Source organism: Budorcas taxicolor, chromosome 2 (assembly GCF_023091745.1).
Source record: "Budorcas taxicolor isolate Tak-1 chromosome 2, Takin1.1, whole genome shotgun sequence".
Lineage (NCBI taxonomy): Eukaryota > Metazoa > Chordata > Mammalia > Artiodactyla > Bovidae > Budorcas > Budorcas taxicolor.
The window spans coordinates 150849461-150971356 of NC_068911.1; the positions used below are offsets into that span (position 1 = coordinate 150849461).

General features: G+C 49.1%; 5 protein-coding genes and 1 non-coding gene across 8 annotated transcripts; 4 read left to right on the top strand and 2 right to left on the bottom strand.

Moving 5' to 3' along the window:
* Positions 1 to 10065: 10065 nt before the first annotated feature.
* ARPC2 (actin related protein 2/3 complex subunit 2) lies at positions 10066 to 37397 on the top strand. Its single transcript, XM_052662204.1, has 11 exons — positions 10066 to 10162; positions 10377 to 10458; positions 18401 to 18435; positions 19655 to 19767; positions 23744 to 23789; positions 26153 to 26339; positions 26934 to 27027; positions 32425 to 32551; positions 34054 to 34154; positions 34463 to 34563; positions 37156 to 37397. Exons 2-11 carry the CDS (start codon positions 10385 to 10387, stop codon positions 37178 to 37180), a joined length of 903 nt encoding a protein of 300 aa, XP_052518164.1. The 5' UTR covers positions 10066 to 10162; positions 10377 to 10384; the 3' UTR covers positions 37181 to 37397.
* On the top strand, positions 13250 to 13386 carry LOC128044057 (small nucleolar RNA SNORA42/SNORA80 family). Its single transcript, XR_008199036.1, has one exon. It is a non-coding gene; the product is annotated as a small nucleolar RNA SNORA42/SNORA80 family (small nucleolar RNA).
* A 7107-nt stretch (positions 37398 to 44504) lies between the features above and the next one.
* Positions 44505 to 46115, top strand: GPBAR1 (G protein-coupled bile acid receptor 1). Its single transcript, XM_052636324.1, has 2 exons — positions 44505 to 44576; positions 45081 to 46115. The coding sequence occupies exons 1-2, from the start codon at positions 44505 to 44507 to the stop codon at positions 46113 to 46115; spliced, it is 1107 nt and encodes a 368-aa protein (XP_052492284.1).
* A 507-nt stretch (positions 46116 to 46622) lies between these two features.
* Positions 46623 to 51573, bottom strand: AAMP (angio associated migratory cell protein). Of its 2 annotated transcripts, none has more exons than XM_052658943.1 (11): positions 51379 to 51573; positions 50755 to 50907; positions 49977 to 50096; positions 49324 to 49463; positions 48925 to 49069; positions 48562 to 48645; positions 48347 to 48462; positions 48086 to 48189; positions 47870 to 47960; positions 47560 to 47714; positions 46623 to 47114 (listed from the first exon to the last, which is right to left on the bottom strand). In XM_052658943.1, the coding sequence occupies exons 1-11, from the start codon at positions 51497 to 51499 to the stop codon at positions 47039 to 47041; spliced, it is 1305 nt and encodes a 434-aa protein (XP_052514903.1). In that variant the 5' UTR covers positions 51500 to 51573; the 3' UTR covers positions 46623 to 47038. The 2 variants fall into 2 exon arrangements, with proteins under 2 accessions (XP_052514903.1, XP_052514902.1); XM_052658942.1 differs by having other exon boundaries at positions 50755 to 50910.
* Positions 51574 to 51849: 276 nt separating this feature from the next.
* Positions 51850 to 120656, top strand: PNKD (PNKD metallo-beta-lactamase domain containing). 2 transcript variants are annotated; one of them, XM_052635438.1, is made up of 11 exons: positions 51850 to 52015; positions 52773 to 52941; positions 54341 to 54457; positions 114533 to 114648; positions 114767 to 114879; positions 115480 to 115538; positions 116145 to 116237; positions 116601 to 116764; positions 117449 to 117535; positions 118385 to 118500; positions 118726 to 120656. In XM_052635438.1, exons 1-11 carry the CDS (start codon positions 51949 to 51951, stop codon positions 118897 to 118899), a joined length of 1275 nt encoding a protein of 424 aa, XP_052491398.1. In that variant the 5' UTR covers positions 51850 to 51948; the 3' UTR covers positions 118900 to 120656. The 2 variants fall into 2 exon arrangements, with proteins under 2 accessions (XP_052491398.1, XP_052491399.1); XM_052635439.1 differs by lacking the exons at positions 51850 to 52015; positions 52773 to 52941; positions 54341 to 54457 and adding an exon at positions 99409 to 99569.
* Positions 55409 to 73322, bottom strand: TMBIM1 (transmembrane BAX inhibitor motif containing 1). The gene is made up of 12 exons (XM_052635440.1): positions 73211 to 73322; positions 64072 to 64305; positions 62665 to 62765; positions 61393 to 61457; positions 61131 to 61184; positions 60380 to 60430; positions 59602 to 59641; positions 59039 to 59076; positions 58781 to 58868; positions 58366 to 58461; positions 57354 to 57407; positions 55409 to 56973 (listed from the first exon to the last, which is right to left on the bottom strand). Exons 2-12 carry the CDS (start codon positions 64262 to 64264, stop codon positions 56827 to 56829), a joined length of 927 nt encoding a protein of 308 aa, XP_052491400.1. The 5' UTR covers positions 64265 to 64305; positions 73211 to 73322; the 3' UTR covers positions 55409 to 56826.
* Positions 120657 to 121896: the final 1240 nt, after the last annotated feature.

The following is a 121896-nucleotide window of genomic DNA, read 5'->3' on the forward strand; positions in this document are numbered from 1 at the left end:
CTCAGTCATGATATTCTTTATTCAGTAAGTCAAGTCCGACTCTTTTGTGACCCCTGGACTGTAGCCTGCCAGGCTTCTCGGTCCATGGGATATCCAGGTAAGAATACTGGAGTGGGTTGCCATTTCCTCCTCCAGGAGATCTTCCAAACCCAGGGGTGGAACCCACATCTTCTGCATTGGCAGGCAGATCATTTATCACTGAACAACCAGGGAAGCCTCAGTTGTGGTACACACTCTTTTTAATGTGCTGTTTGGCTTGGCTTGCTACCATTTTGTTCAAGATTTTTTGATATATATTCATAAAAGATAAGAATAGTTTGCTTTTCTTGAAGTATCTGTGTCTGGCTTTGGTATCAAGGCAATGCTGGCTTCACAGAATGTGTTAGGAAGTTTTCTCTTCCTCTTCTGTTTCTTGGAAGAGTTTGGATAGAGTTGGTATTAATTATTCTTTACACAGGGGGCTTCCCAAGTAGCTCACTAGTAAAGAATCCACCTGCAATGCAGGAGACATGTGTTTGATCCCTGGGTCAGGAGATCCCATGAAGGAGGGCATGGGAACCCACTCCAGTATTCTTACATGAATACTGCAAGAATTGCATGCTTCATACAAATAAATACTGCATGAATCCACGAATAGAGGATCCTGGCAGGCTACAGTCCATCGAGTCGCAGAGTCGGATACAACTGAAGCAACTATACACACCCACACATTCTTTACATGGTTAGTATAATTCACTAGTTAAGCCACCCGGTCCAGGCCATTTCTTTCTTGGGAGGTTTTTGATTATTGATTTAATATGTTTTTCTGGTTAGAAGTCTGTTGATATTTTCCATTCCTTCTGAAGTTTTGGTCATTTTCACATATCTAAAAATTCTTCATCTACATTTTCTAATTAATGGGCATACAATTATTCATAACATTCTCTTACAATCCTGTTAATTTCTGTAAGGGCTTCATTCGTCTGATTTTAGTTACTTGCAGCTTCTCTTTTTTCTCTTAGTTGAGTTAAAAGGTTTTCAATTTTGTTGGATCTTTTTAAAGAAAAGAATTCTCCTTTTGGTTTTGCTGGTACTCTGTATTGTGTCTCTGTCCTCTAGCTATGCTCTAAACTTTATCATGGGCTTTCCTTTCTTTGCCAGCTTTGGGTTTAGTTTGCTGTTTTCTAGGTTCTTAAGATACGTAGTTAGGGTGTTGATCTGTAAATATCCCCCTGAGGACTGCTTTCACTGCATCCCATAGTTCTGGTATATTTTAATTTTCACTCATATCGAGTGAGTGAAGTCGCTCAGTCGTGTGCGACTCTTTGCAACCCCATGGACTATAGCCTACCAGGCTCCTCTGTCCATGGGATTTTCCAGGCAATAGTACTGGAGTGGATTGCCATTTCCTTCTCCAGGGGATCTTCCCGACCCAGGGATCGAACCCAGGTCTCCCACATTGTAGACAGGCCCTTTACCGTCAGAGCCACCAGGGAAGTCCTAGTATTTTCTAATTTCCCTAGTGGCTGCTTCTTTGATGTATTTGTAGTTAGAGTATGTTGCTCAATTTCCATGCATTTGTGAATTTTCCAGTTTTCTTCTGTTACTGATTTCTAGTTTCATTCTCAAGTGGTTGAAGAAAGTGTTTTGTATGATTTTGATCTTTTAAAATTCATTGAGTTTTTTATGGCCTAACGTATGGCTTATCTTAGAGAATGCTGCATGTACACTTGAGGAGAATGTGTGTCTGCTGTTGTTGGGTGGGATGTTCTGTACATGTTAGGTTCAGTTGATTTATAATATTCTTCAAGTCCTTTGTTTCCTTACTGATCTTCTGCCTAGATATTCAATCTACTGTTTAAAGTGAGATATTGAAGGCCAACTGCAACTGTCATTATAGAATTATCTATTTCTCCCTTTAATTCTGTCAGTATTTACTTCTTATATTGTGGGACTCTGGTGTGCATGTTTGTAATGACTGTTATTTTCTCAATGAAATGATCCTTTTATCAATATATAGCATTCTTCTTCATCTCTTATAACAACTTTTAACTTAAAATATATATTTTCTGGTGCTAGTATAACCACCCCATCTCTCTTGTGCTTGCTATTTGCATAGAATTTATTTTTCCAATCCTTTCAACCTATTTGTGTCTTTTCTTCTTATGTTTCTCTTAAGCAGTGTATAGCTGGATCACAAGTTTTGGTTTTTTTTTTCACAAGTTTTTATACGTTCTGCCAATCTCCATCTTTTAATAAAGTGAACCTATCAGTTTACATTTAAAATGATTTCTGATAATAAAGGACTTACTTCTACCATTGTGCTATTTCTTTTCTTAGTATCTTAAATCTTTTTTCTCCTTTATTTCCTTGAACATGCTCTACTTTTGGGTATGACTGATTTTTCTAGTGTACAATTTTGGTCCTTCCTTCATTTTCTTTTCCATGCATTTGTTTTAGCTGTTATCAGTGGTTACCCTGGGGGTTTAGGTCAGGAGGCAACAGTTAGAACTGGACATGGAACAACAGACTGGTTCCAAATAGGAAAAGGAGTACGTCAAGGCTGTATACTGTCACCCTGCTTATTTAACTTATATGCAGAGTACATCATAAGAAATGCTGGGCTGGAAGAACCACAAGCTGGAATCAAGATTGCCGGGAGAAATATCAATAACCTCAGATATGCAGATGACACCACCCTTATGGCAGAAAGTGAAGAGGAACTAAAAAGCCTCTTGATGAAAGTGAGAGAGGAGAATGAAAAAGTTGGCTTAAAGCTCAACATTCAGAAAATGAAGATCATGGCATCTGGTCCCATCACCTCATGGGAAATAGATGGGGAAACAGTGGAAACAGTGTCAGACTTTATTTTGGGGGGCTCCAAAATCACTGCAGATGGTGATTGCAGCCATGAAATTAAAAGACGCTTACTCCTTGGAAGGAAAGTTATCACCAACCTAGATAGCATATTGAAAAGTAGAGACATTACTTTGCCAACAAAGGTCTGTCTAGTCAAGGGTATGGTTTTTCCAGTGGTCATGTATGGATGTGAAAGTTGGACTGTGAAGAAGGCTGAGCACTGAAGAATTGATGCTTTTGAACTGTGGTGTTGGAGAAGACTCTTGAGAGTCCCTTGGACTGCAAGGAGATCTAACCAGTCCATTCTAAAGGAGATCAGCCCTGGGTGTTCTTTGGAAGGAATGATGCTAAAGCTGAAACTCCAGTACTTTGGCCACCTCATGCGAAGAGTTGACTCATTGGAAAAGACTCTGATGCTGGGAGGGATTGGGGGCAGGAGGAAAAGGGGACGACAGAGGATGAGATGGCTGGATGGCATCAGTGACTCAATGGACGTGAGTTTGAGTGAACTCCAGGAGTTGGTGATGGACAGGGAGGCCTGGTGTGCTGCAATTCATGGGGTCGCAAAGAGTCAGACATGACTGAGTGACTGAACTGAACTGAACTAACCCTGTGGGTTACAACAGACATCCTAGGTTATAATCCTAGGTTATAATCCTAGGTTATAATCCTAGGTTATAAAAATCTAGGTTGAATTGAATCCAGCCCCCCAACCCCAATATGACCTCTAGCTTCTGTCTTTAAGACTGAAAGCAGCAAATTTTTGGCTGTTTTAAAACAGTCACCTTCCTTATTTTGGCCATTGGGGTTCAGCAGGATAAAGGTTCAGTCAAGAAGCTACTGTCTTTACTTTTAAATGCAGTCTTAGGTACAGTTTTTTTATACTTTGATTTTATTATACTTGAAACTAAAATGCAGAACTATCCAGTTCAGTATTGGATATCTGTATTGCATGTCAAGAGCATGACATCTGGAGTCTAAATCCCAGTTCAATGATCAGCCACATGTAGCTACACATATAGCTTCAATGATCTGCTACATTTGGATACATTTGGATACCTTTGGATACATTCTTAGCCTAAAGGCATCTCAGTTTCATCATCTATAAAATGAACTAATTGTAGTTCCTACCTCTTACATTTGTCACAGGAATTCAATGAGATACATATAAAGTTCTTAAAATAGCACCAGCACCTAACACAGAATAAATCTTCAACCTGAATAAATGTTAACCATTACTGTGTTTTCAGCTGTCTGCCTCCTGGCATTTCCCTCCCTCCCCCTTCAGCTCTACCCCACAACTTACCAGTCTGCTTTTACTTTCTGCAAGATGTCATGTTCTCTTGCCTCTAGGCCTTCATGTATGCCTCTTTATCTACTTGGCTAATTCTTATTTCTAAAACAGTCAGATGTTTTTTCATATCCATCCATTTGAAGTTTGACAATGCCAAGGACAGGGAGTAATAAGAACCCTTGTATGTTGCAAGTGGAAGTATAAATTGGTACAATTTTTGGAGAGCAATTTGGCAAGAGCTGGAAAAGTTAAAGGTACCCATAATCTGCATCTCAATAGCTACACTCCTAGGGATATACGTTAAAGAAACTTTCACACCTGTACACAGGAAATATGTGAGAATGTTCCATACAGCATTGCTTTTTATAGCAAAAATACTGGAAAGAACTTTAGTGTCCTTCAACAGGAGAGTAGATAAATACCCTGGTGATCATAACATACAGTCATATACTGGAATGCTGCTGTTGTTGTTCAGTTGCTAAGTCGTGTCTGACTCTTTGCGATCACATGGACTGCAGCATTCCAGGCTTTGCTGTCCTTCATTATCTCCTGGAGTTTGCTCAAATTCATGTTCGTTGAATCAGTGATGCTAACCATCTCATCCTCTGCTGCACTCTTCTCCTTTTGCTTTCAATCTTGCCCAGCATCAGAGCCTTTTCCAGTGAGTCAGCTCTTCCCATCAGGTGGCCAAAGTACTGTGTCAGGAGCCGAGTTAGGCATTACTGACGAAACGGAGGCACGGCCCCAACCCCCTCTCCTCATTCTGCAGGCACAGTCCTGGGATGAAGGAGTTAAGTTTTGTGATTCTGACTTGTTCTTTCCTTTCTTCCCTTGAGTTGGCTGGAAAGAATGTTAAGGTGCTTATTGTTCTTGAGAGAAGCATGAGAAAGCACAACGCCTTCTGCAGTTGTGCCCAGAAAATAATCTATAAAGTAACCATTGACATTTGTTCAAGGATTTTTACAAAGAATGTCCCAGGATGAGCACGTAGGCCGCAGCTTGAGGCCATGGGAAGGATTGTTATCTGAGACCTGTTTGTGAGGGAGATGTTTATGGCAAAGGAAGTTTGCTGAGTTTAGGGTTTAGGAATAATTAATAGTTAGAAGCCTTTTTAGGAGATAGTGAGCTTAGGATACTAGGGGCAAGCAGGAGTTAGAAAGATAAGAAATAAACTGAGGAATGTGGAATGCAGCCCAGACGAAAGCATGAGTTACAATGTGATCACAAGTAAATGCAACTCTGAGAGAATCGCTGAAGCAGGAACTCTGTTTGAAGGGCAACAAGGAGATAATAAATCCGGGTGATGGGGAGCTGAAAATGTAAAACCTCTGACCTAATGCTTTTGAAAAAGTATAAAAGAAGACCTGATGCTTGACATAAACATGTAGTCCCGTACCTCGAGTCAGAGGCCACAACATTTCCTGCCTTCACCACTCATCCCTTCAGGCTGATTCCCTGGCTGCTGGAGCTGGACTCCGGCAGTACTGGAGCTTCAACATCAGCACTGGAATGCTACATCACAATTAAATTAGCTTCATGTAAGAACATGGGTAAATCTCAAAAACATATTGCTGACTAAAAGAAACAAGTTTCTAAAGGAGATATACAGTATGATACTAATAAAAAAAGTTTAAAATCATGCAAATTGGCTACACATTGTTTATGGATACATGCATATGTAATAACCCACTCCAGTGTTCTCCCCTGGAGAATCCCAGGGACAGGGGAGCCTGGTGGGCTGCCATCTATGGGGTCGCACAGAGTCGGACATGACTGAAGCAACTTAGCAGCAGCAGCAGCAGCATATGTAATAAAAGTGTGAAAACATGCTATGGGAATAATAAACACCAAATGCAAGGTGATGGGTACCTTTGAGGAGGAGGGGGAAGAAGGAGAAAAGGGAATAGAGTTGGGTGGGCTTCACAGAAAGTTTCAACTGTATTTCTTCTTTTAGAAAAAGCACTCATGCACGTTTAATTATAAAACGTTAAGATTCCAGAAAGCTGGGTGGTGGGACAAAGATGTTTGTTCAATCAGTCATAAGTTTAAATAAACCAAAAGCCAGATGAAGAAAATGGAAAGATTGGTTGAAAGATCTGTGTAATAAAAAGCCTTCGGCTCTCTAGCTTCCCAAACAGTCAAGTGATTACCCCTGTTTCCATCTGACCCATCCATTTCCACCCGTTCCTCATCTCCACCAACAGAGATTCATTTTCTATACACTCTAGCCTTGGGGAAGGCAGTGGGGAGGCACAGGGCTTACAATGGGATTAAGTGGAAGAGGCTTGGAACTTAGAATGTATTTTTAAGACTCTGGGAACACTCATAGCCAAGTTTATAAGTCCCAAGAAACTAGAGGATGCTTCTCTGGAGAAAAGGTCTCCCAATACTGACATTTGTGGGCCCTCTAAGAAATCTGGCACATCAATGCTGTGCTTAGTTGCTCAGTTATGTCCAACTCTTTGCAACCCCATGGAATGTAGCCAACCAGACTCCTCTGTCCGTGGGATTTTCCAGGCAAAGATACTGGAGTGGGTTCCCAAGCCCTCCTCCAGGAGATCTTCCCAACCCAGGGATTGAACCCAGGTCTCCCACATTGCAGGCAGATTCTTTACCATCTGAGCCACCAGGGAAGCCCATGAATACTAGAGTAGGTAGCCTATCCCTTCTGCAGCAGGAATCGAACTGGGATCTCCCACATTGCAGGTAGATTCTTTACCAGCTGAGCTACCAGAGAAGCCCAGCATACCACTGGTACACCTCATAATAAGCCCACTAATCCAGTGCTTCTCACAACATAAGATGCATTTGAGTCATGTAGCAATCTTGTTAAAGTGCAGATTCTAAATCTGTAGTTTATGGTGGGACCAGAGATTCTGTATTTCCAAAAAGCTTCCAAAGGAAGCCAACGCTGCTAGTCCCTTTTGAGTAGTAAGGTGCTTGTCAACGCTTCTTGCCCACACACTCAGCCTCCACTCAGCTTTTTGGAATCTCATCCCTAAATATAAACAGGCTGCTAAAGAAATCAGACTTTTGATTCATTAACATAAATGAGACAAAACAAAAATAAACAAACAAAAAGAAAAACAACAACAAAGAAATAGATCAAAGCAAAGAGAAGAAGAATAACTAAAAGAAACACACTATAGTATGCTTAGAAATAAGATATTCCTGTCCATAAAACATACAATATCCTCTGAAAGATAGAAGATACTCCCGTCAAATAAAACAAGGATAGGAACTTCCCCAGTGGTTTGGTGACTCCCAGTTTCATTCCCTAGTCAGGGAACTACATCCCACATGCTGCAATTAAGACTCAGATCAGTCAAATAAATAAATATATAAAAGAAAAGAAGGACAAAATAATATGGGAAGGGGAGGTGGGGAAAAAACATCTTGGGTATTAAAAATAAAAAAAACCTGAAACTTAAAATGGTTGAAGATAATGACAAGGAAATATCTCAGAAAAATAGAACAACAAAAACAAAGAAACAATGGGTACAGAGTTTCAACTTTGCAAAATGAAAACAGTTTTGAGACTGTTGCATTAAATTCCCAATAAATGACTTAACTGACTGAATTGTACACTTAAAAATGCTTAAGATGAGAAATTTCACATTCTGTATATTTACAATTGAAAATAAAAATAAAATACAGCAACCCAAAGCAACAGAAAACAGAAGAAAAAAAAATGAAAGTATCAATCCAGAAATCTAACTTTTAAATAATAGGCATTCCAGAAAGTGAACAAGGAAAATGGAGAAGAAATTATCAAGGAAATAAAGAAAATTGCCTCCAAAGCTAAAGTACATGAGCTTCCATTTTGAATGAGTGCTCAGTTCAAAAAAATTAAGTCACAGCAAAGGAAATCATTATAAAATTTCCAACCCATAGCCTAAAGAGAAAATCCTAAAGCCTCCAGAGGCAGAGAAGATGTAACATACAAAGGATCAGGAATATGAATAGGAATCAGGCTTTTCACAATAGCAACCTGGAAGGTAGAAGAAAATGAATAATACCCTCAAAATTATGACAGGAAATTATTTTCAAAACTTAAATTCAATAACCAGCCCAACTATAAATTCAACTACAAATCAAGTATTAAGATAAAATAGATTTTAAAATATCCAAAGATTCCAATATATCCCCCTATGCCTTTTCCTTTCGAAGTTACCAGAGGCGGTGCTTCAGCAAAACAAGGAAGTAAACTAAGAAAAAGGACGGCATGGGATCCGTGAAATGGGCAAAACCAGCCCAGGAAAATCCCAGAATGACAACTGTTCAGGAAGTCTAGAGAGCAGTCAGTTCCGATTGAAACAAGAGGAAGGAGACTCTGGGACAAAGATTCTAGAGCAAAAATAGAACTTATGCATTTGAGTATACAGAAAATACTGCCAGACTTTTGGACAGAGTCTTAAGAGCACTTTCAGGGGTGGGGGCAACCAACTGTAGATAATACAAAAAACTAACAAGAGAGGAGGAAAAAGGCAATAATTAATTCTAAGAAAAATGAAGGGCTGTATAAATTATAAGGCACAGCTGTAGTACCCATTGGCTCATTGGTAAACAGTATTTGCATACATAATTTAAATGCTGATTACTGGTTTAACTAAAATTTTTACATAAATAAGGGAGGTGGGGAACAGAAGTGACAGACTCATGTTTTTAACTGTCATGGCAGGAAGTCAACAAATAACCCTTAAAATGAATAAATCAAGAATTAGAAGTATATGGATTTATTTGGACATATGGATCGAATCTGGATGAATATGTAATAGAGTTGAGACTATTGCCTCTAAAGAGTAGGCCAGGGAACAACTTTTTTCATTACAAGCCTTCTAGTATATGTATGTATTTTAAAGCTATGTATCTGCATTATTTTAGTTCAATAAACTATGTTAAAACATTAGCATATAATTTGGGAGTAGTTTCAAATGGAAGTTTATCCATGGTCGGTAAGCAAAGAAATCCATTTTGAAGGGCTATCTGGGCCTTCATGACAAGGGCTAGTTATTTGTTCATTTTTGCATTCCCCATCCCTCCGTTTACCAAGAGCACGTAGCAGAAAGTAAATCAATACATGTAAAGAGAACTCAACTACATTTGTTCGATTCTCCTTGGAGAAAAAGACAAAACAAGACGCACAGGCGTAAGACACAGACGCAGCACAAAAATGAGTTCATTTTCCACATGCAGATAAGTTTAAATATATATATGTCTCTGGCAGAGGTACTGGAAAGGGTTTCAAAGGCAGAGAAAAATCATGTTCGGGGCACCTGGAGGCAACTCTAGGCACAGAAATGGAGGCATGACAGGAATCTAGGTAGGCTCATTCACTTCGGTGACTTCTCATTCCTTTTCTTCCTTGACCTTGCTAACAATCTGTAGTTAGATAAATTGAGAATTTGTCCGTTTCCTTCACCAGACTATAAGCTCCTCGAGGGCGGGACCTCATGTGTTTCACTGTATCCCCAGCGCAGAGCAGGAGCCCACTACACATTTGGTGAAATGAATGAGCGACGGTGCCTCTGGACAGCCATTGGTGTGGCACGAGGAAGGGTCACTGACAAGCTGAGAGCAAAGAAGCTGGCTGGGAGATGACAAGTGCGAGCTTCTTGCAGGTCCTCTGAAATTACCAGACCGGAAGAGTGGAAGTAAACCTTTGGGGAGTACGGGACCGGACCGCCAGGTGGACCTCGGGGAACGATAGCAGGCCGGGAGACGGTAGGGATAACTAGCCAAGAGGAGCTGAGACTACCGGCATCGCACGTGCGCAAGCGCGGCAGCACCACCACCACCTCCCACCCCCACATCTCCACCCCGCCCCCTCCCCGGCGCGATTGCGTGCGCGTGCACGAGGGGTCGGAGCGGAAATGGCGCCGCGGGGCCGCGCGTCCGGGCGGCGAGCGGAAGTGGGTGTGAGAGCGGAAGTGGCCGGCTAGAGCCGGGGGCTGGGCGGGGACCAGGCTTGTCGGTGAGGCGGCAGCGGCGGCGGCGGCTCGGCAGGCGGGTTCAGGCTTCAGGGGCCAGGTCGGTCGGGTGGGTGGGTGTCTCCACAGTCAGTGCGTGCGCGGGCCAGCGCGCAGGTTTTCCCCTTCTCCCACCCCGGTCCCTTTCCCCTTCTTCCCTAACCTCCTACCCCACCCAGCCCCCCTCCTCAAGGGGCAGCAGGGCCGCTCCCTCTGTCCTTTCCTCCCTTACCCACCCTCACCGCCCTTGTTTCTCCTTCCCCTGTCCGGGGCAGCCGCCGCCATGATCCTGCTGGAGGTGAACAACCGCATCATCGAGGAGACGCTCGCGCTCAAGTTCGAGAACGCGGCCGCCGGGTGAGCGCGCGCCTGGGGCCGGTGGGTGGCGGGGGAGGCAAGAGTTGACCCCTGATGATCGTTCAGTCCTCCAGACCCATAGGAGGGAGGTGGGAGACCTGGCCGGGTGTGGGGACTGCCCCGGCGGGGCTAGACGTGGGAGGTGATTGGGCGCGGTGGGGTGAGGGGCAGAGATGCGTGGGGAGAGGCTCAGAGGAGGGATGCGGAAGCAGAGTGGACAGGAGTGCGCGTGCCAAAGGTCAGGAGACCTGTGGGACGTGAGGGGAGCTTGGGCCGGAACTCTTCCGCTGGAGGATCTCATTGCCCTCTGGAGCGAGCTGGGGACCACTGCCCTCTGTATTCCCCGTCATTGTTCAGAACCCAGAGAAAGCCTGTTTCTCTGGGATTTGGGATTCGGTTGGAAGGAGTTTTCAGGAATTCCCATCACTGGAGGAGGAAAGAAGGTGGCAGGCCCAGATTCACCACCCACCTTCTCGCTCCCCACCCCCATCTTCTCTTCTAAAGGAGCAGAAGACTGAAGGCAGGCCCTGCCTTGCAGCCGGAAAACCCGTTGATCTCTCTAGTTTTACTTCCCCGAACCCTACTGTGAGAGAGACTGGTCATTTTGTTACATTTCTCGAGCAAAGTTAATAGCCCCCCCCCCATATCCATACTCCTTTCTTATCGCTCTTCTGAGGTCCTGATTCTTTTTTCCCCACTCACTGTCCTCTATCTGGATATCTTTTAAATCTTTGTACCATACCCCTGGTCTGTGATTTCTTCTGTAGTCATTCCGGCCCAGATACACACTTAAAAGCCTCCAGAGTCTATAATAAAGTTCTCAGATAAGACCTGTTTGTTAACCATTGGCCTTTTAAAAAGTGGGCTTTAGGACATGTTTCTAAGGCAGCCTTCGGTGTCAGACACAAGAATCAATAGAAGACGACCTCCTCCCCCAAAGCTGCTTTGCTTTTCTAATATAATATTTAATACATGAACCAAAGAATCGGTTTTAACTTCTAATTTTTGATGGCTTGTGGCCAGTCCCTTTGCCTCATTTCCCCATGTGTGAGGATGGGAACTTCACATCTTGGTTACACAGTTGAGGAAATAGTGCAAACCGTTTCTGGTGAACTGGGAACTAATAATAAAGTAAGTGCTTGGAGAGCCACCGATGGGAGAAGATTGGTGGAGGGAATTTCTAAGTGGGCATAATGAACTTGTGGCTTGGAGGCATTTAAAAAAAATACTTATTACCTGCCTCTTAAATTGAATATATTGTCTCCTATCTCTTTTATAAGGCCACAGGCTTTATCTGTAGTACAAAGCACAGCTTTCCTTGAAGCAACACAGTGAGCAGTAGTGACTGTTTCCTGCCAGGGGCTGCAGTTGCTTATATTTTAGGCTGAGTTGCTGCTTGTCTTCCGCCTCACTTACCAGTTCCTTTGCATTTTAAATGTTCAAGCGAATCAGCTTAGTGGCTTATTTTGGGTGATTGCTGTGTACTTTTTTGAGCAGTGTAGCACATAGGAGGAAGTTAAATTAACTTCTGCATTTTCACAGCTTGTCTCAAGTGAATTCTCAGGTTTAGACTAGCGAAAAATGAGACCTGAGTGGTTATAAGCTGATCTACAAGATAAATGCCTGTGCATTTCAAGTAGAAGCACGCCTTGTAGTGTAGGAGTACGTTCACATCTGCTTGTTTATTAATAACTTGTGACTCTGAAATGTAGCCCATTATTCATAGCTTCAGCTCTTTTCCTTTTAGAACATTACTCTTAAAAAGAGCTACTAACTATTTCATCTGGGAGTAAGTAGTCACACAAGTCTGGAAGGCATAATTTAGAACTTCTCCACATTTTTTTTTTACAAAGTGTATGTTGTAACAATGTTGAATCTTAGGGCATGGCAGCAAATTTTGTTTTTGTTTTTGTTTTTCTGGCCTGTCTTCCAGTTGAGATGTGACTTACTTAAAGTTGATTCAGAACATACTCTGCTGAAAATCACTTTGAAAAGAGACCGTGATATTCAGCCTAACAGGTAGGGTTTGCCTGGGATTGCAAATGTAACACCTAGAAGAAGCCTAGAAGTTTCTAGGCATACTAGTAAGGTGAGGCAGCAGTAAAGTCTTTAAGTATTTATCAAGTAGTTAACTATTTATCAAGGTGCATGCCTAGCCAGAACTTTTAGAGAATAATAACTGGTGTGATAATCATGAACATTTACAGGGTTCTCTCAGTGCTCAGCCCCAAACAGGAACAGGAAAGGGGGACCTTTCTAAGAGTATGGCAGCATTACAGAGGACCTAAGGGGGGACACATTTTGGGGTAGAGATCAGAGAAAGATTAAAGAAAGGCAGTAGCTCTAAGGAGAAACCTTTGAGATTGGAAAGGCTTGGCCGTTGTGGGAACCTGCTGGGAGAGGTCAGCTCCGCCCTGCTTTTCCCAGTTGGGGAAATGAGGTTCTGCGCAGCCTTCCCCAGAGTGAATCCTCCAGCTCCACAATGCCCGGTGATAGCCAATAACTACATGTGGCTAGTCAGGTTGAAATAAAAAAGTGAATTAAAATAAAGCTCAGTCACACTAGCCACAGTTCTGGGGCTCAGTTGCCACACGTGGTTAGAAGCAGCCAGATGTGGACAGCCAGATGTAGGACATTTCCATTATTGCAGAAAGTCCCTTGGACAGCCCTGTTGTGGCTACTGAAAACGTGAGCATGAGGTAGTCTTAAAAATAGTTTTGCGGTATATATTTCAGAACACAGAGTAATTTTCCTTTTGAAGTTGATCTTATTTTAAGTGATGCATCTCGGAGCATGGTAATGGATTTATGGCAGGTCCTCCTCTGTGGGCCTCTCATAGTGTACCCATGCCAGAGTAAATTGCAGCCTCGAACCATTGCCCAGCCTCCTTACTTGTGGGCTGTGAGCACTGAAGGGGGTTGTACAGCGTGAAACAAGAAAGAACAAAAAATGATGCCTCTCAGATTATCTTGCTGGATCTTCTTGCCTGTGACATCCTTCTAAAAGTCTAAATTTCCTTCAAGTAAAGCAATTCTGTCATAAATTGCTTAAAAATACATTTAGTCATGAAGATCTTTTAACTTGGAGGCAGTTTTGACAAAGCCTGAGAGCCATTCCAGGCAAATTACTTTTTCTTTTTTTTTCCACCACACTCCTGGGAAGGTGGCTTATTGAAATGATTCCTGTAGCCCCACAAAGTGATAATTATTGGTAAATTGTCTTCTCAACAGCCTCCAAACTGAGAGACTGTCACTGATTAAGAAGCTGTGCACAACACTGCAGATAACCTCATGTGCAGGTCTTGTCACAGTTTTTTGGTTTGTCTTTTTTTTCCCAACCATTTAGGAATTCTTACTTAAGCTCTCAATTAAGTATTCTGGCAAATTAATTTAATTCTTTTGTTACTATATCCACACCAAGAACCTTTATAGCCTCCAAAGCTAGGCTTGTCAACTTCACTCTAGTCTGGAGTGCAACATTGAGGAAATGCTGCCAGATGCGAATTGCTGTTGATTTTAAGTGCGTGCTGGCTCCTTGCCACAGCTGTGCATATTGTGGGGAGCTGTGCTTCTGTGAGGGGGAGTGAAGCTCAGTAGGCAAGCCATGCCAGTTGGGGTGGGCAAGGACTGTGGGAGGAGAAATTTGAGCGAGGAATAAATTAAATCTTGCTGATACCTTCTCATTCCCAAATATGCTGCATATGTCCTCAGGGAGGCAGACTGCTGAGAAGTGATTTGGAATTAGGACATTGTTTAAGCATTTAGGAGAAACTGGATGTAGTGGCTGACTTGCTGAGATGATCTGGTTGGTCTTTTTATCAGTCACTGTAGTCACACACTGCTGCCCACTCTGGCTGCCTTGGAACTACTTTGGGCATGAGGCCCCAGCGCTGTGTTCCTTTTGTGTGTACCAAACCTGCAACTGTTAGTGGCAGGGTCTATGGTTCTATCATCTTTGTTTCCCCAGAATTCTTACTGTGTGTATAGTCAGCTTAGTACACGTTTGATGAAGCCAAATAGAATGGTTCTTGGTTTCTTTAGGAGTTTATCCTTCTTCTGACATTGTGTGAATCAGCTTTTAGACCCTGTTTGTTATTTTGAGACATGCCTTAGGAGAGTAGGACCGCCTCTTACCTAATATGATCCATTTTTGTAGGCTTTGCTCAAAAAGGATGATGGGAGCCTTAGAGAGGACTTATAGGAGATTAATCAAAAACTTTATGATGAGATAATGAGCAGAATTCAATTATTTTTCTAATTCAGCTCATAGAAACAGTAACAAGAAGAGGGACATAAATGCACAACAAGGAACTGGGTGTGTTCAGGAGTAAAAACTCCAAAATCCTTAATGAGAAAAGAAGATTGGATAGTAACAGTTACCAAGAGTTCTTTAGTGACATTCTAGAAACTTCCTTAGAAAAAGGAGAGGAAGAAATTTTTTCTAAAGGAATTGAGTATGTTTTAGTGTCTTGTGCTGTCCTGTCAGTAACCCTGAGGACATAGCCACCTGGCTTACTCTAGAATTCCAGACATTGCAGCAGTCTGACACTAATATGGTTCTGTTTCTCCTTGTTTTGGTGACCAATTCCCAATTGTTTGACATGGTTTCCTTCCATTTCAAATGTGCCTGGGTTACAGATAGCAGCTCTGATTTACAGTTGACAAAACTGGGGCTCTTGGGAGTTGCTGAGGGAGTAGAGGGATTCAGCATTGCATAGGCACCCTTCCCTGGTGATTCCTGACCTTGTTATGGTATGTCACATCTGGGTGAATGGTCTAGCCTGGAGATCCTGCCACTGGGCTGCCCTAAGGGCTGTGGTATCTCAGCGTATCTGTAGCTGAGTCATAAGACCTTTGTTGGGAAACTTTGCCGTGCCTGTAGCTTCTCAATTAGTCTTCACAGCAGCTTCGTGTGGTAGAGGCTTTTAATCTCCATTTTCTAGAAAAGGAACCTTTGGCTTGCTGACAAGTATCATTGCTGTGGCTACAGTAAGCGACAGAACCTGAGGTAAAGAGTCAGCTCTGAAAGACATGCTTTTTTTGTGATTAAACTTACTCTCACTGCCTGAAATAACTATTTGCCCTTTTGGCCTAGGGGCTTCTGTGGTAGCTCAGATGGTAAAGAATCCAATGCAGGAGACCCGGTTCGATGCCTGGGTTGGGAAGATCCCCTGGAGAAGGGCATGGCAACCCACTCCAGTATTCTTGCCTAGAGAATTCAATAGACAGAGGAGTCTGGTGGGCTGCAGTCCATGGGGTCCCAAAGAGTCAGACACAACTGAGTGACTAACATTCTTTTGGCCAGTTAAGAGTACACTTGCTCCCAGACCAATCTTATTCCTGTCTGTGGTTGCTTGTGGTTTAGTCGCTAAGTCATGTCTGACTCTTGCAACTCCACGGACTGTAACGTACAGGCGCTTCTGTCCATGGGATTTTCCAGGCAAGAATACTGGAGTAAGTTGCCATTTCCTACTTCGGGGGATCTTCCAGACACAGGAATCAAACCTTAGTCTCCTGTGCTACATGTAGTCTCCTGCATTGCAGGCAGACTCTTTACTAGCTGAGCCACCAGGGAAGCCCTTCATTCCCCAATAGCTCCGTGATTTTTAAACCACAAAACACTTAGTCTTGGACTTGAGCCACGGCCCTGTCATGGTATATTTCCCACTCAGTGCAGTCCCCTTGTTGGGGACAGAGTTAGACAAGAAGTCTAACCCCCAGGTGACTGAGTCCTTCAGCCCAGTGCTCTCCTCAACAGCCTGACTCTCTTCTCTGCGACCTCTGTGCAGCCATAAATAGCAAACTAAAATATTAATGGCAATGATATGACAAATATTCCCAAGTCAGGCAGCAAACCACTTAGTATAGATCTTAGCAGCTTCTCCCAGTGGAGTCAATGCTCAGGGAACTTTATGACCTAGAGAAATGCAAAATTTCAGAGTCAAAATTTTGGAACCCTAAGGTTTTTTATCTACAGTTGATCTTTTTTTGGTCGGTTGATGAAGTGAGAAAGTGAGGAACCCAGTCCTTCTGTGGCTGACTTAAAGCCTAAAGGTTAAAAAAAAGAACAGCCTCCTACTAAGTGATACAACATGGGCTTTAGAAGCCTCCACCCTGCCTCTTTGGCACAGCCAGCCTTCCTCAGGAAAATGTGTTTCAATGCTTCCCTCCGTTGTGCAGCCTCTTAATGTCTCATTCAGATGGGCCATAGATTAATGTTTCTACTTCTTCCTTTGCTCTTGTTTTTTCTAGACGTGAGAAATGGTGGTTGGTCATTCATCGCCTTAGTCACCAGGCTACAGTTTCAAATGAAAGATCAGAAACCACTTTTAATTTTTATGCAGTTCTTTTCATCATATCCTGAACTCACTCCTTGTCCATAAACCCACTTGATGCTTCAATTCTCAGACACCCAAAGTACTTTTCCTAAGTCACATATGGATGGCTTTGAAGAAGCAGGGTGGAACTCAATATGTGATTTGTATAGGTTGGTTTTACAATGGGGCTAACATATGTTAAATAGAAACCAGTTTCCTTGAGAGGTATGGTTTAGCTTTGCAGGAGCGTTTTAACAGTCATAAACCATGTTATTTATTCCGTTATTTCCCAGCAACTCTGGAGGGCAGCTCAGTCTTGGTTCCTTCTGCAGATGAGGGAGCGGAGATAGTAAAAGAGATGCACATTTGATGGTGAGATGTTGAGCAAGTTAGGCAAGAATAAATGTGAAAGTGTGTATATCTTGTCTGCTGGCCCATAAAACAAAGTGGAATCATTTGAGTTATAGGGTGTTAGCTAATAAAACTATGGAGTCTTCATTGGTTTCCTACCATTGAGTTTTGAGAAGTGAGGAAAGCATTTGAAGTAGCTTTTCACTGGAGGTTAATTGACCATTATTGTTTTTAACTGGATATATGTCATGCTTTCTGGGTTAATAACTCAGCAGCATTTATCTAACAGAAGTCCACGTACCAGGCTCAGCTGGGAATCACATTGAAAGTGGCAGACCGTGAGTGCCTCCCAGGAAAAGTTTTTCCGTGTCTGTTCTCTTGTTTTATCTTTAGCAGTTGTGTAAAGTAGGTTGGATCATTTGTGTTCTCCCATTTTAAAGATGAGTAGGTGAGAAAATGAAGAAATGCAGGCATTAATTTGTCTGAAAACGTGGTCTTGAAGAGAAGGCTAAAGTTGGAAAACAGGTGTCTTGACTGTTCTCAGTGATTTTGCTGTTACTTTGTGCTACACTTGGTATGAAAGTGCAACACTGAAATTTAAAAACAACCACCCCCACCCCCACCCCCCAAAAAAGAGTAGAACCAAAGAGGGCTTCACAAGGGAGAATGGTGGGTACTTAGGTGCTGTAAGGAAGAGGGAAACAGTGTAGGAAGACTTTCAGATTGTCTTTGAAATGGAATAGGACTGCATCATTCTGTGGCCTGAACTCATGCTTTCACTTTACGTAAATTTTAACTGTTCTGCTCTCTGTTTAGCAGTTTTCCTGCTGAGAGTGCAGCCAAAAGAGGGCATTTTGTGGGTCATATATACAAACGTGTCTGTCATGGTCTTAAGGAGTTAAGAATTGAAGGTGAGCACCAACCACAGCAGAGATTCGAGCTGCAAAACAAGCTTTATCTGTCCTTCCTTTTTTCAGACTTCCACCATTAGTGAGTAGAGATTCAGGTGCATGAAAAAATGAATTGTGTATCTGGATCAAGGTGGTCTGATCTTAAATAAAGCTCAGGAGCCTTTTGCAAGTCTCCCTGAAGGCAAGAAGCAATGTCATTACCCTTTTTTTGGCTGTGTTGCACAGCACGCAGGATCTTAGTTCCCTGACCAAGGTTTGAACCTGTGCTCCCTGCATTGGAAGCATGGAGTCTTAACCACTGGACCACCAGGGAAGTCCCAGCAATATAGTTAGCTAACTAAAGGACTTTTATTTCATTTTGCAGAAACAAACCAGAAGCTGTAGAAGTAACATTTGCAGGTAAGTATCCTTTATCTCACCTATTAAGAGAAGGCATAATATTAAAAGATAGAAAAGAAAATTGTTCCTAAAATAAGCTTTGACGTTTGGGCTCCTATCTTGTCAGATTTTTTTTCCTGGCTTTTATTTTAGATCATTATTCATGGATTTAGTGAGCTATATAAAGTTGCCTGCTGATATTTTAAAAGTTTGGGTTTAATTTTGTGGTACAAACTAAGGTTTTTTAAATTTGGAAATATTATGTTATTATCTTTAGCCATCATCTTAGTTTACCTAGCACTTAGAGGAGTAGAGAATTACAAAAATACTCAAGACTTGTTCAGCAAGTCAGAGAGAGAGGTTACTGCTTTCTTTTCCCTAGAAAGAATTGGGTATTGACACTACTCACTTGCTCTGTGAACTTTGAGGCGTTGGTCACACTGCTTATTAATAAAATGGGAATGCTTGACCAGGTGATCTTGGAAAACTTTTTGCAGCTCTGAAGAGCTCTGACTTGGAGGCCAGGCATCATCCCCTCCCTCTCCTGCTAACTAGCAATGCCAGAGCTCCCTATAATGACATTCAGCCCCAGGTTTCAAGAATTTAAGAGCTAGCCAAACACACTATGTGAGCCTTGTGTGAATCCTAATTCAAATAAGACAATATTTTTTTTAATTCTTGAGGTAATTTTTCAGTGCTTGACTGGATTTTTAATGTTGTTGTTGTTGTTGTTGTTTTAGGCATGACAGTGGAATTGGGGTTATGTTTATTTTAGAGATGTATTCTGAAATATTTATGAGTGAAGTGATGTGATGTGTAAGATTTGCTTCAGAATAAATCATTGGGAAGGGCTGTGTCTGAGTGAAAACAAGGTTGGCCATATGGACATATGTTGATTAATTGTTGAAGCCATGATGAGAATAGGGGTTCGTTGTATATATTTTTATACATGTTTCAAATACATCGCAATAAAGGTTTGTTTGTTTTTTTAATTCTTTCAGCACAAAGTGATGATTAAAGTAAAAATACCTTTGTAATTTTAGAGAAAAGAGATGAGTACTCGATAATTCTTATCTCAGTGTTTCTACTGATTTTCCACATGGATTTTAAATGAACATCATTTTACTTACATGCCTACTTGTAAGGGAGACCTCCTTGTGCCCTGCAACAGATAGGCAGGCACTTGGAGATGTTACTCCTCATTCCCAAGTTAAGCAAGGTTATTTGCTTCTCCTGGCAGATTTTGATGGAGTCCTCTATCATATTTCAAATCCTAATGGAGATAAAACAAAAGTGATGGTCAGTATTTCTTTGAAATTCTACAAGGAACTTCAGGCACATGGTGCTGATGAGGTAAGTTCCACATCACTTTTCCTTGGGAGTCTTGTTTCCTCCTCACCTTTTCCTGGCAATTTGCCACTCCTAGAAGATCCACGGCACTGAGTCATCCATGCTGGCACTGGCCACTCTGGAAGGCTTGCTCACCTAACCAGGGGCTCTTGACTTCATTTCCATTAGTCATAAAGAAGGGTGTTTCTCAGAAAGGGTTTTGGTTCTCTGCTTGACTGCTTTTTACGCTGAAGAAATAAAGATGTTCTCTAACAAGTGAAAACAAAAACAGATTTAGTTCTCAAAAAATGTAGCAAAGAATACTTTTCCTTGACCAATACAAAAATAGCTGTGGCAAGACTAAGATGGAGTCAGTTCTGTTTCTGTTACATTGTGAAGCAGGTATATAACCTCTGGTCTGTTTAAAGTTTACAGGCTTAATTTCTCATTCTAGAAATTTAGGAACAAATCTGCCCTTTACACTTTTTAATATAATGCTCTTTAGAACTGGCCTCTGTATCTCTTCTTCTTATGACTACCTTAGGGGAAATAAGAAAGGGTGTCCATGTGTTGAGAAACTCTTGGTGGCCATGCTTTATTCACTGACTTCTTTCAATAGGTTTGGTTCCTGTTGAACTATATTTGCTCTGGGGAGAGCCATTTATGGAAGAAAGAAAATGTTATTACACGAGTGTGTGCACGTTGTGGTTGGGTCTCAAAGCAGGAAGTATGACTCAGTTCCTGAATCAGTTTTCAAGTATCTTCTAGTTTTAACAGAGTAGGTTCTCCTTAATGTGGTGAATGAAGATACAGCCATTTCTGTTTTCTTTCTGATTGAGAGTAATAGTAGTTTGTTATTTTTTTAAGTTTATTTTTAATTGAATGATAATTGTCTTACAATATTGTGTTGGTTTCTGCCATACATCAGCATGAATTAGCCGTAGGTATACATATGTCCCCTCTTGAACCTCCCTCCCACCCCTTACCCCTTCCCACCCTTCTTCGTTGTTGCAGAGCCCCATTTTGTGTTCCCTGAGTCATACAGCAAATTCCCATTGGCTATCTATTTTATATACAGTAGTGTATATGTTTCCATGCTACTGAGAGTAGTAGCTTTTAACTTATTTAAAATTTATGTCATGAAAGAGCTGTTTAACAAAAGCATATGATCAAAATCTTGATACTAAAAACTAAAATTAATGTTAGCCAAGCCAGATACCAAGAGCCATACACGGTCACTTCCCTTACTTCTTCATATGCAGTTGGTTTGCCCTGTAAGTTCAAAGGAACAGCTAAAACCTTCTCTGATTTTGCCTCAAGTTCAAGAGAAGAAGAATGGTTTAGAGAATTTGCATTCAGGGTTATTTTACCTGAAAAGAAAGAGCCTCAGGAGAAAGACTTAAGTCTTTTAACGCATTTGAAAGATTACTAATGTAAGTGAGACCAGCTAACTCTTTACCAGATGAAGATCAAGAGGAAGTAAATGGCAGTTAAGCTGGCCCTGTTTTAGATGAAGTAGAAGACAACTACCTAGAAAGAACTGTTGAACATTTGAACAGATAACTGAAAAACTGTGTGATCATTCCCCCTAGACCTTCCCTTCTCTTTAAAGGCGTTGGTGCAGTAAGAACACTCCTTGGGAGGGAGAGAAAGTGTTAAGCTAGATTTCTTAAATCTCTGTTCCAGTCTGTGCTTTCCTTACAGTGAACTCCAGAATACATTGCTATTCTTGTAGCTATCACAAGGGTCAGAGAACCAGCCCACTCAAGTGGGTGGAATAGGTAACATTGGCTGTGTTGCAGCAGAGTGCAGGGTAAATGGCTCCCTGAGTTGGTTAAACAGTGACCAGCCTGTGATAACGGCAGGAAGCTTGTTACTTTGTCACAGGCCTTTTTTCAAAGCAGAAAGCCTCAGCTGCCAGGTGGGAAGGTCTGATTTCCTGGTGTCAGGTTGGAAGAGGGGGCGCAAAGTGAATCACTGTTAAAAGTGCAAGTGAAGTGAACTGGGAAGCGTTGGCTGGTTTTGCCAAGAGGAGGGAGCAGAGGAGTTGAACTTGGTATAATTTTGGTTCTAAGAACCGCTTAGATCTCAGAATATTAACTTAGTATCTTGGGCTTAAACTGAATAACTTGGACCCTAAACTAGGAGCTGTGGTTTCTCCCACATCTGATTTTCCCTTCCTCCAAGTACACATAGTACAGAATTGTAGATAGTTAAAATTATTAATGGGACATGGGTGCTGCTTTTTTCTCCCTGAAATGATATAGGAGAAGTAGTATATGGGACACCTGAAGTCAGATCTCTGTGCCACCAGTAGATTCTGTGACCTTGAACCTCTCCCTTCGGTTCCTCTTCTGTAAGAGATAGCTCACAGTGGGTGTGTGGTCACCGAAGAGAAACTCGGTGTGGCATTACTTACCGTTTGACGTTACATAAACAAGTGTGATCACTGATACATGCTGTGAAGTCCACCCTGCTGTCCAGGTTTTGCATGTTGAGGCTTTCTTCCAGCTATAGGATAATGGTTAAATAAATATGTGGAGTACTAAAAAATATTTAAGAATGAGGAGAAAGAATGCATTATATGATAATTCTTTAAAATGGGACATGAAATAAATGGTTTGCTCCTGGTTTGTATAGCATATGTGTTTTTTAAAAACCTGGAGAGAACACTGAAAGTAAGATGAGAAGAACAGCGTTGACATTTGCTCAGATCTGTTATCTGAGTCCCCAGATGCTGGAGACGGGCTCTGAGACGGCAGGAGTGGACCAGACGGTGGCCCTGCTCACATGGGCCTCCACTCCAGTGCTGTCTGTTCTTAGTGCTTTTCTCTGGCTAGTGAGATTCTTTAAAACACACACACCACTCTTACAATTAAAGCAAGTTTGTGCTCTTGTTCACGTTTAACTTGGTATCTTATCTTAGATTTGAGTACCCCTTTTTTTTGGTATCCCAGAAAATGCAAGAGGGTCATGATTAGTATATTCGTGGTGACACCGTTAGAAATTGGATGCATAGAGACAAAATCCCACAGCCTGTTATACGACTGGGGGTTAGTATTGATATTTTGGCCTCAATTCTGCCTTCCTGTGGAATAATGCTGACTCCTTCCCTCCCTAAGTTCAAGATTTTAATGAGACAAATAATAAGACCTGTCTGTGTCTTACCTCTAAAACATAATAAAGACTATTAAATACCAAGAGGTTATTGAATTCTAGTGATTTTAATTTTTCTCTCTCTCCAAATAACTGCCTTTCTCCTGCTTAACTTGTCAATAACATTTAAGTCAGAACTGTTCCTTCCCAAATAAAAAGATTGATTCTTAAACCATGCCAGCCTCAGAGCAGTTCCTACCAAGAAGAGCAATCACACCATCAGAGAAAAAATAAGAAGGTGTAAAAGGAACTCTTGTTTTATCATTTACTCCAAAAAAGCTGGAAAATAGCCAGCTGTAAGGATTGGTTTTGAGAAAAAAGCATTTAGAGAGTATGCCCTTCTGTGGACCCCCACAGTATAAATAACTGGCAAAGATTGAATTATCCATTGCTTTTTAAAGCATTCAAGATAAGCAGGCTAACCGGAATCAGTTCCTGACAGTTCTGGTTTTACCATTTCATTCACCTGAGTTAGTGGTTTGGCCTGTACTTGGTTGATAACTAACATGATCTATTCTCACTTGAGATCAGCATTCTTTTACTCTCCTGGAGGGAAAAAAGGGTAATTATGTGCAATATAAGATCTGGAGGAGAACAGACCATATAAAGGGGGTGACCAAGTGCTAACCTTTTGGACTTAATCAAACTTCTGTGAGTAATTTGCTTGATAACTCAGATAAATCTTCTTCCTTCCCTGTATCCTATTTCCCATTCGCCTTTTGAAAGTTAGGAAGAATGCTGGCTTAGGAAAAACGGCATGCACAGTGCTTTGAAAATAGTGAAATTCTCATGGTCTTTGAATTAACATGTGTTTGTATAACATACTTGTTTTTCTATTTTCTAGTTATTAAAGAGGGTGTATGGAAGTTACTTGGTAAATCCAGAATCAGGTATGTAGTAATGTGAATGGCTGTGGAATGACTTGGAAAGAGATTCGTCCTGTTTGTGCTATGCTTTTTTTAGCCAGCGGATTTGGTTTAAATGTTACTTATTTATGAATATTTCTGCATGAGTTCAGGTCCCTCTTCAGCTGTCTCCATAAACATAGCTTTTAAGGGGCTTTGCATTGTCCAATAATGGATACACGTTACTGGTGTAGTCACACAGAGTTGACGTATGCTGTTTTTAACATTTATTGGGTAAGATCTAATGACTCTTTGTTAATGTTTCAGCCAGAGGGCCACCTTTGTTTGCCCATAGTGATTAACATGCCTTTTGAGAAGATTAAGCCAGCATTGATTCTCCCTCCCAGCCTCCAGTAACCACCTTTGTACACTGCACATTTGGAGAAGGAAAAGGAATATTCACAGCTATTTTCACATTTTTCAATTAGAAATTTCAGCCCCTATAATCCATTCTTCTAATCAGTGATCTGTGCCTCCTTGATTAGAAGAGCTATATTACACAGCTTTAAAGGAAGCCTAAATAAGAGGGAAGAAACTGAACAGTATTTTTATCCCTGTGATTAAGTAGTAGTTTCAAATTCTGAGGCATCTATAGCCAGGCCCCATAGTGAGGGCCAAGTTGTAAGACTGCTTGAATGTAATATTTGTTACTCAGATCCTATGACTGGTACCTTGACTTAAATCTTTCTAAAAAGGAAAGTGTATCTCTCTCTTTTTAACAGCAGTTACTTTAAAAAAAAAAAAAAAGGCACCTTACCTCCTCATTAGAATACCTTCCCTTGACTCTTATCTGCTGTTCTGGAAACACAGTATCTAATAAAGAGAAGTGCCTTCAGAATGTAACTTGTTACTTGGAGTGTTTGTCTATGAGAACTTTGTACTCCATAAAGAATACTGAAATTTATTATTTCCAAAATTGATGGTATAAACATATCTCAGAAATAAAAGCCAAAAGATAAATAACAGTGTAGGCTCTAAGAGGAATCAGGGAATTTCAGAAAGAAAAATAACTAGAGCAGAAAAAGCATAAAGGAACCCTTGGATGTGCTTGTCACCACTCAGATCCTAAAATTTATCAGAACAAGCAGAGTGTGACCTGGATTTTTCTCTGTGGGTTTATCTAGACAAGTTTGGAAAACTCAGCTGGCCATACTAGATTTTACTTTTCTTTATTCACATCATGTTTTCTTCATCATATTGGAAGCCATACTTAAGTCTGGCTTCAGTTATACTTTTATTTAGTTTGTTTTATTTGGCTTCTTAAAACTAACAAACCCCAGCTTTAAATATTTTCTTTTTTTTTTAATCTAATCTTGTGGTCCATTTGTTTATCTGGTTTTCAGGTACCCAAAATGGAAGGGTGATTGATATTATTTAATATTAGAGTGCCAAGAATGTGCTAAACCCTGTCTAGAACAGAGATTTAGATAGCCAGTCGATGCTCTCAGTGAGGCTAGATCCAGCAAAACACAGACCTCAGGAATGCTCTTGGAAAAATACTAAATGGTAACAAAGTATAAAGGTCTAAGAAACTCAGAAATGTGAAGTCTATACAGTTCTGATAAAATTATTCCCATCATCTGTTTAGAATATGAAATGATCCTCAGTGATATTCTTGCAAAATCATTTACAGGCTTTTGGGCAGGTATGTCATTCAGTTACATAATTAAGCATCCTAGGCACTTGGCTTTTTGAACCTTTTTTTCCTTCTAAAGTGAAAATAACTATATCTGGCCTATTTCATACAACTCATATGGAGATCAAATGAAGTAAAATGTTTTAAAACACTTGGAAAAATTTACAGTGTACACAAATAAATCTTTTGGGGTGTATACAGATTTTTTTTTTCCCGTTGAGGTTTTTGCCCTGTTTCCATTCCTCAGGGTTTACAATGGCATGCAGGCGGGTATATTTTTTATGAAAAAGCAACCAAGCTGCTCACCATGTTGGCACTTGGCATGATAAACTGTCAGAGAAAAATATGAAACTCATTAATAGGTTGATAGCATATTCAGCCTGCTTTCACGATTGTGTCTGGAACATTAAATTTCTAAAAGTTCCAGGATTATGACTTCCTCCCATTCCTTATTTGTAATCAGTCATCTTTGATACTGATTTAGATTTTTGCATGGTATCTGTTAATTAGCTATATATATTTACAGTAATTTTACAAGAATTAAGGTTTTATTTCACATCATTTGCCCTTTGAGGAAGATGGGAGTGGACTGCATTCTCCTTAGGTTAAAAGTATGGACACTGAGACAAAATCAAATGTCATTTGAACCCCAAAAGCTTTTTATTTTATTTTTTTTAATATAACTATTGGGTGTTTTTTTCCCCCCCTCCAGGATACAATGTCTCTTTGCTATACGACCTTGAAAATCTGCCTGCATCCAAGGATTCCATCGTGCATCAGGCTGGCATGTTGAAACGAAACTGTTTTGCCTCTGTCTTTGAGAAATACTTCCAGTTCCAAGAAGAGGGCAAGGAAGGAGAGAACAGGGCAGTTATCCATTATAGGGATGATGAGACCATGTGAGTATAGATAGAATTTGGTCCTAAAACTTGGTTGTGGCTATCACATATGCTTACCAAAAGATATTCAGCTAAGTCAGACCTTAAACTATATTGTGTAAAGCCCCCCAAAGTGTCTTTCTCATAAAATTCTTAAACCCAGGATGTAGATGGTTTGGCGAAGGAGAAGGCCACTTCTCCTTATCTACAGGAAGTTGGCAAAAGATAAAAAGAGAATCCAGCACTTCCTTTAAGGCACTAATATTTTGGGTCCCCTTCTGTAATTTAGCTAGGTAATCAGGAGGCAGAGGGTGACTGTAGGTTCTAAGAAATATTTTTTAAAGTGGGGTTCTGAGAATCAACTAACTCTGGACTCCATACCATATAGACAAGTTCATAACATCCACTTTGGGTGATTTTCATCTCTTGCCTCACGTAAAGTTTGCATTTATTATACTGACTTCGTGGCCATAATTATTCAGTCTCACTGGCACACCTTGTTTGATGAATTAAAAGGTTTATGATGGCTTTACCTTCCTGCTTCACTTGCAGATCAAGTTCTTGACAAAACCCTGTTCTGATTCTGTACTTACTCATGAGTTTTGTTCCCCTCAGGTATGTTGAGTCAAAAAAAGACAGAGTCACAGTAGTCTTCAGCACAGTGTTTAAGGATGACGACGATGTGGTCATTGGAAAGGTGTTCATGCAGGTATGGAGCAGACATCTTGGGGCAGAGAATAGGGGGACCATGGCCTAGTGACTTATACCCTGGCATCAAAGAGACTTCCCTCGTGGTCCAGCAGCTAAGATTACTCACTCCTAATGCAAGGGGGCCCAGGTTCGATCCCTGGTCAGGGAGCTAGATCCCACATGCGACAACTAAGACCCAGCACAGCTAAATAATAAATAAGTCAACATGTTTTTAAAAAGATAAGAACTGGCAGCCCTAGAACCCTTCTAAGTGGTTTTAGCCCTTTTGCAGGACTGAACTAGAGTTGGTTCAGACAGTAAAGAATCTACCTGCAGTGTGGGGACCTGGGTTCAATCCCTGGGTTGGGAAGATCCCCTGAAAGAGGATGTCCTGGACTGGTAGCCCACTCTAGTATTCTTGACTGGAGAATCCCCTTGGACAGAGGAGCCTGGTGGGCTACAGAAAGGGGGTCACAAAGAATCAGACATGGCTGAGCAACTGAGCATAGCACATAGTAACAAAATGACTGAATATGAAGTATGCTTCGTGCCATGAGGTCTTTGATTTAAAGCTTGGTCCTGTTTCCTGCCCGCTTAAGTTTTCTTCAAGCTTCTAGCAAGGTCTGTTGGCTTGGCTTATTAGTCCTAAAGTCTTTTCAGAATGGAGTCTAGAGAAAATTCTTAGGTGGTAGGTAATGCATTAATAGTGTAGAGTTGTCACACTGGCAGTGAAGAGAATGGGCCTGAGTTTGGCTGAGGTCCCCATGGAGCTCCTCCCTCAGAAGCAGCTCATCCACTAGAAGAGTAGTAGGGGTTAGGAGGACGTTTTGTAATTGGATTTCTGGTGTGGTTGGACTCAGGTCTGACACAGTACAACCACTGTGGCTTTGTCATGCTGTCTGCTAACCAGTTGCTGGCTTTAGGACATGAGCGCTCACTGGTGAAGTGCTATTCTGGCTGGTTTCTTATGAGACAGCTCAGCATTTAAAGTCTAGTACAGAGGTTAAATTTAAAAAAAAAAAAAACTTTGTACGTTCATTCTGTTCTTTGGCAAGGTAATGAAGTTTAAGAATTCCAGGACAACCTCTTTTGCCAGGTTGAGTTGAAAAATAATTGTGCTTAATATAGTGAGAATACTTTATGTGTAGGCATTCTAAGTGGCTAGGGAAATCTTCAAAAGGGATGTTCTCCATTTGACCATCTGTAGTGGCATTTTGTGTTAAGCTAATTAATCAGAAACTAATTTTGTAGTCCCCATGCAGAAGAATTGGAATATTGACAAAGCATTTGAGAGTACTAAACTTTCAAAAGTGTATGGTTGTGCACACATAGATATGTATGTCTTAGGTCCTAAATGTAAACCTCAGACAGGCATTTCATGTGTTTTTATGCAGAATTGACAGGGGAGTTAAATGCAGTAGCTCAGAAATTGGGCTAAATCCAGACTGACACCCAATTTTAAAACCTATGAAGTATATATTTAGATTTGGCTGGGTTTTTTACCAGTCTTCCATTTAATTCCAGACAACATCTTAACTTATTTTTATACTTTGAACAGATCTTGTCTTGGAGAGTATACTGGAGATTTGTTCCTTAGGAGAATTTTGAGTATTCTTTTTTGCATGTGAACTTAAATGCTCTCCCTCAGAGTCCATGTGGTGGGACACTTGTCTATAAGGGAAAAGAACGTCTGCACTTTTGTACCGACAGCATCTCCAGTGAGTGACAGGCCTGGTCCCATGTGAAAAGGCAATGCCCAGGAGCCCTTCCTCCCTCTCCAGACTCAGAGGCAGTGGTAATTTAACTCGAAATGACCTTAGTAACGTGGACTTACTTTGCTGGTTTTCCCCTCCAAAATAAATCAAGCATTGTCCTAGGCCTAGTTATTTTAATTTCTAGGAAAAATGAGGACGGTGGATGCCTGGCCTAGAGTGCTGTGACGTGGGAGGCTGGTCGTGGTCACCTGTGTGCCTGCTGTGGGTCCTCGTTTCCCATGCCAACATGCACCTCCAGCCTAGTCAGAACACCATCCCTCCCTTGTCATTTGGCAGGCTGACTTGGAGGGATGCTTATTGCTGTCATTTGGAAAAAGACAGGGAGGGGCCATTCCCCACTCTTACGGATGTGCTAGTGCTCGGATGTGCTAGTGCTCGGCTTTGAAGGCATATGACCTGTGAGCATCAGAGAAAACCTGGTAGATGTCATCGTTTCAACCCTCATTACATGAAAAGCAATAGTTACCCTTTTCGGAGATTTGGTGAACTAGAATTGTTTATATTACTAGATCTTTAAGTTAGTTCAGTAGGTAAGAGAAATTAAGTGGAAGCCACTGGTTACTGTATGTTCAGGGACAAGACAAAAGCAATTTGCCTCGTAGGCACTAGTGAAGATGTCATTTTGAGGATCCTTGCTGCCTGTATATATGTGGGATTATACCTATAGGATATTTTCCTGAACTGAGGACCCTGAGGCAGAGTAAGTAATTTTGGTAGCATTGCCAACCCCTTCTCCATAGAGGTTATGCCATTTCCCTCCCACCTCCAGTACGTGAGTGTTCATTTTCCCAAAGTGGTGTTGAGCTTTTGGATTTCTGCCAGTCTGACAGGTTAAAAATGGTGTCTACTTTCTCTTATGAACAAAGTCAAACATCTTTTTTTTTTTTTAATGCTGAAGGCAATTTTTTTGTCTTTTCTTGTGAGATGTCTCTTGATGGCCCCTACCCATTTTTCTGTTGGGTTATTGGTCTTCTCAGTTTCTTCATGTACTTGGGAGACTGGCCCTTTTTCTGTGATAAGAGTTGCAGATTTTTTTTCCAGTTGGTCATTAGACTTCTTGGGATGTTTTTGTTGTTTGGTTTTCCCTCACGTAGAACTTTATTTTCATGTAGTGAAATTGATCAACCTCTATGGCTTCTAGATTTTTGAGTCATAATTAGAAACACCTTCCCTAGTGAAAGGTTGTAAAGAAATCTAGCTGCATTATTTTCCTGGTGTTTTTATAGCTTCATATTTTATGTATAAATCTTACTACTTATGTGTAGTTTCTCTTGGTGCATGATATGAAAGGTAGAGCCATCTTTTTTTCTAAGTGACTACTCCCTGTCCCAGTGGCAGCTACATTACTGGTTTAAGATGCTGCCTTTATCATAGACTTAATTTCTGTATATATTTGGGTTTATTCTGCGCTTCTGTGGTTAGTTGTGCTTTGATGGAAGAAAGAAATGATATTGTGATGCCTCAAAGAGAAAAAAGGGAAGAAAAAAGAGGCAGTATTGCTGATACATATGTAACAAAGACTCTAAGGCAAAAAGCTGCTGGGTTGGTGGGTTTACTGCCTTTTAAGTGTTGTGTAAGAGAGAAAAACCAAGGAGAAACAAAGGCAGGAGATTGCCTAAATTACAGCCCCGAGTCAGTATATTGTTAACCAACTCTGAAATGTATCACTCTCCATGTACAAAACTGAGAAATGCTGCCAAGTCACCACAGGTTTACAGATACTCCATCTGGTTGTGAACACCACATGTACCAGGGAACTGGAGCGTTCAAGAAACTTATGAAGCACAAGAAAGTGCTGGCAGGCAGTTTTTATCTGTTCTCCCTGCCGGGGACTAAAAGAGGGAGACTGATAAAAGTTAGAGAACGTCCCAACCCAGTTGCAGAATGAAAGGGATTTTCTAGAGAAAGGCAATTTCAGCAGCTTTGCTTTAAGGATTTTCGTTTTGAATTATCTTGGATCCTTTCCTCCCTCTTCAGATGTTTTTCCTTTGGGGATCAAAGTTCAGAGGGGAGCTCACCTAACCCAGTGATGTTATTTCCCACCAACCTTTGGAAGCTACACAAGGAGTTCAGAAGGCGGGGGTTGGGGGGGGGGGTCGTGAAACAGACGAGCTCCCCGACTGGGCATTAGACCTCCTCAGGTGGTATCCTTCCTTCACATATCTGCTACTGAGGGCTTGCCCGTCCGTGTGTATCCTCCTGCTGCGGGTGAAGTGCAGTCCCTGGCTCCTTCCTTTACAGTGTGCTGACACTGTCAGCTAGGGAAGTGGTACTTTCTTTCTCATTCTTGTGCTAGACAGTCTCTTTGAAGGGCAGAGGACTAGATACAGCAATGAATAAAAGAATCCTTGACTTGAGGAGCTTAAAACCTGGTAGGGAAGCCAGATGCATTAATGACTAGTGAAATATTACAGTAGAGGTTTGCAGAAAAGCCATGGGAACTCCCACAGGAGAGCAACTAGCTGTGCCCAGGCTGTTGGAGAGAGCGTTATATCTGGGCAGCAGTAGAAAGAAAGTTGTATACTGAAGGGCTGTATAACTTGCTCTCAGTACTCTCAGAAAACTCAGGGATCTTGGAAAACTTTTGGTTCCATCCTTCTGTCCTTCAGAGAGTTTAAACTGTAGGTTTTACTGGCATTGCTGGAAAGTCCAGTCCTGTTATTACAGATCTGGGTTGAAATGGGGATGCCTTGTATCACTTACCTGTTTATACAGGAATGTATGAATTAGGAAAGCTTGAGATGTGGAGGTTAGGACGGGGAAGAATGGCTTGGTTTTGACATCCTTAGGCATTTTTCTATAGTTTGCTGAGGGTGGATACATTTTGTCAAGGGTGAGCTCTTACTTGAGCTCCACTTGACATCTTAATCAAATTTCCTGAAAAATATAACCTCCTTTCACATTAAATCAAAAGAAACTAATAAACTGTCATCCTTATCCTGAACATAATCTGGTTCTCTGAGTGCTTTGCAATTTGTTGTCTATTTAGCCTCAGAAGTAGTTTTATCATGCATATTTTTCCAAAACAAAAGAAGAGGATTAACAGTGCTTTTCTTTGCTCTTTGAAGATCGGACTTGTTAAGTACTTTGTGATCTCCCCTCTTTGAATCTGAAGTACACTGATGGCAGCCAACACTGGTAATATTTCACGTTGTGCTGTGCTGAGTCACTCAGTCATGTCTGACCCTCTGCGACCCCATGGACTGTACCCCACTGGGCTCCTCTGTCCATGGGGCTTCTCCAGGCAAGAATACTGGAGTGGGTTGCCATGACCTCCTCCAGGGGAATCTTCCCAACCCAGGGACTGAACCCAGGTCTCCCGCATTGCTGGTGGATTCTTTACCGTCTGAGCCACCAGGGAAGCCCAAGAATACTGGAGTGGGTAGCCTATCCCTTCTCCAGGGGATCTTCCCGAGCCTGGAATCGAACCAGGGTCTCCTGCATTGCAGGTGGATTCTTTTCCAGCTGAGCTACCAGGGAAGACCAGTACTTCATATTAGGTGTCATTTATTTTTAGCCTCTGCCGGTCAGAGGGCTCAGAGGTCACATCCACAGGGCAAACCCCAGAGCACAGGTTGCTGTTCTTGCTGTTCATCTCACACCAGATTCTCTTCTGGTTGCTTTTTGCTTCATCCTGGCAGGAGTTCAAAGAAGGACGCAGAGCCAGCCACACAGCCCCACAGGTCCTCTTCAGCCACCGGGAACCTCCCCTAGAGCTGAAAGATACCGATGCCGCCGTGGGTGACAACATCGGCTACATTACCTTCGGTGAGCTGGGCGGGGTTGCCGCATTTGCACACCTTGGTGGGTTCATACTGCAGTTGAAATGGGGCTGAGTGGCAAAAGCAGGTGTGCCAGAGTGTTCCTGTTGCCGGTGCCATGACTGTAGGAGGCATGTCATGGGGCACTAATACAAGTCATGTGCTGTTTTTATTTTTATACAGTAATCATTTTTCTTTTTTCCCTGTTTTATCTAAATCCTCAGGGAAAAAAAGGATAGCCCCTGGAGTGAAGTAGGAGGGGTTAGGGCCACATAAGCCCTGCTAAGCAGCTAGTTGGGGTTCTCTGTCCTTTGGCCCCTGTTGGGTTTTTTTGGTCATTAGACCAGAGCTCCAGCCGTGATTTACTTACCCACTTTCCCTCTGGAAAGATTCACATCCACCCCTCTCACAGTTTGCTTCAGCCTAGTGAGCTGGTTCATTGGTAACAGCTGACAGTTTAGAATCGCAGCTTACACACACACTGACCCTGACAGCACTAAAATGTCCCCTTTTCTGGAGTTCTTTAAGCCACTAGAGTGCTGAAGACGCATCAGTTTATCGGAAATAAGCGGGTTGATTAACCAGGTTTCCTTAAGTCTAGTCTACATGGTTTTTTTTTTTTTGGTACGTTACTCTCTCTAAGGTTGGGACAGCCTGTTAACAATTTAATTAGCAATGTCTCTGTGGTACATAAACTGATGGTGAACTTACAGTCATTAGCATCTCAGACCTCTGCAGTATAGTTATCTCCTGGCCTGGTGCTCTTTTCTCTTGAGGGCAAATTGACCCACAGTGGTCCCACCCTTTCTTAGGTGGCATTTCTTTTCGTTTCAACAAAACTTGATACTCAAGGACTTTGCTGATGCCGAGATCACTGAGTAGGATAGATGCAGAAGATAGAGGGGATTCCCAGAAGCCAGAGGGAGAGGCGTGCAGGTCTGCCCAGGTGTGAAGCTGAGTGACTGACTGCACAGGACTTCATGGGGTCAGGCAGTGGCAGGGGCTTTTCTCAGCCCCCAGCCAAAGCAACTCATCCTGCCATTCCTCCTCAGGAGTGCTCAGGTTCTTGTCCCTTCCTGTTTGGTGTTCACCACAGACTACATGATCCTCTATGGATCTAGTTTCTCTGAAAGCTTACTCTGCTTCAGCACCAAGGTCCTGCAACAGGCAGGCTTTGTTCTCTAAACCCCATTGCTCCAGAGTCCACCCAGGTAGCCAGTTGTGTCGTTTTCTAGAGAGACTTCTGAGAGGCAGAAGCTAGTAGATTTCACAGTGCGCAGCTGGAGAATCCAGACCCGGAATGAACGCCAGGACCAAGCCCTTTGCCGAGGGAGCCCTGGTTTTCAGCCATGGTCTCCTCCATTTGCACTTACTGACAGAAAACCCTAATGAAACAAGTGGACGGTCCCAGAGCAGGGCGAGATGGGAGCTGACAGTAGGCTGCTGGTCTTTCCACCCTTTGGCATTGGTGTAATTAGACCTTGACACCCTATCTGTGCCCCCACTCAGTGCTGTTCCCTCGCCATACCAACGCCAGTGCTCGAGACAACACCATCAACCTGATCCACACGTTCCGGGACTACCTGCACTACCACATCAAGTGCTCGAAGGTGAGTGAGAGCAGCCTCAGCACCAGCGCTCTGCGCCATTCTCTCCACCAGAGCTCATGGCATAAAGTCCTCTCTGCTACAGGCTGTTGCTAGGAACTCTACAGAGATGGTTCTAGAGGCTTTGAATCATAACCTTTCTCCATCTCTCTCACTCCATAGCAGAGAGGTGAATATATGCCTGCTTGCACAGCCCTATGTCAGCCCCAGGGTGGATGTTCCCAGACCTTTCTGATAATTTCTGCTACTTAGAGCAAAGCTGTCTTTCTGGAACATGACTCTGCTTCAGTACCCATTGTGTTTGCCTCCAGGCCTATATTCACACACGTATGCGGGCAAAAACATCAGACTTCCTCAAGGTGCTGAACCGTGCACGCCCAGATGCCGAGAAAAAGGAAATGAAAACAATCACGTGAGTAGCACCATACTTCAGCAGGACTGCCTTCCTCTCCTAAGCTTACCAAGGAGGTCATGGGTGTCGGTGACCCAGGTGTCTGGGCAGTGGCTGCAGGTGAGACAGGCAGCGGGGCGCCTATAGCTGCCTGGCAGACTAAAGATGGGACAAACAGGTTTTCACGTCTGAATGGGCCTCCTTGTTTCCACATCTCTGTGATCAAGGATAGTGGCTGCTAGAAAGAAACAGGCCTTTTTGCCAAGATGAACTATGTTCTCTTTGGGTCTGAGTTGACAGGCCTATCTTAACTGTCTTGATATCTTCTTGTAGAAATGGAATAATCTGCTTGAGGACATTTAGTTGCATAAATAGGCCTGGAACTATTCCAAAGCATTCTTTTTCCTGGTCCAAGTCTTGGCAGGAATTTTGCCTAAAGAGGAGGTCGGCTTTATCTGAGATAGAGATGATGAGGAGATCCTAAAGGGTGCAAGACACTGTCCTCAGTAGAGCAGCATGGTCGGGGGCCTGGGGGTTTGGTTCTGTGCCAGGTGCCAAATCTTGGAACCCCCTCTGGTAAGGTTTAGGCCATCCTGTTCTCCAAGTAGAGCAATGGGTGCTGGTCTCCTATCACTTGTTCCCATTGAATTAAATGTCTTGAGGTGAACTAAGCCTCCCCACAACCCACACAGCCATTTCCAGCACCCCACACTCTTGGGATAACCTTCTATAGGTATGTTGTGCCTATGCCTTCAGGCTCCTTCCCTTGGCCTCTTCTACCAAGCTAGTTTTTGCTGCCATTTAACAGGATGAGAGAGGGTCTGACTCTTGGGTGCCTGAGCAGAGTGCTTATAATCTCGGAAGCATCAGACATTTATACAGAGCAGTGTAAGTCACCCCTGCCTTCTATACTTGAGAGGCTGCCTGTCTCACTAGGAAATTCATCCCAAAGACCTTTCTCTAGAATAGCTCTTCCCACTGCCCAGAGCCAGCAGTGTTCAGTCCACAGCTGGATCCTCTGCTTAGAGAGAAGTGCCCATGAGCCATGGCAACACAATGGCAGCATCGTTCCTTCTACTGTGCAGCTTTATGGCACAGCCTAAAAATGGGCAGAACTCGAAAGGTAGGGAGGCGGGGAGGGTGTGTCCTGGGGGCCACGTGCTCTTGCTGCCCTGCAGACTCTTACCTCCATCATGGAGTTGACAAGTCTCCCTTTCCTTTCCCTGCTTGCTTCTCTCACTCACACCATTTTGGTGACCCTGAGTGTGAAGCAGCCAATTTTGTGCCACTTTCAGAGCCCCGTTCAGTAGAGGCCAGGAGGTGAGCCAGCAGCCAGTACAGCAGAAGGCAGCCTGACCCGCCAGCCTGTCGCGCACCAAACGAGGGGCTGGGCGTCATAACAGTCACGAACTTCTCCTGTCGCCTTCAGCCCTGTAACTGCCTGTCCATTCAGGAGAAGCGCCCACCAGACAGCCACTACCCAGTGTCTCCCCACAGGGCTTCTCCCCTGGTTCCGTCACACAGCCCGGCAGCCTTGGAGTGTGGGGTTACTGCAAAGCAGGTGCAGTGGAAGGGCAGGAACAACTCCCTGTCCTGATGGGGGACTAAGAAAAGATGAGTCCTTGAAATGAGCCAGTCGCCCATAAACTTCCTTCCTGGAACTTAGGAAGAACAGCTTTGCCTTTTTCCATCCTGTGACCTCTCTTTGGCAGAGGTGAGTCCCAGAAAGGAGAAGCAGGAGGTAAACAACCCTGAAAACCAGATTGAGTTCCCAAAGCTAAGCAGGAGAAGCCAGGACCCTTCTTCTGCTCTGGGTTCTTAGAACCTGGAGCAGCATGAAGGAGGGTAGCAACCCTTCTGTGATCAGAAGCCAGCCATCAGCACTCCATAGAGCTCTGCTGGAATTGAGCTTTCTGTTGGGGAATGGATAACAAAATATTTTAGCTTCATCTGTGGTAGGGTAAGACATTCCAGAGAGGAAAATCTTAGTTCCCGTAGTCCTCCGCTCTAGCTTCCAGGCTTCTGTGCCAGATAGATACCCTCCATCTTTGGGAACCCTCCCCAAAGTTGGCCATTCTTAGAATGCTGGGTAGGACAGGACACCCCGGCTCAGGAGCCGTAAGCGAGGCAAGTGTTTTGTGACTGAGTGTAGTCACCATATGACAACACAAAACACGCTTAAGCTTGGAAAGTTTGGAGGGTTGCTTCTTGTGACATTTTGGCCCCATGGGGGAAAATTTAAGGAACTGCTCTCTGCTAGCCTGAAAAGGCATAAGCTGTGTTAGGAGGACCCCAAATTCTTTTACTCAGAAGAGGGTTGAGACCAGTCTAAAATGCAGGTAATTCTAGGCCATGCAGAAATTGGGGCAGGTGATTCTCCTGTCTAACTTGGTATATTTACTGTCCTCATGGGCTTATTACTTGGTACCCGGAAGTATTCAATAGGAAGAAAGAGCTGATGGGTTGTTTCTGTGAAAGCTGGACCGTAACCCTTGCCTGGAGTTCCCACATACCTCTGCTTGAAAAACATTGACCTCATCTCTAGTGCAGAGCGTGGGGTGGATGGGAAGGTGAGCAGAAACTAACCTTCAGACTTAATCTCTGCTTTTGAAGGGGGAAGACGTTTTCATCCCGCTAACTCTTGGGAACAAGAAGAGGAAGCGGCTGGCAACTGAAGGCTGGAACACTTGCTACTGGATAATCGTAGCTTTTAATGTTGCACCTCTTCAGGTTCTTAAGGGATTCTCCGTTTTGGTTCCATTTTGTACACGTTTGGAAAATAATCTGCAAAAACGAGCTGTGCTTGCAAGGACTTCATGGTTCCCAAGAATTAAAAAAAAAAGAATTCCACTTGATCAACTTAATTCCTTTTCTTTATCTTCCCTCCCTCACTCCCCTTTCCCGCCCCTTCTTTTCCAAGCTGTTTTGCTTTGCAATATGTTACTGGTAATGAGTTGCAGGATAATGCAATCTTAACTTGTTTTCTCTAAGTATTTGAGTTCAAAACTCCTGTATCTAAAGAAATACGGTTGGGGTCATTAATAAAGAAAATCTTTCTATCTTACATGAGAATTCACTTGGTTTTGGACTGGGAGTCCAAAAGAAAAGGAGGGATGAAGGATACATCAGTACTGCCCTTGAACCTACAAACGTGCGCTGGAGAGGCTTAGGTTCAGGTTCAGTAACCCCACCCCCACCCTCCCTGTAGAGGAGAGAGAGGCTCACTGGTAAGCTCTTGGTTGGCATTTCTAAGTAAACTTGAACATTCACTGTAAAGCTTTTTATTTTGTCTCCATCCAGTTCATTGTTTCAGACTGGTTTGAAACTGTAAATGAATTGTGAAATCTGACGTTTCCTCAACAGTTATGAGGTATTTGTAGATTAAGTGCCGTTGTAAGAAACAGTGCTGAAATCCTGTAATACAATAGAATTGCCAGGAGGGAGCCGATGGTGACACGATCACAACCTTACTCCTATTTCCCCAGTTGTACATGCAACTCATCTGTGTGTGTGTGTGTGTGTGTGTGTGGTTGCCTGTGTGTTTTCCACATACGTGACTTCACCTTCAATGTTTTAAAGTGGAATAGTAGATGCTGTTGTGTCACATATGCTGAGCACATCACTCCTATTATAGGTAAGTGCTGATTCTGAAATATGTCTTAATTGTGGACATACTGACTAGGTTATAAAAACGTCTTTACTGTGGGTCATGGTCAGATTTGAAAGGACAGGTCGTTTAGTCATCAAAACTTGACTTTACTCTTTGTAAATGATATCCTGGAAAGCTCAGGATCAGTTATGTTCCCATCCCCTCAACAAACAAGTGCCCTGCAGAGTGCTATCCCCTTGGTGAGGCCAACCATGACCTGCAGTGGAGAGAGTTCACTGCCAAGTCTGCCCCGTGTTCTCCTGGGATGTGGCCCCTCATCACCTACTGCTGGTAGATGGAAAACTGGGCTGTCAGATCTGTTAGGAGACAGTGACATAGATGTTTTCTGTACCCCTGTGTAAGGGGTTTGTGAAGGTAATTTTGCTAGAAGCTGTGTTTGCCATCCCACTGAGTTTAGAACACCTCCTTAGTAAGCTGGAACTCAACTATATTTTGCCAGTAATGGGGATCGGATTCCTGAAAAGTGCTGTAAATGGCAAAACCAAAATTGCTTAGAAGATATGGAGTTAGGAGAAGAAGAGGCATTAAGTATTTTTTACAGCAGTAAACCGCAAGGAATTGTCTTAATTCCAAGACTTCATCAGCATAAAAACTCATACTGATGAAAACCCCCTCCAAACTGGCTCCTTTGTCTACATCTGTTTCCAGGGCACACTTAACACTTTCAGGGCCCGCCTTCACCGTTGGACAAAGGCCCACTGTAACTTCAGCCGAAGCCCATTGTAGGAGGACTTCGGCACACTGAGGATGTGGGCTTGGAAAAATGGGATCTAATCTCAGTGCTGATTTGCTCCTTTGCCCAAAGGTCCATACCTGGGAGGTGTAAATGAGCTGGGATGTAAACTGGAGAGTTGCAAAAATGTTTTTTAGACAGACCTGGGTTTGAATCCAGGTTCCACTTAATAGCAATGTGACTGAGTAGATTTCTTAATCTGAGCACCAATGGCCTCATCTTTGGTTGGACATGACTCCACCTATCTCACCAGGTTCTTAAAAGGAATAAACAACAGATAAGTACCTATTACATAGTAGGCATTTATAATGAGTGAAAAAGTTTGGCGTAAAACTCAACATTCAGAAAAGATCATGGCATCTGGTCCCATCACTTCATGGCAAATAGATGGGGAACCAGTGACAGACTTTATTTTGGGGGGCTCCAAAATGGTGACTGCAGCCATGAATTTAAGACGCTTGCTCCTTGGAAGAAAAGTTATGACCAACTTAGACATAATATTAAAAAGCAGAGACATTACTTTGCCAACAAAGGTCCATCTAGTCAAAGATACGGTTTTTCTAGTAGTCATGTATGGATGTGAGAGAGGGACTAAAGGGTAAGCACTGAAGAACTGATGCTTTTGAACTGTGGTTTTGGAGAAGACTCTTGAGAGTCCCTTGGACACCAAGGGGATCCAACCAGTCCATGCTAAATGAAGTCCAGATTATTCTTTGGAAGGACTGATGCTGAAGCTGAAACTCCAATACTTTGGTCACCTGATGCAAAGAACTGACTCATTGGAAAAGACCCTGATCCTGGGAAAGGTTGAAGGTGGGAGGAGAAGGGGACGACAGGATGAGATGGTTGGATGGTATCACTGACTCAATGGAGATAAAGTCAAGTCACTCAGTCGTGTCCGACTCTTTGTGACCCCATGGACTGCAGCCCACCAGGCTCCTCAGTCCATGGGATTCCCCAGGCAAGAATACTGGAGTGAGTTGCCTTTTCCTTCTCCAGGGGATCTTCCCGACCCAGGGATCGAACCCGGGTCTCCCGCATTGGAGGCAGACGCTTTAACCTCTGAGCCACCAGGGAAGGTGGAGATAAGTTTGAGCAAACTCCAGGAATTGGTGATGGACAGGGAGGCCTGGCGTGCTGCAGTCCATGGGGTTGCAGAGTCGAACACTGCTGAGCAACTGAATTGAACTAAACTGACTGATAATGCCTATAATTATAGTTGATAATGCTTTCTAATAAATCTTAGCTACATTCTTACTCTCCCAAGGGGATCAGAAGGGGCAGCATAAATCAAGGTTATTCTGCTTTGGGGGTTTTCAGGTCCTCCCCCAAGATGGTGATATTTTTTGCTGATGGCCCTCATACTACAGTTTGAGGTGAGGAAGGTGGTGGTGGGTATCTCCAAGTCTGGAGAAAGTAGGACCTGGGGAAGCTAAAAACCAGGAGCTTGGAAGGAAAACGGAGCCGGTAACAGGAAGGGGAAGTGTGGAACCAGAGGGCAGGAAATTGAAACCAGGAAGAGGAAGTAACACCAGCTACTGTGTCAGCCCACATACCCGGAGCTGCTGCTTCTCTGTTACCATTTCAGTTCCTTCAGCCTCATTCAAAGTAGGCCTGATGGGCCCTCAGCCTCAGCCCAGCAGCCACAGCGGCCCTAGACCCAAGCCTGGGTCCATTCTGGGGGCTAGGCTGAGTTCAAGCAATGCTGCCCCTTCTGGGGATTGCTAAAAGCACTGTTAAATTTCTGTGAGATCTGTCATTTATCCCTAATGGGAAGGACCAGTTTCCTCTGCTCATAGAGCTGACTTAGGGCTTCCTCAGTCTTGGTCACAGTATTGTGCCCACAACCCCCCAGAGACCCCCAGGGGCTCGTCTGCTGTTGCATCTGGGAAGGGTTGAACAGTTCGATAGCCACTCATCACCCCTTTGCCTCTGTTCATTCAGTCAGTGAGTACCCCCCGACCCTCACCACCCAGTCCCAGACACCCAGGGTCAACAGAAAAGTTAAATACCCAGGAGAACAGAGTGACAAAGGAGACCAGGGGCATTTCCTGCCCCTGCCCACATCGGGCATTGTGATAACAGGCTGGACCTAAGGAGAGAGGGGGGACTGGGGTGGGGACTCTAGGGCCCGTAGAGTCAGCTGATGGGAGCATCTGAAGACTGCCTGCATCAGAGCCCTCCTGTGAGCAAAGGAGAGAAGGCTGTGGATGAGTCAGTCCCACGGATTGATGGAACAGAGGAACCAGACGATCAAGTCAGGATGAAACAGCTGAGCGGAGGATAGAACCCAGGCTGCCTGGCTCCTGCTCCCAGAGTTGTTCTTTACACGTCATCCCACACACTGTTTAGACAGAGCCACAGAGAAAAAACAGACATCCTGGAGGCTGCCGGGAGGAGGCCAGGGCTGGGAACAGAAGGAGGTCTGTTTATTCTTGGCAGTCCAGTATCCAAGCGGCCCCACTCCCACTTCTGTCCAGACCCCAGTCTGAACTCTCCCAGAGCCTCTTGACTTCTGCCCAACCAGAGAGCGTGGGGCTGGGAGCCATCCCCTGGAATACTGCGTCCTCCTAGCCCCCAGCTCCCTTGAGGACAGGCCTGAGACTGGATGCTTCTCCCACGTTTTGTCCAGAGACCCTTCTCTCCAGGACCCCTGACTGGCAGAGCCAGACCTCTCAGGCCTCCAGCCCTTCAGGCCCAGGTCTTCTTCGGAGAGGGCAGAGGACCCCTTGCTCCATCTTCGTGTGCTCTTAAACAAGAAAGCTTTTCCTAATGTCTAACCTCCAGCTTTTTTGCTGGAGATTTAGCCTGTTTCCTCTCATTTCAGGTCTCAAGAAAATGTATCTGCTTCTCTCCCTCTCCCCAAAGTTACACTTGACACAAGGTGGAAATCAGGGCTTCCTGGCCTTGAACTTGCCCTTCCTCTCACTCAGCTTCCTGTGTTTCCTTGTGGAGTGAAAGTGTCATTACCCTCTTGCTATTCACAAGCTCTTCATCCGCTTATTTCAATGGAATTCTCAGAGGGGACATGCAGAGAAGGCCAGAAGTTCCTCTCATTGACTGCTTCTGTGCCAACCACTGACCCAAGTCCTTATTACACTTTTTTTTGGCCACACCACGTGGCATGTGGGATATACCCCAACTAAGGATTGAATCTGTGCCCCTGTAGTTGAAGGGTGGAGTCTTAACCCCTGGACCTCCAGGGAAGTCTCCCCACATTTTCTCAGTCTCACAATAGATGAAAATGGTATGAGCCCCCATTTTACAGATGAGGAAACTGAGGTAAGAGAATTTAATAATTTGTTCAAGTTTACACAGCTAGTAAAATAGGATCCAAGTAAGATTCTGAGATTTAAACCCAGGCCTTCTGATTCAAGCACTGGCTGTTTCTTAGTCTTCATGGAGGAGAGAAGAAGGATGTCATTTGTTGAGATCCCTCCCCCTGTTAGGTGTCTGGCAGTAGGGTGTATGCAGTTACATATATTATCCCATAAGACTCCTGGCAAAACTGACTGATGGTTTGCCTTGTTCCCATTTTACAGGTGAGAAAATAGAGGCCCAGAGATAGCTTGCCCAAGAGCCATTCGTGCCTCTGAGCCCAAAATGTGACTTACAAAGTAATTGAGAGAAGTGTGGAATGACCCCAGATTCTAGAAGGCAAGGCTGGCTTTATAAGCTGAAAGTTCCCATCAGGTGATAGGAATGGGAGATAGCGAGGATTCTCGTGTTTCAAAGGCCCCCACCACCGCCACCATCAGACTGTATTCAGCAGAGTGGCAGAATTACAGAGCTGGATGCGCTATCAGCTGGCTGGCCACTGACATATTTATAAAATGTAAATATATCAGCCGGGAGGTGGGGAGGATGGACTAAATCATTGTTCACTAACTGGAATACATTTCTCAGTAGCAGGCCAGAGAATTCCAAGCTGCCTCCTTGGTGGCAAGCTATGTCCAGTGGCTGGAGACACGGCCACTCCTATGGGAGGAGGACGTGGAGGGGGCCTGGGGGAAAGGGGAGGAAGCCTTCCCAGCACAGCCGCTCAGGGTGTGTCAGGCCCCACCCCCAGAGGCGGGGCCAGGCTGGGTCCCACCAGCCTCAGCTCCATCCCAGGCGAAGGCAGAGCCAGGGCAGCAGAGAGCTGGGGGCCCTGCTGTCTCCACACAGTGGAGGTACCATGACCTCAAAGGTCAGGACACCAGACGTCACCAGAAGCCCTGCAGCGCTGGCTGGGACAACTCTCTGACACTCGGAGGGGAGCCCAGGCTGGGCAAGCCACACTTGTCACCTAGTCATGTGAGTAGCTACCTAACCCTAACCCTAGCCCCCACCCGGCCCCCGGGCCACACCTGGAGACCTCAGCCTCAGGGCCTGAAGAGGCCTTGCACCCACCCCAAGCCACCGGAGCCTCCAGGTTGTAACTGCTGAGAAGTCCCCCCACCCCCAGGGCTGACCCTGCCTTTCTCGATACTCTGGTGTAGGTGGGCTGGGAGACTCACTCCCAGCGAAGAGCTCCAGCCCGCGACTCCAGAGTCCAGGTTTGAAGTGTCTCAGGTCCCTGAGATCTTCCGGGGTTTGAACAAGTTAACAGTGCGGGGATGAAGGGGAACAGAAACCAAAGGGCAGCTGGAAGGGAAAGATGTTCCCAGCAGAGGGCACTGGGGGACACTGAGAAAGAGGAACCAGGCTGAGGGTAAAGGGGTGCAACGGCCTGGGGGAACTGGGGGAGCTGGGAATAGAAGGGATAGCATCTCCTGTGCTCAGGGTGGCCTTGAGGCCCTTTGACCCTCTGACCCCGGTGAGGGGGCAGGTAGGAATCCTTCCCTTGTTGACTTTGATCCTAGCAACAGCAGCTGCTCCCCTGTTGACAGAAGCAGGAGTTTCCCACAGGGCCCAGGCAGGACACCCCCTCCCTCATCCCCATGATGTGGCGACAGGGCCAGGGCATGGGAGGACTGGGAAAGGTCAGAGCCACAGAGAGGTCAGGCCCTGCCCAGCGGCTCCCCCTCCATCTCTGGGCTCACTTCAGCCCCCTTGCCCTCCACACTGCCAACCCTCCTCCTCACTCAGCAACCCTTCCCCTCCTCCAGTTCCCAGGAAAAGCCCCGTTGCTAGCTGCTAGCCTGGTGCGGACGTCAAGTTTATGGGCTGGAAGTCCTACCCGGAGGCTGCTCACTGAAGTGTAACCAACCACAAGGCGGATGGAAGGGAGGTGCTGGGGACAGGGCAACCCCTTGGTGCTGCTAACTCAGTGAGCCCTGCCTCAGACTGACTTCTGCCCCACCCCACCCCCACCCCCACCTCCAATCCTTAGTAACCTACCACCTTTTAAAAGACACTGGTGCCAACCAGCCTGCAAGCATTTGAAGACACGGACCACTCTCCATTTATATCCACCGTCCCTCCCCCGCCAACCCCAGCCCTAGCCCCTGGTCCAGGGCCCGCCCATGGCCCGAAGGAGGCTGTCAGCTGTTGGCTGGCCAGAGGACCACTATACACCAGCCAGATTCCATCCTATCCCTTTAGCTGATTTAGAGGCCTCACCTGGTGGAGGCAGGGATGGTCCAAATGCTGTGGGGATGGGTGTGTCTAACCAGAGACAAACACAGCTGCCCAGAGAGGGTCAGGCAGGTAACAGAATGGGTGAAAGGGCTGGGTGGGGACTGTGGGGAGCTTTCTGAAAGCAATGACAGCACAACTCTAGCTGGTTGCTACTACATAGGCCCTGATTTTTTTTTAACCAAAAATATGAATTTTTATGTAAATTTTAATTGGCAATTCATTGGAGGAAAAATGTGTATCAGCGAACAGGATATGGTCCACAGTCCATTGGTCTGCAACCTCTGGATAGCTTCCCTGGTGGTTCAGAGGTAAAGAAATCCGCCTGCCAATGCAGGAGACGCGGGTTCAGTCCATGGCTGGGGAATAGCTCAGTAGTTCAGTCGAGAAGGGGCTAGCTACCCACTCCAGTATTCTGGCCTGGGAAATCCCATTGACAGAGAAGCCTGGTGACCTACAGTCTCTAGGGTCACAAAGAGTCCGACATGACTTAGCGACTAAACAACAACAACTTGCCTAGAGAGGACGGTGATCCGCAGCCCCATCCTAACTCCAGCCACCCCATCTTCCGTCCAGGCATGCCTGCTGCTGCTCCAGGTCTCCCCCGTCCCCAGGCCCAAGATGACACCCAACAGCACCAGGGAGGTGCCCAGCCCCGTTCCTGCAGGGGCCCTGGGGCTCTCCCTGGCCCTGGCAAGCCTCATCGTCGCTGCCAACCTGCTCCTGGCCCTGGGCATCGCCGGGGACCGCCGCCTGCGCAGCCCGCCCGCTGGCTGCTTCTTCCTGAGCCTGCTGCTGGCAGGGCTGCTCACCGGGCTGGCGCTGCCCGCGCTGCCCGTCCTGTGGAGCCAGAGCCGCCGGGGCTACTGGTCCTGCCTCTTCCTCTACTTGGCTCCCAACTTCTGCTTCCTCTCCCTTCTCGCCAACCTCCTGCTGGTGCACGGGGAGCGCTACATGGCCGTGCTGCGGCCCCTGCGGCCCCGCGGGAGCATGCGGCTGGCCCTGCTCCTCACCTGGGCTGCCCCCTTGCTCTTTGCCAGCCTGCCTGCCCTGGGCTGGAACCACTGGGCGCCTGGTGGCAACTGTAGCTCCCAGGCCGTCTTCCCAGCCCCCTACCTCTACCTCGAAATCTATGGGCTCCTGCTGCCGGCTGTGGGTGCAGCCGCCCTCCTCTCGGTCCGCGTGCTGGTCACTGCGCACCGCCAGCTGCAGGACATCCGCCGGCTGGAGCGGGCCGTGTGCCGCGGGGCGCCCTCAGCTCTGGCCCGGGCCCTCACCTGGCGGCAGGCCAGGGCGCAGGCCGGGGCCACGTTGCTCTTTGGGCTGTGCTGGGGCCCCTACGTGGCCACCCTGCTGCTCTCTGTCCTGGCTTTTGAGCAGCGCCCGCCACTGGGGCCTGGAACTCTGCTGTCCCTCGTCTCACTGGGCAGCGGCAGTGCGGCGGCTGTGCCCGTGGCCATGGGGCTGGGTGATCAGCGCTACACGGCCCCCTGGAGGGTGGCCGCCCAGAGGTGGCTCCGGATGCTGCGGGGCAGACCCCAGGGCAGTCCTGGCCCCAGCACCGCCTACCATACCAGCAGCCAAAGCAGCGTGGACCTCGACTTGAACTAGAGGGAGGGCCTCTGCTCATTCCAGTTAGAAGCATCCATCTTGGCTGCCAAGCCCGTCTCTAGAAGTCCCCACGGATCTGGATCATGGATCAGAGAGTGCCCCTGTATGACCCCATTCTGACTGAATAAAGCTCCCTTGGCCCAGGTGATGGTTATCTCATTTTGTGTCTCAGCCAGGGAGGAACAGGTGAACAGCTGGGGAAAGAACCTAGAGGATCCAGGGAGATTCCATGTCTTAGCCAGGAAGGGACAGGTGAACAGCTGGGGAAAGAACCTAGAGGATCCAGGGAGATTCCATGTCTTAGCCAGGGAGGGACAGGTGAACAGCTGGGGAAAGAACCTAGAGGATATATATCCAGGGAGATTCCTGATAGGCAGGCAGTTGTAGGTGAGGGCGGTGAGTTGAGGAACCCTGAAATCCAACAGAGGGGGAGGGTAGCAACACCCTGACATGCCCCTCACTGGTTCCTCCTCACATCCAGCCACAAAATCCACACAGACACGTCTCTGGGAAGTATATTTTATTTACATTTTTAAAATCTGTTAACTAACATCTCTTCCTCCTTTCCACCCCCAGAGACTTGGGAAGGGAAAGAACGGGAACTTCAAAGACCTACTCCCCACGTACAAACACACACCCCCATGGCTCACACCAGCAAAGGAAGTGAAAGAGAAAGAGGTCTGAACCTCCCTCTGAAGTATCCGCCGGGTCTGGGGGAGGGGGAGGGGAGGGGGGGGAAGAAGGGGCCCGAGGGGTGGGTTTCTTAAGAAAAGGAAGAGACAGAGAGGGAGCAAGTCAGTTTGAAGGGGTTGGAAAGTAGTCCGAGGCCCCTCCCCTCCTCTTCCCTCCTACCCGACCGCCTCTGCTGTGGGGGGTCTCCTTGCGCCCCCTCCACACCAGACACAAAGCAGACGCTGCAGCTGTTAGCGGTCAGGTCTCTGGACACAAAATACTTTTGCTTTGTGGTCTCCTGACGTGGTCACCACCAAGGAGGCATCTCTGTGGACAGAAAGCACGGTTGGAAAGGACTGGAGAACCTAAGGCGCACCCTAAGCCCACCACCCAGGGGCACTTTCCGAGGCTCTTCCAGTGTATCCCCAACTCTAGACCGCTAGTGCCTGGTGCTAGGCTGACCAGCCCACATCTGGTGAACACTCCTGAAGCCAGCCATCAGCCTAGGGATCAGGGGAGAGCTGCCCGCATGGGGGAGGCAGTTCCAGCCCCTGAGCCCAAGAGTGAGATGAGAGACCACACCATCAACAGAGGACGACTCCTGCAGGCCCCCAGCACGGCTGCCTAGGCAGGCCCAGGCCTTGGGTCCCAGCTTCCTTTAGCAACCCTCCCACACTTTTTTTTTTTTTTCCTCCCACACTTTAAGAGCCCCCACAGGCTACTCTCACCTTTCAAATACGCAGAGACCCTAGCCCTTGCCAAATTCACTTACTTGCTAAGGGCAAAGTCCAGGATCTCAGCTGTGTGGCCCCGGTAGTCAGTGAGCAGGCGGCCAGTCCGAGCATCCCAGAGGCGCACAATGCCGTCCAGGCTGCAAGTGTAAACCACGGCGGTGCCCGCCTCCCACAGCAGCTGCACGATGCCCGACTGCAGAATGGTACACAGAAGCGGGGTGCATCAGGGGCATCTGCTCCCAACTCTCAGGGAGGGAGGGAGGGATGATGGACCATAGGGAGGACTGGACAGGAGCCAGGTCTGGGGCAGATGCTCCCAGAGGACCTGGGCTGCCCCACAGCCTGTACCTGGTGCTGACATTGGTGCCTAAGGGTCTGTGTGGACAAGTCATAGATGGCCAAGGTCCCATCCAGGTAGCCAACAGCTGCCAGAGGCATCCTGGGCAGAAGAGAGCATCATGAAGGCTTGTGGGGGGACCTGCACTCAGTGCCTCTGTCCTCTCTGGCCCTCTACCCCCCTCCCCCAAGCCCGTGTGCCCAGGCTGAGGCCGCGCTCACACTCACACACTGCAGAAGCCCAAGGACTCCACAGAGTTGGACTCACTCTCCTCCCCTTCTCCCAGGCTCGGCTGGGAGGCCACAGTCTCGGGTCTGAAAACGCCCACCACCTATGAGCCAGAGGAGAGGATCAGAAAAGGGCCTGGAAACGTGATTCTCCAGTAAGAGAAGAAAAGCACTGGGGCGAGGAGGCTGAGTGAAGAAAAAGAAGAAACGGAGACGCGGAAAGCAGAGGGCCCCACAGCCAGACTTCCAGGTCCCACTCACCTTGCCAGTGGTGGCACTGACCAGCTTGGCCTGGCAGTCCACAGAGCCAGTGAGGATCAGGCTGCCATCCTGGTTGGTGGCGACACAGGTCAGAGGGCCCTGGTGACCCTCGGTCCCTAGGATGAAGCAGGGAGGAAAAGTCAGGCTTCATCTTGACCCAGGTCTCGGCCTTTCCCCACAAAGGCCTAGGTTGACACCTTCCCCACCTCCGATACCTTTTAGTACGTGGATAGAGTTTCCCTGCTTCAGGTCCCAAATCCTGATGGTGCCATCTTCATAGCCAACTACAGCACGCTTCCCTAAAGGATCAGAGATGCAGGTGAAGAGTCGACAACCAGCACAGACACATCAGCACATCAGGCAAGAGAAGAGGGAGGCAGACAAGGAAGCGAGGGAACAGACAGTGCCCCAAGGAAGGCCCAGTTCCGGGTGAGAAAGGGGGAGCTGTTTGCTCTGGTCCTGGGAGGTCCCTGCTCCCAACAGCAGACCTCGGAGTTTGCTGACCATGGCCCAGGAGGGTGCCAGGCAGGTATGGAACCCAGACCCCACCTGTCCACACTCAGGAATGCCGCTCTCACCATCAGGGAGGACTCGGCCACAGGTGGCCGGGCAGTTGGGGCCCTGGAAGGTCTTGCAGTCACCAGTCGGAACCTTCCACATCCAGGTGTTGCCATCAGCCGTGCCCGCCAGGAGGACAGGTGCCCGAGGGTGCCACTCCATCCACTGGGCAGAGACAAAGGCTCAACAGGGGTACCCCTTACCCCATCTTGCCTAGAAGCCTGCCCCCGGAACTCCACCAAGCTCTCCCTGCTTCCGAGTCAGTGGGGACATCCCAGGGGACGGGCCCAGACACTCCTGCTATCCTCTGGGAGAGCACTGGCTCAGAGCTGGCTTGACCCGTTCAAGGTGGCACGGGCCCCTGAGCTCTCCCCACTCCACTCGGCCCTCAGAGTTGAATCCTACTGTGACAATCTCACCTCTAGATCTCCTGCTTCAAACGACCAGACCTCCTCCTTTGTGTCCACCTGCCACACTTTTAAGAGACCACTCATGTCTCCTGTGGCCACTAGGGTAGAGTCATGGCTGAAACCAGCACAAGTCACGGAGTCTTTATGGCCTGCAGAGAGTGAGCAGAAAGAGAAGAGAATGTCGGGATACCTGGTGCTGGGGATACAGGACCCAGGTGTCCGGCCCCCAGAAAGTACCAGCTTGGAAAAACAGGATGAGTCCCCACAGAACAGGTAACCAAACTCAGAGCTGCTGCAGAGGCCAACACCCCCAGCTCTCCCCAGGCAAGACACTGCTGGGCCCCCACTTGACCATGTATAGCCCAGACTTATGTCTTCCCCATTCTGTCCACATCACACCTCTGCCTGAAATATCCACAGCCTCCTTCCCACCCCCATTCTCCGTCACTAGTGCCGCCTCCTCCAGCTCTTTCCCTGACTCCCTTGGCCAATCAGCGTCTCCCTCCCCCACGCCCACAAAAGACTAGGCTATTCCTTGGGGCTCTTGGGATAAGCATAGAGCTGGCAAAACAGAGGTCAATAAATGGCTGTTGGATGTACAACCACTGCAGGCCAGCCGCCTAAGACCTCCAAAGAGGCAGGACTTCACCGAGCCCCCTCACCTGCACACTCAAAGAGCAGTTCCCCATCACTGAGCCTCCACACAAAGGCTTTGTCGTCTTCGCCTCCTGTCACTGCCAAGGTGTTGGTCTTGGGGTCCAGGCTCACACAGAACACTGATGCTGTCCCAAGAGATATTCCAAGAGTAAGGAAGTGGGGATCCCACCTAGAGTCCTGTCCTTCAGGACCTTTGGGGAGCCCACCCCGTTCCACCTAAAGCAACATGTCTTTCTTCCTAGAAAAGAAGAGTGCATCCAAGCTCTTCTAAGTTTCAAGCATTCAGTTGTTGGAGAAGTCCCTCCCCAAGCTTGCCAAATTCTAAGTCCCTCCCCAGGACACATCACCCTCCTGCGCTCTTCCCTTCACCCCACACTTCTGTGGTGGACAAGAGGAGGGGACGTGTGTAGGGCTTACAGTTCTCAGAGTGGGATGCCACCAGGTTGGGGGCTGAGTGAGGAAAGCCTGTGTTCCTTATCAAGAGTTAATATTTAAGAGGTTTATCCAAAAGATGATCCAAAAGGTACTATTATCCCTAATTCAGAGTAAAGGAACTTTTATCAATGACAACTTTTTAAAAGGAAACTAAAGCCCAGAGACGTCAATAAAGATCATAAACAACCAAATAGCAGAGACAGGATTTGAACCCAAGTGTGTCTCAACCGACTCCAGGAGCCAACAGCTCCTCCACCACAAAGGCAACATTTTCCCACCGCTACACAGCGGATGATGTTCAAATGTCCACCTGGACTGAACTTAGGACAGCTCTCCCCAGGGACCTACCAGAATGCAATGCAAAAGTGACCTCGCTGTCGTCGGGGCCCTCCATGCTGCCGACCACCCCTTCCTGGGGTTCCAGGACCCAGCCCTCCTCATTGCCCTCTTCTTCTTCCTCTTCCTCGAAGTCCACATCTTCCATCTCCTGGACCAGATCGTCTGCTTTGGGGAGAGGGTTAACAGACGGTGTGCGGCAGGCGGGAAGAGGGATGGCAAGTGAGGGGAGGCCCAAGGCTGGGGTGGTCATGTGGCGAGAGGGCAAGGTGAGGTCAGACAGGAGAGGTGAAGCGGGGAGGGGGTGAGAGGCGGCAGGGAGGAGGGGGCGTGCGGAACGGAGGACCGGAGAGCTCTGAGGATCTGGGGTTGGCCAGAGACCGTGTGGGAAGGGAGGACCGAAGGAATGATGGGAAGGGGGTGTGTGAGGGGAAGGGCCAGGGGAGGCGTCAGGGGAACCCCCACCCCGGGCCAGGCCTGAGAACTAAGTGTGAGGCTGGGGGAGAGGGGAAGGGCGAAGGAGGTAAGTAGCAATGACAGGTGGGGTGGGGTGGGGAGCAGAGGGGGGAAAAGTCGGGGTCAAAGGCCAGGGGTAAGAGCTTCTTGTCCCATGGCCTGAGGATCCGCAGCTCTTACCCGGGTCCGGAGGACCAGGGTCCAGTTCTACCACCTCGATAATCTCTTCGTCACCATGGAAGCTTAGAGTCTCCAACGGGGGGGTGTCAGCAGCGGCCCCGCTCTCCGATTCGGACTCCATGCGGCGCAAGCGGCGGACCCACTTCTCTGGGCCCAAACGCCTCCCAGAGTCAGCTCTGCGCGACGACGCGGAACTCGGGCCCCTCCTCCCGGGAGGAAGTAGGCGTAGGCGACTCCCCGGCAGGGAGAGCGACGGCCTCTTGACCAATAGCGAAAGGGGTGGACCGGCTGAGTCACCAATCACAGGGCAGAAGCGGGAGACGAGGCCGAGGCGTGGCGAGGAGAACCCAAACTCTGCCCGACCTGACTCCGCCCCCAACAGGAGGGAAACAAGCGAGTGTGCGCGCTTCCGGGCTCTCCTGGGAAGAGTAGTTCTCTTGGGTCCGCTGCTTGGGCTTCTGGGAGTTGTAGTTTCTGATCTGTAGGCCGGACGGATACAGCGGGGGAGGCCCCTTACGCAAACTACTATTCCCAGCGGGGACTGCGGTGAAGGGGGGGTGGGATCTGAACATGGCGGCGGTGGTAGCTGCTACGGCGCTGAAGGGCCGAGGGGCCAGAAATGCCCGCGTTCTCCGGGGTAAGGAGAGGGACCCCGGGGAGGGCAGGACTGGAGGGGATACCCTTTTTTTTTTCACATCCCGCTAAGCTGTAGCAGGAGTTCAGGGCTGTCGATTGCTGCCCGCATCCCTCTGCAGGATTTTAAAGAGTCTGGGGGCTAAAAGGTGCTCTTTAAAAGTCAACCAGTCCATCCCTCAGCCTACGACACCTCTGGGGTCTTGCACGGAAAGGGAGCCTCAAGGAAGCCTTTTAGACCCCCGCGCTCCAGGTATTTCACACTCACCGCAGTGCAGAGGAAAAGGGCCCTGGGCTTCTGGAGGCTTGGGTTCTAGCCCCGGATAATTAGCAGTTTGACCTTGGGCGAAGCAGTTCGTCTCTTGGGGCTTCAGTTTCCTCTTCTATAAAATGAGGGGATGGAGTAGACTACCTTTAAGCTCCCCCTCCAGTGCTAACATTCTGCAGTTTGCAAGCCATTTCTCGGATTTTCTTTCATACGTCTCACGCGAGCCCCACTGCAGTCCCTTCACATCTTGAGGTCTGAGGAGATGAAGAACAGCGAAGCTCGCTCTCCCAGCACTAGGGTGATGAGCCTGCAGTGACGTGGAAGCGGCTTTCAAAGGTGCCACCTCGATGGCGATTTTCCCATTTCCCTCTGGACTCTCTCAGGCACCTGTTACTCCAAATTGCAGTCACTCCCCTTCCTCAGATCTCAACCAGTCCTCCCTAGGCTTTCTTCTCCTCTGCTCTTAACTGACCTTCCTTGCCTCCATTCACAGGGATTCTCTCAGGAGCCACTGCTAACAAGGCTTCCCAGAACAGGAGCCGGGCACTGCAAAGCCACAGCTCCCCAGAGTGCAAGGAGAAGCCTGAGCCCCTCTCACCTGAGCTGGAATACATCCCCAGAAAGAGGGGCAAGAACCCCATGAAAGCTGTGGGACTAGCCTGGTAAGTTTTAACTAACTCTTTGCCCACCAATGGGGAGTGGCACCAGGGGCAGGTGGGACCCAGAAACTTCTCCAAGTTTCAGGTGATGAACTGAATCCAGGGTTGCCGGGACAGAATGGCTGGGTGTGAGGACTGGAATCTCAGAGGACTGGAGCAGGGGAGGGAGGTGGCAAAGTCTGTGAAACTGGAGAGAAGAGTGGGTTTTCTGTGCACTGAGCTGAGCTAATCTGATTCAGATTTGGGTCTATGGCCTCATCCTCTCTTTTGGGAGCTTGGGGCAGGACCCAGTTGAGGTTTTAATTGAGATCATGCAAGATTATGTTAGTTATACAGTAGTAGCACCTATAAGTCAGAGAATGCAATGGCAACGCACTCCAGTACTTTTTGCCTGGCAAATCCCATGGACGGAGGAGCCTGGTAGGCTGCAGTCCATGGGGTCACTAGGAGTCGGACACGACTGAGCGACTTCACTTTCACTTTTCACTTTTATGCATTGGAGAAGGAAATGGCAACCCACTCCGGTGTTCTTGCCTGGAGAATCCCAGAGAGGGAGGAGCCTGGTGGGCTGCCATCTATGGGGTCGCACAGAGTCGGACATGACTGAAGCGACTTAGCAGCAGCACCTATAAGTAAGATGTTCAGTGTATTGTTATTTGGATTTGATTCTGATCTTAATACTGTTGTTCAGTTGCTCGGTCGTGTCTGACTCTGCGACCCCATGGACTGGAGCATGCCAGGCTTGAGCAATATTAAAAGCAGGGAGAAATTAATATTTTTTTCTAGCACCCGAGGTGTGCCAGTCCTTTACTGTGTATTGTTTTAGTCTTTCTGAGATAAATAGGACATCCCTATTTTACAGAGGAGGGAACTGAGGCTCAGAGCTGGGTTTTCACCAGGTCTTATAACTCCACGCCCTTTCTCCATGCTGAAGTACCTCCCACATAGCAGTTGCTCAGGTTAAGGAGGGTCAGGGATGGGGTGTGGGGCGGTTTAGGCAGAGGGAACTTTTGCCAGGACTTGGAGAGGGAAAGAGGTTGGGCTTTCTGGAGAACCCTGCACAGTTGTTACGGCAGGCTGGCAGGGTTCATGCTAGGGAGTGTCAGACTAAAGGGAAAAGGAGTGACAGGTGGGCAAAGACCCAACCACAAGGCTTTTTGTGCCGTGCCTGGGAGTTTGAACTTGGCCAGGAAGTGATGGAGAACTGTTGCGGAGTTCTGAGCGGGGCAGTGGCAGGATCCGATTAATGCGGGGCCTTCCAGCAGCCAGCGCTGAGGCTGAATAGATGCGAGGAGTATTACAGTGTTGGTGCAGTTGATGAAGCTGGAATGAGGTTCTGCCCAGCTCCTCTGGCTGAGGCTCGGTCCCTCCCCAAATCCCATGCACATCTCCCCACCCCTAGGGCCATCGGCTTCCCCTGTGGTATCCTCCTCTTCATCCTCACCAAGCGGGAAGTGGACAAGGACCGTTTGAAGCAGATGAAGGCTCGGCAGAACATGCGGGCATCCAACACGGGCGAGTATGAGAGCGAGAGGTTCAGGGCCTCCTCCCGTCATGCCCCATCTCCTGAAGCTGGGTCGGGGGTGCAGTCCTGAGGAGCACTGCAGCCCTCCCCTAAACTCTACTGACTGTGGCCTCCAGACTGTCCAGTCTTTTCTGGTCCTTGCCTCTGAGGCCCACCAGAGGGCGCACGAAGCCTAGGCTCCTGCCAGCCCCATTCCTCCTGAAAAGCCAGCCAAAGGCAAATAAAGTCACCGAGTGTCTGAGTGGAAAGGAACCAGGACTGGGTTTGTGAGTCCCCTGGGATGGGAGGGGCACAGGGTGGGGTTGGTTACTCCTGCGTACTCCCTCTCACAGAAGCCTCAGTGTTCTAGGCTGAATAGTTGGGGAAACCACAGAGACTTAAGTACAAGCCTAGGCTCAGGCCCCGGGGAGCGAGCCCTCAGAGCTGCTGGCCAGGAGGGTGGGGTTCCACTCAGCCTAAACAAATAATAAAGAGAATCAAAGAGGGTGTTCAGGGTGTGGAGTTTTTAAAAAACACTTATTCTTCTCAGCCGAGTCCAAATGACTCAACCTCTCTGGGCCTCAGTTTCCTTGTTTGTAAGAGGGATTGAACTAGTGATTTCTAAGGTAGGAGTTCTAAACCTTAACAGTGTGGTCCATTCCCACCCCCACATGCAAAATTGTGTGTACACACGGAGCTTTGAGGGGAAGACCAGTTACATCTCTCGTGTGCTTTTCTAAAGGGTCCGGGATTCACAGAAGGTCATGTGCTATGAATCTGAGCAGTGCCTGCCAGACCTGGGGTTGAGCCATCCATCACCAGGAAGCTCTGGGACAAAGTATATTTGGTTATCGTAGAAGGTACCAAGACAGAATGCAAGGATAGGATATGGATGTTTTGGGCAGAGCCAGACTAGTTCTCCGAGAACTGACCCCTTAAAGTGGAGAAAACCGGAGCCAAACAGGGTTTTACCTTCTAAACATAAAACTTTATTTCAGTTATGTCCCTTTGTGGGATATATTTAGGACCAAATACTTAATAAAGAAGTCCTAATTGTATCCTTGGGCTGATTTGGTTTCCACCCGCACCCCGTAGAGTGACCCTTGTCCCCCTTCCCCGTTGCAGCTTGAGGCACTTGGTGTCATGAAGAAAGCGGTAGTTGGCTGGAGAGCCGGGGCATCTTAAATCCCCTCAGCGTGAGTTCACAGACTAAGAGAGGCTTCTCCTTCCTCTCAGGGCCCTCCCCAGTTAGCAGAAGGGAAGCCTGTTGGGTACCACGTAGGCTTCCATATCTCTCCAACAGGATGGGGGACCCTGCCCACACCCTAGGCTCTCTTCACCCTAGTTACTTCCTGGCCATAGTGATCCTACACACCACCCCATCTCCTGACTTCTGCCCTCACTTTCTACTCTGAGCAGCCTGAGCACAGGAAGCAAGTGGTCCCACAGACTATAGAGATCTCAGAAGTACCAAAGAGGCCCCAGCAGCTTCAGAGAACCAGGTGACTGCCAGGGGGCCTGCTCTCTACCACACAAGCCCTGAGGAAGCCTTGGACAGATGCTGCTCTCAATTGGCCACAGTGCTTGACCTGGTTCACTCTCTTCCTCCCCACCCCTGACCCAGAAGATCATTATATATATATGCTACCAAAAGAAGGGGTTGAAGCAGGGGAGACAAACCCCCTCTACCTTCTTGTGTTGAAAGGTGCTAAGGGTTGCCAAAAAGTACAAGATATGAGTCCAGGAGGCAGGGGACAGCTCTCCAGCTTTGCTGGGATTGAGAGCGGAAAAATGTTCCAGCTGTCAAGCCCAGAAGCCCATGGCAGGAGTGGGAGGAGAAACCTTATCACCAGGAAGTCCCTTCTCCTTCTCATGTTCCCTTTTAGCTACAGAATAGGCTCTTTTCAGCCCACCCCACTCCAACCCCAGCTGTTAAGGCTTTGGTGCCCTGTAGTGGGGTGGAGGGAAAACACACATCTTTGGCCCAGCTCTGTCCACTAAGGGCAAGAGTTAGTCCCTGGTGGCTCCCACGGTAAAGCGTCTGCCTGCAATGCGGGAGACCTGGGTTCGATTCCTGGGTCGGGAAGGTCCCCTGGAGAAGGAAATGGCAATCCACTCCAGCACTCTTGCCTGGAAAATCCCATGGAAGGAGGAGCCTGATAGGCTACAGTCCATGGGGTTGCAAAGAGTCGGACATGACTGAGCGACTTCACTTTCACTTTCCTCCAGCCCCACCAGGTACCTATACATCCACAGCAAGAGAAGCTGCCCATCCCCGGACAGAAAGAAATATGGGTGTATTACTTGAGAAGGAAATGAGTGTAGGCCCAGACCAGGGTCACAGGGCCCAGCCCTCTAGGGAAGGGAAAGCCCAGAGGTGCTCCTTAATCTTGCCTCCCCACGAGCTGCAACACAAAGGTGAAGATGTGGACGATATCTGTGTAGATCTGCAGGGCACCAGTGATGTAGTCCTCTGGGCTGATGGAGTGCCTCCGGTTCCCCAGGACCATCTGTGTGTCATAGGCCAGGAACTGCAGGGACAAGAAGCCACACATGAGGATCCAGGGGCTCAGTGGTCCACAGACCTGTCCAGGGAGCCTCAGGACCATGAGGTGTGCTCAGGGAACACTTTAACAAACAGCAGAAGGCATGGTCTCTGTTTTTAAGCAGTTCACGGTCCAGAAAGGGAGAGGGACACTGGAAAAGTGTCGTCTCTGGAATACGGCTTACTAAGAATTCTCAAAGCAAGCGATGTGAATTAAAGACAGGAATGCCCAGGAAATCAGAGGAACCTCCAGACAGTAGGGAAAGGCAGCTGTGGCCCCACTCCCTGCCTCTCAAGCAGCCTACATTCAGCACCCACCTGGTCCCATACCTCCCACTCCCCTTCCTAGAGTGGGCAGGGTCTTACCAAAGTGAAGCAAATGGCCCCCACAGCAGCATAGACCATGTGCAGCCAGTAAACCTGGGGAGAGAGGACAGGGATGACATTAGAGAACTTGGCAAAGCCCAGACTGAGGCAGGCCCTCAGGACCATCATCCCCCCTGGGATTCTGGCCAAGTGGGAAGATCCACGAGAGAACTACCTCTCCCTTCCAGATCCTGGGAGAAATTAAAAATGCTAACATGTTTGGCAGAGAAAACAGAGGCCATCATCCAGTGGCTATATGAAATCAATCACAGCATCTTTTAGCCAAACCATTTTCTAGTTAGTCGAGGTACAGAGGTGTCCACTCTGCTTCTGAAAGAAAGTGGTTGAGTTATGGCTCTGGGAGGGGCAGGCCCAGCCATGTACTTTACCCTTAGTCATGTCAGCAGTCACTAGACCGTGTTGCTGCAGCCCAGCCTAAGAGGGACACCCCCTAACCAACAGATGAATGGCAGAGTCAGGGGGCACCCCCAGGGCAGCCTTGTTCAACAGCCCTCCAGGGACCTGAGCACAAGGGCAGGGCCAGCCATGGTCACATGGGTAGGCTCCGGTCACGTTCACCCTGCTGTTCATGTGCTTCCCCTTCCCACCGCAAAACTCCCTTCAGCCTAGGGCCTCACATGCTGCCCCCTGCTGCCTGGAAACAAAGAGGAGAGACAGTGGTCCCTAAGGGCCCTTCCAGCTGAGCCCATCTTCTCTGCCCTCTGGATTCCTCTGCCAACCTGCCTCCGAAAGCCTAGTCTCAGCTGTCAGACAGATCACACTGCAGCTTCTCATAGGAGTCCCATGATGCTGTCTGGGGCCTCAGGTGCTACGGCTCCCAGGACCCGGGTCTCCAATGATACCCCAGTCCAAAGGATGGCGCCTCAGCACAGTTGAGAGGTTCTGGAACCCAGAGCCGTCCAGAGGCCCATGGGGCCTGCCGCACCGAGATATACAGAAAGTCTGCCCTGAGCACTGGGTTCACCGACCCCAGCTCTGCCGGGACACTCACGTATTTGAAGGCCAGCACAATGGCAGTGATAATCCCAGTCACTACCATCACTATTGCCAGGACACAGAAGAGGCCTGTGCACGAGGTGAAGTCCACCTGCCAGGAAGAGAAAGGGAGGCACGTGTCAGACAGGCCACAACTAGCAGCCCGGCCAGCCAGGCCCTGCCTCCTCCGGGGGCTCAGTGCTGCCTCCTGGGGCACTCGGGAGTGACCATGGCATTCTAAGCACAGACACAGGAAGCAGAGTTGTGGATGTAAATGTGAAGGGAAGGGGGTTCGGGTCTCTGAGGGAGACCCCTAGTATAAGGATCTGGGCCCTCCCAGGCCTGCTCGAGTGCCAGGCCCAGAAGGTCAGGTCTGTGTAAGAAAGGGGGATGGGGTGGCCAGGGAGGGGCTGGCCCTCCAGTGCCCTCACCTTGGTCTGGAAGCAGAAGATGGTGACTGAAATGGATACCACAGCAGTGATGATCATTGCGATGATGACGGCTTTGGTTTTATACACACTGCAGGGAAAGAATTAAGAGAAGCTAGAGGCCATGCACAAATGACTTCAAAACTACAGCTTTCTGGAAGTACCATGCCCAGCGTGCAGCCATACAGGTGGCTGCCAGCCCAGGGGTGCCCCAATCCCCTATAAAACACACCACCGTGTACTGACTGCCCCTGAACGCACCTGGAGATGGTGCCAGTCATGTAGGCCATGGCAAGAGTCTGAGGGAAGAACAGAGACAAGTGAGACACTTAACAGAGCCTGTGGGACGTCCCTGGTGGCTCAGTGGTTAAGACTCCAAGCTTCTAAGGCAGGGGGTGCCAGTTCGTCCCCTAGTCAGGGAACTAAGATCCCACATGCCCTGTGGTGTGGCCAAAAATAATTTTTTTTTAAAAAAGAGGGACTTCCCTAGTGGTCTAGCAGTTGGGACTCTTTACTCCCAATGCAGGGGCCCAGATTTGATCCCTGGTCAGGCAACTAGATCCCACATGCTGCAACTGAGACTTGGTGCAGCCAAATAAATAACAAAATTAAAATCAATTTTAAAAAGAGAGGGGCAGACAGAGCCCTGGAGGCATGGTGGGGACACTACGTGTCACCTCGTATGAAAATGGCAGCCACAAGGAAACCGAGGGCAGTCAGGTCGGGAGAGAGCCAGGGCCATCTTCCCCCACAGGGTCCCATTCCTTCCCTGGGCCCAGCCCTCCCTCACCAGCTCCACCCCCTCCCCCGACCCTGTGACTCACAAGGAGGATCAGCAGGATGATGTTCCATGGGAAACGGCGTCTGAAGGGAAAGAAACCATGACTTAGTGGCTGGCGTGTGGCCGGCCAGGTCTCAGAAGTAAGGTCCTGGCTTGTGCACCTGGAGAATGAGGCCTGGACTCGAGGGAGGGGAGGCTGTCATGGCCCTCGGGACCTGCTGGTGGTTCTGTGCAGAGACAGCAGGGCCAACAGGACAGACCTGGGCTGTGGAGCCACAGAGAGCTGGATTCGTCTGCAGCTCTTTGACTACTTGTGTGACTGTGAGAAAGTTCCTTGGCCTCTCTGAGCCCTGGGTTCTTCCTATTTGTTAAAGGGTTAAAATGCCACGTATCTTGTAGGGTAGCTGTAAGAATAACAGCTAGATAGCTAAACAGATCCCACACACACAAGGCACTTGGCGCCCAGCTGAGCAGTAGCCAGTAGCTGCCTCCACCATCTTCACCTTCATCATCATCATCATCACTCAGATGCTACAAGGGGGCTTCCCAGGTGGCGCCAGTGGTAAAGAGCCCGCCTGCCAAGGCAGGCAGATGTCTAATAAGGGACTCAGGTTCGATCCCTGGGTGGGGAAGATCCCTTGGAGGGGGGCATGGCAACCCACTCCAGTATCCTTGCCTGGAGAATCCCATGGACAGAGGAGCCTGACAGGCTATAGTCCACAGGGTCGCAAAGAATGGGACACGACTGAAGCGACATAGCACACATGCACGTCCTTGCCCCCTCGCCATCCCTTCCCATGGTCTAAGTCTCTGGGACTCACCTGGGTCCCTGGCAGCAGATGAGGGTCAGGTATGTGGCCAGGAAGACAGCACTGGGGAGAAAGAGACGGAAGTAGTCGCAGGCCCACTGTGCCCCTCAGCACCCCCGGCCCAGCCTGGTGGCACTCACCAGCCCGGCAGGCTGGAGGCCCAGAGAGGCGTCTGGAAGTCTAAGGGGAAGCTGCCCAGCAGGATAGGATCACCCTGGCCACGGGCACTGAGGCCATCGGTAACGGGAGGCTAGGCCTGGGAGGCAGAGGAGGAGCCGCCAGAGAGAGAGGCAGCCAAAGCGTGGGCCTGGCCTGGGAGGAGGCCGCAGGAGCCACAGAGGGAGGTGGCCGGAGCGGGGGCCTGGCCTGGGAAGAGGCCGCAGGAGCCACAGAGGGAGGTGGCCGGAGCGGGGGCCTGGCCTGGGAAGAGGCCGCAGGAGCCACAGAGGGAGGTGGCCGGAGCGGGGGCCTGGCCTGGGAGGAGGCCGCAGGAGCCACAGAGGGAGGTGGCCGGAGCGGGGGCCTGGCCTGGGAGGAGGCTGCAGGGAGAAGCGGCCAGAGCAGAGGCCTGTCCTACAGGATGCACGCGGCCATGGGTCTCCCCCACCCCCGCTCTCAGGAGTCCCCTGACACTCACACATACCACACAGCCCAGCACAGCTGGCAACTGGGACACCCCTCCCTCCAAAAGGATTCTGATCCCTGCTAGTCAGCTATCACCCCTCATCTCCCGGCCCCCAAGCAGAGAAGAGCGCACACTCACTAGGATGCGTAGTAGATGGCCAAGTTTGCCCTCACGAAGTCACCGACCGGCTTCCTGTGGAGCAGAGAAGACACAAGGAGAGTCATGCCAAGGCTGTCCACCTCCTGCCGAGGCCCTACCCCATCCTCTCTCAGCACCTGCAGCCAACCCCCTCTCCCTGTCCATGGGTCGAGGGCCCACCCCAGCCATGCTCCCAGCAGGGGACCCAGAGCGCAGGACCCCAGAGCCACCTTCAGCTGTGCAGAGAGGCCCAGAGACTCACACGAAGGTGAAGACAGCAATGATGGCCACCGTGACGAGCAGCTGGATGGAGATGATGGTGTAAACCTGGAATACAGACACCGGGGACAGCACGGTCACCACCCTCCGCTCCCAGCCTTCCCCCGGAAGCAGCCAGCCCCAAGACCAAGAAGCCCAAAAGACCTTACCACCCTAGGTCTGCTCCCATCTTCCAGAGGTAGGGAGATGGTTCCTTCTTCATTTTGAAGGATCTACTCTTCCTTGCCACCTGAGAGCCCGCCCCAGCTGCACTGCAGCCTGCCAGAGATGCCAGCCCAGTGACGAGTCCGGCTCAGATGCTGAGTCTGGCTGAGATGCTGTGCAAACCTGCAGGGCTGACCCCACCCTGCTGCTCCTGACATCTCCCCTTCCTGGCCCAATACCTGGCCTTCACTGACATTCACTGCCCTGCCTCTGCCCTGCCCCGCCACACTCCTGGGTATGGCCTCTGTGCCTGCAGCAATTCAGCCTGAATGTTGACCAGGTATCTCTCTACCCTGAGCAGGTGCTGGGGCGAGGTGAGATGGCAGGCAGGGGCCTGCGAGTGCATGCGATCAATTCTGGCTTCAAATTGCTGCAGTGTAACAGGAGAAAGAAGTTTGCAGAGGGCAGAACACTTCAGCAGGGCTGTTCAGATTGAACCTGCCCCCCAAACGAGGGTAAGGAAGAGAGAAGCAAAAGTGGGTGAACACAGCCTAGAGGAGCTGGGGTTCCCTCAGGAGAGCGCAAGGCTAGAGAGGACCAGAGGACCACCATTCCTGTTGAGGCAGTCCCAGCACAGGATGGAAAAGAATTTCCAGACATAGAGTATTGCAGAAAGGAGTGAGTTTATTAAGAACGAAGAGCACAGATAAGCTCTGGGCACTGCAAGCTAAGCGGGCAACAACTCCTGAAAAGCCAGGGAGAATCGACAGTTTTCGTGGGTTAATAGCCAATTTTTATAGCCTCAAGACAAAATTCCTGGAAGGTTGGCGTTAGGTGACTGGTTGAGGCGCTATAGGGTGTTTACTGCAGTTGGCATCTTTGCCTAATTGGGAGTCAGGAAGCTTGTTAGTAATGATCGGGGGGCTTTTGGCATTGGGGCTCAATTAGTTTTGGAGGTAACCTTGGTTCTGGGCTCCACTTCTGTGGCCTTGGTGCAAAGCCTCCCACCTCTGGCTTGGGGCAGGACTCCACTTTCGCCCCTCTTCTTATCCATGGGCCAAATCACAACCCCAGTGGCCCAGATTCACCTGCCCACTAGCCCATATCTCACCTTTCGGATGAAGGCATGTCGGACTTTCCTGTCATCCCAGTCTCCAGATCCAAAAGTGTCACTCACTGCTCTCTCCCCGCCATCATAGCCATGGCCTGGGCCTGGGGACAGATCACACATGACCAACTGGGGATCCGGGACCTGTGGCCTCAATCCCCAAACCTCTGGAACACTATCTCAACAGTCTCAGGGATCTCCAGCCAAAACTCAGGAATTCCTCTACCCAGCAGGTCCGCCAGGTGCCCCCGGAGCGACCTGAGTGGACACCGTGGGGAGCGGTAGGTCCCTGGCCGAGAGGGGCCTGAGGTGTAAGCACTCCATCGGCATGATTCCACTGAGGGGTGTGAACACCCGCCACCCCTGCCGTCAAGGGAACACAAAATCTTAAGGAAGGCAGGCAGGTGTGGGTCAGAGGAGTTGGTAGGGTCAGAGCAGGGACTCAGGGATCGAAGGAGGGAAAGGGAGACAGAAACAGCACATGTGTATGGAGGATGAAGGACAGAGTGTGCAGCCTGTGGTCTCCATCAGGCAAGCGCTAGGATTCTGGGAAAACAGAAACGTCAGGGCTATCTGTGCACAGGACAAAGCATCATGGTAAACGTGACTGGTGGGCCGGTATTCACACCAGAACACGAACGGCCTGATGAGAGCTGGCTGCGCTCCAGGGTTCCAGAGATGCTGCAGGGGCTCAAAGCATTCCTCGAGTGCCTCCCTGGGAACTGCTTTCAAAATCCACAGGCGAGCCACATAGGAAAATCTCACCACATTCTAATATCATTTCTGACCAGATTTACCAGCCATGATGTTTATCAAACATCCAAACGAGTTCTGGATGTTTGCAAGTCAGGTGTTACCTTAAAAGATAAGGATCCGTCAGCACTGAGAATATTTAAAAAAAAAAAAAAAAGTGCTTCAGGTTCTGGTGAAAAGTGTTAGTCGCTCAGTCATGTCCGACACTTTGCAACCCCATGGACTGTAGCCTGCCAGGTTCCTCTGTCCATGGGATTCTCCAGGCAAGAATACTGGAGTGGGTTGCCATTTCCTTCTTAGTGGCAGTTCCTAAAGAAGAGAGGGCTGTGGGTGGGTGGCAACTGCCTAGCAGGGAAACAGACATGGCCTCCTGAAGTAATTCCTTCAATAGCCAATTTCTCATCTGATGTGTAAGTTCTGGTGTATGTCTCACAGACTCAGTCTCCTTGCTGAATAAAGGGGCTGGCAGGTGGCCTGGGGGTTGGGGAGCTAGGAGCTGAAGGAAAAGGCAGAGAGGTAACAGAGATGGGGAAACAGAAGGAGAGAGCTAAAGAGAAGATGAAAAAGGAGATGAAGGAAGTTAAGAAAGAAAGAGAGGAAGTGCCCTCACAGTATTGCCTCTTCCCACCCACCCTCAGCGGCCCTGCAGGGACTTACCATAGTTCATGGGCATCGGCTGGACTGGGGGCATAGGCTGTGGGTAGCCAGCAGGGTGACCGTAGCCAGGCTGTGGGTAGGCAGGGTACCCCCCGGGCACGACAGACGGCTGCCCATAGCCCCCTGGGGGCAGAGAGCCAGGGTATAGGGGGCTGCGATCCTCATATGGTGGAGGGGCACTGGCATGGGACATGGTGGCTCAAAGGCTGAGGGGGAGACCCCAGCTGCTGAGACCTGAAACCGAGATGAGAAAAGCAGTCATGAGTGCATAGGCCCAGCTCACGGAGCCCCAGTCCACCCTGCCTCTGCAGAGAGGACACCTTCGGTCTCTCCCCAGCACCGAGTGTCATTCCCTGCCCGCAGGCCACTGTCCCCACCCCCACAGTCCCACCCACCCCACCAGCTCAGCCCTGCCCCTCTGCCCTGCCACCAGCCCCTCCTCACTGGGCAGTTTCCTGCCATAGGAAAGCAGCAGGCAGCAGGTGGGGTAAGCAGTCACATGGGTGGTATGAGAGCAGGGGGTTCTCTTAAGTGATCACTTACAGTGACCAGGGGAGGAGCCCGACGACCCCAGCAAAGCCACTGGTGAGTCACAGAGCCAGCCAGGACCCACTGAAGGGGGCAGCCCAGCCCCCACAACAGCTGGCAGGAGCTGCAGGCCTGAAAGGCGGAGCTGGGGAGAAGCCAAGGCCTCAAGTGGAAGTCAACAAGCCGGTCCCAGGGCCAGAGCTGCCAGGCCCAGAGCAGGAGGGCACGGGGCTAGGGAAGGTGTCAGGCTGAGTCAGGGGCCGCCAGAGAGGCCTGAGCATGTGGGTACATGGGCTGAGCCCTGGGGGCTGGGAGGCTGCACAGAAAAGCAGGTTGGAGACAGGACTTTCTGGTTTCTTCAAATTACAGCTGAGGAGGAGCTTCAGGCATGTGACAGCCTGTGGCTGCCACCAGTCGCTTCAGGGCCGTGCCAGGGAGCAGAATGCCAGGGAGTTCTGGGCCCTCAAACCCCCGGGGAGGGGAAGACGCCAGGCCCTGGTAGCCCAGGGATTCCTGCCTGTTTGCCCCCAGGGTTGGCGGCTGAGAAAGGTTAGACTGCTGAGGAGTGATGCCAGAGCCAGCCAGTGCCCTCTCTGAGGTAGGAGAGCCCCACGGCTGGGGAAGGGCAGAGGAAGGAGGGGAAGGGAACCCCAGAAACATCCCGAAGGGACTCCCAGGCTGTACGGCCCCCAAGTGTTCCCCTGGGGGACTCAGGCCCAGAGCAGTAAAGTGACTCCCAAGATCACAAAACTAGCACATTTAATAGTACAAGAGCCGAGGTCTTGCAGGTCCTGGGTGAAAGTGAAAGTGTTAGCTGCTTAGTCATGTCCGACTATTTGCGACCCCATGGACTGTAGCCTGCCAGGCTCCTCTGTCGTGGGATTCTCCAGGCAAGAATACTGGAGTGGGTAGCCATTTCCTTCTCCAGGGGTCTTCCCGACCCAGGAATCGAACCAGGGTCTCCCGCATTGCAGGCAGACTCTTCACCAGCTGAGCCTCCAGGGAAGTCTAGGTGTCCTCTGTACTATGCTGGGTTCTCTATGCCTCTTATGCCAGATAAATGTCCTCTGGATCTGGTATCCCCCTCTGAGGTGGCAGAGATGGGGGCTTGGGAAAAGTGGAGGAGGAGGTCCCTGGACGGGCCGAGCCCTGACAGAGTCTGGGCCCCTTCAGAGGGCCACAGCTGCCCCCTAGAGCATCTCCCAAGGGCACACCTTCCTTCAGGACCCCACAGGGAGGATACATGCCCAGGTCAAGGTCAGCAGACATCCCCAGAGGCTCTGCTGGAAGGGCAGAACAGACCCCTCTTTTTAGGGCCACCTGCACAGTTCAGGGAGCAGATAAAGGACTGTCCTAACCAACTCTTCTCTGTCGACTGGGATAACATAGAGAGGAAGGTGGTAGGGAAGGGTGAGGCAGAGGGCTCACGTAACAGGCAAAGAGTTATTTTGAGGAAAGCCGTTCTCCATCTTCCCAGAATGAACGAATCAGACAGCAAGAGTGTGTCAGGTCAGAAACAAGAAGGACCTTCCTGACAGTGAGGGTATGGCAGCAAACCACGGGCCATGGTGGAGGCCCCACACTTTGGGGTAGAGCGCTCTGACGAAACGGAGCAGAGAGCAACAGGAAGACCCAACGCTGAGTGGTGTGAGTTCAAGAAACAGGGCGGGCAACTGTTTTTGAAACCATTTGTGGTTTATGTCAGGGTAGCATAAACAGTTACAATATGTATATCTCCTTAACAGACCTTCTTAGAAAAGGAAGGAAGAGAAACCAGACCCTCCTCCCCTGAAGCAAGAGTCTCCTCTCCCCACTGCCCCCTCTCCCCAAACACCCTTTTAACTCCACCAGGAAGACCATGCCCCATGTGCAGGAAGCGGGAAGGGCAGGCCACCCATGGAGTAGGGTTATCTGTCATTACTGCCCTGGGCCCAGCTGACAACAGTGTCAAAACAGCCCACGAGACACTGGCAGGGAGGACCCTGTGGTCGGAGGCCCCAGCTGGCCGCCTGACCATGATGTCACCATGATCTGGTCCTGTCAGCAACTCAGGGTGCCCCTCTGTGAAATGGGGTGAGAGGCCCAGATGATCCCTGAGCTCAGATCCAGCTCTAACGGACTCCGGGCCTGGGACTTATCTGAGGAGCCCAGTTATGTGGGGCCTGCCCTTTGCCCAACCGGCCAGCTGCCCCACCCCCTCAAGCCAAGCCTGACAAACAGGTCCCTCCCCAAACCAGTGGGAAAATCAGGGAGCATGAGGCCGGCCTTGGATAGACCCCCAGGCCGCCACGGTTCAGGCCTGGCACAGAGGGCCGCTGACTCGCGGAGATGCCCTCTGCCCTCCCGCGCCCCTCCCTGTGATGCTCCTGGTTTCAGAGGAGCTAGACCTTCTGCAGGGGGTGCAGCAGCTCACAGTCCAGTTCTCTGGGGGCTCAGCCACCAGCCCATGCTCCCCAGAGACCAGCACTAACCAGTTTACCTCACTGTGTCTCAGTTTTTCCACCTGGAAAGTGGATTTACCACTATAATAGTACCCTCCACAGAGCTGTTATAACATTTAAAAGAGAAAATACGTGTAGAGTACTTAAAATGGTACCTGAACACTACCTGTAGTTGTTATTCCATTAAATCCTTATGATACCCCAATAGGGTAGATACATTATTATCCCTGTTTACAAATAAAAAAAATAGAAGCTTAGAAGAATTAAGTCACTTGCCCAAGGTGACTTAGCTAGGGTGTGATAAAAGCAAGACTCAGCTCCCAAAGACTCCAGAGCTCCGAACCCCTCTGCTTTCCTCCTCATCCCCCTTTCTGTCCACTCATCACTTCTCAGCTTCCCATCTCAGCCTCTCTACTGACAAAAGAGGGCTCACACAGGAAGTGCACAATGAACCATTCAGCCCCTTCCATCATCCCCATGGTTCCCAATCTCTCTGCAGCCACCAGGAGAAGAGGGTGGTCAGAGATAGAGATTCTTAAAACGTCAGCACTCAAAGGAAACTCGCTCATCTAAGGCAAGCTGACCCCTCCCTTTAGCAGCCAGTCCACCACGTTTGGGGGTGGGGGGGTGTAGAGGGACCTGTCCCTGGCCATAAAGCAGGGGCCGGGGCCCAGAACTACATCCCAGCTCTCTGGTGTAGAGGCCGGTGCGCAGGAGACGGGGAGCATGTTCAGGCCAGTCAGGGGAGTGCTAGGCATAGTCACACCTACTCTGAGCAGGATCTAATGGGCAGGAACCTCGGGTCCCAGGGCTGCCAGCATGGGCAGCTTCTGAGCCTGCTCCCTGGCCTGACCTACCTGAGGCCCTGACCCTTTCCCCATCATCAAGGCCTCAGCTAGGGATGAGTTTGGGGCTGGTAGGTGACCAGGAGCAGGGAAAGGCGGAAGTGGTCTGAACTGACTTTCATGACTGTGACTAAAGGTGGGAGCTGCAGGAGAAAGTGGAGTCCAAAGGAAGGGGAGGAAGAAGTGGGAGAAGATACAGACAGAGTGCAGATGCTTGATGACCAGAGACCGGAAGCCAGGAATCACGTCACTGAACTCCACCGGCAGCTAACGGAGGGCTCGGCCTCCAGGGGCTAAAACGGACCTTCAAGGCGCCCCATCAGAAGCCTGAATTATCCTAAAACGCAGTAGGCATTCGGTTTCTACTGAACACACTCCCACAACAGGAAACAAGACTGTTTTGTGGCAAGGAGCTTGAATCATTACAACATGCTTCCTCACGATGCCTTTTATCAAGGCATTCAGGCTCCACTGCACCCTTGTCAATTTAGATCTGACCTTGCTCCCCATTCTTGTGACCCCCATTTTCATGACCCATCAGGAAGGAGCCAGAACCTCTCCTTTCTCCTACACGATCCCCAGACCCAGCCATCAGAAGTGGGAGGGCCCAAACACAGGACTTGTTGGCTGTCCAGGTTTTCAGAGGCAGCCTCGGGGAAGCCAGCTCCTTCCCCTGGTGCTGTCTCAGTGTGGCCGATGTGCTCCCCGCCAGCTGGGGCTCAGGTTCAGGCTCCCTGGGAGGAGGGCATCTGAAGGGTTAAGGCTCTGGAATCTGCTAAGAGGAGGCTAGATCTACTGCGGTTACAGCAAAAGGGTGTGTGTGTGTGTGTCTGTTTGTGTGTGCTGGAGGGAGGGGTGGAAAGGAGCAGCTGACTGGTCCAGGCAACCCGTGCTCCTCTCTGCCAGGAACGGGTGCCCAGGGCCAGAGTGGAAAGAATAGCTCAGGGTGAGTATCTCAGGAAACCCCACCCAGCAGCAAAGCCCCTGGCCCACTGTGACCAGGTCTCTCATGACAGCCTCCTCTCCCTTTCCCTACCCCAAACCACCCCCCCGACCATGTCTCCACTCCCCTCCAAGAAAACACTTGGCCCTCCTAACCCAGCACAGAGCCAGGAGGGCAGAGGAGTAAAAAAGATTCATCCAAGAGTGGCTGAGCTCACCACCAGGTCTGACTCACACAGACCCAAGGGCCCAGAATCAACTTAACCTTCTGACCATCTGGCCTCTGAGGTCAACAGGATGAAGCCGAGAAGATCTGAAAACTGAAAACATCAGAGCTGGAACAAACTTTAGAAATCATCTGGTCATTTGACAGACCAGGAAATCCCAAAGCCAAGGAAGTTCCTGCCCAGCCAGTGACAGGCCCTCTTGGTCATGGGTTTGGAACTTTCATTCCCAGCCCTGCCCACTGTCGGAGAACTCAGAGTAACAGACGTCAGCACACACACCCCTGAGGCGGAGCCACAACCAGCTCCCCTCCCCCAGTTCTCCTGGCCCTCCTGTTCAAAAACAGATAAGGCTGCCAAGTCAAGACCTCCCTCCCAGCCCTGGTCTCCAGGGAACTGAGGTGGCTCTAGTCTCCCAGGAAGGGGAAGCCATGGGAAGACCCAGGCACCCAGCACTCCCATCACCCTTCAGCATCATCAGTGCAGGTGATTTCAGAGACCCCTCTCAAGCCAGAACAGCTAGGAAATCCAGATAAGGAAAGCAGGCGGCATTAACCGCAGCTGGATGCAGCTTCAGGAACACAGCCCCATCCACCTCCTTCTTTTGTGTTTCATCTTCTCCTGCCTTTTCAGTTCAGTTCAGTCTCAACTCCCAGATGAGGCGGGGAGAGGCAGACAGATAATTAACAACCCCTAGTGGAGAAGGGAGGTATACCCCCTCCTGCAGTGGGCAGGGAAGGAAGAGAACCACTTAGAGCAGCAAGTACTGTCTACTGACTATCGGGTACCAAGGACATCTGCTCCTCACAAGGGCCCTATGAAGTGCAATCCTTCATAGAGAGGATCTCTCATACAGATGAGAAAACTGAAATTCAGAGAGACGTTGATCCAAGGTCCCGGAGCAGGCAAACAGCAGAGATAGGTTTGAACCCAGATCTGAAGTCTGACTTAAGGTACTGTTTGCTTTTACACCTGCCTGGAGGCAAAGTCCCTGAGGCCCCCACCAGTCACCTGTGTGAACAAGCCAACAACAACACCTGGATGGACTGAGGAAGTAAAGACCTTTCTCTCATTGATACCAATTTCTTTCCGCTTGTTAATCCGAAAGTCAGTCCTTGTCAGAGCCCTGGCTTACAACGCAGGGAGCTGAGTTCTTGTCCTGGTTCTGGTCCTAACTCCACTGTGAGAGTCAGGATGGGTCTTTTCACATCTCTGGACTCAGTTTCCTCATCCATAAAACAAGTGTCATGTCCGACTCTTTGCGACCCCCATGGACTGTACCCCACCAGGCTCCTCTGTCCATGGGATTTTCCAGGCAAGAATACTGGGAGTCGGTTGCCATTCCCTTCTCCAGGGGATCTTCCTGACCCAGGGATCAAACCAGGGTCTCCTGCATTGCAGGAGGATTCTTTACCATCACCAAATTATCAAAGTCCATTCAGACTCTGAGAATATCTGCTTTTGAATGAACAGCTAACAGACCAGAGCAGAAACCTTCAGGGCAAAATGTCTTGCTTCCTAAAGAGTCTCTGCCAGCTGCAGCCTCATCCTTATCCTGTCTGGAGGAGGCTGAGGCACAGGGTATGAATTGGGTGTGGGAGTGGCCACAACTCCCTTTCCTTCCTCTCTGGACTCTAGAAAGCTAGAAGCATCCAGCCAGGTGTTTCCCAGGCTGCTCTAAAGAACACAAGATGTTCTCCCCAGGAGATCTGCCCCAGGAGATGTTCATGGATGAGCTCAGAAACAGAGAATCCATATCCCCTTTTGCAAATTCACAAGACACCATGGCATAGGAAGCTTCCAAGTTCTACAGTGAGCAAAGCTATTCAACTTTGTTTCCTTCAAACTTTCTTAAGCCTGAAACATTTTTATACAGTCACACCTAGTTGCCATCCTGGGAGCTGCTGACCAGGCCACCTCTGTTTTACAGATAGTCCTGGGAATGATTCATGTCCTAACTCATCATCTTGTTAAACCCCTGTCCTTAGCTGGCCCCTTGGAACAGCCACACTCAGTACCAGCTGTGCCCCCTCACTTGTAGGGCCAACTCAATGCCCTGATCCTCTGCGAGGGTTCTTCCTCTCTGCCACCCCCACACAGCTGCTCTAAACTCCAAGGTGGAACTCACTGCAAAGGGCTGGGAGCATCTCCAAGCAGCAGAGCCAGGAGGCTGCCATTCCTATTACCTTCACGTAATAGGAAAAAAATACCAATCATTATATATACAAGCAAATGGGCTTCCCTGATGGCTCAGCTGGTAAAGAATCCACCTGCAGTGCAGGAGATCTGGGTTCAATCCCTGGGTTGGGAAGATCCTCTGGAGAAGGGAACGGCTGCCCACTCCAGTATTCTGGCCTGGAGAATTCCATGGACAGAGGAGCCTGGTGGGCTACAGTCAATGGGGTCGCAAAGACTCAGACACAACTGAGCGACCGTGACTGTCACTTTCACATATATAAGAACAAGGACTTCCTCTCATCCTCCTCCCTGACCAATGTACTGACTATCCTCCAGGTACCCAGCACTGTGGCCTGTGGACTTCTAGGTATCATTTCTACTTTAAAACAAGACCCAGGTTTGGGCCCAGATCCCCAGAATCTTAGAGGTGGAAGAGTCCATCAAGGCCATCCCTTCCTCTGCATTCCCATCAGAATACTCCAGAAAGCCCACATGAGGGTTAGCCATACAGTTAGCAGAGACCTTCTCCCCCAGTTGCCGTATGAGTTTCCACTCTCTGGCCCTTCCGGTGCAGCTCTCTAAAGACACACAATATGTGTCCCTTCCCTGGGGCTTCTGCTCTTTCTGAAGGGTCCAAGGTGACAAGTTTGGGGGATGTAAATGCTCTTCCAGCTGAGCCATTCCCATGGGAGGAGGCTGAGCTGAGGTGGCTATTACCCCAGCTCATGATGTGAGGTTCTCCACACACTGGAGGTGTACCCCATCATTACCTCTCTGACGTGCCCACTTTTACAGGTGAGGCCCTGAGGTCAGGGCACAAGAAGAGAGGAAGTCAGGGCCCCTGACCCGTTGTGTGGTCCCACCACTTTTAAGTTATAAACCGGGTCTCTGGGGCCTCGTGGCTGGAGAGACAGAGCAGGCAGGTGAGGAGGAAGTATGGCTGCCCCCTTGCCTTTGCCCCAGACAAAGCAGCCCCAAGGGCTCCTGGCTCCTCCTGCCACCACTGGCCAAACCAAAGGCGCCAGCTTTGAAACCAAAGCTCACCAGTGAGATGAATATTTCAGAGCCCCAGAGAACTGGACACCCGAGGGACCTTCTGTGACATCTGGCTCTGACCCTAGTTCCCAGGCCGACTCCCACCTTCCCCGATCCCATGACCAGGTTCCTCGGGGCAATCCCAACCCCAGAGGAAACTGTGGGGTCAGAGGGGATGGTGACCCCTCGGGGAAGACAACAGCTAGAGCAAAACCCACAAGATCAGGGCCAAGCCTCCAAACGGCCTGCCTCTACTTGCTTCTTGCTGGCTCCACGGTTCTCCCTGCTCCGATTTTCCTGCTTGGTTTTTACTCCCACCCAAAGAGGCCACAAGGAAGAGAGTACTTCCCAGTCCTTTTCAGAACCCAGCCTGAGGGCAGTGGCCAGACCAGTGTGGGGGAGAGGGGACTGAGGCAAAGGCCTGGTGGCAGAGGTGACAGGTTCCCCACACCAAGGATGTGAGCTGCCTGGGGCTTCCCAGCGGCTCTGTCCCTCAAATACCCGGTCACCTGTCTACACCCAAGCTGGCACCAGGGCGTCAGAGGCGGCCCGGGCCGAGGCCAGTCCCGGGCCGCCCCACTCTCCCTCCCACCAGCTGAAGGCCCCTGACACCCTTTATCCCACGCACAGCTGGCCACCCTGGGGCTGGCCCTGTGGACACACCCTGCGACAGATCCGCAATAGGAAGCAGGGGCCCGGGACACCCTCAGACCCCCAGCCCTGATCACCCGCGCCCACAACCCCGCGGCTGGGCTCCCAAAGCTAAACAGGCGCCCCTCGCCCGCCCGGGGCGCACAGAGACAGAGAAACTCAAAAGTGAGGGCGACAGAGCCCCACTCCGGCCCGCCGCGCACTCCGAGAAAGTTTGGGGCGCCGCCCAGGCCCGGTCCGGTCCCCGCCGGCCTGAGGTCCCCCACGCCCGCCGGCCCCGGGGCCCCTGGCTTGCCTGGCGCTCCGGACGGTGCGTCGCCGGCCTCCTGGTGTCGCGAGTCCTGCACTGCCCGCGCCGGCCTGGGCAGGGCTGGGGCTCCGTGCCCCGCCCCGTCGCGCCGGCCCCCGCGACGCGCTGGGGTCCGCCCCGGTCCCGCCCGCATCCGCCTGTTCCCGCTCCTCCCAAGTCTGCCAGGACTTACCAGGCTTTTCGGATTTTAAAGCAATACGTGGTCATTGTTGGAAACACAAAACTACGGGAAGAAACCACGTCTTTCCACTCCTCCCGACTCCCAGCGGCCAGCGCTTGCTGGTGATGCTTCTTTGCCTAAATATCTGCATATTTTACTTAGGTTTTTGCGCGGTGTTTTGCATCAGTTTCCTACTTTAAAAGACATTTAAAAAATGCTGTTTCCCATTTTTCTTATTATTAGACAAAAATCAATGATGAACATCTTTGACAATTATATGCTTTTATGCCAGATGTACTTTTCCAGTTTAAAATTTGCAAATGTAGAAACAAAGTGCCGACTCTTTTCGACCTCATGGACTGTAACCCACCAGGCTTCTCTGTCCATGGAATTCTCCAGGCAAGAATACTGGAGGGGGTAGACATTCCCTTCTCCAGGGATCTTCCTGAACCAGGGATTGAACTCAGGTCTCCCATATTGCAGGCAGATTGTTTGCAAAGAATATAGTGATAGATGGAACTTAGAATTCCCTGAGAATAAGACATTTCCTGCCTGAAGTTACTTCAACCAGCAAAGTAGATGTTTTAGAGTGAGAAATCCTATGGATAACTAAGTCAATGCACAACCTTAGGTTTGAGGCTTTCCACTGGTAGTCTGAACCCTCGAAGCCACTAATGGTAGAATGTGTTAGTCTTCCATTTCAGAGACAAGGAAACAGATTCTGGGAAGTTTTGTAACATTACCAGAGATTACATAGTTCCAAAGTCCACGTTTTTGTCCCTTTTTTTTTTCATTAGGCCAAGACTGCTGGTAGACCTTATTTAAGGTGCTTATCTCAAGCTAGTAGCTTCAGGTTGACACTGTCACTGAATATAATTCACAGCCTGTTGACACAGTTCCTTTCTGAATGGGGGTGAGATGACTTGACAAAACACAGAAATGAATGCAGTTAGACAGCCAGGACAACCTGAGCACCTACTGAATCCAAACCCAACAGGATGCATTTTATGATCTCCAGGGCCAGTCCCCCTCTTTCACAGAGCTAGGCTTAGGAAACAAGAGCCCAAGGAAGCTCGTCTGCATACTAAGCATTAGTGAAAGCAGTATTTTTACTACTAGAAAGCGTAATAAACAAGGTTACCACTTGGTAAATCGAAAAAGATGTTTTTTGTTTTTTTTCAAATATGTTTTTAAAGTCACCCCCTCCACACACACACTATGCTATGCTATGCTAAGTTGCTTCAGTCCTGTCCAACTCTGTGCGACCCCATAGACGGCAGCCCACCAGGCTCCACCATCCTTGGAATTCTCCAGGCAAGAACATTGGAGTGGGTTGCCATTTCCTTCTCCAATGCGTGAAAGTGAAAAGTGAAAGTGAAGTCGCTCAGTCGTGTCCGACTCCTAGGGACCCCATGGACTGCAGCCTACCAGGCTCCTCTGCCCATGGGATTTTCCAGGCAAGGGTACTGGAGTGGGGTGCCATCGCCTTTGACGTGTATTTATTTGTATATAACTTAAAGAGAAGGCTACTGATGTCACGCGAGTGTATGTTCCTCGGTTCTTGGTCTCGTCACAACAAAGAATTGGAGTGACGGACATGAACGCCCCCTCCGCGTGTCACAGCTCTCAGGTCTCGGATAGACCGTGTTATAGCTCTCAGGTCTCAAATGGACCACGTTATAGCTCTTAGACAAATCAGTGTTAGAGCTCAGTGTTACAGCTCTATTTTATGTAGAAGATAGCAGGAAAATCCATCTTCGAGGCGTGAGGGCACGTCGATCTAAAGACACGAGGAGAAGAGCGCCCCAGCGCACGCGGGAGAGAGAGCTGGCTTTGGCTCCTCCATTTATATGTTTATCTCTCCCTGGGCCTGTCCTGTGTAAATTGGGCCAGCCAGGAGTGTTGTTTGTTTTCCCTGAGGTCCTCACTCCGGTCCTCGGACCTTCTTTTGTTTCATTTTCGCGGGCTTTTCCCTTCCTTGTCTTGTAGCCACCGCCATTTTGGACTCCTTTTCCCTGTTCTACCTACCTAACACTTAGGACTGGTAGACATTATGGAGGGCTAACCCCCCCCCAGCCACCTTCAGTGTAAGTTCCTTGTGAGGTCAAAGAACTCACTTGAGGAAAGTGAAAGTGTTAGTCACTCAGTCTTGTCCAACTCTTTGCCACCCCATGGACTATAACCTGCCAGGCTGCTCTGTTCATGGGATTCTCCAGGTAAGAATATTGGAGTGGGTAGCCATTCCCTTCTCCAGTGAATCTTCCTGACCCAGGGATCAAACCCAGGTCTCCCACATTATGGGCAGATCCTTTACCATCTGAGCCACAGGGGAAGACCTAAACATGAGGATAGGGCTTCCCTGATGGCTCAGTGGTAAAGAATCCATCCACCTGCCAGTGCAGGAGACACTGGTTCAGTCCCTGGTCTAGGAAGCTGCCACATGCCTCAGAGCAACTAAGTCCATGCATTGTAACCACTGAGCCTGTGCTCTAGAGCCCGGGAACTGCAACTACCGAAGTCATGAGGATGTCCTCTCCCAAAGCGTGAGCACAGGAACAAGAATGCAATGGGGAAAGGACAGTTTTGGTCAATATCAGTTTTCCTCTGGATCACAGAGTCCTCATGAGCTACAAAACCCTGCAGCATTTGGCTGGGTCTCCTGACATTGTTTCATGCTCTTTGCACTTGGCCCCTTTTGCCAGAGAGTACCCTTCACTTTCTGAAACAAGGGGGTTCATTTTCCATCTAGCAATCACATTTGCACAAAGTGAGAGTGGCGAGTTAAGTTTTATTGGGGGCAAAATGAGGACTGCTGCCTGGAAGAGAGCACCTCAGATAGCTCAGATAGACTGCTCCAAAGAGGCAGTGCCTTGCTTAGTCACTCAGTCGTGTCTGCCTGTTTGCAACATGGGCTGTAGCCCACCAGGCTCCTCTGTCCATGGGATTCTTCAGGCAAGAATACTGGAGTGGATTGCCATGCCCTCCTCCAGGGGCTCTTCCCAACCTAGGAATCAAACCCAGGTCTCTTGCATTGCAGGCAGATTTTTTACCTTCTGAGCCACCAGGGAAACCCAAAGAGGCAGTGGGGGAAGGTCACTACATAAGATTTTGGTGAAGGGGGAGTGCAATGCAGTCAAGCGCTTACTTTACAAAAGGTTTTCTGCTAGTCATGAGGAGCTGATGTCACCATGAAAGGGTTTAGTGATTTTCTAGATATGAGGAGATGCAAGGATTAGGATCATTAAATCAGTTCCTGAAAATGTTTAACTATTTAAAGACCTGTTTCATCAGATTCCCTGGAGCACACAGTGCTTCACTCTCCACCCTGAACTCCCTCAGCGAGTGCTGAAGCAACAGCTGCAGCGTCACAGTGTTCAGTCTCCGCAAAGGCAGAGGGCAAATGCCCTTGTTGCTCAGTCGCTGGCAAATTCTCTTTGTTGTTTAGTTGTTAGTTGTTTTTGAGACCCCATGGACTGTAGCCCACCAGGCTCCTGTGTCCATGGGATTGTCCAGGCAAGAATACTGGAGTGGGTCACTATGCCCTTCTCCAGGGGATCTTTCAAACCCAGGGATTGAACCTGTGTCTTCTGCTTGGCAGGCAGATTCTTTACCACTGAACCACCTGGGAAACCCAGCAAATTCTCTTGGCAAGTGCCAATTTGTAGTTGACGATCCTAAGCCCATTTATTTATTTTTGGCTGTGCTGGGTCTCCATTGCTACAAGGGCTTTCTCTGTTGCAGTAGCTTCTTTTGTGAAGCACAGGCTCTAGGGCCTACAGCTCAATAGTTACTGCGCACAGGCTCAGTTGCCTGGAAGCATATGGGGGGATCTTTCTGTAACAGGAATGGAACCCATGTACCCCACATTGGCAGGCGGATTCCTAACCACTGGACCACCAGGCTTCCCAAGTGGTACAGTAGTAAAGAGTCTGCTTGCCAGTGCAGGAGGCTCCAGAGACTCTGGTTTGATCCCTGGGTCAGGAAGATCCCCTGGAGTAGGAAATGGTAACCCACTCCAGTATTCTTGTCTGGAGAATCTCATGGACAGAGGAGCCTGGCGGGCTACAGTCCACAGGGTTGCAAAGAGTCGAACACAACTGAGCGACTGAGCATGCACGCACGCAGACCATCAGGGAAGTCCCTCCTGAGCCTATTTTCTGATCCTGAAATTGTTAGGGAAAGCACGCTGATTGAAACCGTCCACCCTGGCCAGGAACCATAGTAACCATTTGCATGAGTCGTTTTACCACAGGAGGTCCTGGTAAGGAACAGGGAACTAATAAGCCTCTACCAACCAGAAGAGTTCGGGAAAGGTCAAAAGGAGACACCACCTGTCCAACCACCTCTCAGAATCCCTCTCGCTAGCATCCATCTTGGCTGAGCGATGCGTACACCACCAGGAAAGACTCTGAATTAGAATGATTGGCCAAAGACCACCCGGAAACTAATCCCATCACCATAAAACCCAAGACTTCGAGCCCACGCAGCAGAGCAGTTCTCCTGGTTTCCCTTACCCTACTGCTCTCCACCCAGGTGCCCTTTCCCTTAAAATCTCTTGCTTTGTCAGGACATGTGTCTCCTCGGACAATTCATTTCCTAGTGTTAGACAAGAGCCCAGTTTCAGGCCCTGGAAGGGGTCCGCCTTCCTGCAACAAAATCAAGATTATGTGAACTGAAAAAACACACAACATTAAAGTTGTGAGTTAAGTTTTATTTAGGGTACCTTACTGAGGACCTTAGCCTCTCAGATAGCTCTGAGGAACTGCTTCCAGAGAGATAAGGGAGGAGCCAGAATATTCAGGATCTTTTTTTGGGGGGGGTGGCTGGAAAAAAAAAAAAAATCCTGTTTAAGCAGAAAAAGATAACTGTTAATTACAAAGAGCAGATATGTCAAGTTAATGACTTTAGTGCTTAAAGGGACGATGCAAGAATCTGGGGTTATTAAAATTCTTCCTTAGATAGGTATCTTAACTATCTAGGAACTCTTGTATCCAAAGCAGAGAATGCCTCATTGTGGTGTTTTTTCTTCCCCTTCATCGCCCCCTCAGGGTACACTGTTGGTGGATGACTACACTGATCAGTGCCTTGATCCTGTAGTACCAGAATGGCAGGCATCATTTTTTTCTTTACAACTGTAATTCTGAAAGAACATCTGCAGAACCAGGCCCAGGGTGACCATTCACAATAGGTACTCAATAAGTGATGTCTTCTCCTCTGGACCCTATCTTACGCCTGGATAAAAGAGATAAAAGGCCTTTATCTCTAAGACCCGTAGCAGATTATTAATTAAGCCCCTACTGTCTGAGAGTAACCATTTTGTCGAAGTCTGGATGCCGGTTTCTTTTGTAGAATCAGAGAGAAAGAAGCAATGAGGAACTAAAGTCCAAAGGCAGAAAAGAGAGGGAGAGGCAGCAGGGAAATAAAGTGAAAGGGTCTTCAGTTTGTGTCCAACTCAGTCGTGTCCAGCTCTTTGCAACTCCATGGACTGCACTACGCCAGGCTTCCCTGTACATCACCAACTGAGACACTAGTCTGGCGTCTTCTCTGTCAGTGGGTTTTCCAAATAAAGTCGTATTCCTTGCCTCAACACTTCTCTCCAATTCATTGGCCTGCTGTGCAGCGAGCAGAGGGAGATTGGACTCCATAACACTATCTCCCTTAGACTATGAAAGGGTCTTCAGTCTTGCAAAACATCTACAAGGGAATGGCCAGCCTTTGGAATGGAGGTGTTAATCTCTTCTTTTTGTTGCAGCTATTCACAGGTGGGCAGAGTCAGATTATCTCTCTAGGAGTTGAACAAAGGCCCTTTAGTTTACAATCAGGCAGAAGGGCAGGGTCTTCTGAGACAGGCCGTTATGTATGATTGTAATAACAAAAGCAACAAAAAAGCAAGTCAAAGAAATAGTTTCAACATGGAGTCAGAGTTAGCTTCTTCGCTGCAACACTAGTAAAAGACCAAGTAATTGCAGTCTTGCCAGTTTTACCAGTGCTGGGATAGAGGAGTGCTCACCTGCATCCATGGAGCCCCAGAGAAAGGAGCATGGGGAGGGAGTGAGGGGATATTTCAGGAAAGACTCCTGAGGGGGAATTCCCCGGTGGCCCAGTGGTTAAGACTCTGCACTGGGGTGGAAGGATCGCCAGGTTCCGTATGTTTTTGTTGTTCACTCATTAAGTTGTGTCTGACCAAATGTGCCAATGCACCATTTCCATGGAGGTAAAATATATTTCTCCCACGCCACTGATTTTGGAGTTGGTCTTGTGCCTCACTTTTACCAATGGAATGTTAGCAGACATGATACAAAAGAGGTCTTAAATGTGCTATAATGGTTAGCTTGGACTCTAGCCACAACTTTCACCATGCAAAGGCTAAGGAGAGTCAAAGACACATAGAGGCGACCTGGACCCACTCACAGCTGGAAGTCAGCCCAGCCCAGTAGTTGTTCAGTCGCTCAGTCATGTCCGACTCTTTGCGACCCCATGGACTGCAGCATGCCAGGCTTCCCTGTCCTTCACCATCTTCCTGAGTTTGCTCAAACTCATGTCCATTGAGTCAGCGATGCCATCCAACCATCTCATCCTCTGTCACCCGCTTCTCCACCTGCCCTCAATCTTTCCTAGCATCAGGGTCTTTTCCAATGAGTCAGCTCTTCACATCAGGTGGTCAAAGTGTTGTAGCCATGCATTCCGGGAAACAAACTCACTCAGAAGGGCAATGCAGAAGGTGGAGTGCAGTTTATTACACCAGCGGGTACAAGGCAGTCTCTTCTTAGCCAAGGACCCCGACTAGTTTTTGTGAAAACCTTATATACCCTAAGTGTATAAGGTTCCATGAAACTAGTCTGAACAAAGGAAAAAGAAAGATACAATCAAAGTTAACCCGTGATCATATGCCTTAAGCCTGGGTAGTTAACAGTGGACAATTAGCAATACGCCTGTGGTCATACCCCAATAAGCATAATAGAATGTATGATTCTATTCAGTTACACAGATAGTTAGGGTATTCTTTTAGACGATGGAGAGCCCTGGGGCTCTTTCTTCCGGAGGCCTGGTTTTCCAGTTGGTATGTCGTTTCCATAGATAGTGGGCATACAGCTGAAAGTCCACAGTGCGGCCCAAGATGGAGTCCTGCTTTCAAGACAGAGCCTGTTCTGTTTCCTCCATCAAAAGTATTGGAGCTTCAGCTTTAGCATCAGTCCTGCTGAAACCGTTTACCTCAGACTGGGACTTGAAACCCACTTGGCTGGGCTCGAACCCGGCCAAAACCCACAGTACCTGGTTTCAGAACCTAATGAAGGTCAGGTCCTTGATGTCTCATCACAGAAAGAATTCAGTGAGAGACAAAGTGATAGGTAAGAAGTGGCTTTATTCAGATTCAGAGAGTAGCACACTCCAGAGTGGGCCATCACAGACGGCGAGTGTGTTGCTAAGTCGCTTCAGTCGTGTCCAACTCTGTGCGACCCCATAGACGGCAGCCCACTAGGCTCCTCCGTCCCTGGGATTCTCCAGGCAAGAATACTGGAGAGGGTTGCCATTTCCTTCTCCAATGCATGAAAGTGAAAAGTGGAAGTGAAGTCGCTCAAGTCGTGCCCGACTCTTAGCGACCCCATGAACTGCAGCCCACCAGGCTCCTCCATCCCTGGGGTTTTCCAGGCAAGAGTACTGGAGTGGGGTGCCATTGCCTGGACTATTTGGGCACAAATTGCTTTTCTGTTTCCTGCCCTCCTGGAAACCAACAAGATGGTAGGACAGATAAGTGTGGGCTAAAATTTTCCAGAAGAACAGTGTATAGTGGGGAGAGAAGGAATAATTTAAACAAGGAGTATTCTGGAATTGGAGGATGATAAACAGGCTAAGACCAGAGAATGAAGTAAGTCATTGGGAATTTAGGCAGCGATGCTTCTACCTCCTGTGTGGCATTCTTGTTGGACAGATTGCCTGAGATATTGTCTGATTCAAGCAACTCCACAATGCTGTAGGGAGAACAGTTCTCCCTATAGCACTGTGGAGGGCGAGTGTGGGGGCCCTGAAATGTGGCCTGGTTAGTTTTTATGGGCTGGGTGATTTCATAGGCCAATAAATGGGAAGATTATTCCAACTGTTTTTGGGACAGTGTGGAGATTTCCAAGAACTGGGCCCCTACCCGCTTTTTGGTCTTTTGATGGTGTCTTGGAGCTGTCATGGTGCCTCATTTAGTTTGTTGAGGAGCAAGATCTAGTTGAAGCTGACTTGTCTGCCATCTTGGACCCATTTTATTCTTTTACTTTTTAATATTTATTTGTTTGGCCGGGCTGAGTTTCAGTCGCAGCATATGGGATTCTGCATCTTTGCTGTGGCGTGTGAACTCTCGATTGTAGCATGTGGGATCTAGTTCCCAGACCAGGTATCGAACCCAGGCCCCCTTCACTGGGAGCTGGGAGCACAGACCCTTAGCCACTGGACCATCAGGAAACTCCTGATGCATTTGATTCTAATTGGTTTATGTTGTACCTTGGACTATGTCATTCTTTTAAAAGTTGTGCCCTGCCCCCTTCCTTCCTGTTTCACTTCCAGTGAGTATGCAGGGTTCATTTCCTTTAGGATTCACTGGTTTCGTCTCCTTGCTGTCCCAGGGACTCTCATTAGTCCTCTCCAACATCACCGGTCAAAAGCATCCATTTTTTTCAGTGCTCAGTCTTCTTCATGGTCCAGCTCTCACATTCGAACATGACTACCAAAAAAACCATAGCTTTGACTATGTGGACGTTTGCTGGCAAAGTGATGTCTTTGCTTTTTAATATGTCTTGGTTTGTCACAGCTTTTCTTCCAAGGAGCAAGCTTCTTTTAATTTCATGGCTGCAGTCATCATCTGCAGTGATTTTGGAGACTAAGAAAATAAAGTCACTATTTCCACTTTTTGCCCATCTATTTGCCCTGAAGTGATGGGACCAGATGCCATGATCTTAGTTTTTTGAATGTTGAGTTTTAAGCCAGTTTTTTCACTCTCCTCTTTCACTTTCATCCAAGAGGTTCTTTAGTTCCTCTTCATTTTATGCCATTAAAGTGGTATCATCTGCATATCTGAGGTTGTTGATATTTCTCCCAGCAATCTTGATTCCAGCTTGTGAGTCATTAAGCCTAGCACTTCCTATAATGTACTCTGCATATGGGTTTCCCTGGTAGCTCAGATGGTAAAGCATCTGCCTGCAATGCGGGAGACCCAGGTTCAATCCCCCAGTCAGGAAGATCCCCTGGAGAAGGAAATGGCAACCCCCTCTAGTACTGTTGCCTAGAAAATTCCATGGATGGAGGAGCCTGGTGGGCTACAGTCCATGAGGTCGCAAAGAGTCGAATACAACTGAGCAATTTCACTCACTCTACATATAAGTTAAATAAGCAGGGTGATAATATACAGCCTTGATGTACTCCTTCCCCAGTTTTGAACCAGTCTGTTGTTCCATGTCCAGTTTTAACTGTTGCTTCTTGACCTGCCTACAGGTTTCCTAGCAGGCAGGTAATGTGGTCTGGTATTCTTATCTCTTTAAAAATATTCCACATTTGTTGTGATCCACACAGTCAAAGGCTTTAGTGTAGTCAATGAAGCAGAAGTAGATATTTTTTTGGAATTCCCTTGCCTTTTCTATGATCCAGCATATGTTGGCAATTTGATCTCTGATTCCTCTGCCTTTTCTAAATCCAGCTTGTACATTTGGAAGTTCTCGGTTCACATACTGCTGAAGCCTAGCTTGATGGATTTTAAGCATAATCTTGCTAGCATGTGAAATGAGTGCAATTGTACGATAATTTGAACATTCTTTGGCATTGCCTTTCTTTGGGATTGGAATGAAAACTGACCTTTTTCATTCCTGTGGACACTTCTGAGTTTTCCAAATTTGATGGCACATTGAGTACAGCACTTTAACAGTACTTAGCACTTTCATAAAGAAATAGGAATAGATAGCTAGTTGGAAGCTGCTGTATAACAAGGAGCTCAGCTGGGTGCTCTGTGATGACCTAGAGGGGTGGGTGGAAGGAGGGAGGCTCAAGAGGGAAGGGATATAGGTATACATGCGTACATACAGTTGATTCTTTTTGTGATACAGCAGAAACACAACACTGTAAAACGATTATACTCCAATTTAAAAAAAAGAAATAGGGAGTAGAAAGAATGGCAGATTCAACATCCCAGGAGCAAGGGTGTGTCCCAGCTTTGCCACTGAGGGGCTGTGAGGCCGGGCCCAGCTCTCTTCCTATAATGGGTTTGATGGGTCAAATCCTGCTGCTCTTTCCTGCCTCCTATGACTTACCATTGTGATGTTGTTAGTGACTCTACTAGATGAGTCTCCGAGAGTCAGATGACTGAGCCACTGAACAACAATTCTTAGATGAAGGAGAACTGGAATCAGGTGTGAGAAACATGCTCACCAGCCCAAACTCAAAGAATGGAGACACAAGCTGCCACGGGAAGCAAGCTTTAACGACAATCTTGCAGCTGTCTGGTGGGCCGGCACACCCAGAGCTGTTACACTCATCCTTAACATGCAGGTCCCTCCCCCAGTTCCTCCCTGACTGACTACTGTGGGGTGAACAACCACCTAGGTTTGATCCCACCCTCTTTATGGGCTGGCCCTTCCCTGACATCTTCTTTCCTCCTTTCCTGCGGACCTATTCCTGTTCTGATGTTTTGAATTTACCAATAGAATGAACCCGTGTGAAAATCCTAGGCATCCCACCCTCCATTTGTTTGTCTGGATTTTCCAGTTTTCTAACTCTTATGAAAGTGAAGGTGTTAGTCACTCAGCTGTGTCCCATTCTTTGTGACACCATGGAATGTAGCCCACCAGGCTCCTCTGTCCATGGAATTCTCCAGGCAAGAATACTGGAGTGGGTTGCCATGCCCTTCTACAGGGGATCTTCCTGACCCAAGGATTGAACCGGAGTCTCCAGCATTGGAGGCAGATTCTTTATTGATGGAGCCACCAAGGATGCATTTGTAATCCTTACAGCTATCTGCTATTACATCATCAAAGCTGGCTGTTCTTGAAAATGAACAACCCACTCCAGTACTCTTGCCTGGAAAATCCCATGGACGGAGGAGCATAGTAGGCTACAGTCCATGGGGTCGCAAAGAGTCAGACACGACTGAGCAACTTCTATTCACCTTAGCGATCAGTGCAAAGAAATAGAGGAAAACAACAGAATGGGAAAGACTAGAGATCTCTTCAAGAAAATTAGAGATACCAAGGGAACATTTCATGCAAAGATGGGCTCAATAAAAGACAGAAATGGTAGGGACCTAACAGAAGCAGAAGATATTAAGAAAAGGTGGCAAGAATACACAGAAGAACTGTACAAAAAAAGAGCTTCACGACCCAGATAATCACGATGGTGATCACTCACCTAGAGCCAGACATCCTGGAATGTGAAGTCAAATGGGCCTTAGAAAGCATCACTATGAACAAAGCTAGTGGAGGTGATGGAATTCCAGTGGAGCTATTTCAAATCCTGAAAGATGATGCTGTCAAAGTGCTGCACTCAATATGCAAGCAAATTTGGAAAACTCAGCAGTGGCCACAGGACTGGAAAAGGTCAGTTTTCATTCCAATTCCAAAGAAAAGCAATGCCAAAGAATGCTCAAACTACCGCACAATTACACTCATCTCACATGCTAGTAAAGTAATGCTCAAAATTCTCCAAGCCAGGCTTCAGCAATACATAAACCATGAACTTCCATATGTTCAAGCTGGTTTTAGAAAAGACAGAGGAACCAGAGATCAAATTGCCAACATCCACCGGGATCATCAAAAAAGCAAGACAGTTCCAAAAAAACCTCTATTTCTGCTTTATTGACTATGCCAAAGCCTTTGACTGTGTTGACCACAATAAACTGTGGAAAATTCTGAAAGAGATGGGAATACCAGACCACCTGACCTGCCTCTTGAGAAACCTATATGCAGGTTAGGAAGCAACAGTTAGAACTGGACATGGAACAACAGACTGGTTTCGAATAGGAAAAGGAGTGCGTCAAGGCTGTGTATTGTCACCCTGCTTATTTAACTTATATGCAGAGTACATCATGAGAAACACTGGGCTGGAAGAAGCACAAGCTGGAATCAAGATTGCCGGGAGAAATATCAATAACCTCAGATATGCAGATGACACCACCCTTATGGCAGAAAGTGAAGAAGAACTAAAAAGCCTCTTGATGAAAGTGAAAGAGGAGAGTGAAAAAGTTGGCTTAAAGCTCAACATTCATAAAACGAAGATCATGGCATCTGGTCCCATCACTTCATGGGAAATAGATGAGGAAACAGTGGAAACAGTGTCAGACTTTTTTGGGGGGGCTCCAAAATCACTGCAGATGGTGACTGCAGCCATGAAATGAAAAGATGCTTACTCCTTGGAAGGAAAGTTATGACCTTTCCTCAATATGACCTTTTCCATATTGAAAAGCAGAGATATTACTTTGCCAACAAAGGTCCATCTAGTCAACGCTATGGTTTTTCCTGTGGTCATGTATGGATGTGAGAGTTGGACTGTGAAGAAACCTGAGCGCCGAAGAATTGATGCTTTTGAACTGTGGTGTTGGACAAGACTCTTGAGAGTCCTTTGGACCGCAAGGAGATCCAACAAGTCCATCCTAAAGGAGATCAGTCCTGGGTGTTCATTGGAAGGACTGCTGCTGAAGCTGAAACTCTAGTACTTTGGCCACCTCATGTGAAGAGTTGACTCATTGGAAAAGACCCTGATGCTTGGAAGGGATTGGGGGCAGGAGGAGAAGGGGACGACAGAGGATGAGATGGCTGGATGGCATCACCAACTCAATGGACATGAGTTTGAGTGAACTCCGGGAGTTGGTGATGGACAGGGAGGCCTGGCGTGCTGTGATTCATGGGGTCGCAAAGAGTCAGACACAACTGATCGACTGAACTGAACTGTACTGAACTTTTATTTCTTAACATCAGGTTAGATTAGAGCTTCTCCTTCCTACAAGGAAATGCTGCTATATGAGGAAGGGCTACAGAACCAGCCTGACATCCACCTGGGGCACCACAGTGGTTAGCCAGGGTGTAGGGCAAAATGTTTTTCAGTCTCTCCTGACTATCAGAATCCCCTGAGGAGCTTATGAATATATATATAGATTCCTTTGGGGATATCTCTTTCTAGACCTCTTAATCAGAATCTTTAGGGAATGTAGTAATGAATGTCTGAAGGCAAATCCAATTATCAACCAGCTTTGGTGCTAGATGGATCTGTTGTTGTTCCGTCACTAAGTCGGGTCTGACTTTTTATGACCCCATGGACTGCAGCACGCCAGGCTTCCCTGTCCTTCATTATTTCCTGGAGTTTGCTCGAACTCATGTCCATTGAGTCGGTGACGCCATCCAGCCATCTCATCCTCTGTCTCATCTGCTTCTCCTCTTGCCTCCAATCTTTTCCAGCATCAGAATCTTTTTCCAGTGAGTCAGCTCTTTGCATCAGGTGGCCAAAGTATTGAAGCTTCAGCATCAGTCCTTCCAATGCAGGAATATTCAGGGTTGATTCCTAGGGGCTCTCTGGAGTCGGTGATGAGGAACAAAGGAGTTAGGACCTTAATTTCTTCCTCTTGCATTGTTTCAAAGACCGGAGCCTAGTAACTGAATCTGGCAGTGCCTCTTTGGCCTTCTTTCTGATATGTAACTACAAGGGGAAGGATGTTGTAAGAGTAAACACCAGAAACAGGATGTATTTAGCATAGAGTCAAAGGAAAATAGGTGTGAAATGTAGCTCCTGCAGAGTTAGGGGCTGAAAAGCAAAGATAGTTACAGACATGCAGAGTTAGGAGCTGTTAAAGCAAAAATGTTCAGGCCTGCTCACTGTTCTCTTTATCTTCTTTGTTATCAGGGAAGGGAAAGAAAAGAGCCTCATTCTTCTTTTTTCCTTTTCATTGCAACACTTCCTTTGTCATTGAGCAAAAAAAAAAAAACAGAGAGAGAGAATGCTCCCTGTATCTCCACTTGCCTATCAAATAGGTGACTGCTTCTCAAATTTTTGTGTGCAAACAAAACGTGTTGTGTGCGTGCTAAGTCGCTTCAGTTGTGTCCGACTTTATGACCCCATGGACTGTAACCTGCCAGGCTCCTCTGTCCATGGGGATTCTCCAGGCAAGAATACTGGAGTGGTTTGCCATTCCCTTCTCCAGGGTATCTTCCCGACCCAGGGATTGAACCCGTGTCTCTTATGTCTCCTGCATTGGCACGGGGATTCTTTACCCCTAGCACCACCTGTTGTTGCTGTTGTTCAATCACTCAGTCATGTCGGACTTTGGGACTCCATGGACTAGCACACCAGGCTTCCTTGTTCTTCATCATCTCCAGGACCTTGCTCAAGCTAATATCCACTGAGTCAGCGATGCCATCCAACCATATCATCCTCTGTCGTCCCCTTCTCCTCCTGCCTTCAAATCTTTCCCAGCATCAGGGTCTTTTTCAATGAGTTGGCTCTTTGCATCTGGTGGCCAAAGTATTGGAGCTTCAGCATCAGTCATTTCAATGAGGGTTAATTTCCTTTAGGGTTGACTAGTTTGATCTCCTTGCAGTCCAAGGGACTCTCAAGAGTCTTCTCCAACACCATAGTTCAAAAGCATCAGTTCTTCGATGCTCAGCTTTGTTTATGGTTCAACTCTCATGTCCATACATGACTACTGATAAAACCATAGCTTTGACCTCAGAAGCCCATAAATCATGTAGAAATCGTGTTAAAATGCAGATTCTGCTTCAGTAGGGGGTTGGGGCCTGAGAGTCCACATTTCTAATGTGTTCCATGTTGTGCTGGGCTGTGGGTGGGAGGCCCACACTCTTAGTGGTGAGGTCATGGGCATCTCAACCTTAATAGGTCCACCATTTAATTCCTAATTCCTCCACCCATCCAAAGCCCAGTCTGAATGAGGATTCTTGCAACTTCCTCCATCCTTTCTCCATCAGGGATGCAAAATGCACAGGAGGGGCTGGAGGAAGGGACATGAGAAGGAGCTTCAGCTTTGTGAGTGCTATCCAACAGAAATACAATGTGAGCTACATGAGTAATTCAAAATTTTTCATTAAGCACATTTAAAAAGTGAAAGGAGGGATTTCCCAGGCGGTCCAGTAGTTAAGAATCCAAGCTTCCAGAGCAGGGATATATGGGGTTCAGGTTCGATCCCTGGTTAGGGAAATAAGATCCCATATACTGTGCAGTGTGGCCAAAAAATAAAAGAAAAAGTAAAAAAAAAACATGCATTTAATTTTAGTAATATATTTGTTTAACCCAGCATATCTAAAAATATTATTTCAACATTTAATCAGTATAAAAATTATTAATGGGAATTTTTTCCATGCTAAGTCTTTGATTTTTTTCTTTTTTCGGTCTGTGCAAAGCACACAGGATCTTACTTCCTATGTCACTTCCCCTGTAGTGGAAACACAGGGTCCCAACCACTGGATCACCGAGGAATTCCCTCATGCTAAGTCTCTGACATCCAGTATGCCATGTATACTTACAGCACACCTGGATTTGGATGTTAAATTATCATCGAAAATATGGAATCTTTAGTTTTTATAAAATGTATAGTTGAAAAAGTGAATTCACATATCAAGTTTGTTCCAAACATATTTGAGTGTTTTCCAATAACTGAAAACATTTAAAATACAATTAAATTAATAGTAAGTTTGTTAGTTGCACTAGCCGTATTGAAATATTTAGTAGCCAAATGTAGCTGGTGGCCACATTGGACAGCACAGACCTAGAGCAATTACGATGTGGTCATCAGTTGGGAGCATATTCTTTGGGTCGAGGTCTATGCTGTAATTCTTCTCAGACCCCAAGGCTTCAGATGCGTGGCCTGCACTCAGTACTTATTACTGGTAAACAATGTATTCCCCACCTATTCCTTTAAGACACGACCAGTTTCCAAACGCGACCACTAGGGGGCAGGATCTGGCTATCATCTCTTGGCAAGGAAAGGGAACCACAACGTTTTTCTAGGTGGAAGATGGTTTACAATGCAGCGTTTTTCATACTGTTGGTCGTGACCCATTAGTAACATCAATTCAATGGATAATGCCAACATTTTAAAAAAAGGACTAGAAAAAAATGAGAATATAGGCATTGTTATTGTTTTGTGGAACTTTAAGTTAGGTTGCTCAGTTGTGTCCGACTCTTTGCAACCCAATGGGCTGTAGCCCACCAGGCTCCTCCGTCCATGGGATTCTCCAGGCAAGAATACTGGAGTGGGTTGCCATTTCCTTCTCCAGGGGATCTTCCCAACCCAGGGATCGAACCCAGGTTTCCTGTATTAGAGGCAGACGCTTAAACCTCTGAGCCACCAGGGAAGCCCATTGTGGAACTTTGATTCAGTCTTATTTCTGTACATATTGTATATGGGTCTTCATGTAAAATGTCTTTCTTACTGTGAGTCAAGGTCAAACAAGCCTTAAAATCACTCTAATTTCCCTTATCTACAGATAACATCCTTATAGATATGGGTGTGTTATGTGTGACTGTGTGTGCAGTGGCAGGCATGCTGTTACTATTCTCTAAGTGACAAGCTATGTGAAGGTGGTGGAGGCTACTCAAAACTGAAAGAGCTTGGGGTATTCCAGAAACTTCCAGGAGAGCTGTGTGCCTGAAGAGCAGGGAGCACCGGGCATGGCCTAAGAGGAGGCTGACTGAGGACAGGAGCAGGGCCTGGTCTGCAGAACCTCTGGGGCCTTGTTAAGGATTTGGAGTTTCACTGTATAGGGAAGCCATTGAACGGTTTTGAGTAGGGGAAGGACCTGATCTGTGCTGTATTTTAAGAAAATCCCCTGGTTCTGAGTGGAGGATGGGATGAGGGGTCAGTTCAGAGCTGTCTCAGTCAGTGGATGAAAGGTGGCATCTGGCCTTCACCTCTAAAGGGTCAGTACACCCCACCCACAGTCACCCGCCCCAAACCCATGTGTCTTCTCTGGCCTCATTTCGCTGGCTCCCGTCCATCTGCCCCCCACACCCATCTCCACCCTCTCCTCATTGTGCTCAGGGCTGGCCTGGGGGGACATGGCAGGGGGCCCTTTGACCTCCAGCCTCAGCTAGGTTTGGCCAGTGGAGAGAGCCCCACAGGAGAGGGGTGGCCGGGAGCCAGTGGAGCTGGGATATTTGTTCTTCCTCCCAAAGGGTCACCAAGGACTGGCTTATTCCACAACCAAAGGTCACAATGGCAGTCAGGTGGCCCTGTCCCAGCAATTCTCTCCCTCCAAGTTCCATAACTGCTCCCTCCCTCGCCTGTCAGGCCTACACGCAGTAACAGAGCCCCACTGGCCCTAGCCCTGGAGAGCCGCATGTCCCCTGCCCATCGCCTGTAAAGTAGTCCTTCCATAAGGCTCTCCTCTGGTAACCAGTTTGAGGAAGTCATCTGTTTCCTGGCTGAATCTGACCTAACCACCCCCTACCTTACTCCCTACCCAACTGGCAACATGGCATCAGTGGATAGAGCTTGGACTCTGGGGTCAGATAAAACCAGGACCGGATCTGGCTCTGTCACTTATTAGCTCTGTGATGAGGTACACCACAGCCTCTCTGAGCCAGGGCGTTCGTTCACCTTAATTGAGGATACGGTTAGGGTGATGAAATAATACACGTGAGGACTTGGTGCATGTCTAGGGCATAACGGACAATCAAACTCACCGGTTCTAGTCTTCCTCACCCTGTACCCAAGAAAACACTTAGGCCTCTGCGATACTAGGTGCTAGGTGCTGGATGAGGGGCAGACCAGGAAGCACAGGGCATCATTTCTGCCCACAAGGAAGCCACGGTGGCACCCCACCACCACCACCCCTGAGCTGGACTCCCCATAGTTCAACGTGGAAAGCAATAAGGCTTACATTTTAAACTATTCATTTCTTTTTGACTACCAGGTGGCAGGCAATTTTCCAGAGTCTGGAGGTAGAGTAGTGACCAGGCACTGCAAAGAGTTATGGTGATCACAGGGGCTTCAGTGAGGATGTTGGACTTTCGAGGAACTGTTAGTCAAAGGTGGGGGCATCTCAGTCTCTCTGGGCCTGAACTCTCCTTCAGGAAGGGCCTCCTCCCTTCCTCCTCCTGGGAGAACCTGCAAAACTTCCCAGACCAAGAGAACCTGGCCCTTAATTGGTTACAGTTATCCTGGAAAGCTTTCAATCATATCTGGTGTGCTGGGGCAGAAGGTGAGCTTTAAAGGATTTCTCCAGGTGGTGGGGCAGGGGTAAGGGGTCAAAAGTACAGGAAAATGACCGCTGCAGGCTGACTGAAAGCCAGGGACATGGAAGGGAGCGATGTGAGCACAGAACACCGGAAAACTGTGTTGAGACTGTATTGCTAAACCAAGTCAAGTGAATGTAATGCTGTAGATACTGGCTTTGAGCAGGAGGCAGATCTGATTCAGACCTGGGCTTTCAAAGCCTTTGTCTGATAACCTATGTAAAGTGGACAGGGACGGGAGGTACCCACAATGGACCATGTGCTGGGACTCAGGGCCCAAATTTGGGTGATGATGGAGCACTCACAGGGACCAGACCTTGATGTTGCAAGAATGATACAAGGTGCAATAACTTCAGCGAACGTTTAGTGAGTACCCACAACAAGCTTGGCACCACATCCTTTACTTGGGTAATTATAGTTAATCCTTAACAAATACTTGGTGCAAAGTATAGTTCTTTTTACAGAGAAGAGACTGAGCCCCCTCCCCCCCGTCCCCTCCCCCTGCCCCACCACACCTAGAGTGACCAGAAAGAGGATGGGCATTTAGGTTTGGAACTAGAGGGGGAAGCTAGAGTGGATACTTCTCTTTGGGAGTAACAAGTGATAGCAAGCGATAGCTGAAGTCAGGGGAAGCAGTAAATGTGAGGGGTGACAGCAGAAGGGGAAGCTGTAGGGAGTGGGAGAAGGGAACCAGAGGACAAACACGACATTGTAAAGGAACTGTACTCCAATTTAAAAAAAGAACCAGGCACTATCATGGCCATTGGAAATCTATTTCATTGCTTACATACTGTTCCACACATCATGGGACACATGTTTTCGACTGGAAAGCAAAGCCTTGTTAGAATTCTCTTTTATTCATTCATATTATTTATTTGGCTGTGCCTGGTCTTAGTTGTGGCATGTGGAATCTATAGTTGTGACCTTCGAACTCTTAGTTGCAGCATGTGGGACCTAGTTCCCTGATCAGGCATCTCTGAACCTGGCCCCCTGCACTGGCAGTTCAGAGTCTTAGCCACTGGATCACTAGAGAAGTCCTAGAATTCTTTTTTTTTGGTAAATAAAATATGTTTTATTTCTTCACACACACAAAAAGACCCAGAGGACACTGTGACAGGGAAGTTGAAGGCTCTGCTCAGAGGTTATGTGACAAGGACAGAAGAGTGACAAATTTGTTGGAGGTTCAAGGGGTCAGAGTCAAATTAGGATCAAATGATGAGGGCAGAGGCTCAGGAGAGGGACCTAGGAATTGATGGGAAGTGAACATGAGGCAGCAAGGAGGACTACTTTCTTTGTTTTAATAAAATAATAATTTTTAATTAAAGTAGTAATTCTTTCTTATCATAGAAGTTTGGAAAATATTTTTAAAGTATAAAAAAAGAAAACAAGTGATACCCCATTAGTCAATCAATCAAAGATCATCATTATAGCATTTTGAATACTTTTCCATGCATTTTTGTTTATAGCCATCATATCAATTACACAAAATTTCTACAGTTTTGTATCTTGTTTCCCCTCCCCTCCATTTTAGATTAAAATGTAAAATTTATCCATAGTACTAGTTTGGGTGTTTTGGCTGCAAGTATCAAAAAAAAAATTAGAAGTGGCTTAGACAGTAACAATTTTTCTCACATAACAAGAAATTCAGGGGCTAATCCAGACAGGTTAATTCAGGGGCTCAGTACTGTCTTCAAGGATGCTAGTTTCCCTCCACACTTTTGCTATGCTGTCTTTAGCTGCTGGAATTGCCTCTTGGGCTGCTCCCTCATAGATCTAGAATGGCTGCCATAGTTCCAGGCATCACAGGCAGGTGATAGCATCCTGGAAAAAGAAAAGAGCAGAGCCCTATTATATTCTATTTTGACAACTACGACAGGCCTATTTGGCTCAGATGATAAAGAATCTGCCTGCAATGTGGGAGACCTGGTTTCAATCCCTGGGTCGGGAAGGAAAAGGAATGGCAATCCACTCCAGTGTTCTTGCCTGGAAAATCCCAGGGACAGAGAAGCCTGGGGGACTACAGTCCATGGGATCGCAGAGTCAGACATGACAGAGCGACTAACACCTTCACTTTCCAGCCTATTTCCCTCCCCGTCTCAGCCTGGAGCAAATCACCATGTGACCTGGAGGGACTGACTTGGTATTTTGGTGCCTTGATGTTTTACCTGTGCCAATGGGAATTATATCCATGTTTGATTCATAGGGTTGTCGCGAGACTGACAGTTAAACTCTATAAAGCACTTAGAACAGTGCCTGGCACGTGATTTGTGCTCTATAAATATTTGCTATTATTATCTAATGGCAAGAACTGCCTCATATTCCTGAGTCTAAGCAATCACTTGGCAGGGCCATGAGAGCACCAGTTGGCTTGGACCAGTCGGGAGGAGGGGCTCACATGGAAGCCCTAGCTGGTCACAGGCGCAACAGGGTTAACAAGGAAAGCAGGGCGGGCTGGAGAATGAGCATCAATCAAGCAGCAGGATCAGCCACACCGGTACTGTTTTTTAAAAACGATGTTTATTGACATATGAACTCTGTTCTGTTTGTGTGTATTGTTCTTTAAAAAAAAAAAAAACAACTTTATTTTGAAATTATTTCAGGCTTAGAAAATATTTGCAAAAAATACAAGGCGGTCCCATACACCTGCCACCTAGCTTCCCTAAATATTCACTTCTTACTTTTAACTACAGTGTTAGAATCAAAACCAGGAAATTAACACTGATACAAATCTAAAAACCTCTCTACAGTCATTATTCAAATTTTGGCAGTTGTCCCCCAGTGTTCTTTTTCTGGTCCAGGATCAATCATACCACGGGTTCTAACTATAAACACCATTTTAGGGGCTTCTTTGGTGGTCCAGTAGCTAAGAACCCACCCTCCCAGTGCAGGGGACCGGGCTTCTATCCCTGGTCAGGGAACTAGATTCCACATGCCACAACTTAAAAAAAAAAGACCCTGCATGCCACGACTAAGACCTGGAACAGCCACATAAAGAAATAAATAATAATAACAAAAGAAAAGTGATGACACACACATCATCTTTAAACAAAATAGAATAAAAAATAAACATTTTAAAGCTGCACAGAGGTTCATAGAACCTTAACTCTTCCCTTACTGCCTGACTTGTTGGCTGTTTACAGCCTCCTCATTGTGTACATTTGGGGCAGATCTTTTGCAGTTTGCTAAAAAGGAATTATTGAGTCAAAGGCTGCATATTTTTTAAAACCTTGATGCATATTGGAATTGTTGTCTAGAAAACTGTACAAGTTGATACCCAATCTGTATGAATCATACAATTCATACCAATGTATGAATACTCAATGTATGAAGCTTTTGACTGTGTGGATCACAACAAACTGTGGAAAATTCAGAAAGAGGTAGGAATGCCAGACCACTTTACCTGCCTCCTGAGAAACCTGAATACAGGTCAAGAAGCAACAGTTAGAACCGGACATGGAACAACAGACTCGTTCCAAATTGGGAAAGGAGTATGTTAAAGCTGTATATTGTCACCCTGCTTATTTAACTTCTATGCAGAGCACATCATGTGAAATGCCACGCTGGATAAATCCCAAGCTGGAATCAAGATTGCCAGGAGAAATATCAACAACCTCAGATATGCAGATGATACCACTTTAATGGCATAAAGTGAAGAGGAACTAGAGAGCCTCTTGATGAGGGAGAAAGAGGAGACTGAAAAAGATGGCTTAAAACTCACCATTCAAAAAACTAAGATCATGACATCCAGTCGCATCACTTCATGGCAAGTAAATGGGGGAAAAGTGGAAACAGTGACAGATTTTATTTTCTTGGGTTCCAAAATCACTGTCGATGGTGACTGCAGCCATGAAAGACGCTTGCCCCTTGGAAGGAAAGCTATGACAAACCTAGACATGCTAAAAAGTATCACTTTGCTGACAAAGGTTTATCTATTCAAAGCTATGGTTTTTCCAGTAGTCCTGTACAGATGGGAGACTTAGACCATAAAGATGGCTGAGTGCCAACGAATTTATGCTTTTGAATTGTGGTGCTGGAGAAAACTCTTCAGTCTCATGGATAGCAAGGAGATCAAACCAGTCAATCCTAAAGGAAATCAACCCTGAATATTCACTGGAAGGACTGATGCTGAAACTGATGCTCCAATACTTTGGCCACCTGATACGAAGAGCTGACTCATTGCAAAAGACCCTGATGCTGGGAAAGATTGAGGGCAGGAGGAGCATGGGGTGACAGTGGATGAGATGGTTGGATGACATCACCGACTCAATGGACATGAGTTTGAGCAAACTCCGGGTGATGGTGAAGGACAGGGAAGCCTGGTATGCTGTAGTCCACGGGTCGCAAAGAGTTGGACAGGATTTAGCAACTGAACAACTACTGGGCTGGGCTGACTTCTAGCTGTGAGTGGGTCCAGGCCGCCTCCCTGTGTCTTTGACTCTCCTTAGCCAAGCAACTGACTACCTGGGATGTTCTCATGGTGAAAGTTGTGGCTAGAGTCCAAGTTAACTGTTACAGCATATTTAAGACCTCTTTTGTATCATGTCTACTAACATTCCATTGGCAAAAGCAAGTCACAAGACCAAGTCCAATATCAGTGGTGTGGGAGAAATATATTTCGCCTCCATGGAAATGCTGTGTAGTCACATGGTGAAATGTATATTTTCAGGAAGAGATGAAGAATTGAGAACCAAAATGCAATCTATTAATACCACACACAAGGAGAGAGCCTTTCAGGAAACTAGGTTGTGTTAAGATAAAGGCAGAACATAAATTAGATATGGACCCAAGGTCAAGGCCAGATTTTTTTTTTTTTTTTTTTGGTTCCGCTACATGGCTTGTAGGGTCTTAAGGTTCCCAACCAAGGATTGAACTGTGCTCCGTGCAGTAGAAGTTCAGAGTCCCAAACACTGGAAAGTGAAAGTTGCTCAGTCGTGTCCAATTCTTGGCGACCCCAAGAACTATACTGTCCATGGAATTCTCCAGGCCTGAATACTGGAGTGGGTAGCCTTTCCCTTCTCCAGAGGGTCTTCCCAGCTCAGGGATCGAACTCAGGTTTCCCGCTCTGCAGGCGGATTCTTTACCAACTGAGCCACCAGGGAAGCCAACCACTAGACTGCTAGGGAATTCCCAAGGGAAGTTTTTAAGACAAGGAGATACTTGAGTTTGCTTATAGAGTGAGAAAAAGTGGAGGCCAGGAGAAACACTGCTTGACAATATAAATAAGAGGAGCTAATAGCATTTCCTCTAAAAATTTCCTATGTAAGTCGCAAAATTTGTAGAAGGCTGGCTGGGCAGGGAAATTACTTCCTCTAAGAAGCATATTGGCTGAAAGCAAAGGAACTGGAGCCGGGCCTGAGGTTTTCAATAATAACTGTGGATAATGAGAGGCGATCTCAGCAAATTAAAAGCTCTGCCAAGCACAGGCCAATCTTCATCTTAGCAGTGCCCCCCAAGCCAAATGTCTGCAAGCAGTGAGGTATTACCAGGTATAAAGTGCAGGACAGGGTGAATAATGAAGCATCGGTCTGGCTGGGGCAAAAAATTCTCATGGGAGAGGTGTGTGTGTGCTCAGTGGTGAGGTTGTGTCCAACTGTTTGCAGGCCCATGGATTGTAGCTTGTCAGGCTCCTCTGTCCATGAAATACCGGAGTGGGTTCCCATTTCCTACTTAAAGGGATCTTGCTAACCCAGAGAGTGAACCCATGTCTCTTTAGTCTCCTGCATTAGCAGGTGGGTTCTTTACCCTAGTGCCACCTGAGGTGAAACCAAAGCGGATTTGGAGTGAATATTGAACATCTTCCAGAATAGTTCAAGAGGGGAGGGTAGTTTCCTGGCCCTGTGTGAATTCTCCGAAACACCCACTCTCACTCCTTATCCCCAGCCTTGTCCAGCTCCCTGCATTTCATAAAATGTATGTTGGATGATTAGCTATAATCTTGTAAATGTGTGTGTAGCATGAGATTAGATTTAGCCTTCAATCATTTCTATATCTGCAAGCTCATGTTTGAGCCTGCATTTCCTGTTTCAGATGTCAGGGACTGTGTTTTGATTTCTCAATATCATGCCTGGCACAGCCATACCTGGAGAAAGGTGTGTTCACAGTGACTTTTGACCAGGCTCCATAATTCTTCACTTTGCATGTATAGACACGGACTTAGAGACATACAAGTTCCCTTGGCCCAGAAGGGCCTTCTACAAACTAGCTTGTTAGTGTTCTCAGCCCTGCCTCTTTTGCAGCATACACAGGGGTTTAATTCTTTTCTATCTGATTCTTGTTTATTGGGAGCCCTTAATGTGCCAGGCACTGAGAAGAAGCTGAATTGTGGGTATGGAGACAGGAAGGGAGCAGGCTATAGTTCTGACCTTTAAGATAAGAGAAACTTCACTGTCTGGAGTTACAGAATGAAACCCAGGATTGGGTGTTGGGATTACACTTCAGTTTGGGGATAATTTAACATGTATCTTGGCTTTTTCTTCAGAGGTGGGTGAGGAGTGAGGCCTCCAATTCATTGTGCATAATGAGCCTATACCTGGATGCTCTCCACGCTGAGAACTCAATCTTTAGATCCAATGATCTACTCAGAGTACATCAGAGGGAAAGAGAAAATGTGTGGTTTGGGGGTCAGGTTATTCAGCCTCTCTCAGGCCAGAGCACAGGCGGAAGCAAAGAAACAGAAGAAAACAAGAGCCATGCCTCCCTCGCTCCCCTCCCCAACCATCTTCCTGCAGGAGAGATCACTGCCTTCACTGTTTGCAGATTTCCTTCCCTCCCTGTGCAGGGCTAAGGCTAGGGTTGCAGCTGGAAGAAGCCCAGCCCCAGTTCCAGTTTGCCCAAATTTATAGAGATGACCATGCCTGTCTTTACATTTTCTTCCAACCCACTGATCTTAACCTCTGGAAGGCAATTTGGTGGGGGTGGACGGGTCAGTGATGTGGAAATCCCACCGGCTTGGGCTATTTTGGGTCCTATTCCTGTTTCTGCCATCATTTTTGTATAATCTTGGTGGAATCACTCCCTCTCAGCCCCTGTGACTTCTTATCATTCGGGGCATGGCTTACATTTCACTTGCTCAGGGAGGCCCTCCCACATCTAAATTGGTCCTCTCTGACCTCCATAGAACCACAATGTTATAATCACACAGCAGGTAGGTATGTATGTGTATATATACACACATGTGTATATGTAAGTATAGTAAGTGCATAGATAATTGTTTGCTTATTTGGTTTGTTTCTCCGAGAGATTCTACGCTCCAGGAATGCCGAGAATGTATGTCTTTGACCCTTGCATCCTCAGATCCTGGCACGGAGCCTGGCACAAAGGACACAGAAAATTCATTTAGTTAATGAATAAATGAATGAATGGCAGCTGACCTACGTTATCTCCCAGGTTCCTTCCAGCTGAAAATGTTTTTGAGGCAAGGTTTCCCGCCAAGAAGACGTTCTCCCAGAGCTCCCTAATGGGGCTAGGTGGGGTGTAGGGCCGAGCCTGGGCTCTGGCAATTGTACACCGGGATTAGCGAAGGTCGGATGCGGTCTCCGGCCAGGCCCCGCCTCCCGGCCGGCCAGCCGGGGGCGGGGCCAGGCCGCCTCCAGCCGGGTGGCATTCGGGGCGTCGACAGCACCCAGGGTGGCGAGTGGGCGGGTTCGAACGCGAGTCAATGGCGGGGCGGGGCCAGAACGCCCCCAGTCTCCCCGCTGGCTGGTGCAGGGGGCGGGGCCCCAAGCCCTCAGGTTCCCCACGTGGGGGCCTGGGCTGAGCTGTCGCCTAGCAACGCCCCGCCCCGCCCCCTGGACCGCCGCGGGCGCCTGCCCCCAGCATGGCCTGGCGAGGCTGGCCTGCGTCGTGGCTGTGGGTCGCCAGCTGCGGGTTGCTGCTCCTAGTCTTCGTCCTGCTCTTGAGCCCCCGCAGCTGCCGAGCGCGGCGGACCCTCCGCGGCCTGTTCATGGCGCGTAGCAAGCAGCTGCTCTTCCGAATCGGGTTCGTGCCGGGCTCCGGCGGGCTGCGGGGATCGGGAAAGCTGGCGTGCTGGAAAGGGGACTAGAGGAGGGGTGCCGGGGCAGGGCTTAGGGGTTCTGACAGGGCTAGGGCTGGGAGATTTAGGGCCGGAGCTAAGAACGATCGAAGAGGCAGGCTAGAGAAGCTACTGATTTGGGGTGTGGGGGAGCGTGGGCTGACGAAGTGAAGAAATTGGGGATGGGTGGAAAATTGGGTTGGGCTGGGGAAAGCGGTTTGCTGGGGGGAGCAAGCCAGGGTAGCCAGAGAAGGGGCCTTTGAGAGGACCTCTAGAGAAAAGAGCCAGATGAGCGGTTGGAGACAAGGGAGCTGGAAAAAGAGGACGGGTGCAGGATCCCGGGTTCCTCCGGTGGACAGGTGCTGGAGAGAAGGAATGTCAGACGACTGAGCCTCACCTGAAACCGCTAACTCTTTCTGTGTGTCCCTGGTCCTCTCCCCATCACTCGGCTTCCCACCGCTCAATGCAAGCACTGCTGTCCCAAGTGGGGTTTCCCACTCCCCACTCTGTAGGTCAGTCTGTCCCTTTCCTTCGACATCCCTGTCTCCCCCACCGCCCTTGTCATAAGCCCCAGGCTGTGAAATCCGACCCTAATCACTCAGCCTGACTTGTTGAAGGTTCACTGACCTCCAATGACTTTTTCCTTTCTGACCCCCCCTTACCCCAGTCTTCATTCTTCTCTTACCCCTACTTCTCCTGACAGGACGGAGTAAGGATGGTAAGCAGCCCTGTTCTGCCTTATAGGCAGGAAGAGTCAGGATAGGAGTCACAAGAGGAAGGCTTCCTAGGGCCTCTATCCCCTTCCCAGGACCAGCAGGCCAGGGGGCAGGCCCTCAGGCCACACTTGGAGGCCAGTGATGTTGGCCTGGGAACTTTGGGAGCCCTGGCCCAAGGCCAGGTTCAGGCGAGGGCCGAAGCTGGGGAATTTCCTGAGTTTCAGAGAAGAGGTTGTACAATTCACCCCTCCTCTCGTGATCACCCCAGATAGCCCAGAAACTTTATCCATAGGATTATCCTCACCCAGTCTCACAGAGATGTAAGGGACTGAAAAAACAAGGGGTGAGGAGGAATCCTGTGTATGTGCCTTATGGGGGCATTCACATCTCTAATAACCCACACAATGGTCACATTCTCAATAATGCTCCAGCTAAGTCACCATTGCTCTTCAAACAGCATTAAAATAATAAAATTCACAAATATTTAAATATCTCCATATGTGAGGTTAAAAAAAATATATTGCTCCTCACAAAATTTCTGAGAATTTTATAGCTCTATTTGGGGAAAGATTTTTAAATCTACTTCTAGCTTTCAACATCGGTAAAACTGAAATACAAATAGCCTGAGGAAGTGAAAAAGTCTCCACAAGGGACTGGAATCAGAAGTCCTGAGGTCAAAATTTCCAAGATTGCCCACTCAGAATCCGGAAAGTTTGGGTATTCCTAGAACTTGGGATCTGGGTGTTTCCAAATCCTCAAACCTGGAATTGTCTGAGAGCTTCTCAGGAATCCAGTAATCCATGAGCTTTCCTGTGGCTGAACTTCAAAGTTGCCTTGGAATCAGCTCCCCAAATTTGCAGAGCAGGAGGGCGTGCCTGGAATCAGAGTCCCAGGTCCTGCCTGTCCAGGATCTGGCAAACAATCAGTCCAGTCCCTCGGGGGAGAGGCTGCTGGCTGCTGGGAGGGACTGGGGGTGTCAGCAGGAAACTGGTCTGAGGGAAGTGGGCAGGTGTTGATACTGGGAGGGTGCCTCCAGGAAGGATGGAGAGGGAGGGGCCGGGATGGGGCCTGACGTGAGGGGAGGGGCAGAGCGCATGAACACACTCCACCCTGAACGTGTGGCTGAGAGGACCACAAGTAGAGGGCTGTACTGGGGGGCTGGAAAGTAGACAGTGGAGATGGGAAGCTGTCCTGGGAGAGGAGTCCTTGTTGATGTTATCAGTAATAACAGTACTCACTGGTGTTTGACAGTGTTATAAAGGGCTTTCTTCAAACATAACCACCATTGTCTTGGGATGGCGATAACGGCACAGCAGAGGGTCGATCTGGGCTAACCTGAGGTGGACACACGCATTCACGACTCTGCAGGGCCTGGGAAGCAATGTGTGGTAGTTAAGCACATGGCATTGGGGTCAGATAAATCTGCTTTTGAATCCCAGCTTTATTGCTCAGTGGCCATGTGACCTTGGACAAATAAGTCAGCCTCTCTGTGCCTCAGTTGTTGGCATCTGTAAAATGGGCCTGGTGATCGTGCCTACCTCAGAGGGCTCCTGTGGAGATCAAATGAAATTGTACACAGGGTCTGGCTTGTAGTAAGTGCTCAGGAAATGTTAGCAATTATTCTTTCTATAGTATGGGGGATGTGGGGAGGGAAGATACATGGCGTTAGGCCAGCCGTGGCTCCTTCTAGAGTTTCCTTTATTTTTTGGCCACACCACGCGGCATGTGGGATCTTAGTTCTCTGAGCAGGGCTTGAACCCATGCCCCCCTGCAGTGGAGGCACAGTCTTAATCACTGGACTGAGGAAGTCCCTCAACCCTTTTTTTTTTTTTTTGAAGCTTCCTTACGTGCTCCTTCCCAGGTGGCTCAGTGATAAAGAATCCACCTGCCAACGCAGGAGATGCAAGTTCAATCCCTGGGTCAGGAAGATCCCCTAGAGGTGGAAATGGCAACCCACTCCAGGATTCTTCCCCAGAAAATCCCATGGAGAGGGGGTTCCAAAGAGTCGGATACAACCGAGTGACTGAGCACACATACATGCTTCTATTGTCTTCCAAGTGTATCCTGCTCACTTACTCTCAGGAAACCCCACATCCCTTCATTCATTCAGTGACCCCCACTCCTCCTTACTGCCCTGGGTCAGGATTGCGGGGTCACTGATAGGAGCTGTTCTCAAGGAGTCAGTGAGAGGAACAGGGACCCTAACTGGCAGGAGGCACAGGGCATGATAGATTCCTAGATTCCCCAAGAGTGACAGAGTGTGCCTGTGGAGGCTAGGATTGGGAGTGTGTGCTCCCCTCTGCGTGCCCCCTGCCTCAGTTTCCCTTTTGCCCCTTTGCCTTCTCAGTGGTAGTTGAGGAGGTTTGCTTAGAGAACAGGACCCTGAACAGGGCCTGTCTGCAGAGGGAGCAGTGAATGGGAAATTAAGCTGGGTTCCTGCGTGCAGGGATGGGAACCGTCTTTCAGAGCTGAGAAAGTGGAAGGCAGCCAGCCTCTGCAAATGGACAGTCCAGAAGATAAAACCCTCCCACCTTTCCTGACCAAGTCCCCTCTTCATTCCTAGGCATAGAGGATCTTTCTTGAATCTCCTGACCCAAGTGAAACCAGCTGTCCCAGGACAAACCTTGCTTGCTCCTCTTCTGCAAGAGAAAAGCCCTTCTCTGGGGCCAGTGAAGACCAATGGCTTGCTTGATTTCAAAGAGGGGGCAGGAGTCCTGAGCTGAGGACCCTAGAGTGAATGGCCCACCTGCTTGTGGCCGGAGTAAAGGCCACACAGAGGCAGTGGACTGGGCCATCCACAACACAGCCTTCAGGAGGGAAGCAGGGAGGGCCCTTTTCTTTTCTGCAGGCCTTAGAACCCTGGAGAGCCACAGCACCAGCACCCACAGTGTCTCCTCTGATGTGTGTCCCCGTAGGTGTGCCCTTCCCCAGGCCGTGCTGCCTACAGAATGGAGTCCACACCCCTCACCCAGGCCTCTGGGGCCCTCCCACACCCGCTCCTGGAGAAGGCAATGGCAACCCACTCCAGTACTCTTGCCTGGAGAATCCCAGGGACGGGGGAGCCTGGTGGGCTGCCGTCTATGGGGTTGCCCAGAGTCGGACACGACTGAAGTGACAGAGCAGCACACCCCCTCCAGAGCTGCCCAATCCCATCTTCCCCAGGCCCTGTGCTCTTGCCATACTTCTCTCTGGGGTCTGCCAGACCTTCCTACATCAAGTACTATTTCCTCAAACTATGCTCAAAATCTGAACACTCACCCCATTTCCTACGACCCTGGGCCAACCCCAGGTCACCTCTCACCAGATCTCCCAAATTGACAGCTCCCTTCAGCCTTTGTTCCCACAAGAGCACTCTCAGCAAGGCAACCAGAATCAAACCTTTAAGATTTAAGTCAGAAACGTGCCACTCCTGTGCTTAGAACTCTCCAGAATGGCTCCCTCTGGACCTGCCCACCCCCCACCTCACTTTGGTGGTTTTTTGTATGCCCTTCACCTTGCTCGTTGGATTTCGGCCACAGGCCACTTTGCTGTTCCTCAGGCACTCTAAGATAGTCTTACTTCCAAGCTCTTTGGTCGCTGTTCTCTCTCACTAGACCCTTCTTCCCCCAGATGGCCACGTGGCTGTGCCTGGCTTCCTTTAGGTCTCTGCTCAGATTTCACTGTATTAAAGAGGCCTACCCTGACCACCCTGTGAAAAACAACAGGGCCCCAGTGCCTGCAGTCTTACTCCATGGTGAGCTCGTGTGTGAGCTCACTTGCTCAGTCACGTCTGATTCTTTGCAATCCCGTGGACTGCAGCCCGCCAGGCTCCTCCGTCCATGGGATTCTCTAAGCAAGAACACTGGAGTGGGTTGCTGTTCCTCCTCCAGGATCTTTCCGACCTAGGGATTGAACCTGGGTCTCCTGCATTTCCTGCATTGGTGGGCAGATTCTTTATCTCTGAACCACCTGGGAAGCCCATTCTCCACAGTACATATCACCATATGACATCCTATATATCGACTTGCCTGTTGTTTACTGGCTTTCTCCCTCAACCAGAATATGAGCCATATGAGGGAAGGAACTTCTTTCACTACTGTATCCCAGCTTCCAGAACAGTGGCTGGCACAGAGCTGGTCCTCATTAAAGGGCTTTGGAATTAATAAAAAGCTTGGCCCAAATGTTATCTTCTCCACAAGGCTTGTCCAGCCTGTCCAGTCAAAATTCATCTCTGCCTCCAGACTGACCCCTGGCACTGTCTCCCCTCCTAGAGCTTTCATTGTGTATTCTTGCTTGTTCCTGCATCAAGTGTTCATGGGTGTGATTTCCTCACTGGACTCCCACAGGCCAAGCCCAGGGAACAGGGCTGAATCAGGAGTGCCTGGCATTGGGGTGAGGAGGGGAGGGATGGAGGCGGGAGGGAGGGCCAAGAAACAGACCCGCACCAAATAAAACCCTAGGGCCTTGGCTGGGCAGGTGGCCTGGGATTTCAGGCAAGGAGACACAAATAGTCCAGGCCTCCTGCCCAGGACTGAGATTTGACTGTACCTCTGGTCCTCCCTGGGATCCCTTAGGAGCCATTCATCCTCCTCTTGGGAAAGATGCTGAAGGCTGGAAAGGGCTGCAAAGTCAGCAGAGGACCAAACCGGATGAGGGGATGGGTACGGAGACGGGGGTCTGTGGTCTCCCAGCCAGGCCTGTGTCTTGACCTGTTGCAGGCACTGCCCCTCTTCTAGTCATGGAGAAGTTGTCCCCTGACCCCTCAAGGCCTTGCTGGCAGCTTCAGGAAACTCTTCAACCTCTAGGGCCTTTTTCGCTGTCTCGTTATCTTCTTCAGTTTCCTCAATTTGGGGAAAGTGCAAAACATCTCGTGGCTCAGTTTGTTCCTGAGGGGCCTCCGAGCAGGCTGTGCTCCAGCAGGACTCTGTGTCCTGGTGGAGTCCAGGTCCCTAGGCCCTCAGACAGGCATTTCCGGTTTGCTTTCATAAAGATTGCCTGTCACTGGTCAGATGAAAAGCCTGGGAAAAGCTGGGGCCCGGGTGGAGGCGGGTAGGGGAGGCGGGCAGGAGAGGAGAAGCCAAAAGCACCCCCCGACCAGAGTCCTCTCAGCCTGGGCTTGTTGTCCAGCTGGTAGAGTCTGGGGCCAGGGCCAAGCTGGGACAGGCAGCCCCCAGGCCTGTCTCAGGGCTGCCCAGGATGGCGAGACTGCTCGCGGGAGGAGGCGGGGAGAAGAAGAGTTTCATTGTGTGTTCTCCACTGCGAGCCAAGAGAAGGGGGTGGCGGGAGGGCTGTGTGTCACTGTCCCCAGCTGTCCCATGGGGCCTCCCATGGGGCCGGAGGCTCAAACTCAGATACCAGAGAAGCCACACTCTGGTTCAGTGAGGCGAGGAGTGAAAGGTATGCCTGTGGCCCCCCAACTGGGGATGGCAGGTGCTTCATCCTGCAACCCTGACCCCAGGGGGAGGGCCCCTCAGGCCCCTACAAGGCTGCCCCAGGCCGGCTGCCCCCACCCTAGCCCCACCTGGTGGAGTGGTTTTTCTGTCTCCCACCTGGGTCCCAGAGGACCAATTAGGAAACTTGCTTTTCTTTTTGATGAGGTGATGGTGGGTAGTTCCGGGCCCCAGAACTGCTGAATCAGAGTCCACGAGTGGGTGGTAAACAGAAGAGGAGAAGGTCAGCATCTTTGGGTTTCACCAGCACCCCCAGATCATACTGGTGCGTTCTGGCACATTCTCACGCTGCAGGGAGTTTGAATCCCACATCAGGCCCTGCAGAGGTCCACATCATTGTGTAAGTCACCTGAACTTTCTGGGCTCAACTGCTCGTTCAGAGAGGAAGAGCACTTGGTTTTACAGAGCGGGAAACTGAGGCTTGGGGAGTGAGTTTCTGCTTCTTACCTCGGGCAACAGAAGAAAGGGAGCTGTGAGCCCCATTACAGGGGATGGCGACATCCCAGCAAGATGGGGGGCTAGGAGATGGGAGGCAGGTTCTTCCCAGGGACTCATTCACTTTTGCATCTTCCCATCTTTTTTCCCTAAATTCTCTTGTCCATCTGGCTTGTGCTGCTCCCGGTGGAACCATCCACCCAGTCATGGTTCAGAGAAGAGAGCTGCAGAGCCTGGACTGAAAGAAGTCTCCAGGATTCTCCACTCAAGGCACCTTCTCCTGAGAGCTGCTGGGGTCTTGGACCCTCTGCGGTCCTCAGGAAAACTGCACGTGTGAGGAGGTGGTCTGGGGAGAGAGTTCACAGGGTTCAAAGGCTTGTGTCTCATAGAGACTGGAGGTTCCAGAGGCCAGATGCCCGGCTATGTCTGGAACACTGTAATTACCCCGACAAATGTTTTCCCAGCAAAGGCTCTCAAAGGAATTGAGTCTGACCCCAAATAGTTCAGGCCCACTCATCTCATCCTACCTGTTTATTAGGGGTTTGCAACGGTTAAAAGTGTGAATGAACTCCAGGGACTTACCTGGCCATCCAGTGATGAAAACTCCATGCTTTCACTGCAGAGGGCATGGGTTTGATCCCTGGTCAGGGAACCACATGCCATTAAAAAAAAAAAAAAAAAGGAAGAGTGTGGACTCTGGGGTCAGGCTGCCAGGGTGAGTCTCTGCCCAACCACTCACTGCTCTGTGATCTTGAGCAAATCCCTTTCCACCTCTCTGGGCTCCGTCGGCTTTGTCTGTAAAATGGAGGAAATAATGATACCTGACTCGGGGTTGCTTGGAGGATGATAGGAGATAACCAATGGGAGGCACTGAGCCCACTGGTGGGGTCTGGGAAAGCTGAGGGAGAGGTCATTCTTATTAAAGATGAAGCCAGTGGGCTCCGGAGAGATGTTCTAACCTGTGGGGCAAAGTCAGGACTGCGGACCCTTCTTCAGACCCCCTTTCCTCTGCTCCCCATCTCCTCCACTTTAGAGGCCCGGGGTCCAGACCCTAGGCCGGGGAAGTTGAGATTTTGTGCCCCAGTGACACAGCCTCACCCAGGCCCTTGGGTCTAGATGACCTGCTTATCAGAGCACCCTGCTCCACCTTTTGGGTCCCACCAGGAGAGGGGAGGGACTTGGAACCAGGTGGGTGAGGTGGGAAGGGAAGAGCCAGGGCAGGGGTGGCTGTAATTTGGGCCTCCGATACCCTCATGGGGCATCACAGCCTGGCCTGGGGCCAGTTAGGTGGAGCCCCAGTCAATGCTGACAGTCGCTTTCTATGCCCGTCACTTTTATACTTACATGCCTGGCCCTGCGCTGCCTTTCCTGGTCACTTAGCGTTTTGTGAGTCCCGGTTCTGTGCTGGGCCAGTGCTAGGGGGCTGCAGAGGAGCCACGAGAAACAGACTGGTGACTGCCCACCCCCTGCATGGCGCTGATTAGGGCACCAGGTAGAAGCTGATAAGGCCCAGCTGCTGCCCCGGGGCTCAGCTGCTCCTGAGCGCCCCAGATGGAGCAGAGGAAGGCGGCTTTCTGCCAGGATAATCAGGTCCTGGGGTTGAGCCCAGCCCTGAAAAATGCTTGTATGTGTGTGTTAGTCACTCAGTCATGTCCAACTCTTGGTGTCTGCATGGACTGTAGCCCCCCAGGCTCCTCTGTTCATGGAATTTCCCAGGCAAGAATATTGGAGTGGGATGTCATTCCCTTCTCCAGGGCATTTTCCCAACTCAGGGATAGAACCTGTGTCTCCTGCTTGGCAGGCAGATTCTTTACCCTCTGAGCCACCAGGGAAGCCGTGAAGGATGCTTGGGGTTTCTGCCTGGCGCTGATTAGGGACTGGGTAGGGTTCCAGTAAGTTAGAAAGGCCTGGAGGCTATTCCAGCCTGAGACCTGTGGGAGCCAGGCAGGACTGTAGTTCTGAAATTTTAATGAACTATTTCAGGCATTCAGAAGACAGATAAAATAATAATCCTCCCAGCTGAAGAAAGACAATGTTACAGACCCTGTGAAGCTCGGCGCCCACCTCCCCAGCCCACCTTCCCCCTCTCCCAGAGGAAACCCTACTAACGATGCTGACCATGCCTTCCCCTCGGCTGCCTTTATTCTTTTACTGTTTACGTCTGCATAATGATGGTTTTGCTTGCTTTGGCCTTTTTTTTCTCTCCTGCCACACCACGCGACATGTGGGATCCTGGTTCCCTCACCAGGGGTTGACCTGCACCCACTCCTTTGGAAGTGCAGTGTCTTAACCACTGAACCACCAGGAAGTCCTTCTTTGACATGTTAGGGAAATATTGTCAGGTTGCCTGTTCTCTGTGGCCCGTCTGTTAGCTCAGTGTTACGTTTGAGCTCTGTGCAGGCTGAGAGCTAGTACCCTAAATCATTCACTCCCAATGTGTAGTTTCCCATGGTCGGAACATGTTGTCTGTCATTCATTTGTCTATTGTTCTGTCGATGGACATTTGGGGATGTCCACTTGTTCACTCTTGGGACACGGGGTTTCCACGGGGCCGTATTGGGGAGGGGACAGAGGCTTGCCTCCTCCCGGTCCACGGAGGGCCTGCCTGGGGGTTGGACACTCTCCCACCAGCCCTGGGGAGCCACTGAAGGCTGTTGAGCAAGAACAGGATGCAGTCGGAAGTGGTGCTTTGGGAGCATGAGCTCTGCCAGTGGTTTGCAGTTTGGTTCAGGGAGTCAGAGAGCTGACTAGAGGAGGCTTTCGTTAGGGCCTCTCCAGCAGTTTCTCTTTGCAGAGGTGAGCCCATGAAGGGAAATGAGAAATGGAGAGGAATTCTGTCTGAGTCACCGGGGGAAAGGGTTAAACGGATGCTCGAGTTGTGAAACTAGGAGGGTGACAGGGCCTTTCCCAGAAAGAGAGGCAGCTAGGGGAAGAGCTGACAGGCACCGTTACAGACCCTGGTGATGCAGCCAGCCCGCCAGTGGAGGGGGAACTGAGCGCAGGGACTGGAGAGAAGCACGAGGAATCCTTTGTCTGCAAAGAACCAGGCCCCATGCAACCCAGTCCTCAGGCCCCTTCCCCCTGCTCTGTGCAGCGATCCAGACCTCAGGGCCACAGGGGCCACCCTGGCCAGCACAGATCTTGAGTCTGACAGCCACCCCCCTACCACCTTTCTCCATCTGCAACACCTCCTCTAGTCCAGGCCCTCGTCGTGTCCCTCACTGCGTGACTCCCCAGCCCCCTTCCCCTCTGCTCCAGTTCATTCTACCCTCCACACAGCAGCTGAGCAAGCTCTTATAAAGGAAGTTAGAACATACGTTTCCCCACTTTCAAACCCACCAGCAGTTTTCCACCCCCTCTCCATGACCTGACCCCTGCGCACCTCGCTGACCCTTTCTCTGCCTACAGACTTCGAGGCCTCTTGGCAGCTCCTCGAATGTGCCCCATTTGTGCCTGTATAGGGGTGTTGGTGCTGCGCCCCCCACAGTCAGCACTGCTGGCTCCCCCATCTGTCCGTTCCCTGCACAAGGGTCGCCCTCAGAGAAGGGGCCTTTCCTGGCCACCCAGTCTACCGGGAAACCATCTTCCTTTCCCACCACAGTTAACCGGTTGCTTGTTGATTGTTTTGTTTTCCGGTTCAGTGTCTGTTGGCTGCTCCTCTCGTTATGTTGGCAGGGAGCCATCTGCCTTGTTCTCTGCCTTCTGTTCTGTACCCGGTCCAGCACGTGCAGTAAATATTTGCTGGTTAAAGCCAGTGGAAGAGCAGAGCCTTGTTTACTGCAGCTTCTTACTGCATAGCCCCTGCCCTTGTACATCTTGATCTTTGTTGAAGGACAAAGTACGTGTACTAAGTATCCAATAAGGGAAGACGGGGAATGTTTACCAGTCCCTCCCAGATTGTGCACGGCCTTGTTCTTGCAGCTGTGAAGGCTGTCCGGCTGAATTTGGGAGGGAAAAAGCAGTTGCTAAACACCTTCCACCCTTCAGGCCCTGGAGAATGTTAACATTTGTCATCTTGTTTTATGTCACTTAATCCTTACACAGTCCTGCAGGGGTAAGTCGTGGTATCGCCATTTTATAGATGAAAAGTCTGATCTGTGAGCCCATTGACTAGCTCAAGGTCTCAGACCAAGGATGGCCCAAGCCATGATGAGAACCCAGAGCTTCCTGTTGCCAGAGGTCCTGCACTTCCCGTAAGCCTAAATAGGAAGAAATGAAGTCAGGAACAGGGCCTAGATGCCAGGAGGCATCTGGGCACAGAGGCAAGGGTGATTTTCTTTTCTTCTTTATTATTTTTAAATTTTTCATTTTACAATCATCTCAGATTTGCAAAATTTGTGCTAAGAATTCCCATATACCCCCTCACCCAGTTCCCCGGAATGTTAACATCTTCCACAACCGTGGTATAGTCATCAAAACCAAGAAGCTAACATCCATCCAAACCGTTACCACTCTCCAGACTCCAGTGAAATTCCGTGCATTGTCTCCCTAGCATTCCTTTTCTGGTCTACAGTCCAGTCCAGGATATTTAGCTTGATCCAGCCAGTCCCATCTGTGCTGTGCTGAGTATTGTCCCAACGGCACAGCAGGGAGAAAGGCAAGAATCAGCAGCTCCCGCTAGCGCTCACCCAGGCTTGGTGCGCCTTCCCCAGATTCTCACACGTCCTGTCCTCTTTCCTTCTTGGAAACGTCACCTCCTCAAAGAGGCCTTCCATGACTGACCATCAGATCTAGAATAGCAGCTCTTGTCCTCATTCTCTGTCCTTTTGCCTTGTTCATTTTGTCATCTTCTCTTGACAGTGAAAGTGAAAATGAAAGTCGCTCAGTCAAGTCCAACTCTTTGCAACCCCATGGACTCCATGGAATTCTCCAGGCCAGAATACTGAAATGGGTAGCCTTTCCCTTTTCCAGGGGATCTTCCCAACCCAGGGATCGAACCCAGGTCTCCTGCATTGCAGGCAGATTCTTTACCAGCTGAGGCACAAGGGAAGCCCAAGAATACTGGAGTGGGTAGCCTATCCCTTCTCTAGCAGGTCTTCCCGACCCAGGAATTGAACCAGGGTCTCCTGCATTGCAGGTGGATTCTTTACCAGCTGAGCTATCAGGGAACAATATGTTTATTTGTTTATTTATTTGGCTGCCTCGGGTCTTAGTTGTGTTGCACGAGGGCTTCATTGCATCTTGTGGGATCTTTCACTGCCGTGCGAGGGCTCAGTGGTTGTGGCCCGTGGGCCTAGTTGCTCCATAGCCTGTGGGATCTTAGTTCCCCAACCAGGGATCAAACCAGAGTCCCCTGCTTTGCAAGGCGGATTCTTAACCACTGGACCACAGGGAAGTCCCTTGACAGTGTGTTTACTGTCTCGTCTGTCCCACTAGAGTAGAAGCTGCAAGAAGGCCGGGACTCTGCCTTACCCTCTGTGTGCCCGGAGCAGGCTAATAGCAAGGCCTCACTAAACATTGTGGAATGAGTGAAAATAGGGAGTGGCCGAAATTAATTTTAAAATAAAACAAAAACAGGACCCATAAAAAATAGTCATGAAGACTCCTAAAGGATGGTAGAACCCCTCCACAGCGCATCCAATTTCCCAACTGAAACAAGTGCTCAGGCACACAGAGCTGGGACAGCAGTGATTCACCTTCACCAAATTGTTATGGAAACATGCTTGCTGCTGCTGCTAAGTCGCTTCAGTCGTGTCCGACTCTGTGCGATCCCATAGACGGCAGCCCACCAGGCTCCCCCATCCCTGGGATTCTCCAGGCAAGAACACTGGAGTGGGTTGCCATTTCCTTCTCCAGTGCAGGAAAGTGAAAAGTGAAAGTGAAGTCGCTCAGTTGTGTCCGACTCTTAGTGACCCCAAGGACCGCAGCCTACCAGGCTCCTCCGTCCATGGGGTTTTCCAGGCAAGAGTACCGGAATGGGGTGCCATTGCCTTCTCTGTGGAAACATGCTTGGTTTTGATCAAATTGCTTGCAGACAGATCAGCTTGCCCTTCCCAAAGGGCCCTCCCCCTGCTCCCCACAGACACAGTAAACCTCTGTAGGGATTTGAGGTCCTTCATCCAGCATCCCAACTTCAACTTTTCTGTCTCAGGCTTGATCAGCCAGAATCCCACCCCCATTACCGCCTGCCTTGCTGTGTAAACCTAAACACTGACCAAACCCACCCACAGCCTCGCCTGTCACTTTCCTGTGAGCCCAGGGCCTGAGATGGCTCATTCTTCACAGGGCCCAGTATAAAATGGCATTTGGAGCCTCTTGCTCAAAAAGCAAGAAAGAGGTGCCACATCCAATACGAAATTATGAAGCCTTTCCTTTGTTCTACAATCTCTCTCTCTTGACTTGCCGTGATGTTTTTAATTTGCTACTTAATGTCATTTGAGTAGGGGAATATTTAAAATGTTAATTATTAGCATGGATTGTGCCATTCATTATATATCATGCAATGTCAATTTTAAATGCAAATAGAAGAACACTTGGGGCTTCCCACGTGGCTCAGTGGCAAATGAATCCACCTGCCACGCAGGAGACGAGAGTTCAATCCCTGGGTCAGGAAGATCCCCTGAAGGAAATGGCTACCCACTCCAGTATTCTTGCCTGGGAGATCCCATGGACAGAGGAACCTGGCGGGCTACAGTCCATGGGATCACAAAAGAGTTGGACCTGGCTTAGTGACTAAACAACACCAGCAGCAACAATAAGAACATTTAACTTATACGTGGGATCACTGAAACTACCTAACTCACATTTCTTGGCTTGTACACAGATATGTGTTATGTTCTTACCAGAACAGTGGGAGTGTGGCAACAGACCTAACTCAGCTGTTTTTGTTTCACTTCTTAATGCATAGCACACTCTACCAGCTCTCTCTGCTTTCAGCTTTCTGATGAATGAGGAAGAGCTGGAAGGAAAAGCACAGATCCGTCGCCTCTTTCCCTGCCTTTCTGAAACAGCATCATCTGCAGCCTTAATGGTGGGATTATACATAAGAAAGGATGTGGTAGGGTTCCTTGCGTCTCTTAGAACACCATTGCCTCTTGATGCATTTTAAGCAAATTCCTTTTTTTTATAAGATTTTTTTTTTTTAATGTGGACCATTTTAAAAGTCTTTATTGAGTTTGTTACAATATTGCTTCTATTTTGTGATTTGATATTTTGGCCACGAGGTGCATGGGATCTTTGCTTCCCAACCAGGAATTGAACTCACAACCCCTGCATTAGAAAGCAAAATTTTAACCACTGGACCACCAGGGACATCCCACAAGCAAATTCTAGTTTGAACCCAAAGTGTGGCTCACAGGTCAGCTAGTACCCTCCGGCCCTTTACTCATAGAGGTACACTCACTTGTCTTCACCTTGGGGCTTGAATTCCCACACAAAGAGGGTCCACCAGAATTCTGTGCTCACGGCCATGGTGAACACGGTGTGTGTGGCAGGGTCAGGGCAGCAGGGACCAAGCGGACACATGTGATATGACATGATGATATGTGCATCACCTCTGCTCACGTGCATGTTCCGTTGTCCCATCAGACTTCACTTACAAGACACAGGTTCAAAGAGAAAATCATTAAGGGTTTCAGGATGGTGACAGCAGAGCGTCATGCCCAGTGTGGGGCCCTATGCGACTGCCGGCTCGCACACCTGTGAAGCCGCCCTGTGTGCCAGAATCCTGTGCTGGGGACTCTGTCACTCACGAGTCCCCTCTGTTCCATGTGCCCCCTTTTCACTGTGTAGCCTGGAATGTGGCAGGTGGGAGGGAGTGTGGTCAAACCATCCAGCCTCACTTCTGCTGGCTTCCTCCATCAAAGAGCCAAGCAGAGCTTTCTACAATTTCCCTAAGTGAACCCTGCTGTCTGCTGTCTCTGGGCCTGTGCCTCTTGTTTCCTCTACCCTAGGGGTTCTCAGTCTTATTGTCTCTGGGCCAGTAACATCAACATCACTCAGAGCTTCTTAGAAATGCAGATTCATGGGCCCCACTCAAACTGTCTAAGACTCAAAACGCTGGGATGGGGCTGAGGAATCTGGCCTTCAGTAGGTCCCATGCGTGACTGCGACGCACCACTGCTCTGCCTGAAATAGGGTTCCCACCTCCTTCCGGCTTCCTAACTCCTGTACTGCCTTCACTGAATAAGGCCCTCATCCTCAGATCTCCTCTGTGAATTCCTCAGTTCACATCTGGCCTGATCAGCTTTGAGCTTGGGGTCTGTCTGTTTCATTTTGCATCTTGTCCTGAGTCCCGAGCAAGGCAGACAGTCAGCACGTGACAAGTGGCAGTGGAGTTGCACTGGCGCAGGGGGTGACCGAGGGAGCGGAGGCGTGGGGCCTGGGCTGAGCAGACGTCCCGCCCCGCAGGTACAGCCTCTACACGCGCACCCGGCTCGGGTACCTCTTCTATCGCCAGCAGCTGCGCAGGGCTCGCAATCGCTACCCCAAAGGCCACTCCAGAACCCAGCCCCGCCTCTTCAACGGTGAGCTCTGGCCGTCCCAGGCCAGCAACTGCCCCAGGCTGTGCCCACCCACCCCATCTCTCTCCCCCAGTGGATGGGCTCCCTGCCCTGCCCCCCCACCCGCATCTCTATTCCCCAGGAGTGAAGGTGCTCCCCATCCCCGTCCTCTCGGACAACTACAGCTACCTCATCATTGACACCCAGGCCCGGCTGGCTGTGGCTGTGGACCCGTCAGACCCTCAGGCTGTCCAGGTGAGGGGAGGACGAGGGCAGTGGGACCTGGGCTCACCTTGGGGGCTGGCAGCTTCTCGCTAGAGAGGCTGACCCTGCTCTCTGCCCATGGGAGGTGCCCCCTCCATGTACACTCACACAGCACACCCTGACCGCTGCAAACACACGTGACCCACTGGGGAAGGGTCAGTGTGCAGGGTGTGGCCGGGGGAGGAGGGCAGGAGGACAGAGGGAGAATCAGAGCTGGAGGAAGAGCAGTGCTGACCCAGGGCTGTGACCCGGGGCTGTGGGTCTAGCCAGCTTCCTTCTGCCTCTTCCTCTCTGTGGCCCCCTCTCGGAGCCTTGCTTTTCTCACCTCTGTCTGTTGTGTTTGGGTCTCTTCATCATTCTCTCCATTTCTTACGTCTCTGTGTACATGTACCTGTGTGTCCACCTGCTCTGCCAGTCTCCCTCCACCCTGTGCCCGTGCTGGGGCTCAGGTGCCACCCTTTAGCCAACCCCCTCTTCCCTACCCGCTTCCCATTCTCTGCCTCCATCGCCTCCCTCCCCCCCCATCTCTCCCTGCTCTCCTCTCCACCCAGCATCCCGATCCCCAGTCTGACTGCCTCCTTTCTCCCCCAGGCTTCCATTGAAAAGGAAGGTGTTAACTTGGTTGCCATTCTCTGCACCCACAAACACTGGTAAGGGGCTGAGGTGGGAGGTCTGAGTGCAGATCATCTTCCCTTGGCCGGCCCTGGCTCCGCTGGGCTTTCCAGGACTGGGACCTGTGAGAACAGACTGGGCTGCGGGTCAGGGATCAGGCTTGGGGGGGGCACCATCCTCATGAAGTCACTAGGGCACCAGGGGAGAGGGGAAGAGGGAGGGACAGGTCTCCCCCTCTTCTACTTACCACGCTCCTGAAGCACCAGAGGAGGGCAGGGCAGGCATTTATCTTTCATTCCATGGGCATGTCCGCTGGGCAAATGTGATCTCTTTCATCCAAGGAGGTTTTAGTCCAATAGGGGAGACAGCCCTGTGTGAAAGTGTACAAACAATAACAACTGTGGCAGCCAGCGCGGGGTTTGGGGGGCAGGGGCAGCGGGTGGGTATGATCAGATCCACATGGAGGAATTAGAGGGCAGGACGACAGGTTGAACAAAGGTCTGAAGCAGAGCGGATGGCTTGGTTCAGTCCAGAAGCCAGGAGTCGCAGGGCTCAAAGCCCTGGAGATACTTTGGGAAGACGGAGGCTAGGAGGCCCAGTGCAGTTGCCCCTTAAAGCCCCTGCCTGTCTGTGCCATCCTACAGGGACCACAGCGGAGGGAACCGCGACCTCAGTCGGCGGCACCAGGACTGTCGGGTGTACGGGAGCCCTCAGGACAACATTCCCTACCTCACCCAGTAAGTCCCTGACCCAGGGGTGGGATGGCCGTTTCCTTCACCCTCATCCTTCAGTTACGTGTTTCAGGGCTATCAGCAGTTGGATCTTTGCTGATACCCTTCCTGGCCCTTCGAGGGCAGATCACAGCTCATCTGAAGCCTAGCACTGTCCACCCCGCAACCGATCCAGCCATAGTCCCCCAAAGAGGAAGCAGGAGGGCTTGAATCTGAAGCCCTGGGCACTGAGGGGGCCTGTCTCTCTCTGGTGGGGAAGCCCTGCTCCTGCACATCACCCATCCCCTTGGGCCTGGGCGGGGTGGGGGAGGGAGGAAGAGCGTGGCCCAAGCTCTAGTGCTTTCTCTCCACTGTCGCCTCCCTCCTCAGTCCCCTGTGTCATCAAGATGTGGTTAGCGTGGGACGACTTCAGATCCGGGCTCTGGCCACCCCGGGCCACACACAAGGCCATCTGGTCTACCTGCTGGATGGGGAGCCCTATGAGGGTCCCTCCTGCCTCTTCTCAGGGGATCTACTCTTCCTCTCTGGCTGTGGTGAGTCCCTCAAAAGGGAAGGGAGGATGCAGGAATGAGAGGGAGGGAGAGAGGCCAGGGCAGGGGCCCGAGGACAGCCACAGCCCCATGCAATGCACGGAAACGTTGGTTTCAGCAAACATGTTGCCTCAGCAGTTACTCACACCTCTGTTACCTTGATTCTTCTTTCATATCCTCATGACATCCTAAAGGGGATGGATGAAATGAGGCGAAGCCTATAACTGAGTACCGACCTCAAAGAGCATTTGTTTCCATTGGGTGGAGCCAGGTTCTCTGATAGAGTGACTGGCAAGACCAGTTACAAAAACCTGAGAACCCCTGAGTGACAGGGTGATCCTGTGGGTGGAGGATCACTGGTCCCAGGCTGCATGGAGTCCCAGAGGCAGTGCAGGCAAAGAAGGAGGTGCTGTGTGGAAAAGCACAACCCTGCCTGGAGCGGGCCTGGGGTCACAGAACTCAGCCTGAAGGTTCCATACCCCTTCTCCCACCACGTGTCAGTCTGTGCCCTCAGACGGGCCCAGCTAGGGCTGAATGGGTCCAGCTCCCAGGGGGAGGGAGGGAGTTGATGCCAGGTGAGTGGGCATGGCAGGGGCATGGGTGAGGGCTGGTGGCCAGCCCCAGCTATGCAGGGGGGTCCCTGCTGTGTGATCCTTGTTCCTCACACATACCCACTGACCCTACCAGGACGGACCTTTGAGGGTACTGCAGAGACCATGCTGAGCTCACTGGACACCGTGCTCGGGCTGGGAGACGACACTCTTCTGTGGCCTGGTGAGGTTCCCCTCCCTCTCTTCCCAGCCCCTCACACATCCAGTTCCTGGCCCAGAGGTGACGCAGCTCCACCTCCAGTGGCTCCTGGGAGCCATCTCCAGCAGTGGGGGCAGACTCCCTTTTTTCTGGAGCACTGGCTGTGTAAGGCCTCTTATGTCAGCTGCCCCTGGCAGCCAACCCACAGCCCCTGGGGAACTCTGTAAGCCCCAGAGTGTCCCCGTGGGATGGCTGATTTCTCATAGCCAGAGCCTAGAACAGAAAATAGCCTTTACTTAATGAGGCGCCTTAAATCCACTCTGCATGGATCATTACCTGCGTCCATCACACCCACACTGCCCACCCATCATCCATATACATGTACGTGGAATATCCATACATACGTGCATGGGTACATTGCATATCTGTAGTTTCTAAAACACATCCACTAATATCTCAGTCAATCCTCAGAACACATATTCATCCATTCACTCCATTCAACAAATACTTAACGTGCACCAGGTCCTGATCCCAGCCCCAGGGACACATAACGTTCTAGTGGCATTATTATTTTCCCCACTTGCCAAAAGAGAAAACGTTGACTGAGGTTGCACGGCTGGGCAGAACCAGCAACGCTAGAATGCAGGTCTTCTGGCTCCAGGTCTGCGGTTTCCCCCGTGCTTCTGCTGCGTCACTCGTGGCTGACTTGTGCACACGTTTACAGAAGCGGCTCCTTGTGGTTGGGCTTTTTCTGGAAGCACTGTCCCTCCTCCTCAGTTGTTAGGTACCCATCGGCCTGGGGATGGGAGGACTTTTCCTGACCATAACCCGTCTCACTCTGCCCTGTGTCTCGGCCCCCATGGCCATCCTTAGGCCACGAGTATGCAGAGGAGAACCTGGGCTTTGCAGGCGTGGTGGAGCCCGAGAACCTGGCCCGGGAGAGGAAGATGCAGTGGGTGCAGAGGCAGCGGATGGAACGCAAGAGCACGGTGCGGGGCTGGGGTCCAGGAGGGGCCGGGGGCACTCCCCAGAGGCTTCCCACCTCTGCCGAGCCAGGCCCTGCAGGCGCCTCCCCAGAGCTCTGGCCTGTTTGGCACAAGGGCCTTCCAGTGAGAACTCCTGAACCCAGGATGGTGCAGGGGGTGGGGAGGTTTCCCTGGTCAGATCCGTTTTCCGGATCCTCCCCACCAAACCCCGTGTCTCTCCTCCCACAGTGCCCGTCCACCCTGGGGGAGGAGCGCTCCTATAACCCGTTCCTAAGGACACACTGCCTGGTGCTCCAGGAGGCTCTGGGGCCAAGCCCCGGCCCCACAGGCGACGATGGCTGCTCCCGGGCCCAGCTCCTGGAGAGGCTCCGCCAGCTGAAGGACCTGCACAAGAGCAAGTGACCCCACCCCGGCCCGGCCCAGCCCACACGCTGCGGTGGGGAGACCGCCCATCATCGCCCACACCACACCATCCCTCTCTCTGCTACCACCTCACCTCCATCAGCTCGTCAGCAGGCACCACCCGGACACTGGTCAGGGGCAGAGGAGGGACAGGCGAGGAGACCCTGAGACCGAGAGGAGGCCAGCTGACGGAAGGCTTGGGGACTCCACAGGGTGAGGCTGAGTCACCGAGGGCAGAGCTAACACGGGGGGTTAGCTCCCCCTGTTCCTGCCACGGCAGTGAGGATGCAGAGCCCTTGCTCTCGCTGCAGTCTCTGAACTCAGGGCAGCAGGAGTCCTGAACAGGGTGAGTCCATCTTCCCCTTCCTACGATCCACGGCTGGGAAAGAAACTTGCTCCTCCAGGCTGGCCTGAGGTGAGGTGCTTTGGAAGAGCAGTCACTCAGGGGGGCACCTGGGCTCTGGTTTTCTGAGCCTCTGCCCCTCCTCTCCCAGGCATTTTTGCACAAGAGCAAAGCACCCACAAGAGCAAGGCCAGCCCTGCCCCTACAAGGGCATTTTTTAAAACAGAGCCATTTCTGAGAAAGAGGAAAGGGCTGGAAGCCTGGCTGTTGACAATCTCTGCCTCTGTGACTCCCCTGCTGCCTGGAAGGGGGAGAGTCCCGGTTGCCAAGGAAACCTGACCTCAGGCTAAGGAGACACCAGGAGGCTGGGACTGGAGGCCCACAGTCATGTAGGTCACATGCTCCTGCACAGCTGGCCTGGTCCTGCCCGCTGGCCTCTGCCTCTGCCCTGGGCCAGCAGGGCCCCCCCTTCCCGGGGGACCAGAGAGCCCTTGTCCACCAGGTCCACTGTGGTTTTCTCATTGTGGCCCTTATTCTTAGAAACTCCTGCTTCATCCTCAACCCTTGCCCCTTTCAGTTAGTAAAGCCATTCACCTGGCCCTTTGCAGTTGGCCAACGACATCGCCTTGTCATTTCTCATTTGCCCTTGGCCCCATCCTGGCAGGAGCAGGGGGTCTACACAGCAGAGAGCAGAAATCAGAAGTCCAGGAGTGGACAGCTCTCGAGTGAGTGGCAGCTTCTAGGACCCTGGGTCCGGGCCCTTCCCCTCTGCTCAGCCCTCCCTCAGCTCACCTCCTCCCCTGGCCTTGGGTCCAGGTCCCTTTGGGGCCACAGTGAGGACAACAATGGTCCTCAAGCAGGTATACCTGGGGTCAGCCAGGAGCCTTCTCTTCCTGGGTGGAAGCCTTCCCTCAGGCTCTGCTCCCCACTGGGGAGCCCCTGAGATGCCGCTGCCCTCAGTTTCCCTCATCATCCTGCCTCTGCCTCCCTCTCCGGCCACAGCCTCTGGTACCAGCTCTAGCAATACCGCCAGAATAGTCAGAGCTCCCCACCCCTCCAGACCTGCAGTTCCTGCCTCTGTGCCTTCGCTCCTGCTGTTCTTCAGAATGGAATGCCTTTCCCTTGCTCCTCCTGCCTTGTCTGCCTGGCAAACACCTAGTCATGTCACCAATCCCCCTCAAGGTCCCCCTCCTCCAGGAAGTCCCCCCTCCTCCTCCCATGCCCCTCCCCCTCCAGGCTACCTCTGCTCTTGTCAATGCTTCTCCTGTGGCACTTATCACACTGTACTTTACTTGTTTACACGTTTGTCTCCCCTCCTCGACTGTGAACCCTTCAGGGCATGGACTGTATCTTATGCATCTCTGTGTTTTCGCGCCTAGCACGGTGCCTGGCACACAGTAGGCGCTCAATAAATGTTGACTGGATGAATGATTTAACCGAGGCTTGGTCCCTCAGTGGGCTTGTCTTTATTGCTGGTTCTGTTTTCCTCTCTGGGTTACAGTTCTTGCTTACTCAGAAGGACTGCACTTCTAGAACTCTGGTCAAAAACAAAGCTATAAATATATCCTTCCATGGCTCGTGAGAATTTGTTCAGGGTTTATGATTTGCTTACCTTGGTGTTTTCCAAAGCTTGAGATGCACAGATGCACCGCTAGCTGCAGGGGAAGTGGTTTTACATGGTCACCACCCAGCCGTGAATATGCTTTAAGGACAAGGCCTTGGCGCTGACCCCTCTTTAAGGCCCTTTAAGGCCTCTGCAATTAACAGCCGGACTCGTCTGTTAATTGTTAAACAGGTCGGCTGTCAAGCCTGGCAGCTATCTTGAGTTAAACTTTAACAACATAATTTTGTGTTCCTTGTATTTATCCTCAGGGTCAATATTTTTGACAAGTGACACCAGTTTTCAATTCATGCAGGTGATTAAAGGTACAGGCATATCTCATTTTACTGTGCTTCACTTTAGGGTGCTTTTCTGATCACTGCATTTTTTTTTTTTTTTTTTACAAATTGAAGGTTTGTGACAACCCTGCATTGTCAGATGATGGTTAGTATTTTGATCAATACAATATTTTTAATTGTATACTTTTAATTAAGGTATGTACCATTTTTTAGACATAATGCTGTTGCACACTTAACAGACTACAGTATAGTGTAACATGTGCTTCCCTGGTGGCTCAGATGGTAAAGAATCCGCTTGCAATGAGGGAGACCTTTGTTCAGTCCCCGGGTTGGGAAAGTTCCCCTGAAGGAGGGCATGGCAAGCCACTCCAGTATTCTTTCCTGGAGAATCCCCATGGTCAGAGGAGCCTGGTGGGCCACAGTCCATGGAGTCACAAAGAGTCGGACACGACTGAACGACTAAGCACAGCGCAGAGTGTGATAAAACTGTTGTGTGCACTGGGAAAAACATTTTTTATGTGACTCTTTATTGTGACATTCATTTTATCTTGGTGGTCTAGAGCTGAATCTGCAATATCTCAGAGGCATGCTTGCATTATTGAAACAGGAAAATATGAAATAAAGGTAACACTTGGCTATAGCAGAATTCTTGAAGGTGACCTTGGTGTGGCTGAAGACTGGGAAGCACTGGCTTAGCTCCACATTTCCTTGGGCCCAAGTCAGAGTTTTCCCACCCCTGGTAATACCTCGGCCTC

Excerpts from the sequence above, each read along its gene's own strand:
- GPBAR1 (XM_052636324.1), top strand. The coding sequence starts at position 44,505 with ATGGTCCAAATGCTGTGGGGATGGGTGTGTCTAACCAGAGACAAACAC. Across the intron at positions 44,577-45,080 it reads GCCCAGAGAGGGTCAGGCAG|GCATGCCTGCTGCTGCTCCA; the intron begins GTAACAGAATGG and ends TCTTCCGTCCAG.
- ARPC2 (XM_052662204.1), top strand. The coding sequence starts at position 10,385 with ATGATCCTGCTGGAGGTGAACAACCGCATCATCGAGGAGACGCTCGCG. Across the intron at positions 10,459-18,400 it reads TTCGAGAACGCGGCCGCCGG|AAACAAACCAGAAGCTGTAG; the intron begins GTGAGCGCGCGC and ends TTCATTTTGCAG. Across the intron at positions 19,768-23,743 it reads AGGCACATGGTGCTGATGAG|TTATTAAAGAGGGTGTATGG; the intron begins GTAAGTTCCACA and ends TCTATTTTCTAG.
- PNKD (XM_052635438.1), top strand. The coding sequence starts at position 51,949 with ATGGCGGCGGTGGTAGCTGCTACGGCGCTGAAGGGCCGAGGGGCCAGA. Across the intron at positions 115,539-116,144 it reads CTCTGCACCCACAAACACTG|GGACCACAGCGGAGGGAACC; the intron begins GTAAGGGGCTGA and ends GCCATCCTACAG. Across the intron at positions 117,536-118,384 it reads CGACACTCTTCTGTGGCCTG|GCCACGAGTATGCAGAGGAG; the intron begins GTGAGGTTCCCC and ends GGCCATCCTTAG.
- TMBIM1 (XM_052635440.1), bottom strand. The coding sequence starts at position 64,264 with ATGTCCCATGCCAGTGCCCCTCCACCATATGAGGATCGCAGCCCCCTA. Across the intron at positions 58,462-58,780 it reads TCTTCTGCTTCCAGACCAAG|GTGGACTTCACCTCGTGCAC; the intron begins GTGAGGGCACTG and ends TCTTCCTGGCAG. Across the intron at positions 56,974-57,353 it reads GGGCCATTTGCTTCACTTTG|TTCCTGGCCTATGACACACA; the intron begins GTAAGACCCTGC and ends TTGTCCCTGCAG.
- AAMP (XM_052658942.1), bottom strand. The coding sequence starts at position 51,499 with ATGGAGTCCGAATCGGAGAGCGGGGCCGCTGCTGACACCCCCCCGTTG. Across the intron at positions 48,190-48,346 it reads TCAGTGCCACCACTGGCAAG|GTGGTGGGCGTTTTCAGACC; the intron begins GTGAGTGGGACC and ends TCTGGCTCATAG. Across the intron at positions 47,715-47,869 it reads GGCACCAATGTCAGCACCAG|TCGGGCATCGTGCAGCTGCT; the intron begins GTACAGGCTGTG and ends ACCATTCTGCAG.